Raw genomic sequence first — 142,771 nt, 5'->3', positions numbered from 1 at the left:
AAGTGAGCTTCGATCACTTCTGATTTATATAAGTGCATAACTATTGTTTTTTTAAACAGAGTATATAATACTGCAGAGATTCCAAATGAGTGTCCTGCACACCACTGATGGTTAGCAAACCACTTGTTTACCAGTGATCTTAGCTCTCCTGCTTGTTTCCAGCTGAGAGAAAGAATTGATGGAAGTGAGAGATGAAATCATCCCACTACTTTTGCTCTTTTCTTTAATGTTTTTCCCAAAGGAAAACACACATCACATGAGACACCTAAAAAGACATACTTTCCTAATATTTTTCCATGGAAGAAATTGCTGTAGTTGAGCAGGGATGCTACATGATTAGGAAAGAGAGAGGGGGAGGCATATGAGGTAATCTCTGTATTAAGATCTGGTCCACACTCCAGAAAAGTTTTGGAACCACTGTAGTACTGGAACAGATGTATATTACCATAATGGTCTCTTACATATGAAACTGGCTGTATCTTCTAAAAGCACACAGACCTGCTATTGTCAGAATATATGAATTTGGGCCTTTAAATGAAGCTTCCTCACCTTATAGTAAGCCTTTGCATTGTTAAATAGTAGCTGAAAGTCAGCAGTCAGTAGGTTCACATCATCATACTCCTCCATTTTTAGTTTCTGTTGGATTTTCATTAAATCAATAGGCTGAGAAACCACTTCATAGTAGTCTGGCTGATTTCTGTTGTAACAATAAGTAAAGACATTAGAGTTTGAGCACTGAAAGCGAACCATACAGTATTTAACTTTGCACAAATTTAAGACTAATTCAGAAATGTTTCTTGTATGTTTTTGCTACAACTTTAATAGCTCAAATTTACAAACAACCTTAATATAAATGAATTAGCACATACACCGCTACCTCGATATAACGCGACCCGATATAACACGAATTCGGATATAACGCGGTGAAGCAGTGCTCTGGGGGGGGGAGGGCTGTACACTCCAGTGGATCAAAGCAAGTTCAATATAACGCGGTTTCACCTATAACGCGGTAAAATTTTTTGGCTCCTGAGGACAGGAGGTGTATTTGAGGTAGAGGTGTATTTTAAAATTTATCTTAAATCTATAAAAAAATTACAGACAGAAATAGTCTATCACTTCACCTACTCCATTCCCAAAATCCAGTTATGGATTGTTCCCTAGGATATATTTTTAGTATTTTACTCCTCCACCTTTGGAGACAGTTTTACAGTCAAACAGATCTCAACATCAGGAAGGCTTTATATTCTAGGTTTCATATCAAACCAAACATTTACTTTTCTGCCTGAACACAGGCACCTGTGTCACAGTTGTTCAAAGGGGCATACTATCAAATATAAAGATCAAAAGATTAATGCAAGCTTGTTGCATATTTAATGCACAAGTTTTGCAACTTTCACACAGATGAGCTATTTCTCAAAATCCATTTGTTCCAGGACTAGCTCTCATACCTAAGATTGTTACCAATCAAAGCCATCTCCTCACCTTCGTTTTGGTGCCCTAATGAAAAGCTCACATAAGAGCCTGCCCTGTTCATCTTTGTAATCTCTGATTGTGTTGTACAGTTCATGGCACACAGCAATCTAAAAGGCAAGAACAATCCAGTAAAACAATGGAAATGTTAAGGAGGCGACAAATGTAAGGTATGTCTGCACTTTAGACACTACCTTTGCCAACAGGAGTGGTTCTCCTGTCAATGTAGGTAATCCACTTCCCCGAGAAACAGTAGTTAGGCCAATGGAAGAATTCTGTCTGCACAAGGACTTAGGTCATCATAGCTACGTCTCTCAGGGGTGTGGATTTATGCCCAAGCCTTGGTTAGAGTAGGAAGATGGGGAGGAGAGGAGTGTTTCACCATAAGTTGCTCTATAGTAGGGTATTAAACACTCAGCCCATTTGATGTATTAATATAGTACTATGGCATACCCAGATTTGTGTGTTTTTTCTTTATTAAAGGGAGTTTTCTAGCCCTTGTGGTTGCAAAGGAAACTTCCCAAATATAAACCAACACAGTGTTGACTACAGACTCAAGAAGACACCAAAAACAATAAATAAAGAAATGTGGACTCCAATGTTTCACAGTTAATCTCTCTTAGGCTAACTAATGCCTAAGGATGGCACTTCAAATGTCAGCATTTGCTAATCATTTTAGCAGATGGAAGGAGGATGGGGAGGAAGTGAAAGCCATAAGGTATAGAAATCAGGAACTGCTACAAGGAAGCAGACGCAATGGGAAGATAAGACGAGAAATGCAAAGACAGTGAAGAAAAAAGAAAAGCAGCTAAAGGAGAATGAGTAAGGAAGAGAAAAAGGACATCAACTGGGATGATCCTAAAGAAGAACATATTTTCATGGGCCAGGGATGAATAAGGAACTGAACAAATAATAGAACTTTAGGTACTACACGGAAAGGCAATATTCTACCTTTTGCACTTTGTACAAATCTTGTATTGACATCAGTGGGAGAACTAATGGACTGAAGGAGATACGTAGTCCAAATTTATGCCCCAGCCCACACACCATAATTAAAAATGTAACTCAGACATCTCCACAGAATGAGTTTGATATCCCTGCTCTACAGCCAGTGTAGAATCAGTGCTGCTGGTCTCAGGAGGAAGTCGTAACTTGCCCACATCATTCAAAATTAGAGCTCAGGCCAGGAAAGTGCACCATATAGCAAAGGAAACAGAAGCTATTCCTCAGGGTTTCCCTACAAATGTAGAACACCGTCCCATGGGGGAAAGCCTGGAAGAAGACTTTGCAACTCCAGAAAACATCCATAGAACACTACGTTGTACCCTTATCTTAAATATTCTCACTAAATATATATACATATATATATATATTTGCAAATGTTTGCTTAAAGCGATTTCAAAAGGTATTCCACATTTGGATTTATGCAATAACACAGAATGGGTATATATTACAATGGTACTTACAGGATCTACAGTTGGGAGATTTGAAAGTCTCCTTCTTTTCCGGCTTGGGCCTGGTATATTTGTTGAATGGTGACCATCATCAAAATCTCCTCCACTGATGCTGCTGGAAGGAGAAGTAGCCCTTCGTCGCTTGGAACCCATGGAATCCAACTTCTTCTATAATAAAGAAAGATGTTCTTAAACTTATGACTTTGCATCCAATCTCTCTGATGAGAGTGAGCATTAAACTTCCAGTTCTTTAGGGTATATGTATTCAAGATGGTTCACTGAGATTTAGTTATGTATTATTACCTCATGAAATCATATAGCTAAAACACTGCTTTTGTCTTTGATAGTTTACCTGATAATCCAATCTATCCTTGAGTTTTATACTGCCATGCATCCCCATAACATCAGAGTGCCTTGGACTCTTATAGGGTGATGAAAATGTAATTAACACCACTTACCAGTATGCTTTCTTAAATTACCCATCAATGCTTGTGACTTGTCATTCCATACTTGATAATAAAATAAGAACTTTTGTCATAGCAGATGAACCAGTTCAAACAAGAGATAACATGGTGATTCTGATTGACAAGTACTCCATCCCACATCCAAAGGCAAAAAACAAACAACTCTTGATGTAATTAAGAGTCTGCACTGACAAGTAAAAATCACACCTACTGCTTAATATCTAGTCCTGGGATCACACCAAAAGGGGTTTGGGCTGTAACCCGGTTACATTTTGTTATGTTCTCAAGCCCCCCCATTCTCTCTCCAATGCTAAAATCAGTGTAGACTGGATAGCTCAAGTAACTGGCAATGTAAGAGTGTCTGTCTCCTCTCAGCCACGGGTTTGAATTTACTAGTGACTGAAATTAATAACCATCCAACAACTACTGAGTGGTTTATGAAAGAAGCTGGCAGACCTAGCTCAATTTCTAGTGGCAAGGTATCAGTGTCACAAAGACTTCTCTCTACTGACACTATTGTTGGGAGTCTCAGGCCTTGGCTACACTTACCAGCTAGTTCGACGGCTGGAAATCGAAGTTCTGGGTTCGACTTATCGCGTCTAGTCTGGACGCGATAAGTCGAACCCGGAAGTGCTTGCCGTCGACTGCGGTACTCCAGCTCGGCGAGAGGAGTACCGCGGAGTCGACGGGGGAGCCTGCCTGCCGCGTGTGGACCAAGGTAAGTTCGAACTAAGGTACTTCGACTTCAGCTACATTATTCACGTAGCTGAAGTTGCGTACCTTAGTTCGAATTGGGGGGGGTAGTGTAGACCAAGCCTCAAAGACTAAAGACTGAATGGGTACAGACTAGAGACTCCCCAGATCTCCTCCCATTTTCTAATAGAATCAAGGCATTTTTTCTTGTATGTGTTGTTTTTAAATGGTGCAGCGGCCTGGCATAACTACATTAGGGTATCTTTTTCATATTCTAGGAACAGAATTAATTACCAGCAAACACTTAAATCAGTTGAATGAATATGAGGGGGGATTCATTATGGCCAGGATATAAAAAAAAAGTCAAGGTAGGGGAGAATGATGCATATATGATCAATAATGTACTAGATTTACCAGAGTACAACCAGCACCTCGAAAAGCCAATCTCCTCATAGTGTCTGTTGGCCAAGTTAAGATATTGGGAGAAGGTAAGACTCTACAAGTGTCAATTCAGCAATGGTGTTAGTACAGTCTAAACTGAAAAAGGAGAGAAAAATAGAGGGGAAGGGTAAAAAGGAGAGAGTGGATAGATAGAATTCAAGAAAAATAGTGAGGAGAGAGGAAAGGTAGGGGAGGAGAGGAACACATAGATTAGTATTTTTTGGATTTGTTCTTAACAAAAAACAAACTTCCACATAGAGTATTTTTTCTGCACTAAAAATAAGACATTTTTCTAGATTTTTTAACCAAACTGTTTGCTTTTTCCTAAAGGCCCTGCTGACACATCACAGATTTTACTGCCAGTCTAAATGTAAAAGAAGAGAGAGCTGCAACACTGTAAACTGATGGGAGTGGAGAAGCAGCACAGTGAATGTATAAATAAAAAAAAGTTTTACATTCTCAAAAAAGTAATAAGATTCTTTAGCAATGGCCCACATAATCATCATCTTCAGAGGAGTTTTATGGCTCTCTTTACTGAACAGTAGCCTTCCTTACTAAACAGTTAGCCCCTGTTCATAAAACTTCAGCCACATACCCTATTACATGATAAAGCTTACCAATATAAGATTGTGCAACAAATACATCAGTTTGCTTGTTGAAAAACACTTCTATCAAAACCAAGCTTGTATATCAACCAGGATATAAAATATAAAGCTGAATTTTGTTAACAGAATAGCTATACCTTATCAATGCCAGTTTCTCTTTTAAGACTGATTTTCTAACAAATCCCATCCACATATACAGAACTGTATAAAAAAAAAAAAAAAACAGAAAATAAAATTAGTCTTACCTATCTGGTACGCACTATTTTACTTTTGGAACCAGAACCAAAAGACATGGAAGACAACTTGTTAACCCAGGGATCAGCAACCTTTGACCCGCGGCCCGCCAGGGTAAGCACTCTGGCGGGCCGGGCCGGTTTGTTTACCTGCCGTGTCCGCAGGTTCGGCCGATCGTGGCTCCCACTGGCCGCAGTTCGCTCCAGGCCAATGGGGGTGGCGGGAAGCCCTGGAGCGGCAAACCACGGCCGGTGGGAGCCACGATCAGCCGAACCTGCGGACGCGGCAGGTAAACAAACCGGCCCGGCCCGCCACAGTGCTTACCCTGGCGAGCCACGTGCCAAAGGTTGCTGATCCCTGTGTTAACCAAATGACAAATTTTTCCTATTGTATTTTTACACTGCACATACTCTTACAGAGGAAGTTTAAAAGCATATTAAGTTTTAATAGGTACTTCATTTAAGGACTTCAGAGCTTTATCTCCCTGTAAAACTTAGGTATATGTAAAACCTATATCAAGGTTTGGACTCCATCATATACCCAAATTCAGTAAGATAATCAAGTTATTGATCACAAAACAATACCTTATATTTAGTTGAGAAAGTGTAGAAAATATTGCTCTCTTCTTAAAGGAACTGATGTCTCATGGTGCCTTCTGGGGTACCAACAATCTCCCTACCTACAAACACTTTCACTCCTTGTGTGAAGTAGAGAAGGCCTTAAGAGCTATTCAGACAATTCCCACAGGACCTGAGAACAGTGTTTCTGCAGCACTCACATGAGAAATTGCTTTAAATCTTGAACATTTTTCATAACCTTTACAGCCACTCTTAAAAATACCTTCTTATAATTCTTATAATACCTTCTTCTACAGCTACTCACTGAGAGACCTCTCTTGTGACTCCTAAAACATGACAGGTTACTCATTGCCACATCTCCTGAAGATATGTCAATAAACATTTTTCTCTTGTAATCTATTAAGGACCCATCAACATAGTTTAATGTCTAATCTCCTTGAAAGAGTCGAGCTTTTACACATATTCGAGACAATTTACTTAAAGCAAGCCAATTGGATTTTAACAAGCATTTACCTTTCTGCATCCCTTTAAAAATAACCAACCAGGAAAGATACACAGGTGTCAAGAAAAACTAATTGTTTGCACTGTGGGTATCCTCCACATGTCTGTAGAAATATTTCTCAGATAATTGGCAAATGTCACAAAATGACTGAAAGATTTATGATATATTTCATCTGTATGATTACTGAAAAATAAATCCTGAAACTGGCCTGAAACATATGAGGAAAAGTGGATGGAGGGAATAATGAACTGTAAAAGGATAAAGTTAGTGAAGTTAAATACACGTTTATTTTTTCATTAATCTTTGAAGGGGTAACAGACAAGGGACAGATAATGTGACTGCTTATTTGATCAACTACTGGGTGTAATACAGGTCTGCTTCTAGTTTAAATATTACTAATGGTATAAAAAAATACATTTTCTAGCAAATTTTGTGAGACTCTTTTGGTAAGAAAGGGAGGACTGGGTCTATTTATCGCCCTGTAAATATAATAAAGTATTTGTGAATAGATACATACACATCTTCAAGTATTGTACAATCATTAACTATGCACCCAGTACTTTACAGGTGGAAAAACTGAGGAAGAGCGTATATATTACATCATTCACTTTCTATATTTTGATTTGTAAAAACGTCATGCACATGGATTTGTCTATCATTCCTACCTACCCTGAGGTGTGCTCCACCCTCTTAGCTGCAAATTCTCTGGGGCAGAAACAGTCTTTTGTCCCTTTCTTAGGAAAGGCTGAAAGAATTGGGCATATTTAGTCAAGAGAAGAGATGGGTGGGGGTGGGGGAGTCATGATCACAGTCTTCAAATATGTAAAAGGTTGTTATAAAAAGAACTGTGATCAATTGTTATCCATGTCCACTGAGGGCAGGACAAGAAGTAATCAGCTTAGTTTGCAGCAAGGGAGATTTACGTTAGATATTAGGAAAACCTTTCTAGTGATAAAGTTAGTCAAGCACTGGAAAAGGTTACCAAGGGAGGTTGTGGAATCACCATTACTGGAGGTTTTTAAGAACAGGTTGGACAAGCATGGGGGACTGGACTTGATGACCTCTTGAGGGCCCTTCCACCCTTACATTTCTATGATACTTTCAGTACAAAAGGCCATGCTCCTCGACTGGAGAACCTAGGTGCTATGAATAAAATATGAGTAATGTAGCCAAGGTCAGAGTTAGGGCCCGGAAGTCAGGACTCCTTGTATCTGTTCCCAGCTCCAACAGGAGTCAATGAGTTGATTGCTTTGACAAGCCGCTTCCCCATTCCGTGCCTCAGTTTCCCCCAGATGTAAAAGGGCTAACACCACCAGCCTCACAGAGGGCGGATCAGTGCCCCGGAGGCGAAGCTGGTGCCTCGGAGGGGTAGGGGTAGCAGGGATGAGAACAGGGGATCAGCTCCCACGCCGCCGGAAGGGTCCGGGGCACGGGTCTGGGCCGGGCCCGGGCCGGGCCCCGGGCAGGGCACCCCCACACTGGGGGCGCTGTCTCCCCACTAGGAGCGCAGTGGCCACACAAAGAGAAGCGGCGGTCTCTTGGCTCCCGCAGCCCGGCTGCCCGCTCCGAGCCGCCGGGCCGGCAGCCAGCGCTTACCCAGCCGGCCCCGCTCCGCCTCCGACAGCCGCGGCCGCGCTCGCCCCTCGCCGCCCGCACCGCCGCCACCGCTGCTGCTATTCCGGCCGCTCCTCACTGCCGAGTCTGCCGCTGCCGCAAAGCCCGCCCGGCCGCCAAGCGAGCCCGCCAGCGCGACACCGCTTAAGCCGCGGGACCGGCCTGCTTTACGGTAGTGCCTCCTCGCGGGACCGGCCTTCCCCTAGTCGCCTCAGCGGCCTCCACGTGGGGAGAGCGGCGCCCGGAGCAGCCGCCGCCATGAGGAGGCCCAGTGAGTTCGAGCGAGGGGGGGCGGGACCGGGGTGGCCAGCGATGGATAGTGCCGCTGGGCCCCACGAGCGGGGAGGGGGCAGCGGGCGCTTCCCTGTCGCGATCGAGCCTGTGAGACGCTAGCACAGCTCCCCTCCCCCCTTCGCTGTCCGTGGGGTTGGGGGGCTTTCTCTGAGCTGCTGGGGGCGAGGAGAGCCCCCTGCGGGCCTGGGGGGAGGGACAGCGGGCCTGCCCTGGGCAGGTGGGATCACCCCGGTTTGCCCCTCTCCTCTGTTCCCCTCTGAGCCTGGGGCTCCAGCCCTGGAATTTGCTGCTGAGGCCTTGCTAATACTGCAGAGACTTGGGCCCGCGCTGGGCTCTGCTTAACTTCACGTGTTCACACATGCCTATAGCCTTTGCAGGATCGGGGCCGAGATGGGGATCTGGGTTGAGCTGAGCGAGTTTTTTTCCAACTCATAATTTTGGGGGAAGGGTCAAAAGATTTTTTTCCCCTTAGTGCCGGGAGACAAATTCTGCCCTATTTCAACAAATAGTTTGGGCCCAGGAAAAACTTACGATTTTTGTTTTTAATAAAAAAGTCAAAACTTCTTGTTTCTACCTTTTGGTTTCTAAAAGTTTGAAGCGTTTTGTTTCAAAACAGCATTTTAAATTCAAATTTGGCCAATTTAAAAAATAAAACACAAATGGAGTGAAAAACACCCAAAAGTGACTAAATTAAAACAAAAAGCTGAGACAAAAATTCTTTTTGAGTCAACTGAAGTATTTTTTGGTCAATTTAATTTTTGTGTGTGTTTTCAATTCAACAAATTTTGGGGGAAAAAATGGTTTTGGTTTAAATCGATTTTTCTTCTGATTTTTCAGTTCTGTCCCTGAACCAAAAAAATTATTTGCTAAACTCTGCATCTGTGGCTTCCACATGGGTGTTGCTCATAAGAGTTGTATTTGGAAAGTGTATCCAGTCTGCCTGATTATAACCCATATTGATGTTTTCAGAGTTGAAGAAGGCTAGTAAGCGCATGACCTGCCATAAACGATATAAAATCCAGAAAAAGGTAGGTCTCAATGCCAAATTTTGCTATTAAGCATTCATATTAAAGGGACACTTGGATATATTTCAGCCCTAATTATAGATTATGTAAATGCATGGTTTTTGTGGTGTTTAAAAACTAGCAACTGGCTCAAACTGTAAAGTTCAGCTCTGGATCCAAATTTGGGTGGGGTTTGGATGTAAAGTAGAACCCATTTCTGTTTAAAGCATAACTAAATGTAGGTGTGCTAATGACCAAAATGTTTTTGGATTGTGGTATTATTTCTGTTTAACATTTATATTGCAGTATAAAGTCCAGCCAAATTGAGGCCCAGCTGTGAACCACCCATTCCATACATAACTTGTTTATCATTTTGCTCATCAGTTTATCTAAGATATTTCTAATGCACTATGGCATCTAAGCACCTTGTATGCAAATTAGGGTAGTATTAACTTGCCCAGAGCATCCTCATTACTTTGATATCAGACATTCTTTTATTTTGTATTATTTCAAAGTTGTTGGTGTTTCTTCTGTTTGAATGAACAGGCATAAAAATAGAAAATGAATGTTGCCCAAGTGCAATGTGCATTGTATTGCTAATACCACAGTATAAAGAAGGTTCACGCATGTAAAAATTAGGGCTGTCAATTAATCACAGTTAAGTCACACGGTTAACTAAAAAAAAAAGTATCATAGTTTTAATCGCACTGTTAAACAGTAGAATACAAGTGAAATGTATTTAATATTTTTGAATGTTTTTCTACATTTAATATATTGATTTAAATTACAACACAGAATACAAAGTATATAGTGCTCACTTTAGATTATTTATTACAAATATTTGCACTGTAAAAATGATAAAAGAAATATTTTTCAGTTCATCTAATAAAGTACTGTAGTGTGATCTCTTTATCGTGAAAGTGCAACTTGCAAATGTAGATTCAGTTTGTTTGTTACATAACTGAACTCAAAAACAAAGCAGTGTAAAACTTTAGAGCCTACAAGTCCACTCAGTCCTACTTCTTGTTCAGCCATGCTAAGAGAAACAAGTTTGTTTACATTTATGGGAGATAATGCTGCTTGCTTCTTATTTGCAATGTCACCTGAAAGTGAGAACAGGCATTCGAATGGGACTTTTGTAGCCGGCATTGCAAAGTATTTACATTCCAGATATGCTAAACATTCATATGCCCCTTCATGCTTTGGCCACTATTCCAGAAGACATGCTTCCATGCTGATGATGCTTGTTAAAAAAATAATGGGTTAATTAAATTTGTCACTGAACTCCTTGGGGGGAGAATTGTATGTCTCCTGCTCTGTTTTACCTGCATTCTGCCATATATTTCATGTTATAGTAGTCTCAGATGATGACCCAGCACATGTTGTTCATTTTAAGAACACTTTTACTGCAGATTTCACAAAACAGAAAGAAAGTACCAATGTGAAATTTCTAAAGATAGCTACAGCACTCGACCCAAGGTTTAAGAATCTGAAGTGCCTTCCAAAATCTGAGAGGGATGAGGTGTGGAGAATGCTTTCAGAAGTCTTAAAGAGCCACGCTCCAATGCGGAAACTACAGAACCCGAACCACCAAAAGAGAAAATCAGCCTTCTGCTGGTGGTATCTTCCTCAGATGATGAGAATGAACATACCTCAGTCCACACTGCTTTGGATTATTATCGAGGAGAACCCATCATCAGCATGGATGCATGTCCTCTGGAATGGTGGTCGAAGCATGAAGGGACGTATGAATCTTTAACACATCTGGCATGTAAATATCTTGCGATGCTGAACAGTGCCATTTGAACACCTGTTCTCACTTTCAGGTGACGTAAACAAGAAGAGGGCAGCATTATCTTCTGCAAATGTAAACAAACTTGTTTATCTGAGCGTTTGGCTGAACAAGAAGTAGGACAAAGTGAACTTGTAGGTTCTAAAGTTTTACATGGTTTTGTTTTTGAATGCAGGTTTTTTTTTGTACATAATTCTACATTTGTAATTTCAACTTTTCATGATAGAGATTGCACTACAGTACTTGTACTAGGTGAACTGAAAAATACTATTTCTATTGTTTTTACAGTGCAAATATTTGTAATCAAAAATAAATATAGAGTGAGCCCTGTACACTTGGTATTCTGTGTTGTAATTGAAATCAATATATTTGAAAATGTAGAAAACATCCAAAAATATTTAAATAAATGGTATTCTATTATCGTTTAACAGTGCGATTAATTTTTTTAATCTCTTGAAAGCACTAGTAAAAATCGTTTTCTTTTTAAATGCCAAATACTTTTAAACAGAAAACCAACCAACTGCTTTGAAGCAATACAAAAACTAGGCAATAGAGAACTTATTGTGAGTGGACATAGGGTTCAGCTGCAATGGGAAGTTGCTTTTAAATGTAGGGAACAAATCTACATTGTCAGAGAGATGGTATAGATGACATAATAACTTTAAGTTTTTGAATCTTTAACTTTTGCAGTATTCAGGGTCTGCTTATTTAAGCACAGTTACCTGCTGATTCAGTCTGTAATTGAAAGCCCTTCACTCCAAACACAGAAAATCTTTATAGGCATAAATATGAAGGAAGGAGAAGTGACACGGTCTCTTTATCAAACTGAATTTGTGACTCCAATACCAAATTTTGTTCTTTCTTGCCCATAGGTTCGGGAGCACAGCAGAAAACTCAGGAAAGAAGCCAAGAAACGTGGGCACAAAAAGCCCAAGAAAGATCCAGGAATTCCCAATGCTGCACCTTTTAAGGAAGAGGTTCTTCGTGAAGCAGAGCAAAGGAAGCAAAGGGTAAAATACAGTTTGTAATAGAATGAAGGGGTTATGTGCATATCCCCACTTCAGGAAAACTTTATATCTGTCATGCACTATAGTCTCAATAGCCATTGGCTCTGAAAATACTAGAGATTCTTATTTTCAACTTAATATATTAGATAACAATATACTAAATTATGTGGATTTTTTAGCATTTGATACTAGAACTGTGTATAGATGCAAAAATACAAAAGTGTAGACTAAGTAATTTCTAGCATCATTAGTGCTTCCTGTGAAGAGTAAGATCTCCAGGTACCCTACACAGCTGTCTTAAAAAAAAAAAAAAAAAAAAAAAAAGTCTTGCCAGTTTGACATTTGTATGATGAAATCCTCTATATAGGCACCTAAATATTTGTGGGCAACATTAACACTGTCTGCTAATGTGACTACCCTGCCACAGAGGGACCATCTCTGACATCATTTTGAAGGTGTCTGGAGTGCCGATGAGAAGCGCAATTGGGAAAATAATTGAAATACTTCCCTGATGGATTGTATTTTGTAAATGGACAACCTATCCTAAATTCTCAATTACTGAGGGACAATCTTCACTCTTTGATATATTTGCTTTCCACAACCAACTTGCTGTATAACTTTTCATGAGTGATGTACCTGACCCCTCAGACTAACACGGCTACCCCTCTGATACTGAATACTTCGATGCTAATATCTAAACTGTATTGTTAAATTTATTCTCATAAATTTGGGTTATTGCTGATTATGTACTATATGTATCTTATGACTTTTAAAACAAACGTATTTGTGGATAATCTAAGCACTATACCCAGATGTACAGACACTCTTTTCTTACCGGTGTATTATATAATTTTTTAACATTAACTTTAATAAAATGTTTATTTCTGTCTGTCTTGGCACCAAAGTATCTGAGTGCCTCCAAAAGTTTAATTGGCAGTAGTAATGTATCACCATTTCCATCAGGTAAAAGCAGGAGAAGAAATAAGCTCACACCAGCCAACCAGTTCCTTAAGCTCCTGCCCTTGATTTCTTAATAGTTCTAGACAAGTATTGGAGACAGATACACCAAGATTGAAAGGACCAGGGAGATTGAACATCCCTTTTTCTTCAATGCGACCACTCTAGGTCAAGATTAAGACCTAAATCATACTCTTGAGTGAAATCCTGGTCCCACTGATATTTTGCCATTGAATTCACTGCAACCAGAATTTCACTCCTTATGTGGATAGAGGCCTTAGGTTTCTAGGGCTCTCAACCTGGCACCTTCCACTAGCACTAAAAACCGTGCAAAATATTCAAAGAATAATCCTAATTGGTAATATGTAGTACTTTTATAGCATTGCTCTTCATCTTCAAAGCACTTTACAAACAATCCTGATCGTAAGTGGGGAGGAAGAATACTCTTTAGCTTATGAAATGTTGTTCTCTCTCTTGTTTTGTTGCAATTAGCTTGAAGAACTAAAACAAAAGCAGAAACTTGCTAGGCAGAAAGACCTTGAAAAGAAAAGAAAGCTACAGGCTAAAAAGAATGCTACCAAAGCAAATAAACATCCAGAGGAAAAGGTATGTATGTGTAGTATAATTCTTCTTTTTTCAAAGAGGCTAGTTCACTTGTAGCACAAGAGACAAACTTTCCATCCTCTCATAAGGCCTAATCCAGCAGCCTTTGAAGTCTATGGCAGAATTCCCATTGCCTTCAAGTTGGACCAACAGAAAAGACTTGGTGTAGTGATAGAACTAGTGAGGACATGGAAGTTGTTATGCATCCCTTTTAATCAAAGTATATATGGGGTGTCAAGTTTACTGCTAACTTCAGTTACAGCTTTCAGGAATATTGGTCTACATATTGCAAATATCACAGCTCTATTAGGTCTGATTCCATTGAAGTTTATAGGAATGATGAATGTAATCCTCAAAGTATCATTTCTCTTAAGTAACATGTATTCCCCGATTGTTGCTTTTTCATGGTATTAGAAATATTGCAATTCTAGTTGCTATTATCTTCTATTGTGTAAAGACCGTATTTTAATTTGTGGCTTCAGATTCTCTTATCTCCTCCCATCCTTTTTTCATTCAGGAATCAACCATTAAACTAAAAGCAAAATCTAACACACTGCTGGATAAAAATTCAAAGAAATCATTTTGTAGAGAACTTAAAAAGGTAGGAACCTTTAATTATTACTTTCTGTATTTTCATCAGCATCCAAAAAAAAATAATTTGATACTTTTCTTTTCAGTTATTCAGTTAAGAGGTTTATATTATGGACTTTGTTAGAGAACAGTACACTTTTAGGGTCCCAGTCTTGTAGAGGTGCTGAGCACTTTCAACTCCCATTGAGGGCATTCAGCACTTTTGAGCACTATGCCTTTTGGGCTGAAGTCAAGGAGCATTTTACCAAAGTACTTCAGGATCAGGTTCTTTATCATTAAACTCTCATTCCCAATTAACTAACATCTGCCTGCTGAAAGAAAAAAAGGAAGGGGCTTCACTTTACTGTAGAGGGAAAGAAAAATCACTCTGAAAACTCCTGCCTTGCTGCATTACAAGTAATACAGATATCATTGAAAAAGTCTCTTGTTTTCTTTGTACAACACCTTGTGTATAGCCTATTTTAGTTTTTTCCTGTTTGTGTGGGTCTTTCACACAGTAGAGAAACACTTTAAAAATGGGAAAATGCAATTGTAAAATGACAAAATTGGTAGAGGACTCAGGCCTTGTCTACATTACAAAGTTTTGTCAGCAAAAGTTATGCCCCTTTAATTAAAACCACTGTTGCATGTCCACACTAGCTCCTTTTGTCGGCAGAGTGCATCCACACTAACAGCTCTTGCATGGACACAGTGAGCAGTGCGCTGTGGGTAGCTATACCACTGTTCAGCTCAAGGGTTTGCAATGCCTCATGGGGCAGGTACGGGGTCACATCACATAGGTTTCTCAATCCCATCTTTCCAGGGGCATCCTAATAGACTGTCAGCTGCTTTTTCAACTGAAGTATGCGGGGGAAGGGAGAGGAGAGAGGTGTGTCTGGGGTAGTGGAGACAGCAGGCTGATAGAGACCTATCCTGAGGTAGGGGGAGGGGGAAACCCCCACACACGTCAGCCCTGGCTTTGCTCAGCATAGCAGTCTCTCCCGAAGCAGCCCGCTCTGCTTAGCATAGCAGTCTCTCCCGAAGCGTGCCTATGGTTCTGTGGTTCCCTCTGGGTTCTCCCATAGCCTCCTCAGCTGCCAGGAGTGGCATCCTGAACAGCTTTGTGAGCTGCGGTGCTGAGGAATGTCAAAGCAGCACAGCATCATTGTCATCCTCCCCTCCACCCCTACCGCCTGCTCCAGTGTTCCTAATGCAGGGCAGAACTGGAGCATTCCACGCTAATTATTTGCTCTTTGTTCCCCAAAGGGAGCAGCATGCAGCTCAGCTCTCAGATACTTCCCAGAGCTTTGAAAGGGGAGGGGTGCATGTCAGTGCAGGGCAGCAGAGATCAAAACAGTCAGCAGAGTGGTCAGGGCAGGCATTGTGGGATACTGGTGGAAGCCAGTTCTGGGGACAAAACAAACAGTGTCTATACTGACGCTTTGTTGCTTTAACTTTGCCGCAAAAAGCTTTATGCCTCTTGTTGAAGTGGTTTTATTTTGTCGCAAAAGTAGCTTTGTAGTGTGTACACCTCCCGTTTTGTTGGCAAAAGACAGCTTTTGCCAACAAAACTTTGTAGTGTAGACAAGGCCTCAGACAAATTGAAACTACTTTTAAATAACTCTGGAATTAACTCAATTTCAAGCTAATTGTGTCCCTTTAATTATTGAAACCTTGTTAGAACAGGCATCATTGCTCACTTTTAACTGAAGATTTGTTGGATTTAAAGATGACAAACTGTCTTAACCTTGACACCCAGACTTCTTGCACTGTATACTCTGTGTGGTGGTGAGTGTGTCTTCCTTGTACAATGCTAAGAGTTAAGGAGTCAAACAGTAACTAAATTTGTTTTCCTGTGTCTTCTTAAAATAAACTGCAAAATGTAAGTTGACTTTTTATATAATGGAAAGCTCACTTACAGGTCATTCTTTAAAATGAAAATTTCATTGTAATGAGAGAACAGTACTGATGATTTCAGAGATGTTCCCTGTAATGCTGTTTCTAATTCTGTGGATGGGAATGTGTGAATGTGTTCTCTATTCCACTTCAGGTGATTGAGGCTTCAGATATAGTCCTGCAGGTCTTAGATGCCAGAGATCCCCTGGGCTGTCGGTGCTCCCAGGTGGAACAAATCATTACTCAGTCTGGAGGAAACAAAAAGCTACTATTGGTGTTAAACAAAATCGGTAAGTGAAACAGTCTGTTTTGTACAGATGTTTAGTCACTCATAGGGTTCTGTGTTAGTATATGAGCTATGAGGAAGATACCAGTGCAGTCTGAGATATCACTGATGACTAAGATCCAACTCTGAGCTCACTGCCTTGTTCAAGGAATTACTTTGCTATTTTTATATGTTTTCTCACCTCTTGCTGTGTGACAAGATCCACAAAAACAGGTGAAACTGACTATTGAACTTCTTCTTTTTTTTTTTAATGGTGCACATGTTCACTTAAGAGCAAAAAGATTCAATGTTAAGGACAGAATAGCCTTCTCAGAGGTGACTGGGTAATCTCACATACTATACCAGCTACTGTGTGGAACAAAAGCTCCTAAAACTATATATATTAAAGACTGAATTTAATGGCTGAAAACAGAAAGCAATTCTTTAGATCCCAGGCTAAATAAATTCCATACAGTGACACTTGAAGTTAATTAGAGTGAAAGGTCTGTATTCCTTTCCAGATCTGGTACCAAGGGAGAACTTGGAGAAATGGTTACATTATTTGAAGAACGAGTTTCCGACAGTCGCTTTTAAATCCTCAATGCAGCTGAAGGACAGAAGTGTGGTAAGAACTCTTGTGTAAGACTGAATCATATGTGTGTCGCTGGGTTGAAACATGATGAAAAGCAAGGACTCTTGACAGGAAGATGAAGATTGCAAGATCCAACTCTGATTTCTCCCAGTTAAAACGCAAAGTTTTACTGATCGGGGGGAGGGGGGGTGTTATGGCTGACTGTCTGTGCTCCTGCAACTGATACTTTTGGCATGGTGGGACAGTGATGAGCAGTCTTAGAACTTTTCTGCTTGGGCTGGGGAAACTTCACAGTTGTTGGTGAATTCTTGCTTCAGTACTGCACACTACTAATTATGACTGGAAAATTGCATTGAGGCAAGGCAACATGCTAAGAATTTGTACTGAAAGAGGGACAAATGGAATCAGCATTGAATGAATGAGGAAGTCCTGAAATCTAAGGTCTTGTCTGCAGGAGACCGTTGCACTGGTTTAAATTTAATCTGTTTTTAAACCAATTTTAATTAAACTGGTTTAAGCCTCTGAGTGAACACTTATTTCCATCCCAAGCCTGTACATTACTAAGAGTGGTATTTGGAATTATTTCACAAAGAGTTGAGGTAATAGAGAAGTCGCCTCCCCACTGCCCATCTCCCATTGGAGTATGATAATACATATCTTTTTATTCTTGCATGCATTAATTTAAGACCCTAATAATATTCGTGTAACACTTTTTTTCACCAAAGAGACTTAAAGTGCTTTGCAAACGCACGCTAATCTTCACTGCGCCACAGTGAAATAGATAAGCATCATTTGCATGTTGAAAGTGCAGAAACTCAGGCACAGAGATTGTGGAGCCCTTAGATTAATAAACAATTGTTCATGCAGGTAGTCCCATTGAAATCAGTGGGATTATTTGAATGCTCAGCAAAGTGAGTAAGGGCTCCTCCCCATTCTGGCTTTAAGTGACTTTCCCAAGGTCATACAGTGATACTTCAGCACAGCCAGGAATGGAAGCACAAGTCCCATTAGTCAGTTCACATTGCTAGATGCATGGTCTCCTGTAACATTTTGAAGGACTGCCCTCCTTACTGCCAGTCAGTTCAGATACACTTTAATTGGTATCTCATCAAGTCCCTTCCTTCTAGTTGGAAGAAAGATGCTGTAAAGGCCATCCAATAGAGGGCATGAGTGGGTATATTGGAGTAAAATGTACATTTGGATTCATATTTAACGTCCCAAACACATACAGTTAAAATGGGCCCATCCTATGTTTTTATTTTTGAATTTTATAGCAGGAGAAGAAGCTCACAAAGAAGAGAGCTCACATTGACTTGTCAAGAGGCAGCATGTGTTTTGGAAGTGAGTGTCTTTTGAAGCTTCTTCGAGAGCACTGCAAGACTCAAGACAAAGCCATTCAAGTTGGGGTGATAGGTAAGGTGTATTTTTTTCCTTACAAAGAAATTGCAGTATTACACAAGCTGGGTGATATAACACAATCAGTAGGTGCTTTCTCACATCTCAGGCTTTGAAATACTTTGTGGCCTTTCATTGAACATTCTTAGGTTTGACATGGGACTTGGTATAGTTGCACCCAGTGATGCCTCTTGCACTTCCTGCCCATCAGAGGTAGCTTTCATATGTGTGTCTAACTTTAGTGACCAACTGATGATTGAATATGTGACCAGTCTGGCTATGGGAAGCACAAAAAAATCTGACACTAGTTAATTTACCAGATTGAATGTTAACCAGTCATGTAGCTCTTCTCAACTAGCACTGCCTCTTTTTACACTTGATGGGTCCTTGCTGTGATTTTTAATTTAATTGACGTCACTTTTCTTGTCCTTTTTACTACTACGTGAGAAATGAGGATATATACTTTCTTCTGACTGTTACAGTGAAGACTTCAGATCCAACTCTGATCTCACTCTGTGTATTAAAGCCAGTAGTTCTGATCTAATTTACTAGGGTTTCTTGTTTAACTAATTAGGGTATTTTTACCATTTGTTTGTGTTTTTCTTCAGGCTTCCCTAATGTGGGGAAGAGCAGTATAATCAATAGTCTGAAGGAGGTGCGTGTCTGTAATGTGGGGCCAGTCAGAGGCATTACCAAGTAAGTTTAATTTATAGTTATTAATTGGTTTATAGTTATTTCTGATTATGTACATTTCCTAGCTGTTTCAATTGGATACAGCATTCTCCACTGCCTGTTCTGATCAGTCATAGTAACTGAGCACCGCTCCCTAAACAGCTGCTGCATTTCAGTGGTGGACAAAGTATGCCCCATATGTAGTTTTTAAAGTGCAGTAGGATCTCTGTGAAAAGGTCAGCTCACTTCTTGGTTCCTCCTCGTGGCTGGGTGTGGTATAGCAACTCTATCCCTTAGGGTCTGCTGCCTCTGGCTGCTCCGCCTCTTGAGTGGCCTGTGCCTCTTCCTGTGACATGGCCCTCTGGCTACGTCACTTTCAAGTCTCTCCCCTTTTTCGTTTGTTTGTGTGTGGGGGCGGGGGGGGGGGTAGTCCAGAAACAAAAAACAAGAATTAACACAAATAAACTGAGTTAGTAACAGAGGAAGGAACGCCTCCCTCTCAGGGTGTATCAGGATCAGGCCCTCCACTCAGAGATGGTCCTTCAGGCAGTGGCTGTCAGGACAGATACTGTCTTCCTTCAGCCCTATCCTCAGGAGTTGAGGGTTGCAGCTCTGCTCTCTTCCCTGGTCTGCTCACAAGTGAGCTGTTCTGCTCCCTTTTAACTCCTCCAGCCTGTGCATCTCATACAGGTGTGGCTGACTGAGCCCAGAGCAACTCCTTAACCCCTTGTTGCCCAGTGTGGAGTTTGTACACCCCATCACACTCAGGATGAAAGTCTAACATCTTTGATTTTCAATTCTAGAATACTGTCAATTTTTGTATTAATTTTGAGATCGGTGCCTTGTCTCTAGACACAGCCAATGCTCTTTAATCTGATTTAAGACAGGGGTTTGTCCAATGGCTGCTCTTGCAACTTATGAGTCCAAGGATAAGCTCTGATTTGCATAAAGAGCAGATTGCAGCCTTCGGATGATGTGTAAGACTGCAGAGGCTACCACTATGTGATGCTTTGTTTCTGTCTGAGCAGTCAGACCTGTGACTTGTAGGCTCCTGCGACCATACCTTCTTATTAAAGATGAAGGCACCCATGGGCCACATTATAACAGTTGGGGTGACATGTGGCCAGCAATGCTGACCCATAGAGGGGCAGAAGTTTTATTGGAAAAGGTTAGACACTGTGCAGATTAAATAGGTGCCCCACCCAAGTCCCTCTCAATGAATCACTTGCACAGCCATGAATAGAACCTTGGGGTTTTAACACCTTGCTTCTTCCTCTAATCACAAAGCTACTTTGCTTTAGATTGTCACTGTACATGAAGCACATGATGATGCATTGGAACTGACTTTGCATGAGGAGTTTATATTCAATCCAACACTGAGCTTCATGTTTTGCTAGTTCTCATCCTTTAGCAAATGCTTCGTGGTGGTTGATTTATGTTGACTTACTGACAGGATGCATTTCCTCTCTCAAAGGTGCATGCAGACAGTCCATATTGACAAACAAATCAAGATGATAGACAGCCCAAGCATCATTGCAGCCCTTTCCAACTCTGCTCTTGCTCTGGCTTTGAGGACCACCACAGATATTGAAGAATCAGGAAAATTATTAGATGCAGTAAATGCTATTCTGAAGCACTGCAGTAAACAGCAGGTAAGTTATTGCGTGGCTCCGCTATCTTTCTTATCTCATCCCAATGCATCTAGGTCCTGCATACCTTTATTGCTCCAACAAAAGGTGATCTTGCTTTTCTGGCCTGCAAGGTTAGCTTTTGTAAAAGGATAGCATGTGATCTGCTGAAAGTTGAATGCATGAGGTCCCTCAGATGGGAAGTTTCATTGACACACAGAACCAACTTACTGGTGCTATTATATATATATATATATATATAAATAATCACACAAAATCTAACTCTTAATGTTGGCAGACAGGCAAAATGCACCAGATCCTCCCAGCCAGTTGCCTCTTTCCCAGTGACTCTTCTGACAGTATATTTTTATAATTAATTTGATGGAATATAATTATCTTAGTCACATTGTTTTATTAGCAGAGTGAGAAATGAGGATACACTCAGTGTCTTACTGTTACAGTGAAGACGTCAGATCCAACTCTGATCTCATTCTGAATGTTCAACGCTTTAAAGCCAATACTGATCTAATTCCCACTGAGGTCTACAGAGTTAGGTCTCTGTGGACCGCCATTGCTGTTTCACGGGAGAGGTGAGAAAACTATACATGGATCAATTGGAATAAGAACACTGATAGTATACCCCTTTCTGTGGCAGCTGTATCTGCTGATGGAATAGCTACTTCTGCTCTGTAATGTGTGGTGCCAAAAGTAAAAGAAATAAAGGATTTCCCCAACCATATCTCCTTCTTTCTGTGCGTGCCTCCTCAATAGGAACTAGTCTTAAAACAATTGGATTTGTACTTTCATTCCTAAAATCATGAGAGAACTAAATGGACCAGATTCTTTATGAACCCTTGTTCATGGTTTTTTTGTTTCAGATGATGCTGTACTACAACATCCCAGACTTCAGAAACTCTGTGGAGTTTTTAACTTTACTTGCACAAAAAAGGGGAATGCTGAAAAAGGGAGGTGTCCCTGACACAGAGAGTGCAGCTAAATTACTACTTTACGACTGGACGGGGTAAGGATGTTTTGATTTTGTTTCAGTATATGAACCTCTTTCCAACTAAACCCAATCATTTTACAACAGTGTCACCAGAAGTTCTGGGTACTAACAAATGACAGGAGAGGTTTTAGTTAATTTGCTCTCTTCATCCTGCTTCAGCATACTACACCAAAGGGGTCATTGGTTGAACTTGCTTGACAGCAGAGCTACAGAATGGGAAGGAAAATGAGCTACAATTTAATTAATCGTTGGAACTTGCTTAAGAAAATGGAGTAAATGTCCCTGTGTACACAGATCTACAGCAAGTTTGCTGAACTCTGCCACAGCACAGCTTCAGCCCAGTTTTGCCATGGGAGTTTTGTCCTTCCTTTTGAACCATTGAGTCCATATAGTCCTCTTCCATAGGCATGTGATGACAACAGGGGGTGCTACTACCCCTGAAATGGATCTTTACTGACTCCCGGTGGACCAGATTACTGTCATGCCAGTGAAAAAGGTCCACAGTAATTATCTGCAATACACAGCAGTTTATTGAGAAGGAATTACACACGCGGTAAAGAGTTGTATTAACTCCTGTGTTAGACATTAAGAGCTATACATTCCTCTTAACGAGTCTTTCACAAACATACACAAACAGACCCTGCGCTAGCTTCACGCAGTTCCTGCTTGGCAAACAGAGAAGGTGCCAATTTTATAGACTGCGTCTTCCCTCCTGGTCTGTTCTTCTCAGCCCTTTGGTCTGCCTCAGATTCCCTCGAGGCAAGGCCTTGGTTGCCTTGAGATCCCTCTGGTTCACAGTCCTACTCGAGCCCACTGTGCAGAGTTTTGGCTACTCTTGTCTAGCAGCGTTGCTTCTTCAAGCATCAAGTAAGGAATTCCAACCAATAGTAATTGACTTTGCTTGATTCTTATACTCTTTTTTCCTCAAAAGCGTCACATGTCTTAAGCATGGCCAGTGGGCGTGTGGTTACTAATTTTTACCTAATTAGTGTTATAGAAGGGGCTGGGGGTGGTGGTACCGAAGGAAAATCACCCCATGTTTACTCACTCATCAGTCATTCACTCTGGCTCTCTGCGTGATGTCCTTGCTGTAAGGTCACTATAACCAGGTCGACCTGTGCTCCATGCTGGAACTTTACACGTGATATTTATTTTTGCATAGGCCCAGATTTGTCAACCAATAGGTTCAATATTGTTCGTACATGCAGACTTTGCCAGTCCTTTATCAGATTTGCTTCTGCTTAAAGGGAACCTGCTCCCAGGATCCTCTGCAGCCATTCAGCCATGTTTGTCATGTCACATTATGCTCACGCTATTCATTCAGTATGGCCACACCAATTTGGCACTGTCCCAACAGCATGGATGGACCATTTGGTCTGTTTAGATTTATAGCGGTTCCCATATTCCTTAGAGTTCAGCTAAATAAAAGAATTGAGATTTTATAGCTAGTGGGCTGATGTGGTGTGCACTGACATGTCAGGAAAAAAGGAGTAATTCCCCTTTCCCCCTCTAGAGAATGCCAAGAACTTAATATTGATATAAAATATGTAAGATAGATTATATAGTCAGAATTTTTCTGTTGAAGTTCGCATGTAAGTAGTTACATAAGTCTTATGTTGAGATTTGTGAGAAGAGACATCAATTCTTGGGTTGTGTATATATATATATTTTTTTTTTTAAATCACGGGTGCCTTTAAGCATGTTGCTGGTTTTAGTTAGTGGGTTGTCAAATCCATTTTAATTCCAATATTTTCTTTGTCCAGTGCCAAAGTTAGTTACCATTCATTGCTTCCTTCATCACGGAGTCTGTCACCACACCTCACCAAGGAGGTGGTAGCGGAAATGCAGCAGGGTTTTAACTTAGAGGAGCTGGCAAAGGATAATATGAACACTATTAAAGGTGAGACTCATCTTTGTAATGCACTACCACAGTTATGGCGGGTATGGTTTTAGCACACAGCTCTCAAATAAGAGCCCTGTTTTAGAGACACATGATGAAGCTGTAACCTGTATTACACAGTTATTACTTACTTGGCCAGTCCTTTGTTTCCACTAATCTGCATGAACATTTTTTTGAGTGCTTGAATCCTCCTGTTCTTTATACAGCTCTTCCTCTCAAATTCCTTATTTTGCCAAGTAATATTTTAACCAGAGTAAATCATATGCTGAAATCCAAAGCCTTGACTACATAGCTGCCTTCTCTGTGGTACCATGGGAAAAGTTACTTCCTTGGAGACTTCCTCCTCACTGTTTCTTTATGGATTTTTTTTTTTAAGGGGGTGGTGATATATGGCTATCTTTGCCTGGCTCTGACCTGAAAGACAACCACGTTGTGAGTCCTCTGCATTCCCTGAAACTTCATTCTGGGGCCCCCCATATCAGCCTTATGGGCATGCAGTCCCCTCTTTGGGGCAGCTTCCAGTGCTGCTTCCAGAATTCATGTTCCTGTAAGACTGAAATAGCTGTGTGGTTTGCACCTCCTCTTCAAGTCTGTCCATGTCTAACAATACATGTATATAACAACTTGATGCTTCAGATTAAGATTGGGATGCATCCCCTTCACTGTAAAATTCTAGAGTCAATGCTGCTGCCAGTTTTAATCAGCATGTTACAGTTACTAAATATTTTGAGTAAGGCTGACCTAGTGGCTAGAGTACAAGACATGGAATCCAATTTTTTCCCAACTACACTGCTGATTCACTCGAGGTCACTGGATAAATCTCTTAATCTGTCTGCTTGAATTTCTCCCATCTTGAGAAGGGGGGAAACGGCATAAGGAAGAAGCTATGTACAGTATTTTAACTAAGAATCTATTTGTATGGGCAGTTTCTGGTAGTTTGTCAGACTGCTGTATTGTTAACTGATTTGGTGACCATGGTTGTATGCTAATGTTAGTTCAGAACTTGGATCCTCACTGCCACACTTAAGTTTTATTTTCTTTCCTGCGGGGGATGGGAAGTTGATTCACCCTTTGGGAAATGGATACCCATATATATCTGTTCATTACATCTAGGTCCATCTGTTAACTTTATTAACAGAGGTGTCCAATATCTTTCACAGCTGTAAAATATCCCAATCTGGCAAGCAGTATCGTTTTCCAGTCGTCTGGCTTGACCAATGGGACAATAGAAGAGAATGAACTAACTGAGGAAACATCAGGACTGGAGAACATGGAAACAAGTGAAGAAGGGGAGGATTTAACTGAAGATGTCCAGGATAGTGATGAGGAAGAGGAAGCTGTTGAAGAGGCAAGACATAGCTGATAAAAACTAATCCGTAATATGGCTTGTAAATGGAGAGGGTATCCACTGTAGAGGTGGCAGGGGAAATCACCTAATCTCTCCCCCCAGAGGGTTTGTTAGCCTGACTACAAAAAGGGGAGACGGGGAGGTAGAGAACTTCATTGTTATGGTCAAGAAAGTGACTGCCCAAGAATGGCACTATCTTACTCAGACTTGTGCCTTGCATCTGCGTCCTGTCTTCATTTTAATGTAAATTTTTAAGGGCTTTTTTTAAACCAGTTTTCTCCTTAAATCTGCAGAGTTAACAGCTCTGGAAGAGTGAGCTGGATTTTATTCTGGCTCATCCATCCACCAAATTAATTGTCGGCTGTAGAATTCTCAGAAGCACATCATGGTGATGATGCAGGAGCCAGATAGAATCCACCTTGTCTTTCAGATCCTAGCATAAGTTTGTGGCAGTAGTGCTTAACTGAGTAAACTTGCTACAGAATCATTGAGCAACAAACTTGGAACTTCATAAAGTTTATTTTTATAGTCACTTTTTAAAGCACTGATTGAACAAAAGCTACTCAAAATGAATATAAAATTCTTCATCTTCAACTAACTTCTAGCTCCACTTGTGGAAATCAAAACATTTTCTTTTAACCTTCTCTGGTAAAGTCTCCAAACTATTTGTTAACAACTCAGTTCTGCTTACACTGGGAGAATGAGTTTGGTGTGTTATCATCCCTGCGTCTTCCTGAAATACTGGTTTATGGCAGCTTATCTGGTTTTAAATTTGAAGCTTGGCCATGAAGTAGTGCAACCTATAGCAGCTTTGGTGTGTTAAACCTTCCCATGCTGATTAACAAAACCTGTCTTTTTCTTATGTGCTCAAAATATATGAAATCTGACCATATTGCACTTGACAAACAGTAGTTGAGCAAACACAGTAAGAACTGATATGGGTTGGTGTTTATAAAGTAGAGTGACTAAGCAACTCTTTAATAAGCTGCAAGCTATAACTGGTTTACTAGTTGTAGGAATTCCAGATTTATGAAATTCTGGAGCAAGTAGGTTTGATTTCCCAGCTCTGCTGTGCCAATGTAGTAACCCCAGTAGGGAAGCAGTCACCTCCCGTATGCTAAAATATCCACCTGTGAATGTCTGACCATGTAACAGATGGAAAAAATCCTATTTAATCATTTCATTGGGAAAGCAGCTTACCTCTTCCCCTTACTCAGTTTTTAGTGGTAATTCTCACAGCGTGACTGAAGTGATCCTTGCCAAACTGTAATGTCTAATAATTCTGCATATGCTACTTGCCTACCATGAAGAATTTACATCTAAATTTTATTTTATTTATTTATTTTTAAAGAAGAAGTTGGGAGGTTGAAGGTGAAGCCCAGTAGGATTGAGCAGTACACTGTAGCACAGGTCTTACTAGTTTGAGGATTTTTTCTTTTAAAGCTTATCAGTGCCTTTGCAGTAATGGAGCTGGAAATGGTTAAAGCAGCACATGCTTTAAATATTTTTATATAGAGCATACAGCTAAACATTTAATAAAATTCTTTGAAATGGTAATGTGAATTGGAATCTGTACACCTGCTGCTCAGACACTGAAACTATATACCATTCCCACAGAACTGGTGCTCCTTATATCTGTTATAGTAGTCTCGCTATAAAGGGAAGTTTATTCCTACTGCTGACTGAAAAAACCAACAGCAATAATACCTGTAACTTTGTTTTAGGAAAGCGATGTTCAGGCAAGCAGCAAAACAAACCCTGCAAAACTGAGCGTGGAGGATGGAAGCTTGGAAAAGCAACCAGCAGGTATGTATTTAAAGCCAGTGACTTAAGTAATAAATGCATCATTCTCTGTAACTGGGTCAATCTTGTATTTTCAGTCTAACACATTCTCTCTTCTGAAGGTGAACAGTCCCGTACTTTATCATTCAACTTGGATGAGACAACTGATCAGGATGATGCTTACGATTTTAATACAGATTATGTGTAAAGACAGAAATACAGACTCAAAGGCCTAATTTTGAGAAGAGCATTGCTAACTTTCTAAGTAGCTATAAAACACTCTCTCCTTTGGCCTCTTTCAGTCCTATGGACCTTGCTTGCAAGACGCGGCTGCAAAGACCCAATATCTCTACTGACATGAAATATTATATAGAATGAAAATCATGTGTAAGTTGCAAACTTAATGTTTGTTTTCTAGAACTGTGTATACTTCAGCTTTGTAAATTTTGTAGTTCTCTAAACTTCTGTAAAAAGATTTTATTAAATTCATCTTAAGGACTACATAGCCTCTGAATCTTATATGTACTGTAGGAAAAAGTGCTTCAGAAGAAGTTACTCACTACTGTTTTCCATTTTGTAACTACAACTCTACCCTGATATAACGCGGCCCGATATAACATGAATTTGGATATAACGCAGTAAAGCAGCGCTCCGGGGGGAGGGGCTGCGCACTCCGGCGGATCAAAGCAAGTTCTATATAACGTGGTTTCACCTATAACACGGTAAGATTTTTTTTGCTCCTGAAGACAGGATTATATCGGGGTAGAGGTGTATAAGATAAAAATTAAAGTTGACACAGTATAAACTATGAAATTGCAGATACTGTTTTCACCCTCACTCCATTCAGATCCCAAATACCTACCCTAGGAAGAACCTTTTGCTAAGGATTAGATATCAAAGCTCTTTCAACCACGGCAACTTCACAGTACAAAGTTATATAGTAATTACTATCAAATTAACCCACAGAATTTAGTCTTGACTACATAAAAACCTTCCTACACTTTAAAAAAAAAAAAAAAAAAAAAAGTCAAGTTAACTATAACAGTCTCTATTCAATTCACACAGAAAATGTCTGTCTTGTGCATGCTTAATACCTTCACCTTGGAGCAAACTTGAAAGGTGATAAAATGTATATTCTGCCTTACATGAGAAGAGGTAAAAACCTCCTGCAACCCACCTATTGCTACAGAAGAAGAAACTGTTTGCTGCAGAAACAGATCACAATAATACACCTTAAGGAATGCTAAAAATTGACATTCAATGTGCAACCTCTTGAATTACACTTACCAGCTGGGAGAAAAGGAGATGCACTTGCAAAACAGCTATGCTAGGACTCCAGCTGCTTGGCTCTGCCTAATTTAAAGGGCCAGGCTCAGAAAGGCATGCTGTGACATTTCCTTTAATAGGTCATTGCTCCCCTGATGAGTTACAAGAAACCAGACAATCACAAAAGAATGTGCCCCAGACAGAATAAGGGATAGTAGATATTAGATATATCTGACAGATATATTAAAAACAAGTTTATTACTAGCCTCAACTTTGCCAGTTCTTGCTGTACAGTGAAACCCCACTATAATGCACCCCGTGATAATGCGAATTCGGATATAACGCAATCATAAGGTGGCTCCGGCCGCCCCAAGCAAAAAAAAAAAACCGGCCAGAATGCTGCCAAAGCAAAAAAAAAAAAAAAGCGCCTTCCCCACTGCCTCTACCCCTGCTTCTCCTTTTGGCAAGAAGAGCCATTCACCTCCCCCACTGCTCTGTGCTCTTCCTCTGCCCAACTGACTGGCTTGAAATGGTAAATTTTTATAACCCTGCTATACCACAACCCCGCATTTATCGTGATCAAATGTTTTGGACCCCAATCATTGCGTTCTAGCGGGGTTTCACTGTAATTTGATACTCCATCCAAATGGCAGGAGCAATAGTTAATTGCTTGATATTACTTGTTTCAGGCTCTAGAAATTGACATGGTTCTAATTTGAAAACTTAATACTCAAGACATTTTGCATACTTTTCTTTTTACAATTAATTGAAGTGCCAAGGAAATTAATTTCTTTAGCAAAAATCACATTATTTCTTAATTAAACGCAAAATCTACTGAAACAGACAAGTTTCCACTACTAGACCAAGTACCATTTTCAAGACCAGAATGAGTTTTATATTCATCTGATGCTCAAATTACTTGAACAATTAACCTAAAATCATTTTATTTTTTAACAAAGTTTAGTTTATTCCACATCTTTAAAAACAGTTTGTGTTGCGTAGCAATCACAAAAAACAATTCTCAGTGAAATAACACTTGAGGAATCGCCTTTGAAAAATATAGATTAAGTTCATATACACAGTGAGACAGTGCAAGAAAGGGTTAAATATAAATGGTGAGTGGGTCTTCATGCAAGAGAAAGTGCCTTTTATAAAGCTCCATATATCAGAGGATAAGATAAGATACCAAGAAACCAGTAGCAACTTTTGATTATAATAAATTGGTGTGCAAGATTTGCGTGTGGCTGTCACCCAGATAAACTGTTCCTACGAACAAGAGACATCTATTTCTGTAGCTGACAAAATTATCAAACACAGAAGACTAGCACTGGACTGGAAGAATGTAATTAAAAGGAATTGCCTAGCAAAAATTCTAGTTCATGTAGCTGTTTCTCTGCTCTTCATAGTGCGGCTGGACTAAGTTTTCCCCAATCGTATTTGAAATAAGTCTTTTTCAGGGATGCAGTTTGGTACAGTTGATCATTTCATCTGAAAATGTACTTTCCCCTGTGCTCCAGAGAAGCAAAGACTGCTCTGTAATACAAATCAGCTGAAAGAAACACTGCTGGCTCCAAGAGTTTCCTGAGAAAATGACAATAGTTCATAAAAATCCATTTACTTGGACTCAGAGATCTCAGAGTGTCTGCGGATCAGGCTGAACTTGCCAGTGGGATCCGGGATGTACCACTTCTCCCAGACATCAACATATGAAGCTGTTCTTCCCCAGGGTTTGAAATGCCCATTCCAATGGAGCAACTTGGCAGCTTTCACAAACTGAGGAGAATACCTTTTTCCAGTGCTAGAGCCTTGTATTGAAAGAGAAGCAATTTGCAACTACACATTAGAACGTGAAATAAAGGCAGTAAAATCATCTTAGCATGCAAGATTTTAACTTCACAGTTACGAGTTGCAGATGCAACAAGGGATGGCCTTCGTTTGAGGTATGGGGGACGGGATTGGCAAGTGAGTCAGTCATTACAAATTAAGACTTTTGGGGCCAGATTCTCAGGTATAGCTAAGCACTGCTTTGTGCCATTGCTCCTATTCTGGAGTCGTTGTGGCCTTCCAGTGCACTTCAGAGCATTCTTAGGGCTGCACTACTTGTAATAAAAACTAGGGCTGTCAAGTGCTTAAAACAATTAATCGTGTTAAACAATAATAGAATACCATTTATTTAAATATTGTTGGATGTTTTCTACATTTTTTAATATATTGATTTCAATTATAACAGAATAAAGTGGTACAGTGCTCATTTTATATTTATTTTTGATTACAAGTATTTGCACTGTAAAAAAAGTATTTTTCAATTCACCTAATACTATACAAGTACTGTAGTGCAATCTCTTTATCATGAAAGTTTAACTTATAAATGTAGAATTATGTACCAAAAAAACTGCATTCAAAAATAAAACAATCTAAAATTTTAGAGGCTACAAGTCCACTCAGTCCTACTTCTTGTTCAGCCAATTGCTCAGACAAACAAGTTTGTTTATATTTGCAGGAGATAATGCTACCCACTTCTTGTTTGCCTGTTCTCACTTTTTCAGGTGATGTATTTTCATGACACTGTTGTAGCCGGCATCGCAAGATATTTACGTGCCAGATCCATTAAAGATTCATATGTCCTTTCATGCTTCAACCACCATTCGAGGGGACATGCGTCCATGCTGAAGATGGGTTCTGCTCAATAACAATCCAAAGCAATGCGGATCAACACATGTTCATTTTCATTATCTGAATCAGATATCACCAGCAGAAGGCTGACTTTATTTTTTGGTGATGTGGGTTCTGTAGTTTCCGCATCAGACTGTTGCTCTTTTAAGACTTCTAAAAGCATGCTCCACACCTTGTCCCTCTCAGATTTTGGAAGGCTCTTCAGATTCTTAAACCTTGGATCGAGTACTTTAGAAATCTCACACTGGTACCTTCTTTGCATTTTGTCAAATCTGCAGTGAAAGTGTTCTTAAAATTAACAGGTGCTGGGTTATCATCCGAGAGTGCTATAACATGAAATATATGGCAGAATGCAGGTAAAACAGAGCATGGGACATACAATTCTCCTCCAAGGAGTTCGGTCACAAATTTCATTAACACTTTTTTTTTTTTTTTTTTAAACGAGCATCGTCAGCATGGAAGCTTGTCCTCTGGAATGGTGGCCGAAGCATGAAGGGGCATATGAATGTTTAGCATATCTGGCACATAAATACCTTACAGTGCCAGCCACCATGCAAATGCCTGTTCTCACTTTCTGATGACATTGTAAATAAGAAGATGGGAGCATTATCTCCTGTAAATGTAAACAAACTTGTTTCTCTTAGCGAGTGGCTGAACAAGAAGTAGGACTGAGTGGACTTGTAGGCGCTGAAGTTTTACAATGTTTTGTTTTTGAGTGCAGTGATGTGACAAAAAAATCTACATTTGTGAGTTGCACTTTCACGACAACGATTGAAAAATACTATTTCTGTTTATCATTTTTACAGTGTAAATATTTATAATAAAAATATACTTTGATTTCAGTTACAACACAGAATACTATATATATGAAAATGTAGAAAAACATCCAAAATATTTAATAAATTTCAATTGGCATTCTATTGTTTAACAGTGCGATTAAAATTACGATTAATCACGATTAATTTTTTTTAGTTAATTGCGTGAGTTAACTGTGATTAATCGACAGCCCTAATAAAAAAAACAAAGTATGATCCACAGGCATTTGAGTTGAAATGGCAGCTCTGTTCTTCCAAATATACTGAGGACACATCAGAGGGCATCTTCCAATATACTAAATGCGTTTAATAATGTAGAAAACTTGAAAGTAAGTTCAGCTTGAGTAAGCCCCCTGGCAGCTTAAAAAGTAGCAATCATTGGTTCTGAAATGAGGCTGCAGGAGCTCTGAAAGTGGGGAGAACAGTGTAAAGCAGAAAAAGATGCATCCCTGCCATCCCCCTGGGGGGAGGGGGGAAGAAAAGGTCAATTTGCTGCATCAACACAACATTCAGCTATAGACCTGACAGAATGCAGGTGTGGAGGTAGTAAGCATAGCAGGAGGAAATAAGGTGTCAGGATTTCATTTCATACATACCAAGATGTCGGACATTCCACATGGGATCAATATTAGAATGTTGCTTGTAAAATACAATTAGCAGTGGTGGTGTGGCAATGCTACCTGCCAGAGTTCTGCTGTATAAGTCCTCTCTAGAGGGGGAGATGAAGTTATTAGCTGAGGGTGCAGATACAGCTCTAGAATGGTTAATTTTCATATAACTACTTCACAGAGGAAGAGCATGCTGCATTCTGTCTGGCTAGCTACTTCTGTAGACCCCACTATCCTTCATTCCACAGTGAATCTTCATCACAGTAACCCCAACCCCTGACTTGTCTACACCCGATTTCTGTATACTTACGCTACATTAAGTGTCATCCATTTCTCCAATTGCTTAGTGATGTTCTGTAGTTTCCATTCTGTTAGATTAGCAACAATGATCCCTGGATTGAAAGAGCAGGTGCTGGCTTTCATGGCGAGCTTCCGGATTGTTTGTTTCTTATAGTCTAAAAATCCAATATAATTGTACTGAAAACAGAGCAAAAAGTGGATTTTAGTTTTAACTGCTCCCAAATAAAATGTTCCCTCCCCCCTGCTCCATCACAGTTAAAAAAAATTTCAGTGCCCCTGGTAGAGCAGAGGATTGTTGTGTGTATAAAATATTTTTCCCTTCCTTTAGTACAGGATAGAGCCTGTGGTTTAAGAGGCACGACAACGTGTAAAACTTTCACTATAAAAGTTTTCTTATGCTTTCAGGAACGCTCATTCATCTTAATACCTAAAATCTAAGATGTCACCAATCTCACCACTAGTCCGAGCATATTATATGCACACACAAACTAAATCTTACCTATAGAATGTTAAGTTCTAGACTGCACGTTCTTCACAGCAGCGTCTTACTCCCATTGTACAGCACAGTTGTAAATTCAAAGAGCTCTGATTATGTCTCTACTTTTGAATGTGATCTCAAATTGGCTTTCAGTTGTGCCCACAACTAAGCACAGATGCAATACTTCAGGGGCATTTTATAGCACTTGACCATCTGAGTAACTAATTTGTGGGTACAGTCAGATACTTGATTTCCAAGTGCCATAAAATTTATCAGCAAGTGAGTAGGAACAAACTCAGAGGCCAATTCTGAAAATGAGAGTCTGAAATAATATTATTTTATCTGAACTGTTCAGACCTGATTCCCTGCGCCACGGATGGCAAATTTATTAGAGGTTGAGTCACAGTCATCTGCAAATGCAGCTGCATGGCCAGGTTTCAGTGGTGTGTTGTGAAGTTCAAGGATATCATCTGAAAAATTCAAACCAAGTAGAGAATCAAAACACAAATATTGCTTAAGCTTTAGTTCATATGCTTTTTGTACACTCTGTTCCAGTGTTGATACCAACACAATCTTACCCAACTCAAAACAGAGCTACATCTTTTTAAACAAGAAATAGGGCCAAGACAATTAAATGTTTAAAAATATATTCCTTTAAATACAGTACATGCCAGTTATACACAAGCTTACATTATGTGGAAGTATACCTCTAACTCCTGCATCTCAAATTCTACTCTGGCCAAATCACCCTGCTGATCACTGGGGGCCTAATTCAACTCCCAGTGAATACAACAGGAGCTGACATCAAAACCCAGGTCTTTTGTTTGAGAAATGGATTTTACATTAGAAATCATACATAATATAAAGCAGAGGTGGGCAAACTATGGCCCACGGGCCACATCCGATCCGCGGGACCCTCCTGCCCGGCCCCTGAGCTCCTGGCCTGGGAAGCTAGGCCCCGGCCCCTCCCCTGCTGTTCCCCTTCCCCCGCAGCCTCAGCTCGCTCTGCCGCCGGTGCAATGCTCTGGGCGGCGGAGCTTCGAGCTCCTGGAGCAGCGCAGCTGCAGAGCCACAGCCTGACCCGGTGCTCAGTGCTGCGCGGCTGGCTCCAGCCAGGCGGTGCGGCTGCCTATCCTGGTGCTCTGGGCGGCGCGGCTGTAGCGCCGCCAGCCACTGGTGCTCCAGGCAGTGCGGTAAGGAGGCAGGGAGGATGGATAGAGGGCAAAGGAGTTCGGGATGATGGTCGGGGCGGTCAGAAGGCAGGGAACAGGGGGTTGACTGGAGGCAGGAGTCCCCAGGGGGCAGTCAGGAAGGGAAGGGGGGTTGGATGGGGGTGGCGAGGGGCAGTCAGGGGCAGGGGTTCTGGGGGCAGTCAGGGAGAAAGGGTGGTTGGATCCCAGGGGAGGCAGTCAGGAATGAGAGGAGGGGTTGGATGGGGTGGTGGGGGCTATCAGGGGACAGGGAACGGGAGGGTTGGGGGGGTTGTCAGGGGGCAAGAAGCAGGAGGGGGTGGGGCCGGGCCATGCCTGGCTGTTTGGGGAGACACAGCCTCTGCTAACCGGCCCTCCATACAATTTTTGAAACCCGATGCAGCCCTCAGGCCAAAAAGTTTGCCCGCCCCTGATATAAAGGGAGTGAAATGAAAAACAATCTGGGAAAAAAAATAAAGTCAAGTCCCTTGTTTGTTGCTGTGGTCTTGTTAGGTAAAGAATTTTCTCCCTAGAACATTGCAAGATTCACTAGGGAATTGAGATTTCTACAGTAGTTTTACTGCTAAAGTTGAAAGAACTTAAATTTTTATTTTTGTAATAAAATACTCCTTTTGTGGGAGATTTAAACAGTTAGTAGAAATTAACATTAACATTGTCAAAGAAAAGGTGTTAGGAAAATCATGAGTTTTATTTTGCATATATAAAATATATTTTAGATGCTAAAATTACAATAACATCAACACTATCTTAACAACTTGGTTAAACTAGACAAGGTACAAATATGAAAGCCAGCAATCTTTATGCTTCACCAGGACAAAAACTGACCAAGTAGGGATAGGAAAAAGTTTCTTCTGAATGTATAGACTTGCACAGATTAAGTGCATTTACAAGGTTATTGCACCTTTACATGGGGCAGAAGCATTTAGCTAATTTCTGAGACAGGATAGTGAACTATATCCATTCCACCAAGGCAATTCCTATTCACTTAGGAAGAAAATGTTCAGTACCTTGCACTATTACATCATCATCCATGTATATGGCCTTCTCTGCATGAGGAACGAACATAGGTAAGTAGAATCTTGCAAAGGTTAACTGTGAACACAAGCAAGCAAGAGAAATGAGAAAGTGACAGAGTAATGGAGAACTCTAACTGATATCCCAGCCACTAATTTTCTGGAAATGCCAGTACCCATGACAACATATGCAACAAAAGAAAAATAACCATCAAGGATGGGAGTTTTTTGATTTAAAAAAAAAAAAACAGTTAAGGGCAGAATTTTCAAAAATACCTAAATGACTTAGGAGCACAAGCTCCATTGAAAGTCGGTGGAACTAAGTCACTTCGACCCAGATCCTCAGAGGTAGTAAGGCTTCTAACTGCCATTAATTTAGGAGTCTAGGTACCACTGTGGATCTGGGCATTAGGCTCTTTTGAATATCACAGCCTACACGTTCGTACAGCACTTCGGAAATATAAAGTGCTCCATATGGCCCTGCTTCTACAATGCAGTTAACTAGCCTGAGCACCTGCACAGAACTGCACTAACTCAGTGGAACTCCACACAAATGCAGGGATCAGTGCTAGCAGATCACATTTCAGAACTGGGGCCTACCTGATCTGTTTTAAAATATTTTGCTTATAATAGGAAAAATTAAATTGGTGTATCGTATTTCTTGGAATAACCAGCTATAATTGAATGATTCACTCATATTAATCATGACTAGATGCAAAGGGTTAATAATGTAATCAATGGACATTTATATAATACTTGTTATCCTGAAAGATCCCATTATACCAAGGAATTATATTTCTCACTAATGAAATGTAGCAATCTTTGGGTTCCAGAGCACACCAGCATTTTGCCTTAGTTTAGGATAGGAAGGGAATGACTCCTAATCCAAATGAAAATGTAGGTGGATTTTAGGGAACCAGAATGTAGTTATCCAAATTGGAAAATGAACAGGACTTTGGAGTTAATACTTCTATTCTTGTGAAAAGAGCTCTGGGATATTTAACCACAAATTATCTGAAGGGATAGCATGTCCTACTGCAGAGCATCCCCTGCTGGTACATTGGTTTAGTACAGAATCAGAGAGTGCCATATATTTAATTACCACAGACACTACCTAGCGTTAATCTCTATGGGGTAGGTTGTGCCTGCCTCATTATTTCTAAACTGAATATACAATTAAGTTTGGACAAGAAGCAAACTTTCACATCTATGAAAATACAGGTTAAAAACACACAGAGAATAAAGCTATAAAATAATAGCTATAAATCACAGATCTGTCCAGATATAACTAGTACGTCCGCCTACATCATTTATCAACATATGTTACCACTGATTCATATTTACAACAAATAACCAGCATCATACTCACTGGTTTTATGGAATCTGCCTGTTCAGACTCCACTTTCACTTTCCCTTCCAAAACACGAGGGTCGAAATCCAAAATTCGGTATTTCACCTTTTTCAGAGCAGTTTTACTCAGCCACGCCCTGCCCAGGGAAGAGAGGAAGAGGAGTCGCACATTTACAAAAAAGAATAAGCATGGTTAAATGAGAAATGAGATCAAATTAAACCAGAAATAAAGAGGAGATCATCCAAATGATAACGACACAAATAAGTGTTGGTCTGGTTACTCTAGCTTGGTTGTTTTCCCTAACTATAAAATGTGCATGTAGTATATTATCTATTTGACTTCAGTACAGTGCTGTATGGATACAGAGGTCTGCCTATATAGAGCTCGCTGCAGGATTGTGGCCCTACATGCTGGCTAATGGAATTTTCTGAGATTTACTTTTCAAGTCATTATAGTATTTAGCATCAGAAACTCACGCTCCCATTACAAAAAGCGTTACTCAAGATAATCAGTGTTAACTTTGACCTTCCAGTTAACTGGAGAAGGGAGATGGGGAAGGCAGAAAAGGGTCAAACATCAATCTAAAAATCAGGACACTTCACTGCTAGGGCTCATCTTTCTATGATGGAACCTGTCTTCTATTAAAAAAATAATTTCCTCTCATGTTTAACCTGTTTTCTTTAAGCATGCACACCAGCAAAGTGGGATATCATTCCTCTGCCATATTTATGGAAGCATATTTCTTACATTTCTTTTTTTAATGGTGTAAATTGAAATCTCTTACTAAATATCCCACCATTTGTGGCAGTTTTTTTGTGTGCAGCTGAAAGTCAAACAAATAAAAGAAGGATCAAGAGCCTCATACTGAGAAGTCAATGGGAGATAAGGGCACTCAGGACTTCAGAGAATTGGGACCTAAAATGAATACTAGTCATTGTCGGGAACAAGACAAACATGGGAAGAACCTGAATCCTTGGAAACTCTGGATTTTCTTGGCTCACTGGTTTTGACAGGTCCTCAGTGTTTACTTGTTGTAGTAAATTTTTTTTAAGTTAGGAAACAAAGAACACAGAAATCAAGCAAAGCAGAGCTACTCCACGCAGACTGCAGTCTACACCTGGAATGTTACCAGGGAGGGCGACTGTAGCAAACAGAATATACAATTTCAAGAGGCATCTACAGCTGCTTCCTGAAAAAGAAATGATCACAAGGTCGGGTAATAAAGCAAACAGGTAGGATTGCAATCAGTTTTCAAAGGTCTGGATTGTTGGACCAGATGGTGTTTTCCTCTTCTGAAAGTTAATCCTGTCTGAGATTAATGCAACACGCTGAATCTGGAAAGCACAGTTTACCTCAAATGGTCCACTGTATCATTTAGAGTGACAATATGGAACACCACGTTGGATTTAGTGTTATGATAAATGCTGTTCATGGCTGCAATTACACCTCCAAGCCTGTCATCCGATGCTGTAATGACCACAGGAATTTCTTGATCATTTATTTCGTCAGTCAGCCTTTGAGGAGCCTCGGGTATGAAATCTATTGGCTGGAGTCCTAATGGACTTGAATCTACAGGACAAGAGAATGGAATTATATATATTTGTTCTACAAATAAATAAATTATTAGTGTTTGAAAATTCTTAACCCCTCCAATTATTTCTATCTATACTGTTCTTAGTGACTCCAAGCAGGGATCAGAACTATTACAAGTTTTTAAAGCTAGGTTTTGTACAAACTTGTTACAGTAAAGACAATCCAAGCCCTGAACTTGTCATCTATATTAATCACAACACATGAAAATTACAACAATAATATTATGCAGACATATAGGTTTCAACTCCCCAATGAGCCAGCATGGCAGGGTACACAGGAACATCAGAGCTCAGATTAAATTCCTTCCTTCATTCTTTAATTTCAAGGCTTTAGTAACACAGAGAGCTAAAGTGGGTCTTAGATACAATGAGCTGCACTCTCAGCTCAGTGCATGGTCTCCCTCGCTTCTACCCTTCTCAGCACCATCCTCTCTTCCAACTCTCTTTCTAATTCCTCTGAGACAGAAACCAAGGAAACACCATATTAATGCTGCTATGGTGTCATCTACTCCCCCAGCTGACAGTACACGAGTGTCTCACAGGCCTCCTAGATATCTAAAATGACCTAAACTGAACCCACAACTATTTATGCCTGCAATGTGCAGATACAAAAATGGATGTTGGTATTTTAAATTAGCCAATTGAACAGATTACCTAGGAATATGGTAAATTCTCCATCAATTGGAGTCTTTATATCAAAACTGGATATTTTTGAAATTATTGGACGCCATGCAGGAATCACTGGATTAAATTCTATGCCCTTTGTTAGGCAGAGTGTCAGACTTGATGGTCATAATGGCCCCTTCTGGTCTTAAAATCTATGAATGTCTGACTTGAGATACATAGCAATACTACTGCATCATCAAAGCTGTCATTTTTCACTAAATGTAGCTGCAGCACAAACTGCTGGATTCCATCTGTATTTACATAGTCGTGACCCCATTACAATGAAGTCTACAGCAGACACCCTCATCAGGACCAACTTCCTCTTAGTTCTGAGGAAGTTAGTAAAAATCTAATGTTAATGGAGTACAGACATAAAATTTAGACAAAAAGACAGGAAATCCATGCATTCAAAATACACTTCATTATAGAAGGGATCTATTGTTATTACATTGCAAAAACCATTTTAGTATGGCAGAGGTTTGTTTCGGATTAGGTATGCATTGTGCTACTGATCTGAAAAGAAAACTCATTAATATATAAAAAAAGCAACTGTACCTGCTACATCTCGTTTCAAAAAGTCACTGAGACCTAGAAGATTGTGATGCAGAACTAATAAAAATATAACAATAACAAGTACAAGGATGGCAATGTTCACTGAAACAGAGAAGAGAAAGGTAATTAGGATAATCTCACAGGTCAGTAAAAGCTAACAGCACAAAAGTTCTTTATTTGTCTGCTTGTTTTAAATATGTACCTTTTCTGAATGTCATTTTTCCCTTGTGTCTTTGTTTATAAGTGAAGCCTCTTTACAAACCTGTAAGAGGAAAACATACAACAGTTACATTCCACTGCCTGCACATGCATATGGGAGACAGGCTATGACTGAGGGTGTCAAAAATTTGTCACAACATGGTGAATATGCCTCTATTCATGAGCTAAAACTGTATTGTATTTTAATGCTCACCAGGTACTTACAGCTAAGTAGGCATCCAGTTAGGGTGCCACCTCTAAGGGGGACATTCCATGTAATGAGAGGGAGAGAAACAAAGTGTCCATCTGGGGAGGAGGAATAAATAGTAAATTATGTTAAATTAGTACTTATACAGTGCTTTTCATCCACAGATCGCAAAGCACTTTATGAAGGTGGGCAAGTATCATAATCCCCATTTTACTGACAGAGAAACTGAGGCAGAGGGGCTACGTGATTTGCCCAAGCTCATCCTGCAAGTCAACGGCAAGGCTAAGCATAAATGCAGGTCTCCCGACTCCTAGTTCTGTGCCCCATCCACTTGAATGTGTTTACAGATTGAGAAAGTGTCCACTCAGATGGGGGTGGAGACAGAGATGAAGAACAGGACAATGTTTTAGTGGAGATAATCCCCATTTTGCCTTAACCCAAACTTACTGTCAACTGGAAAAAGTGCATTTTTCCAGAAAAGATATGATGACTACATGATGAATTATGCAAATCCTTGAGCTATCAAACTAGCTCTGCATGGAAATACTTTAACATTCAGTTTGCACACCACTGAAACAACAGATCTCTTTTGTCTGTCAGGCACAGTCTGTACGGCTTCTGGAGACTATGAATAGGTTCTTCTGAAGCTGAGCCAAACTATCCAACTATCCAAGCAAGACAGTGTCTCAGGAGCAGGGCAAATACACACACATATTTCCTCCAAAAGAGGCTAGGAAACCTTTTGATAAGTATAGTGCATTCTTTGCTCATTTAAATTCCTAGCAAAACATGTTATGCATTTTTCAAAACATGTCAGAATCTACACACACCCCTAACGTAATGGAAGAACAGCAGCTGCAAGATCCCACACAGGACAATTAAAAAAAACAATATAAGAACAGGTATGGCCATCAGTTTATGGAAGAAAAAACAAATAAACCTAAAGGCAGGATGCAACTTCTATACTACTTCACTTATAAAGACCACTACTGTAATTCTTGTATGGAATGTAGGAAAGTCAGGATATATGGCTCAAACATACTTATTCATCACTTAACTATGATGATGATCACAAATGTAGAACACAAAGTACACATCCTGTAGAACGCCACTTAGCTTTCCAAATAACTTGTAGAAAACATTTACACTACTTTATAGAAAGTTTGCAATAGGTTGAAAAAGTGCTACATTAAATCAGCCACTGCAAAATCTGCAACTGGAAATAACAAATCACACAGAGAAAACACTTTGGCTCTATGTTACACATAATAGCCGTGCTAGTGCTGTTTTATTCCAGCTAGGGACTTTAACATCTCACACACATATCAAACAAGCTCCACATATCTTGGCATAACATTATACATACAACACTGTCAGAGCTGTCAGCAAAAGAATGTAATCTAGCTTAGTTTTTTTTATACATAGAAATCGCTCTGTTGTGAGTCCTCACCTAAAACCTAAACATGCTGCAATACTCTATTAGCAGATCCCCAGCACTCACTGTGAACCTAATATGATAAATCAACCTATGGAGGAAAACCAACTTCTCAAGGAAACTGGTTTCAAGTTTCTCAAGTTATTTGAAATGCTAAGGGGAAAATATTTTAAAAAAAAAAACACCTATGAAATAGGGCTGTCAATTAATCATAGTTAACTCACGCGATTAACTCAAAAACATTAATCACGATTTTTAAAATTAATCATTAACCACCACAGTTTTAATCACACTGTTAAACAATAGAATACCAATTGAAATGTGTTAAATATTTTTGCATGTTTTTCTACATTTTCAAATACACCTCTACCCCGATATAACGCTGTCCTCAGGAGCCAAAAAATCTTACTGCGTTATAGGTGAAACCGTGTTATACTGAACTTGCTTTGATCCACCGGAGTCCGCCCTCCCCGGAGCACTGCTTTACCGCATTATATCCGAATTCGTGTTATATCGGGTCGCGTTATATCGGGATAGAGGTGTATACTGATTTCAATTACAACACAGAATACAAAGTGTGCAATGCTCACTTTATTATTTTTATTACAAATATTTCCACTGTAAAATGATAAATAATATTTTTCAATTCACCTCATACAGTCTCTTTATCATGAAAGTGCAACTTACAAATGTAGATTTTTTTTGTTATGTGACTGCACTCAAAAACAAAACGATGTAAAACTTTAGAATCTACAAGTCCACTCAGTCCTACCTCTTGTTCAGCCAATTGCTAAGACAAACAAATTTGTTTACATTTATGGGAGATAATGCTGCCCGCTTCTTATTTACAATGTTACCAGAAAGTGAGAACAGGCGTTTGCATGGGACTTTTGTAGCTGGCACTGCAAGGTATTTACATGCCAGATATGCTAAACATTCATATGTCCCTTCATGCTTCAGCCACCATTCCAAAGGACATGCTTCCATGCTGATGACGCACATTAAAAAAATAATGCATTAATTAAATTTGTGACTGAACTCCTTGGGGGAGGATTATATATCTCCAGCTCTATTTTACCCACATTCTGCCATATATTTCATGTTATAATATTCTCAGATGATGACTCAGCACATGTTGTTCATTTTAAGACATCTGGGGACATCTGGCCCTTAGTGCATGAACGTCTATCGCATGAGCTAAAAGCCAAATGGCTCTAGCTAAGGTTTTAGAGTAGACTCATTAATTGCTCTCTAAGTGGTCTCGGTGCCACTAGATGGACAGAACACCACACCCAGAAGGTGTGTGGGTTACAAATGTCCTCTGGAATGGTGGATGAATCATGAAGGGACATATGAATCTTTAGCGCATCTGGCATGTAAATATCTTGCAACGCCAGCTGCAACAGTGCCATGCAAACACACTTTCAGGTGACATTGTGAACAAGAAGCAGGTAGCATTATCTCTTGCAAATGTAAACAAACTTGTCTGTCTGAGTGATTGGCTGAACAAGAAACAGAACTGAATGGACTTGTAGGCTCTAAAGTTTTACATTGTTTTATTTTTGAATGCAGTTATTTTTTGTACAAAATTCTATATTTGTAAGTACAACTTTCATGAAAAAGAGATTGCACTACAGTACTTATATTAGGTGAATTGAACAATACTATTTCTTTTTTTTTTTTTTTTTTTTTTTTTTTTTTACAGTGCAAACATTTGTAATAAAAAATAAATATAAAGTGAGCACTGTATATGTTGTATTCGGTGTTGTAATTGAAATCAATATATTTGAAAATGTAGAAAACATCCAAAATATTTAAATAAATGATATTCTATTATTAACAGTGCAATTAATCGTGATTAATTTTTTTAATCACTTAACATTCCTACTATGAAACATGCTTTACTGAAGTCTTTTTAAGTGATTAAAAACAAAGCAGTGTTAGACAAAAACATAAAGACATGCCTCATTTATTAGTATGCAAAGTCAGAAAAGTAAACCCACTCTGAACAGTTTCCAGAGCAGTAAAAAAAATGCAGTTTATTATCTTCCTACACAAAAACAGAAAAATTGTTTATTCATTGCTCAAAGTCTCTCTCCACACAGCAAATATGCAATATATGGGCCGGATTTTATAAACACTTGCTCAAATACATAATTTCATTGAGGTCATGTGGACTTCTCATGCAAACAAGGATTGGGCCCTACAATAATTACAGACAGAAAGAGAGTCATTGTGTATGTATAATTATTACATAAACGTACATGTTTTTCTATGTCCTTTAATGGAACCAGAAATGGTTTTGATTAAAGTATTGAGTATTTACTTTTTCTGAAAATACTTTCAGTGAAGACATATCCCCCCGACTCACAAATACTGATGCACGTTCTTTTTGTTACATATAAGTAGCCCCATTCAAGTCAATGGAACTGCTCACAAGCATAAAGTTAAGCACATGCATTAGGTGTTCTCAGGATAAGACATAAGTGTATAATCAAGGGCTACACAGATGCTAAAAAAGGGAAGCATTGTGATCTTTTTTCCTCTTTACAAATTAAGCAAATAGCAAGAGTTTATCACAACTAAACAAGTTTACCCTCAGACTTAATAATACAACTACAACCTTTGGTGGAATCTCATTTGTGCTAAACTACCTTGTGAGCAGTACAGAACTAGTTGTATTGAACATCAGATTTGCAGTCCCTACATATATATCTTGATTATCAGTGGTTGTCACACTCTCTGAAACTGAAGACCCCCTTTTCTGTTTTTAGGAGGGAAAAGGAAAAATTAGAAAGCTCCTTGTCAAATGCTTACATCTTTTACAAAGAACTACGAAAAAGTGTTGGCAATTCAGGAACCCTCCCTCACCACCAAAATAATTTCAAATGTGACACATGTATGGCACAGAGATAGAGTGGAGCCTATTTCTTAATGATTCATCTGTTGCAGAACTGCACGGTTTAACACAGGGGTTCTTAAATTGGGGATCAGAACCCCTCAGGGAGTCACAAGGTTATTACAGGGGGGGGCACGAGCTGTCAGCCTCCACCCCAAACCCTGCTTTGCTTCCAGCATTTATAATGGTGTTAAATATGTAAAAAAGTGTTTTTAATTTATAAGGGTGGGGGGGTTGCACACAGAGGCTTGCTATGTGAAAGGGGTCACCGGTACAAAAATTTGAGAATCACTGGTTTAACAGGCTCTAAAGGACCATTGCCCAGTGAACAAATTTAACGTTCTTGCATCAGCATGGTAGGTCCCACATAGTTTAACTACATAGGTAATATCCCCACGAAGGCAGAAACAGCCCAGCTGGAACGCAGGCTACATGCCCAGCCTTGCAGACCTCAAGCGGGTAACATTTATATTTTAGACAAAGCACCCGATGTTTTCAGTCGCCTGCACCATACTGTGGGGCAGATCATGTGCCAAGGCAGGGGTGCTGCCAGGACTGCGCTTTCTCTGCTGCCTGCCGAGCGGCACTGCTCGCCCCTTGCCCCCCGCAGCGATTGGTGCAGGGCTTAATTTGTAATGAAAAGGGTGCCTGGGCTCAAGCAATTTTTTTCCATTCACACCTGGTGCAGCACGCCCAGAGGTGCCGGGTCTATGAACTGCCAAGCCCCAAGTACTGGATCGGTGCCCCTGCCCTGGGGAGCGGGGGGGTGGCGGGGGGGGTGGCACCGAGACAGCCGCGGTGCTGAGACACCTTACCTGCGTGCCCGGGGAGTCGGGCTCCTCGCGCTCCCGGTCCTCGCCGCCAGGCAGCCCAGAGCCAAGTGCCAGCTCAACACAACACAGCGCTAGCCGCAGCAGCAGGCAGCTATCAGCGGTTGGCCGGTTCTCGGGTATACACCGCGCCGCCTGATTACAGAACAAGAACTGTGCGCCCCAATATTATTTAGGAAGGCACGTTAGACCTAGCACATCACAGGGCCACCCTCAAACCCGAGCTTGGAGCGAAGGGAAACAGCCCAGCCAGCTCACGTTCCGTCCGGCAGTGTGTTAGACACACCTATGCTCTAAGGACCCCGCACCTCAGGTCCTGGAGCGCTGTTAACTGTTGCCATGGAGACGCAGCCGAGCGTCGCGTAGACCGCAGCGGAGCCGAGAGGCGGATTGTGACTGGGGTTGGCTTTGGTGTCCTACGGGGGTCGGCCCGCTGAGGCTGGTGCAGTTGTTCAGGCAGTTGGCTAGGACAGCTCCCTGCCGGAGGCTCACGGGAGATGGGGCGGAGCAAGGCTGCGCTGCTTCCGGCCAGCTCAGCGTCTATCCTCCGGACTCGGACCCACTCCTTCACCGCTGCTGGTGGAGTGTCGACGCGGGCTAAGCGGTCCGGCAGGGAGGCAGCCGCCCGCAAGATCTCGCCTCCCTCCTCCGAGGCCGGTGCCGCTGAAACCTCCGCTGCCTCCACCTCACGGGCCGGGGCCGACTTTGGCTCTCAGGACGCGCCTGAAGTTTCCCCTTCGCAGGCTGAGCGCGTCTCCGAGGCCTGCGCTTCTCAGGGCGGGGCGGGCAATTCCGAGGAGAGCAGCGAGAGCGGGGAGGCAGCCGGCGGCGCGACTTCCGTCGCTAGCACCATGCTGGACGTATTCGGCTCCATCCCCACCCAGATGGTAAGGGGGTCCCCAACTCCACAGGGAGCACCGCGGGCTGGATAATAAAACCAACCGGGCCAGTGCTCCGGGGCATCAATCTCCCTCTCCTGGCGTTGGTGCTGCCTAGCTCGGTTTCCATATCCAGCGCCACACTGTTCTATTGGCCTCGTACTGTGCAAGGGTTCTGTGCTGTAAACAACAGTACAGATCAGCTATTTTTCGTTACGACATGGTAATTAAGTAGTCAGTGCTTCTGTGTACAGTAAGAATGCTGTCCACACTTTTGTGGCTGAGTTACTGCACAGCTGCAGTTACTGGGGATTTCCTGACTTGAAGTCTAACTGCTCACTTTTTTGTAGTATTCATCATCTTAACTTAAAGTGAATGACATTAAGTGCAATGCCTACAACACTCCTCCACAAAAAGTAGCTAGTCTAAAATATCTGGACAGGGGTGAAAAGGGTGAGATATAGTAGTTCATTAAACCATTTAAAAGTTCTATAGTGACAACTGCTACAGCATCTACAGCAATGCAAACAGACTACTTCTGTCCAAGATGTTTGTGGCTATGGTATACCTAGCTGGGATGCAAGAATTAAAGCAAGCATGTTTCATCAGTTGACAATTGTTCTTTTGAAATCTGTGGCCTTTGACTTTCTAATAGTCTTTTTCATGATGCTCCCCATCTTTTCTTCCCACCCAAAAGTTAGAACCATAGCTTGAAATATTGATTTTTGTTTTTTTTACAGCAACATTTTGTAACCTCACCAAGTATTCTGGATATTAATGTAGACAGAATACTATTCTCTCCAAGATAAGAGTATCTGGAATGCAGAAGATAGGATATGGTGCTGGATTCCAAATGCACATGTGCTTAATTTCACATATCAGTCACTGTTCGACATATTTGAGAGCGTGCAATTACTGTTTTTTTTTTCTGGTGAAGTGGGGTTACAATGTACAAGGAGGAAAATATACCAACATGCCAATTAAATTACACACACCAGTCTTGCTATGTTCATTTCTTCACCAATAATTGTGTGCACTTATCTGCTGCTTATGACGTAAGCTTCCTATGCAAATTAAATTTAATTAAGAATGAGGAAGCATGGTCCTTTGCTCTAAGCAGAGAGCTGGGCATTCTAGTACTGGCTCTGCCATAGATTGCATGAGACCTTCAGCAAGATAACCCGTTTCCCAGTTTTATAAAACAGGGGAAATATTGAATCAACACAAGGTGATTCTTTGCAAAGGGCTATAAAAATGCAAAGTGTGTGACTCTGTAGAAAGGTGCATAAAAATGCAATAAATTAAACTTATTTTCTGCAATTTTAAATGCAACCTCCTCCTTATTAACTGTGATGTGACTTTGGGAGCCTGTGCAGATGTCCCTAACTCTTAATGAAAGCCCAGAGTGGAGTTCCTGCTTTTTTGTGTTATCATTGGAGCTGTAGGAGACACGAGGCTGGAAATTTAAAATTTTTACAGCATAAAACCAAGATTTTTTTTTTAAAGAATATACAAGAAAACATTCTAGTCTTAAGCATTTGTTTTGTATTCCACATTACTCACTACAAAGTCAGGGCACGCATAGGCACAAGCTCTATCTTTGTGCTACTTGATCGTGACAGAGGCTGGAAGAATTGTTTACTTGTTGGTGTAGATGGTTGGGTAATAACTTTTAACCATTCCCCCCCACAGGACTACAAGGGTCAAAAACTAGCAGAACAGATTTTTCAAGGGATCATTCTTGTTTCTGCGGTAAGTATAATGGAGCTATAGTTAAAGCTGTTTTAGACATCCTTTAAAAATAAACTGATTATGGTCTGAAATCTTCTTAGATTTTTAAAGCTTGAAGCAAATCAGCCAGACTGTCTTTGAATGAGACTTTAAACTAGTGGCTTGGGGTGGGGAGTTACACTTCGTCTATGATCAAAATACAATTAGACTGCAGTGATATTAGAGCAGGGGTTCTCAGACTGGGGGTCAGGACCCCTCAGGAGGTCATGAGCTGTCAACCTCCACCCCAAACTCTGCTTTGCCTCCAGCATTTATAATGGTGTTATAAATTAAAAACACTTTTGTATATATTTAAGGGGGTCACACTCAGAAATGGGTCACCTTTGGATTCCAGTTTAATTCAATTTCAAATTCCTTATTCCTGAAAAGATGCATAGTTTAGTGGACTACGCACAGGGCAAGAAGCCAAGAACTTTCAAGTTCTAATTGTAGCTCTGACTCTTCTATGTGGCCTTGGGTAAGTCACTTAACCTGTCTGCCTCATTTTTCATAGAGGTGGAGGAGTGTTTGCAACCTGCTTTATAAATGCCATTGAAAAGTCTAAATAGTTAAATACTCAGATACTGAAGGTGTTTCAATATGATCCCTTCGCTATATTCTATAATGCAAAAAAAAAAAATTACATTAAGAGAATATTAAGGATGCAAGGTCAAGCACTCAAGTGAAGAGATGCCAGAATTAAGGCTTCTTTCACACTCCAGATTTTTCCAGAAGCATTTAACAGCTGTGAGTTTCATACACTACAGGACTCCCATCTGCTAGTTAACTTTGTAACTACTGAGAGTGTTGTGCTGCAGGCCTGACAGCTGTTACAAGCTATATACTATATAAAATCACATTGGTTAGAACTAGGGCTGTTAAGCAATTAAAAAAACAAACAGATTAATTAGGCAATTAAAAAAATTAACCACGATTAATCACACTGTTAAACAATAGAATACCATTTATTTAAATATTTTGGATGTTTTCTAAATTAATATTGATTTCATTTACAACAGAACAGTGTACAGCATTCACTTTATATTACAAATATTTGTGCTATAAAAATAGTATTTTTCAGTTCACCTCATACAATCTCTTTATCACGAAAGTTGAACTTACAAATGTAGAATTATGTACAAAAAAATTGCATTAAAAAATAAAAATGTAAAACTAAGAGTTTAAAGTCCACTCAGTCTTACTACTTGTTCAGTCAGGCACTCAGCCAAACATGTTTGTTTACATTTATGGGAGATAATGCTGCCTGCTTCTTGTTTACGTCACCTGAAAGTGAGAACAGGTGTTCACATGGCACTGTTGTAGCTGGCATTGCAAGATATTTAAGGGCTAGATACGTTAAAGATTCATATGTCCCTTCATGCTTCAACCACCATTCCAGGGGACATGCATCCATGCTAATAAGGGGTTCTGCTTGAGAATGATCCAAAGCAGTGCAGACCGACGCATGTTCACTTTAATCATCTGAGTCAGATGCCACCAGCAGAAGGCTGATTTTCTTTTTTTGTGGTTCGGGTTCTGTAGTTTCCGCATCAGAGTGTTGCTCTTTTAAGACATCTGAAACATGCTCCACAGCTTGTCCCTCAAGTTTTGGAAGGTGCTTCAGATTCTTAAACCGTAGGTCAAGTGCTGTAGCTATCCTTAGAAATCTCACATTGGTACCTTCTTTGCATTTTGTCAAAACTGCAGTGAAAGTATTCTTAAAAAAAACATGTGCTGGGTCATCATCCGAGACTGCTATAACATGAAATACCTGGTAGAATGCAGGTAAAACATAGCAGGAGATAACAGTTCTCCCCCAAGGAGTTCAGTCACAAATTTAATTAACACATTATTTTTTAATGTGTGTCATCAGCATGGAAGCATGTCCTCTGGAATGGTACCTAAAGCATGAAGAGGCATACAAATGTTTAGCATGTCTGGCATGTAAATACCTTGCAATGGTGGCTACCACACTCAGGTGACATAGTAAATAAGAAGCCAGCAGCATTATCTCCCGTAAATGTAAACAAACTTGTTTGTCTTAGAGACTGGCTGAACAAGAAGTAGGACTCAGTGGACTTGTAGACTAACGTTTTACATTGTTTTATTTTTGAGTGCAGTTAGGTAACAAACAAAAAAATCTACATTTGTAAGTTGCACTTTCACGATAAAGCGATTGTATGAGGTGAATTAAAAAATATTTTACAGTGGAAATATTTCTAATAAATTGAGCATTGTACACTTTGTATTCGGTGTTGTAATTGAAATCAATATATTTGAAAATGTAGAAAAACATCCAAAATATTTAATACATTTCAATTGGTATTCTACTATTTAACAGTGCAATTAAAACTGCAATTAAACACTAATTTTTTTAATTGCAATTTTTTTCAGTTAATCGCATGAGTTAACTGCGATTATTCTACAGTCCTAGTTAGAACCCCGACAGCATAACATTTCTGGGGATCATACAACACACACCCTTCTGAGAGAAGGGTCCATTAAGTACATAGTATATTATTTAGAAATTATTCTTAAAGTAAAGGTATAGTCAAAATATAGATTGAAAATATATAAGTAGCTCGAGAAATTCCAGTTATGGAGTCAGGAAATTCATGTTGAGGTTCCAAAAAAACAACTTCCTGTCTGCTCTATGCAGAGGCCATATCGTCCCTTCTAGTAAAAGCCACAGAACTAAAATATCCAAAGCAAAAACAGTATATATCAGACAAGCCAGCTTAGTGTCCAGTGTAAACTGCAGGCTCAAACCTGCACCAATTCATTTTCATTAAACATAGTGCTGTTGTACCTCCCCTACATTTTATTTATCTATTCTCACATGAAGCCAAGTACGCCTTCTCCATAACGATTAGACACTAATTCATCATAAAAGCTGTTCCTTATCCTCTATATTTAAGTAAAATATTTTATTCTCATCCTGTTCTGCTTATGCCTATTCATTAGAAAAGTAGCTCCACATAAAAATTGTATTTCAGACTTTACCATACTGAAGAAACATCTAATTTTACTGTTATATTCATGAAGTTACTCTTAATTCACATAAAGACTATTCATATATAATAACTTAGTCCAACTATCCCAACACTGATCTCAAACTACAGATACTCATTGGGTGTGTGTCAAACTAAGATTAAGGATTGTGTTGGAATTATAATAAGTTTCCCAACTTGTTAACATTTAGTGGTTTTGTAACTTATGTAATTGATTTTCCCTGTTTATGGGATTTTTTCAGAATTAACTGAAATCATTTTTGGTCTGGAAATGCTCATTAGGTTATTTTATTAAAATTGGTATTGCTTCTTCTAGGTAATTGGTTTTATCTATGGCTATATCGCTGAACAGTTTGGTTGGACTGTCTATATAGTTATGGCTGGGTTTGCTTTATCGTGCCTGGTAAGACAATTACTTATGATTACTAAATTTCTACATGATTACTAAAAATACTAATGGAGTTTCCAAAACTAAGTTGCCTGTTCATCAAATGCTGTTTTTACCTGAAACAGTGCTTAAATACAGGACTACTAGCATTGACTAGATGAGCATAATACAAACAGATGCAATAGAAACTTTACATTATGCACTAATGCACTTTCCTTCTGACCTCTCTGTTCTTCTAATCCTGTACCTCCACTTAGCTTAGCCAATGTACCTTGTTTCTTATAGTCCAGTTCTGGTCCTAAGAGACTGATGTAAACAGGGACTCCAGTATAGAAGACTTCTATTGGTAATCTACGTCACTAAATCAGATGTTCTCTTCAATCCAGTAGACCTTCATCTTAAGTAATATTTTGATAATAAATCAGCCCTTGTTCAGCTGATACTGCAAGTCCACATAATGAAGGCTGTGTAGTAGTAACAGTCCTAATTACATGCTAGATGAAGTTGGGGTTAGTGAGTTATATAATTAAACTTTTTCTTCCTTTACAGCTAACACTCCCTCCATGGCCTATGTACCGCCGCAATCCTCTGAAATGGCTACCTGTCCAAGAGTCGGGAACAGAGGATAAGAAGCCAGCAGAGAGAAAACTGAAAAGGCATACTAAAAGTTGAAGAATATGAACCCTCATGATGTAACATTGGAGAATTTTGCTTCATTAAAGGTTTCTATGATATTCTCAGTATGACACCCCTTCTTTTCTTAGTACTTTAGAGATTTTGCTACTGTTAATATACCAGGATCCATCTCAAGGAACAGTACATTTGGGGTTGAGGAAAAACATGCAGATTGCCTCTAGCAAAATTTTGCTAGGCTTTGCTGTGAAAGCAAAATGGGAAGTAAACATTAAATGAGTTTAAATTAAAAATGAATTTCAGGGTGCACTTAGGCAAGTTCTATGTTCTTGTAAGCTCTGCAGTTTAGTATTTCACTTGTAAGTAACACTGCCTGTAAAGTAATCAGTCTATTTAAGAAAACTGAGGAAATAGCTTGAATTAAAATATTGGTATCAGTAAAACATTTCAGCTGAAGTAGCTGTGGTGTATTTAACAAAGGTATCGAGTATAAAATAACCAGCTGATTTAGTTATGCGTATTGCATTTGCAAGTTCATGGCTGCTCAAAATTTTCAAATTTAAGTATACATATTACATAGAATTCAGGGACAAGTTTTGATTCCTGTGTAAAGCTGGGGAATTAAGTCTTTCTGGTCCTTGTGAGTGAACTGCCTTCTCCCTTTTTATGGAGAATCAGTCCTTTTTTAATGTGATTTGGATGTGTATGTATGAATGTACACAAGTAAAATATGCCTACATCTAGTATCTAATGTGGCAAGAATGAGGTAATGTGAACTAGGCCTTTAGGAAGACTTTATCTAAGAGAATTTCAGTTGCAGCAAAGCTAACATGGAGTTGTGAATAGGGCAGATATAGATAATGAACCGTTGTTTGGTGGTAAGGAGAGTTTAAAAGCAAAGACTAGTTTTATTTGTGAATTCAAGCAATTTAAGTAGTTGGTCACATAGAAATAAAGCATAACAGTATGAGAAGTCCTAAGATTTTGTTGTTTTTTGTTACTGAAACATAGCAACTTTGCAGGGTTGCTTTATAATTTATTAAATTCCTTAGCCTTTTGGAATTATCACTTTGATTGAGAGTACTCTGTTCTAAATGCATCAACTGTGTAATGGTGCAGAGTGGAATGGCTACACTACAGAATAGCTTAGGAGAGGAAATGAATACCAACACAACAAACTGGTGGGACTACTTGCTTAGCAAAATGTAAATATCCAATGTTAGGGGGCTTATTCCTTCACCCTCTCACATGAACAGAGAGCAACAATACCCAAAGTCCAAAGGTGCAAACAATTTGATGTTTATTGGGGTGAACTTCCAGCAAGCATGATTCCAGTTTCCTTCCTTCATGTCCCCCTTCCCAGCTCTGACACCACAGAATTTTGCCTATGTCCCTGTTCCCATTTTCCCCCCCTTAACAAAACATGATCCCAATTCCCCCACCTCCTATTCCCATCCCTCCCCTTCCTTCCTGATTGACTGCAGACTATATAGTAAAACTTGTTTTGCTTAGCTATACCTTAACCAATCATTTTACTGAAATTTAACTAACCAATCCTAACACATTATAACATGGTTATTTAACCAATTATATTCCACGACCTTAATTGGTTTACATCCAACAAAATTAATTATACAGCAGACAAACTATCTCAGAACCAGACAGCAATTATATAGACAAACAGGGAAGTGAAGACTACAGTGATAAAATAATACAGAAATGAGGATTTCACATTCCAGCTATTGATAAGTGAGTTCTTGCCAGACAGGATGCTATCAAACTAAGTTTCCTTTTGCATCTTCTAGGCTCTTCCCTTTCTCTGGAGGTGATAGATGGATCCTGATATTCTTAATAGCCCAATAGCACCTTATTTCGATGTGACCTTAGACTGTCACAATAAGTGAAGGCCCTTAGACAGACAGTGATTTTGATTCTCTTTTATACCTCTATAACTAGGTAAGTGATAAGAATACACCTAAATTCTTAAAGTATAGGCCTTTGCAGACAGGTCTGAATATCTATATCCTAAACACTCCACCCCTTTTCTTTTTCTTTTGGGATCCTCCTGCCCAGGTATCCTTGGAAAAGCATAGGACATATGGTGACATTTCCTGATAGGGCCAGGCATCAAGGTGGAAGCTGTTGATATTCCATTTGTCCCACTGCCTCTTGTGTAGCATAGTGCCCTGCACCTTCTCGTATGGGCATACCACACCTATTCCAATTAGTGTTCCAGACTTCCCATGATAGTGGGCCCGAGAAGGTTGGGTCCGGGTTGTCTAGTAGAGCTGGAACGGGAGGACACTAAGGAAGGAAACTAGAATCATGCTTGCTGGAAGTTCACCCCAATAAACATCAAATTGTTTGCACCTTTGGACTTTGGGTATTGTTGCTCTCTGTTCATGCGAAAAGGACCAGGGAAGTGAGAAGGTGAAGGAATAAGCCCCTTAACATCCAAATTGGCATTTGGCCAGGGTGCTGCCTCTTCTCTTGTGATCTTTAGTGTGCACTCTTGATGTTCAAATCATCTTTTGTACCAACACTCCAATCTTTGCTTATTAAAAGTGATTTTGCTCCTCGTAGCTTGAAGGTGAACTATAAACTAGACATGCCCAGAACAGTGGGACTGAGGGAGATGCAGAAGCTGCAATGGATGTGGAGAACTGAGTTGAGCCTCCTCCCATTTTGTGAAGTCACCTACTCTAATGCACTTTGTGCTGATGATGGGCACTATTATTCTGCAGCATTTCTCTACATGAGCTATTCTGTAGGATAGAATATCTACTAAGCGTATTAAGGAAACGGGACATTTTGTAGACTTACTGAAGGTGGTTTTATTTTACAAAATTCAGATATCCTTGACTTAATTATCCCTTTAAAAATCAAAGATTTACAAACCTTCAAAACACTGATGGTGCAAAACACATTCTGTCATCAAACATTAGAACATAACAAAAGTATACAAAAAACTTACTATAAGACAAGTTGACAGATGAAATGGTACATTAAATAGACCAATTTATCTGAATGTACCTAGTCTTTCTTTAGTCATTATTCCATTCCTTTTAGGAATGAGTATTTGCATTTGTTTTGGTTGGAGAAAACAAAATTCTAATCTAAACCTTGAACATGAGCTCTAAAGATGCCCAAAGGCTCAGAGTAAGGAGTCCATTTTTTTTTTTACTGCATCTTAAACAGTTTAAATTTTAAACCATTTCTAGAAACTGCAGTGAGTTTTTGCAGCTACAGAAATCACAATCAGCTCTCCATGCCAAACTGAGCTTTAGGTCTTAACTTCAGTACATTATAATTCTAATAATCTCACATTATAGGTTTAGCAAATGTTCCCAGTCACTTAGTGGTATAGTAAAAGACACAGTATGACTAAAACAGAAATTATAACTAGATCTTATATTAGTTTACATACAGAATTTAGTACGTACTTTCTAGAAACAATTTCATACTCATAAAACACTCATTCAGTGAGACCAAAAGGCAAGTAGTGTAAAGTAAAAATCCAAATTAACATAAAATTTTTCTTCTGTAGAAAAAGTAAGTCTTTCACATTTTAATATAAAAACATTACTAGTACTAATGCTGTAACAAAGATGTGCTGCTGTGCACAGGCAAATAAGCATTCCACTCTGTCAAGACCAGTTTACCTCTTTACCCAGATATGAAAAATCCATGGGTAAATATAAGTACCACAAAATTAGTCTATACAGAATATGGAGATAATTCAGTCTACCAGACAACCTCTAAAAATAGGTCCTTGCTGCTTTTCTCTAACAGCTCTAAGGGAAGAAAGGTCCAGTTAAGTCACCTGGTCAAAACTTAACATTTTCTTCAAGAAACTTCAGATGGCGAGCCTTCACACTGTAATTTGTGTACTTCTCTCTCATGTGCTCCCGTAAGTGCAACTATTGAGCATAAAAGAAAGTCAGCTGTTTTTTAATCAGAGACATGAATGCTGCTACCTGATAGACTTACATTGAGGATACCAAAGCACCTTTAAATAAAAACGTCACATGAAAAGTTTGACCAATGAAAAGGGGGCGCTGATAACATTTAAACACAATCATAGTGTTGACTCAAATAAAGAGCATATTCCAAAGTGCCACAGGTCAAAAGGAATTCCAGAATTAAAAGGTGTGAAATTTAAAACAACTTGGATTTTTGATTAAACTTGTCTACATAAAGAACAGGAGTACTTGTGGCACCTTAGAGACTAACAAATTTATTAGAGCATAAGCTTTCGTGGACTACACGCAAGTACTCCTATTCTTTTTGAGGATACAGACTAACACGGCTGCTACTCTGAAACTTGTCTACATAATAATTTGTAGCCAAGGTTTGCATGGAAACAGCTAAAGATCTCTTAAGATTTAATCTACATTAATTAGGAAGATGAAAAAAAACGGTTACTCACCTTCTCATAACTCTTGTTCTTAGATGTGGTGTTCATGTCCATTCCAATCAGGTGTGTGCATGCTGCGTGCGTGCCGGAATATATTTCCCTTAGCAGTGTCTGTAGGGTCAGCCCAGGCACCCCCAGGAGTTGTGCCTTCAGGGCGCCCAATATAGGGCCCTGCCGACCCGCCACTCCCTTAGTTCCTTCTTGCCAGCTACTCCGACAGAGGGGTAGGAGGGTAGGTATTAGAATGGACATGAACACCGCATCTCGAAGAACAGTTACGAGAAGGTGAGTAATTGTTTTTTCTTCTTTGACTGCTTGTTCATGTCCATTCCAATCAGGTGACTCACAAGCCTAAGTTCAGAAGGTGGGGTCAGTGTCTTCCACTGATTGGAGCCCTGCTCATCCGAAGGCCACATCGGCTCTGGCCTGCTGGGTAATCGCATAGTGCGTTGTGTAAGTGAGTATAGAGAACCATGTTGCTGCTCTGCAGATTTCCTGGGTGGGAACCTGCACCAGGAATGCTACTGAGGAGGCCTGAGCCCTGGTGGAGTGCACTGTGATTGAAGGAGCGGGCACCTTTGCCAAGTTGTAGCACTCCCAAATGCATGATGTGATCCATGGCGAGATATGTTAGGAGGAGACAGAAAGACCTTTCATTCTGTCCACCACTGCCACGAATAACTGGATGGACCTTCAGAATGGTTTTGGTCTCTCAATGTAGAAGGCCAGCACTCTGTGGACATGCAATGAGTGAAGCCTTAGCCCCCTGGTGCTGGAAAGTGGTTTAGGAAGAAAACAGGGAGGAAGATGTCCTGGTTAATGTGAAATGGGGAGACAACCTTTCAGAGAAAAGCCGGGTGAGACCCGAGCTGAACCTTGTCCTTAGGGAATACAATGTAAGGAGGTTAGGGCCCTAACCTCCTAGCTGAGGTTATTGCTACCAGAACCCCACCTTGTATGAGAGAGCGCACGCAGGGAGCAGGTCACCAAGGGCTCAAATGGTGATCCCATAAGCCTGGAAAGGACCAGATTGCGGTCCCAAGCCGGCATAGCCTGTTGAGACATTAAGGAAACGGCTGATTTACAAAGACTAAGCAGCCCTCTGCGCGTGGGTGGAAGGTGGAGATGGTGGCCAAGTGAACCCTTATTGACGACATAGACAGACCTTGCTGCTTAAGATGGAGAAGATAGTCCAGTATAAGTGCACCGAGGCGAGCGTTAGGGATGGGAGGTGCTCTGACCAGATTGAAAATCTCTTCCACTTGACAAGGAGGTAGCTCCTGTCGAAGGTTTTCTGCTGCCAAGGAGAACTTGTCTGACTTGATCAGAGCAGGAAAGCTCCACTGAGACCAGGGGCTTTGTGTTCTGAGACCTCCCAAATGTGCCCCCCCAGCCCAAGTCTGACGCGTCTGTCAGTAACGAAAAGGATGGTAGAGGGCTGGTGAAGGGGACACCTGCACCTACTACCTTTGGGTCGAGCCACCACAGGAGGGAGTCGAGTACCGGGTGAGGCAGGGTTATAATCCTGTCCAAACTCCCGGACTGGCAGATACACTGACGCTAGCCATAACTGAAGATGCAAGCCGCCATGTGTCCCAGAAGTGTCAGGCAATTCCTTGCTGTAGTGGTGGGGAACTACTTGAGACCCCATATGTCGTCGCCCAGGGACCAAAACCTGGCTTGTGTCTAGTCCAGCACTGCCCCTACAAACTCTATCCTCTGAACAGGGGACAGCGTTGATTCTCCTTTGTTTAGGAGACCCAGTTCATCGAACGTCATTCTTATGAAAGACCTGTGTCGCCACTTGAGACCTGGAGCAGCCCTTAATCAGCCAGTCGTCGAGGTATGGGAACAACGGTTCCCTGTACCTGCCTCTTTCACAGGAATGCCACCACAACTACCATGCACTTGGTGAACACTTGAGAAGCAGCTGACAGGCCAAATGGGAGGACAGTAAACTGATAGTGGTGGTTATTGTAAACTGAGGTATTTTCTGTGGGACGGAATTATTGCTATGTGAAACTATGCGTCCTTCAAGTCGAGGGCAGTATACCAGTCTCCTGGATCCATTATCCCCTCACTGGAGGCCAAAGAGACCACGCGGAACTTGAGCTTCTTCACGAATTTGTTGAGTTCTCACACGTCTAGGATCGGCCTGAGCCCACCCTTGGCTTTCGGTATTAGAAAATACCAGGCGTAGAAACCCTTGCCCCTTTGCTCTTGAGGAACCTCTTCCATTGCCCCTAGAGAGAGGCGCGAATGCATCTCCTGAATAAGGATTTGCTTGTGAGAGGAGTCCCTGAAGAGGGACAGGGAAGGGGGTTGGAAGGGCACAGAACTGGATGGAGTATCCCCTCTCTACTGTGCAGAGTACCAAGTGGTCCGAAGTGATATTTGACCATGCAAGATAGAAAGGGGATAGTTGGAACTAAAAGTTAAGTCGGGGTAGATCCAGTTGTTGCACTGGTGCGCCGTCCTCGACGATACCCTCAAAAGGCTGGTCTGGGGCTGGGAGGTGTGTTGGGCTTGCCAGATTCCTGGCCGGAGGACAGGTGCTATCGTCTTCTGCCACTCCTATTTCTCCTTCGAGGAGCGTCCTGCCAGTTCTGTGGTTGGTAGAACTGTGAGAGGCCGCAGCCAGAAGTGGCTGCGCTGAGTGGCGGGAGTGTGGAGGCCCAAGACCTGAGGGTGGCCCTTGAGTCCTTTAGACTGGAGTCTTTTATCCGTTTTATCAGAAAATAGGGCCAAACCCTCGAAGGGGAGGTCCTCGATGGTTTGTTGGACCTTGTAGGGGAGACCAGAGACATGCAACCAGGAACTCCTCATTGCAACCCCTGTGGCCATTGTGCAGGCGGCTGCATCTGCCGCATCCAATGCGGCTTGTAGAGAAGCTCAGGAAATCAGTTTTTCTTCCTCCACCAATGCCGAGAACTCTGCACGAGAGACCTGCCAGCAAACTCGGCCATCACACCGCAGGTGTTGTGCAAGTATCTGCTAATGATGACCTGCTGGTTTGATATGCAGAGCTGCAGCCCCCAGCTTCCTCCCAAAAAGATCTATTCTTTTAGTGTCCCTATTTTTAGGGGAGGGGCCTGGTAGCCCTGGCGCTCACACTGGTTTGCTGCATCAACCACTAGGGAATCGGGATGTGGGTGGGTATAGAGGTGCTCATATCCCTTTTAAGGGACAAAGTCCCACCTCTCGTTTCTCTTGGCTGTAGGGGGCACAGATGCTGGGGTCTGCCACAAGGTCTTTGTGGTCTCGGTAATAGTCTTTATTAATGGCAAGGCAATACGAGAGGGGGCAAGGATGTCAACCATTAGGTCAGCATCCTCTACCACCTCCTCTGCCTGGATGCCCAGGTTCTGGGCCACTGGCCACAGAAGCTGTTGCAGGACCCTGTTGTCCTCCAAGGACGGGGCTGTCCAAGTCCCAGCCACGGTTTCATCTGGGGAGGAGGAGGAAGAGGAGGAAAGTCCTGGCAATGGGCCCTGCTCACTCCCCTCAGCGCCCAGGTGGTCATGCAGCTAAGAGGTCTGTAGCCTGCGGTGCCTGGATCATCGGTGCCGGTGCTGAAGTTGCCAATGCCAGTGGTGCCAAGGTCGGAAGAGTCGGTGCCGACGCTGTCAACAGTGCTTGTGGAGGGATGAAGGACGCCAAAGACACCGATGCGGACCTGGACCTTGACCCTTGGATTTGTCCCTGGCTCTAATGACACACCCAGGGTGTCTAGAAGGGCCACTGAGTCAAGGGTTGCCACTATGGTGGCCACGGCACCAGATAGGGCTGGCGGTCACGGCGGGACGTAGAACTTCTGGTCCTATCGGAGTGGTAGAATTCTGCCTCCGACTCCTCAGTCAGAGGAGGACCACCATAGAGGAGCGGTACTCCACGGTGCCGGGGAGTGGTGCTGAGAAACGGGACCGGTGCGGCTCCCCCACGTGGGTGGACCATGCCGGGGAGAGGCGAGATGGAGATTGGTACGCCATCATTGTCAGCTTGCCCTTTGATGGGAACGGGGGCCGGCCAGTCACAGGCAACTTGTCTCTCCTCTGCAGGGAGGACGGCACCATGAGGCGCATAAGGTCTGAGACGCCTCGAATGCCTCTGGCGTTGAGGGGAGCTGGAGCTGTCCGCCATGTCCAGCTGGAGAGCAATGAGGGTTCGGACTCAACTGTACCCTGGGGCGGAGGAGCCGAGGTGACGTTGCCCATTGGGTCTCCCTGCCGCAGGCTTCTTGGGCTTGGAGGGGGAAGAGTGACCCATCTCTGGCCTTTTTTTTCTGGGGCACTGAGGACTGAGACTGGTGCCTGACAGAACACGGTCTATGGGCAGAGCCGTAGCGGTGCCGTGACTCCTTGGGGTCCTTCCTCAGTACCAGCTCGTGCACTGTCAGCGCCGGAGCACTGCACATCGATGAGGAGGTGCTGGGCGTGGGTTCTGCTGACCCCGGGTCAGATTGTGGTCTGAGTGCCACCTCCATTAGAAGAATCTTGAGTCTTTGATCTCGGTCCTTCAAGGTGCTAGGGCAGAACCCTTTGCAAATTCTGCACTTCTCCTTCCGGTGGCTCTCCCCGAGGCACTGCAGACAGGAAGAGTGTGGGTCGCTCTTAGGCATAAACTTTCCACAGTCCTCAGAGCTTGAACCCTGAAGACCAAGGCATACCCCAGAACCGGGGAAGCGGTGTTGGGGGGGAACCCCCAAAAGAAATCTTAAGAGCTACTAGAACTATGAACTATTAACTGACTACTTACATTAGAAGCTATAAACACGAAGAATGGACACTGCCCAAACGCGCTCGCAAAGCAAGAGCAACAGTTTGTTCCAGCTAGTCGTCACCGGCGGCAAGAAGGAAATACGGGGTGGTAGGTTAACAGGGCCCTATATTGGGTGCCATGAGGCACAACTCCAGGGGGCACCCAGGCCAACCGGATGCTGCTAAGGGAAAAATCTTCCAGCTGGTGTGTACGCGGCACGCACACACCTGATTGGAATTGACATGAACAAGCACTGAAAGAAGAAGGATCGGTTTCTGCCTTTGGATACATGTTCAAATACATATGCACAACTTCCAGTGAAGTCTGAAGACAGAATTTGGGCATTCAAAGTTGAACGCGTAATGAAGATATGCTAATAGATTAATGTCAAAAGTAGGCAAATCTCTTGTACCTTTTCCAAATTGGAAGATAAGGGTATATGGCATTGCTATCAACTTCCGAGTAGGATCAAAGAATTCAAGGCTGCTCCCCTTCTTACATTCTGAGTCAATTACATTGCATACCATGGTAATTCGTGTAGTTAATATACATGAGTATGATACTGATTCTGCAAACAATTAAGCATGTGCTTAAGTCTTTGCAGGATCAGGGCCTATATCATTACATCAGATCAGTTTCTCAAGATATAAAAATGAAAACAATGCTCATTAAACCTTTGTGTGGAAGAAAAAAAAGAAGCAAATACAGTTGACTACAGTATGTAGGAAAGACACTCACCTCTCTCTTCAGTTCATCATCTTCCTCCATGATGTCATATACTTTCTCTAGAAGTTTCACTCCCAGCCCTTGCACCACATCAGACCTCAAAATTTCAACCATTCTTCTAATCTTTTCAGGACCAGATAAAACATCTAAAAAAATAATACAATTAACTATTTTTGCACTGACAATATTAACAGTCATCTTATACGTACTAGAAGTACTTAGAGTGGTTGGTACCAGCAAAGGCCTGGGAGGTGGTTTAGGATTGTGGAATAGGCACATCAGCTGCATGTCTCTGATCAGCAGAAATACAATTAAATAGGTCAGTCATCAGAAGGTGACTACTAGGCCTCTATGCAGGTGCAAGGTTCATACAGATTCAGTTTGCAAAATCAGGTCTTGGAGGGTCAGAGTTTCAGACTCAGAAAGACATCGCTGTATTAGTGTATACTCTGATTATGTTGGGAAGGTTCTTTGTAGTCATAATGGTAGAAACATTTTTTTCTAATTAAGTTGATGTTCTGAAAATAATTGTGTGGCAAAGGGTGGATTCTACAACAATTTTCACAGCCATACAATATACAGAACCTTAATAGAGAGGTAAAAAACAACAACACTTCAATCACTTTACATTTGAAAAACAAAAACGAATGTAAAAGTTCAGTAAGTATTGTATTTATACATAGGACAGAATAGCACAGGCTGCAGTATAGTCTCCCACCAGTGTGCCTCGACCTTTCAATCCTTCATTTCTCTGCTTAAACTGCAAACAAGGGATCCCACTTATGAATGTAGTTTTATGATAATGGAAGGTCGGCACCAGGAACAAAACAGAAAGTGCCAAAACTTTACTTTGGACACTGAAATCATCCAAAATTAATATGGCTGTCACTACTGACAGAGGCCAGATTTAAGCCAATGATTCAAGGCTGAAAGATATCATATCCTATTAGCACCCTAAATCCCCTTTCTGCATTAACATGTGAAAGTAAAGGACTTGATCTAACCAGAAGAGATTTCAATTTAAGAAAATTTAAGCCACTGCACTTCCACCAGCACCTTCAGATTGGTTATATATTTCCAGTACCAGCAGCTGTAAAATACCTGAGCAGATCACCACGCTATTATAAATTTTAAAGTGCAGCTATGTGAGAAAAATTGACTATGTAAAAAGGCACTTCCTTACTGACCAAAATTTGCTCCCTGTACATTCACAGAGTCACGTCCGCGGACCACAGAGACAAAAGCTTTCAGTACATTTTACTCCTGTTATCTTCGCAGAACCGCCATAACTAAGGGAGAGTTATCTTGATTCAATTCTGCTTTCTCAATCACCAGAAGAGAATCAACTAGAATCCTTGTTACTTACAACACATGAGCCAGGAAGAACAGTTTGAGACTTTCAGATTCCAAGCTGATTTTTTTCCATCCAGCTTTTGACTTGCAAACTGAGCTCGAGCTCTGGGACCCTGCAAGGGGTGGTGAGGAAAGAGGATGAACCCAGAACCTGGGCTCCAGTCCAAGCCAGAACATCTACACTGCAATTTTTAGCCCTGCAACACGAGCCTGGGCCACCCACAGCCATGTCACAGATCTTTTATTCCAGTGCACAGTTACTCTGAAAGTCAAAAACAAACCTTAAGATGCCATTTTTAGAGTAGCATTTCAGAATATGACCACTCTTGTGAAGGCTGAATTTCAAAAGTTGATTTACCTGCATTGTTGCAAAATTAGAGTACTACTTGTAGCTGCAAAATAAGGACCCCATTCTGTGATGGGATCTCTGCAAGTGACTCCTGCATCTGCACAAAGCCCCAGGTTTTTAGATGCTGAGTTGAGTCCCATTTAAAGATTAAGCCTTAAAGGTGATCTGCAAAGCTTTACAGCAACTAAATTATTTGGAAGTTTTAAAGTTGTATTTTAAGACATTGGTATCTACAATTTTTTATGATTTTAGATCTTAAATGGTTATTTTAGACCTTCATAGTGTCGGTCACATATTGATAGATTACCTCATGGACCACCTTCTCTTCCATTCACAATTAGATGGAGCACCTCCCCTCCAACTGTCAAACAAACATCATCCCTGTGGCAACTACAGCAATTACTTAAGTGGAAAAGTGATATTAAAAATGTAATTAATTTTAGCCGCTTTCACGTGATTAACAGAGGAAAGGAGAACAGCCCCATGTAACTAGCCAGCTTCCTGTGGACCACAAGCAAGTGCTCTGCAAACCACTGGTGGTCCACAGACCACAGTATAATAACCACTATTTTAAAGCATTAACAGAGCTACAGACCTGAAGGAAATTCTTCAAATTTGAATTTCTCTGGTTCATTAGATACTTTTCCATGTAGGATCAGAGTGTCTCTGTATTTCCTATGAAGCTTGAACTCTGATGCAGGGGTTAGGGTTGAAGGGTGTTCACAGTTCTCTTTAGAATCCATTTTCAGTGTCTGAGTCATTAGCTGTACTAAATCATTCATTTCATTTGTATTGCTTTTTCTAGAAAAGGAAAAAAAATCTAATTCAATCCCAATCTCCATTTTGCAGTTAATGAAGACTTTCCATAATCTTGTGATCTAAGCAGGCCCTGTTATGTACTCTGTTAAATTCTTGTTGCTATGCAGATCCATTGGTGGTGGTAGCAATGCAACAAGGCCTCAGAGCTTTTAGCATCATTTCATATAACTTCTGCACCAAGCAGGTCTTAACAACAAAGTTTAAGAACCCAGCCAGCCACCAACATCCAATCTACACTAGCATTACCACCACTGGAAGTACAGTGGAGGACCATTTTAAGAAAGATGCCAAATGTAGACAAGATCCTAGATAAATACTTCAGCTGAGCCCACAATGTCAGGAAAACCATGTTAGCAACTTTCCAAGTAATAGTTCTCAGTGCTTCCTGACACATTAGCTCCTCTCCTTGATGCTGGAAGATCAATTTCCTGGAAAGCATTCATGCCAGCACTTAGAGGCATAGCAGCCACACATAAAGAAGTTAAACACAGTAGATAAAGAACTGTGTGTCACAAAAGAGCAACAAACAAAAGGTATCTGATTCATTTACTGTGCAGCTCATCATAACACCACTATGCATCATCGTTGGAAACACATTTCTACACACAGTTTTCCACATCAAGTTAAAGCACAATAAGGTACTTATTTGCAGTGTCAGTGACTACTGAATGTCTGTATGCAAGTAAGAAAACACTTACCCGTCCTTGGAATCTCCATCTGACTTATCTGTGGAGCTTGTGGAAGAGCTTAGCTCGTCATCAGACAGACAATGGATTAATTTTTTTTTCTGTTATAGATGACAAAAAAAGAATTATTTTGTAGAATTAGACATTTTATTCAATCAATAGTTTGTACTATAAGCATGGATTCTTTGAAGTATGTGACAAAATAAGCTTCAACAAGCACATTTTTACAATTTAACTTTATAAGTAAATACAAGGGGCTTTTAAGTATTAAGTCCAAGAGTCAAAAGTAGATAGTTAAAGCACATACACCATCATCATATGCTCATTTAACTACCGTTAAACCTCACCTGTGCTATTTCAACCTACACTGAATGCTTTGCCAAGTGTGTTATAGAGTCGGACAATTTGTGCCATGTTTAAGTCTAGGACCATGTGTAATTCCACTGGAAAATTTATGATAGAAAGGTAAAGCAGGTGTCATTTGATTTTAAAAAAAATCTACAGAATCATAATTTCAGTGGTGTCACCCTCTGTGGCATGGTGTGTGTGTGTGTGTGTGGGGGGGGGGGAATTCACCCCCCACCCCACTGTCTCCCAGTCCCAGGTCCTCCAGTTGGTGAAAATGTTGATAGTACAATGTTGTTGGAAATTGGTCAAGTTGGATATTATTCAAAATCCCTTTCTCCCATGAATACGATACCAAACATGACAAACCTAGAACAATTATGCAGATACATATTAGAGAAAATATTTAAAATCAACATTTTTAAAATTATACTTTAACTTTATGAGGGCTGCATGTTTGATATGCCTGTCTTAAACTGTGGCCCTTGACTAACTGTACTGTGTTACCAGTTAATGCTCAGAACATGATATCCCCTATTAATGTTTTTAAATGTTAGATTACTATAAATGAAGGGAGCGCTTCAAGTTGATTTGCTATCATTGGCAAAAAAAGCGGTTCACTGGTATTGATTATCAGCTTTATTATGCCAAAATACTTGTAATGAAGCATTGCTTAAGATGTCAGCATTCAGCTAGAAATTACTGGAATCCACCCGTGAATAGTATGCATACAGTTAAGTATCATTAATTACAATCCCAAAGTAATTATTACAAAATCCTTGTTTTTACTTTGGTCTTGATCAACTAGCAGCTGAATCTTTGGAGAATACCACCATGGAGGATGTGGTTAAACAACTCTTGGTGGTGTTGCCAGTTTCCTTCTGTGCACTTGGTTCAGATGAAGGCCTAGGACACGAAAACAGAGCAATGAAAGTCATTGGTGGGGGTGGGGAAGAGAGCAGGTAGTTGGTGGTCATAACACAGCATCTAAATGCTTTTTCCTGGATTTTCCTAACAACTCCAGAACACTTACGCATGGCTGGGATGGACTTCCCCAGAAATAACCAAGCTCCATCTAAACTCATTAGGTGCTGTTATATGCCAAGCAGGGACAATTTTAAAGCTACAGGATGAGCTTACTGGCAACCTATTTGCATATGACACTCCAGAGCTCATTAATATCATGACAAAAATCAGTCTTCAGTGATGAGATAGCTGAAGATGTCAGTCCAATGGATACTTTGGGTCATGACTTGTATGAAGCCTGCAAAACCCAAAGAATTATCCAAGGCTCCATTAATCTATGGGCTCCAATCAAGAACAGACTAAAGCTGTGCTCAAATGCAAAGAGAGTCAGAGTGAAGACGGCAGAGACTATTCTAGAGCTAACCGTAGGGTCATTGTTCACTCATCTCCTGGTTATGTCCAGATCTCAGCATATTGTTGATTTACATGAGTGTTTGGGAAAGTACTCTAAGAAAGTACAATCAATGTTCAAATGTGATGGAACAATGCACGTGTATCAGGTGATAAGCAAACTAATGCACATCTTGCATAGTCTTCCTAAAAACAGGACCTACTGACAATATGACAACCAATACCTTATGCCAGCAGACCCCTTTGAGTATAACAATCATAGATGGTATGGCTGAGGTACAAGCTCTTGAAAAACCAGAAACTTAACACTTGCCGAGATTTGGCTGAACACTTCATTATGAGGTTACAGAGTAAATATTAGAACTATGATGAAATCCACCTTGTGTTTGACATATACACAGGAATCAATTAAAAATACTACCAGAAAGAAGTGGCTCCATGGCACTGCACCTATCCGATACCACAGTGGTTCTCAAACTGTGGGTCGGGACCCCAAAGTGGGTTGTGACTCCATTTTAATGGGGTTGCCAGGGCTGGCTTAGACTTGCTGGGGCCCAGGGTCAAAGCCCAAGCTCGAGGGCTTCAGTCCTGGGCAGCAGGGCTCAGGTTACAGGTCCCCTTCCTGGGGCTGAAGCCCTTGGGCTTTGGCCACCCCGGCCGGGGAAGATGGGGCGAGTGGGCAAAGCCAAAGCCCCGTCAGGTGGCGGGGCTTGGGCAGGCTCAGGCTTCGATCCTCCCCCTGCTGGGGTCCCGTCATAATTTTTGTTGTCAGAAGGGGGTCGCGGTGCAATGAAGTTTGAGAATCCCTGCGATACAAAAATCATTGACTCCATGAACATCTCCAATGTCATAATGAAGAAGCTACTGTCTCATACTCACATGAAGTATGAATTAACCACATACCCTGCAGGAAAAGCACTCATGCGAAGAACTACTGAGACAATTTCATCATTGCATGGTATAATGAAGCTGCTGCCTCACACTGTTCAGTGGAGTTTCTTCTTAGTTACCATAAGGAAGCCAACACTAAAATTATCTTGCATATCATCAATGCCGCGGGGAGAGGTGCTACTAAACTCCGCATTTTGGCATTAGACAGATGTTCCAGAGCTCTGAGAGACACTACCGAAGACTTCCTCAAGATTCTGCTGGGGAACAGAATTGTTGTATATCCCTCAGAGACGTGTTCCTATCACTTGGACCATTAAAAGCCACTGCACAGCAAGATTTCCATGTCCTTTCAGGATATGACACTATTGTATTTGGTTCAGCCTCTGAAGACTCTCTCCTCACTCTGAAGGTGCTTGGAACGGCTGATACAGTCACTGATGAGGTCATAAATGCACTGGACACATTCATATGGCGAGCTTACCATTTGAAGACCAACATTATGACACTTTCAGAGCTACACTGGTGGCTGTTTTGCAAGAAACAGAGAAAAACTGCCATTGACCTGGTGTGCATTTATACCTCCTGGCAAGAGGGCAAATTACACTGGTCTACAATTTTTGAGAAGTCATCTGCTTCAGAGATAAAATGTGCTGAATTCAAATATGACAATAGAAACAGTAGCCAATCAGTTGTTTTAAGATATTTAAGTTTTTATATTTTATGTCTATGTATATTGTACAGATAGTAGAGTTTTAATCAAAAATTGTAAACCTAGGTCTTTTCATGTGTTTATGGTTGCTTTACATGATAATATTTCACCTGTCCTGTTTATGTAACACTTTAAAAATCAGCAAAAGGGTTATATAAATAAAATTTATTATGAAACAAAAAGGCAAAAAACTATTCTGGACATAGTTTAGTCCTATTCAGTGTCTACTCGGCGCTTCTTGGCTTGTCTCTTGTATTCATTAAATGGAGCATCTCTTGTCACTGTCCAGCAATAGTCTGCAAGCATTGATGGGCTCCATTTGCCCTGATAACGTTTCTCCATTGTTGCAATGTCCTGGTGAAATCGCTTGCCGTGCTCGTCGCTCACTGCTCCGCAGTTCGGTGGAAAAAAATCTAGAAGAGTGCAAAAAATGTATCTTTAGTGACATGTTGCAACCAAGGCTTTTGTATGCCTTGAGGAGGTTTTCCACCAACAACCTGTAGTTGTCTGCCTTGTTGTTTCCGAGAAAATTTATTGCCACTAACTGGAAGGCTTTCCATGCCATCTTTTCCTTGCCACGCAGTGCATGGTCAAATGCATCATCTCGAAGAAGGTCACGAATCTGAGGACCAACAAAGACACCTTCCTTTATCTTAGCTTCACTTAACCTTGGAAATTTTCCACGGAGGTACTTGAAAGCTGCTTGTGTTTTGTCAATGGCCTTGACAAAGTTCTTCATCAGACCCAGCTTGATGTGTAAGGGTGGTAACAAAATCTTCTTTGATTCAACAAGTGGTGGATGCGGAACACTTTTCCTCCCAGGCTCCAATGACTGTCGGAGTGGCCAATCTTTCTTGATGTAGTGGGAATCTCTTCCACGACTATCCCATTCGCAGAGAAAACAGCAGTACTTTGTGTATCCAGTCTGCAGACCAAGCAAGAGAGCAACAACCTTCAAATCGCCACAAAGCTGCCACTGATGTTGGTCATAGTTTAGGCACCTCAAAAGTTGTTTCATGTTGTCATAGGTTTCCTTCATATGGACTGCATGACCAACTGGAATTGATGGCAAAACATTGCCATTATGCAGTAAAACAGCTTTAAGACTCGTCTTCGATGAATCAATGAACAGTCTCCATTCATCTGGATCGTGAACGATACTGAGGGCTGCCATCACACCATTGATGTTGTTGCAGGCTACAAGATCACCTTCCATGAAGAAGAATGGGACAAGATCCTTTTGACGGTCACGGAACATGGAAACCCTAACATCACCTGCCAGGAGATTCCACTGCTGTAGTCTGGAGCCCAACAGCTCTGCCTTACTCTTGGGTAGTTCCAAATCCCTGACAAGGTCATTCAGTTCACCTTGTGTTATGAGGTGTGGTTCAGAGGAGGAGGATGGGAGAAAATGTGGGTCCTGTGACATTGATGGTTCAGGACCAGAAGTTTCATCCTCTTCCTCGTCTGACTCAAATGAGAATGATTCTGGTGCATCAGGAACCGGCAATCCTTCTCCGTGGGGTACTGGGCATTTAGCTGATGGAATGTTTGGATAATGCACAGTCCACTTGTTCTTCTTTGACACACCTTTCCCAACTGGAGGCACCATGCAGAAGTAACAATTGCTGGTATGATTTGTTGGCTCTCTCCAAATCATTGGCACTGCAAAAGGCAGATTTCCTTTTCCTGTTCAACCACTGGTGAAGATTTGTTGCACAAGTGTTGCAGCATATGTGTGGGGCCCACCTCTTGTCCTGATCTCCAATTTTGCAGCCAAAATAAAGGTAATAGGCTTTCTTAACCATAGAGGTTATACTGCGCTTTTGTGATGCAAAAGTCACTTCACCACAAACATAGCAGAAGTTATCTGCAATGTTCACACAAGTACGAGGCATCTCTGCTCACTTTGGCTAAACAGAAATGTGTCCCTTTGCAAAATCAAACATTGACAAATAAGAGAGCAAGACACTGTATGATTTCTAGAGCTGATATAGGGCAATTTGTTCAGCAGAGTTATGTAAGCTTCGTTATGACTGCATCATCCATGACTTCTAGGAATAATATGATGCAATTCATATCATGTATGACGCAATACCAGCTTCAGATTGCATCATTCATTGTTTTGCCTAAAAAGCAAGTACTGTCCAAACCCAGTCATAGATTTATTCATAGATCCAGTCAAAGATGTATTTTAGTCATTTCTGGTTTAAATTGAGATCCCTTCCCTTTATAACTCACTTATCTTCCGCCATTCCCAAGTCAAGGGTCGTATATACTGACCCAATAGCGTATCTTGAAAACTAGAGCCAATCAACAATTTTAAGCATCATTTTCGTTCTCAGTGACCCAGAATTAGTAAAGTTTGACTACATTTATTTCAGAAGCATTTTGGCTGTAGAGCAGTGTTATCAAGCAATGGAGTGGTTCCAAGATGTTCAAACACACCCAAAACTACATTCCCCTACTGGGCATGGATGAGTCTTGGAAGACGGACTGATCACAGCAGTTCTGTGAAATACCATGCGATCCTAAATCCATCCTTCAGCTAATCAAATGCTTGTGTGCAAAAACCAGATGCTCACCACCCTGCAAATGTTTGGCCAGCACCCTGCCTTGTAGAGATGTGCTAATGTGGCACAGAAGATGGTCAGTGTGACAGCAGGTCTAGAATTGGTGCCCTAGACAGAGATGACACTGATGATGACTTCAGTGAATAAATGTTTTCAGTCCTACACACCAAGGATAACTTCCCTACGATCGACAAAGGTCAATGTCTTCAATGCATCTGTGAGTTAAAGTATAATAAAAAAAAAGTTGATTTTAAAATATTTTCTCAAATATTTATCTACTTAATTGTTCTAGGTTTGTCATGCTTGTTACCACTTTGTTTGTGGGAGAAAGGGCTTTTAAATGATATCCAACTCAACCCACTTCCAATGATACAGTACTATCAACATTTCATCCACCAGAGAACCTGGACCAGGAAGCCAGGGCAGAGAATAGAGAGTTCCTCTGCCATACTGCAAAGGGCGACACCACTGAAATTATGACTTCGTAGATTTTTACTAATCAGATGACACCTCCCTTACTTCTCCATCAGTATCTTGCCCATGGAATGAGATTTTTCTACATTATGCTCATTATGTTGGTCAATTCTCAGTTAATGACTTACTAATGACTACAATATTTTAAAGAACCATTGTTCTTAGACTACAATGTATCAGTCTTTATAAAAATAAACTGTAAATATATAAATACTTTGAAATCTATTTTTCTATTTATTCTCCAATGTCCCCCAAAATTTTCCATGGTGCGTCAAACCACTCTCCATTTGGCCCTCTCAAATTTTGTGTGTTCAATCCTGAGGACAGCATGCAAAAAACTGCACATCACTAGCATATGTAAATATAATTTATATGCACTAAACCCATCTGTCCTTGATTTGTGTGCGCAGATGGGGTTTTTGCATGTAGTACTTATTTGCACAGACACTAGCATGCAAAAAGACTGTACCTGCAAATGGTTGGGGTGAGGAGAGTTACATGAACAAACAGAAGTCACACTATGAAAATCTGGCACTTAAGTATCTTTGTTGGACCTCTTTCAAGTTTAGAAGCGTGCCTTTAAAGAAACTTCTACTTTGTGTAGTAAAATACATTTGTGATCTTACTAAAGCTATATATGAATTATGCAATGAAGATGTTAATGAAAATTAATCACTTCCATTGTAAAAAGTTTGAGAATTTGATTTAACAATTACTACTTTTGTCAGCACATAACTTTATGCATTAGCCAATAGGACTACAAATTGAGAAATAATCTTCAAATCCCAGTAAACAAACAATATTAAGTATTCCAAGTAACCAACTGGCTTGAAAATGATTGTTGGAAGATTGTTTTATTGATATTTGATTTTCAGTGTGCCCACTCAAATGGCAGTTTTTTCATTTAATTTTTTTTTTTACACTAATTCTCTTCAATTGTGTATTTTTTTCTTTTCACAGCATCAGTTCCATAACATTTGTTTTAAGTAAATTTATCAGATAAGCCAATCAGACTACATGAATGAACAAACCTCAGGGTATTTTGCAACTCACAGCAAGTGAAATTATTTATCCACTGTCAAAGTATAGTTGAGGAAGTGGCAGGGCGAGCTTCTCCCCAGTTATGGCTATCCATTCAATAAGCCATAACAATACTTCAGAGAGGCTAACTGACTCATTCAGTTATTTGCCTCTGCTGAGTGAATTGACCTGAATTAGAAACTGATCTTACCAAATATAAAAACTGAGTTAAAAGGTGAGTTATTGGTGTTTATTGTACCCAATGTCTTTTGCAGTAACAGCTTCAGAATAGCCATGCATTTTTATTGGCCAGGAGGTTCCTCTACGTGTACTACAGCATGTTATATTTTGTAAATACAAGCTCTTTTTGTTTATTTTTCTACTCAAATTTGGTCTGCATTTAAATATTTCAAAAGCAGATGACCCCAGTTTACCTGAGAAATACTGGGATCTGACGAGGTCTGAGTAACTTTAATAAGATTTTCCGCAAGTGATTTTGCTTCAACTACCGCACTATGTGATGCTCGTCTTGCCGCAGGCACTAGAAGGATGACATTTTTACAACGTTTATTTTGAGTATGTACAAGGGAGAAACTAAAGTCTATCAGAATGTAGGTGTATGCTCTGTTAATTCCCCATACTGCTCTACCAAGGACTCTTAATTCTGGCTTTCACCATCCCTTGCTATTCCATTCCTGACCTGGGTCTCTCCACAAAGCTTTGCCAATGCACTTAAATGATGACATTCACCACCACCTGCTATTCTAGTCCTGGGCCTCTCAAGCAGACTGCCCCTAATACCATTTGTACAGTAGCTTTGTGATAGTGACATGAACAAGACCAAATTCATTTTTGTCAACTAATTCTGATCCTTTTCATCTTGTTTTGCAAACTGGGCACTGATAACAGTGAAGCATTTTAGTATGTCCTCCAAGCATACTATCAGGGTCAGACATAAACTAGCCAACAAAAAACACAGGCTTCTAGCTGAAAAGTGCATTTCTTGTGGAAACATCACATTGCCACCATTACAACCACTGAATGAGCATTAGAAAAATAAAAGTTGTGTTAAATAACTATTAACATCAAAGCTACATTTCAACTGCATATTTTTTGAGGAAGTTAATACTAAAGACCAGATTGCAAATTAGTGTTTCCAAAGAGAAGCCATCCCACTGCATCAGTTGAAGAGTTAGCATGCAAAGTTACCAGAAGGAAACATCTTTTCTTGTGATTGTTTTAGCCTCCTCCTCTCTCTTGCAGACAACGGTCGATCCTTTAAATAAATCAAACCAATATTAATAGTGGCAGTCATGGTGGTTTTTCATTTTGTTATATTTGAAATTAAAACTTTTGTCTAAATGCACCTGGAAAAGATGGCTACTAACTAAAGTTTTCAGACAGTTCAGCATGCATTGTATTAATTTTTCCATGGTGATCTTGATCAACAAACCTAATTCCTGTAGGACAGGAGCCTCCAGCCTCATTATTTCAATTAAGGGAAAGAGGAGCTGGCTTTCTTTCCTCCTACCTGATCAATCAGATGCAAGACAGAAATTTAATCACAGAGGATAACTTCTGTACATTTCTTTTCCCCACCCCACATGCTTTTGGAGCAAACTACTCAGAAGAAATAGTAAGAAAATGACAAAAATAAATATGCATATAAAATGTTCAGAACAAACCTTTGAAATTGCGCTCTCACTATTTTTAGAGCTGTTTACAGCCTCTGTGATTTCAGTGCCACGCTGATCTGCAGGGCTATAAGTTGTCTTCACATTCACATCAGGAAGCGAAGGTAAGGGCCGCGGAGCAACTGCTCTGAGCTTAGAGAGAATTAGAAAGTGATTACAGTCTCATTTCTTCTTTCAACAAATTAAAATGCTTTGAAATCTAGAACTGCAAACACCAAGCTAGCAACCCAGGACTGGGAGTCAGGACACTTGGGTCCTATTCACAATTCTACCATTGCCTTATTGTCCCCCACCACCACCCACCCATACAACCACTTTTCCCTAACTTCCTTATATTCCCTGTCTACATTTAGCTAACACCCTCACAACAAAACCCTACGCAAAAACAACAACAAAAAATCATGGAACTAAAATGACATTTGAAGCTCACATTGTTCACTATGCTTGTATGTCATACCCTTTTCCTCCAATCCTTGGTCTGTCTATTTACACTGTCAGCTCTCTCAGGGGATAGGGATTGTCTCTAACTACACCTCTACCCTGATATAACGCTGTCCTCGGGAGCCAAAAAAATCTTACTGCGTTATAGGTGAAACTGCATTATATCGAACTTGCTTTGATCCGCCGGAGTGCGCAGCCCCCCCCACCCAAGAGTGCTGCTTTACCGCGTTAATCCGAATTCGCGTTATATTGGGGTAGAGGTGTATATGTTCTGTACAGTGCCAACCACAATAAGGATCCAGTCTTGGCTGGGGGTCTCTGGGTACTACTGTAATAATAATAATAATAATAATGTCATGTAATCTTTCTGGGCTTCAATTTGCTCATGTCCCCTAGAAGGATTATAATTTTGTACCGCTGAGTGTTGAGAGGTTTACTAAATTATACAGTGCTTTGAGATCCTTGGACAAAAGGCACCCACAAAAGTGTATTTCCAAGGCCCACAGAGTTACCCATTTTGTTATAAATGCAATTCTATGGATGTGTATGAAATGAGATTATACACAGACTGGAGATGGTTCAACTAGTGGAAAGGATCTACAAACTGTTACAATCTTTTTGTAGGATGGGAAGAAAACTAAGGTAGTAGTACACTGCCATTTAAAAGATCAAATTGTCAGATAAATTTTTATCTGCACCTTCTCTGAACAGACTTCATCTAGCTCCCTTTTCTTCTGCCATCGCTGCCGTGAGAGAGAAGGTTCATAGAAAGAGCTATGAGGCTGAAAGTGAAAAGTGAATTTTTCCTGAACATCTTCTGGATTTCCATGAGAGGCTTCATCCTAAAAAGTAAAAATATTTTTCTAATCTTTAGGCATGTTTTCTCCTGATTCCAATATAGACTTGTTCTTGCACATACAGTAACTCCTCACTTAAAAAGTCATCCCGGTTACGTTGCTGATCAATTAGGGAACATGCTCGTTTAAAGTTATGTAATGCTCCCTTCTAATGTCGTTTGGCAGCTGCAGTCCATTGCAGCTAGCTGGTAGGGGCTTGGAACCAGGACGGACCGGCAGCCCCCCCATCAGCTCCCCTAAATTCCCGGTTTAGCAGCTGCCCAGCAGGCTAGCAATTGCAGCTGTCCCTCCCCCCACTGCAATGTGCTGCTCCTGCCCTCTGCCTTGGAGCTGCTCCCCAAGACTCCTGCTTGCTGTGCCGGGAGGGGGGAGGGGAGGGAAAGAACGGGGGGGCTAATGTCAGGGTGTCCCTCTTCCCCCTGCACCCCGCTTATCCCATCTTCCATAGAGCAAGGGGGACACACCAGGGCTCAGGAAGGAGGGAGCTTGCTGATCTAATTAACAAGACAGTGTACTTAAAGGGGAAACATGCATATCTCCCTCCCTTCCTGCTGCCTTGTAGAGTGAGAGTTAACCCTTGAGGGCTCAGCCAATTGCTAGTTCATCATTTAGCAGTAAGGGAAATATCCGATCCTCTGACTCCTCCACTTCAACCAAGCTTCACAATCATCATCACTGTGTACCAGTATTAAAGTGTAAGTATGAGAGAGAGAGAGAGAGAGAGAGAGAGTGTGAGTGTAGTCTTTTGTCTGGTGAAAAAAATTTCCCTGGAACCTAACCCCCTCATTTACATTAATTCTTATGGGGAAATTGGATTCGCTTAACATCGTTTCACTTAAAGTCACATTTTTCAGGAACATAACTACAACGTTAAGTGAGGAGTTACTGTATTGACAAAGGCAACTTAACCTTTTGGAATGCTATGGATTTTATCTTAATCATAACCACATAAACATCTATTTGGTTGTCAGTCTGCAAAAATGACTGCAATCTCTTCTTTTAAATTACAGACAGGAAAAAAAATCAATAAATAAAATAAACCACCCCAAAAAAACAACCAAAAACACTACATTAACATTGCAACAAGGTGAACATTTTAAATAAACTGAAGCTGGAACATTCAAAATTATGCTCCCCATCACAGTTAGCATGTTAGTTGAACAGGAAACCATAAGTGTACAGAATTTGTGAAATTTGTTTATGTCTCTATCGTAATACTGCAATATACAGTTTTAGTATTTTACAACAAATACATGTTAGTAAAATTTCAGATATGTTCCGCCATTCTAATAGCAACTTCAGAAAACCAATTTGTAATGCAATAATAATCCTTCTCCAAAAAATCAAATATTCTAGGGGAAAAGATAGTCACCAGACAACATCATTTGAGATTTCCCTTTAAAGAAATACAACTATTTTAAAGCCAACAAACTAAGCAGAACTATAATGCTAGAACACTTACTTGAATTATGACAGGAACAAACGATGCTAGAGGCTTCTCGGTGGAGTCCAAGCTCTGAAATGAGAAGTTATTACATTTTCACGAACATACTAAAATAAGAGCAAGCTTAGTAAAGTGTATATATATTAGCAATGCAAGAAAGATAGGCTTTAAAAGTCTCATTCTAGAACAGAACTTGGTGAATCACTAAGTGAATAAAACAATATCCTTATATAGGATTGAATGGAAATGACAGCTGCACATTCACGACAGACCTACAGTTTAAATCCAAGGCATAAGACACAATAGGGAAATCAACTGTATTTTACTTTAATATACTTTCATTAAGAGCCAAAATATTGCTGGCCCTGTGCATGTGCACTAGAGAGAGACAAGGGCAAAGAAGCCCTTTACCCGCTTCCCCAGCACATTCATGTAAGAGAATCATTTTGGCTACAGATGCTGAAGAGTGCAGGGGAAAGGGCAATGGTCAATGTTTCTGCATCCACCAATCACCCAAATGAGGCACTCTGGAAGCCGGAAAGGAGTGAGGGCCAGGATACTTTAACATTTTCCCCCGTTGCAAGGCTTCTCTTTTCTGTTAGTCTCATTTCCTGTTTACTCCTTCACTCTTCTCTTTAGTAATCACATCTCCATTAAACACATTTTCCTTTCCTCTCCTTCTGTCTTCCTTTAAAATCTCTTCATCTCTCTCTTCCTCCTTCCCTTCAGTTTCTTCCCCTACATTTTCATTCCACCATCCTGCACCTTCTCTAACTCCATTTCCATTATACTCTCCCTTCCTCCTCCAATTCCCATCCCAAATTAGGGCTAAACATGGCAGAAAGAGATAGAGAAGCGTAGTCCGTTTGGAACGGAGATGTAGGAGCTCCGAACATTTTCTTGCCTCATCCTTTTACAACTGGAAGCAGACAATTTTTGATCCCAGGCAAGAACAATAAAGACACTTAAGGTTTGAGCCCCAGCCTTTGTCTTATACAGAAGCAGTGCTGCAGGGATACTAGGGCTTCTAACTCAGTGGCTCTCAAACTTTTTTTACTGATGACCCTTTTCACATAGCAAGTCTCAGAGTGTGACCCCCCTTATAAATTAAAAACAACACTTTTTTATATATTTAACACCATTATAAATGCTGGAGGCAAAGCGGCGTTTGGGGTGGAGGGTGACAGCTCACAACCCCCCCCATGTAATAATCTCGCAACCCCGAGGGGGTCCTGATCCCCAATTCTAACTGCTTCGGCACCCCAAGAGCCTGATCAGAAGTGCCCCACTTTGAAAGGTAACATTCGTTCAGCTTTGTTCTTTCTATAAACCATCCACTAGTTCAACCTTTTACCAAGCACATTTAAGAGTTAAATAATTACCTGGTCATCATTTTGCTTTCGGTCCTTTGAGACAGGCTGCAGGAGTTTCAAAGTGTCATCTCCTTCATCTGCGACATCAACAGCAAAGTGCTTAGAATCCACAATTTCAGTTCTAGAACCTGGCTTTGAGTTTTGCTGTAGTCGGTCTTCCTTAGTCTGTGGGCCATTAGATGTTATTTTAGATTCTACTTCACTAGGAATGCTTAAGCACCTTGCTTTGTTATCCTGTAGTAAGTGATCACTTTTAGAGTTCCTCCTTTCAGACAGTAAAATATCAATATCCACTTTGCTAACTGTTGCTATGGAAACTCCTGTGCTGTTCTTCTCATTCTTGTTTGCATTTTTTTCAGGCACAGCTGCTGGTTTCTCTGAGGGATAAATTTCAAAAGTTTGATCTTTGATTAAATGTTTTTCTTCATTCTGAAATTAAAAAATAGCAGAAGTGGAATTACCCTCTGAGGAATATTTTAAATGCTGCAAGAAGTCACCTGCATACCCAGACAGTACATAAAGTGATAGTGAAACAAAATCATAATCAAGTACTATTTGGAAGCATCAATAAGGGGTATAACAAAGACTCTCATAAGCTTTTAAGTCTGATGAGAAGCTTGGCACTTCAGATGTCAACAAGGCCTATTCCATAAGCAAAGCACCCACTTTGCCCCTATGATCACAAGTGATAAACCGGGTTCTCCTAGTAGCTCTCCAAAATGTATTAAAATCACATGTTTAAGGCTTCAATATTAAAACTAACACCAACTGGCAAACAGTGCAGAAAATGAACAGAGGGCAGGTGATTAATCTTTGTGACTCAATCTATTTGGATCACTGTAAAGCAGTGGTTCCCAAACTGGGGTTCGTGAACCCCTGAGGGTTTGTGAAATGTTACAGGGGGTTCTTGGGGGAAAATTTCCTAATGGCAGATAGAGCTGTCCCTAGGGACCCCGGGCAGCATGGGGCCAGCAGCCCAGAGCCCCTGGACTTCCAAGAGCCAAGCAGATCAAAGCAAGCACATCTATCACACTGAGGACATTTAAACTTCAAGACTCCTTATAAGAAATGGAAAGGGAGGTGGATATTTTTTGCTGTTTTAAAAATTAAATAGGCAGCTAGTATTGTTTTTTAAATTATTATGAAGGACAAGTTTAAGCTTTGTTGTAATGTGCGTTGTTTGCCTGGACTGCTCAAGACCTGCATGCTTGTGTAGGAGGAATTTTTTGAATTGGCTTCTTAAATACCTTCAAGCTGTTTCACATCTGATACTCCTTGATGAAACATAGGAGCCTTGTTTTATAACAGGCTTATTCAAAGTGATATAAGCTACGAAAGTGAGATCTTGGAAGAGTGTTGCTGTTCTCATAGTGTAATAAAAATACTGTAATGATAAATAGTGTGTAATAAGCATGTCGTAAAAACAAATTTTATATTTCCAAGATCACTACTTTTATAATTTATACTCAGGTAAAGGAGAAAATCCCTGGAAATATTCATTTTTAGGAGGGGGTTCACGAGACTTGACATTTTAGTGATAGAGGTTCACAGGTTGTTAAAGTTTGGGAACCACTGCTGTAAAGTATTTACCTCGGGTAACAAGCAATTTTCCTCAAACATATAATTGATTTTCCAGTCACAAGCTGCAGCAAACATTTTCACTGTCAACATTTGCCTGTCATTAAACATTTGCTAGCATTTCTGTTAGTCCAGTGACTTTCGATACTCTGCTGGGTACACAGTGTCACAGCATTCACATGATTGTGCCACATGCAAAAGTTAATGCAACTGTAAGGTTTAAAAAAATCCACGACAGCTTCACAGAATAAGGATTAAGTATAATGTTTCATGAGTATCTTTCAGTAAAGACCAGTGCAATTAGTTTTACTGATCTGTGGCTATTTTCTTAGCTCCAACTGTAGATGAATACAACTCCTCTCCCCCTTTATATATAGTTTACAGAGTTTTATTGAATACAAATATATTAGGAAAACACAAAGTATTTCAAAATATATTTTTATATCATGTCACTGAACATTTACACAAATATTAAAACAAAAACAAAAACAGATGTATCCTTTGGAAAAAAGTAACTTACGGCTCTATATCTCCTGGCTTGCTCAGAGGGATGTTTTTTGGGTGTGATGTTTCCATTATTAGATCCAGTCTTCACTGAGATGACAGAAGCAGCACTTCTGGGTGTAGAATCAGATATTTTCTTATGATTTTTGGCTGTTTTTCTTTAAAGAAAATGGCAACAACAAAAAAAGGACAAAGGGTCTAAGGACAAAGACTTTAAGATGTTGTGGTTTAGACTACCTTATTAAATAGATGCCATCCAGCTACAGAACCCTTTCACTTTTATAGAAAATATTTTAAATTTCCACTGATTACAGAGTTTCTATCTGAAGTGCTAAACACTGGGCTTGATTTTCTCTGCTCTGTATCTTGTATAACAGTGATCTCCAACCTTTTTATGCAGAAGATCACTTTTTGATTTTAAGTGCAACCCAGGATTTATTCCAGCACTGCCCCGAGGCCCCGCCTCGCTCACTCCATCCCACCTCTCTCCGTTGTTCACTCTCCCCCACCCTCACTCACTTTCACCAGGCTGGGGCAGGGAGTTGTGGTTCGGGAGGTGGTACAGGCTCTGGGCTGGGTTCGGAGCATGGAAGGGGACTCCAGGCTGAGCCTGGCGTAGGGGGTTGGGGAGAGGGAGGGGGCTTGGGGTGCAGGCTCTAGGAGGAAGCTCAAGGCAGGGGATTCAGGGTGCAGGAGGGGGCTCGGGGTGTGGGCTCCCGCAGGACGGCACTTACCTCGGTTGGCAGCGCAGAGGGGCTAAGGCAGGCTCCCTGCCTGCCACACATGGCACCTGGAAGTGGCCAGCACACCCCTGCAGCCCTTGGGTGGGGAAGGCAGGGGTCCCCGCGTGCTGTTCCTGCCTGCAAGCACCGCCCCTGCAGCTCCCCATTCCTAGAAAATGGGAGCTGCAGGGGAGATGCTTGCACATGGAGACATCCCCTTTTCCCCCCAGCCGTTCCGAGAGCGGCATGGGGCCGGGGCAGGCAGGGAGCCTGCCTTAGCCCCACTGCGCTGCCGGACTTTTAGCAGCCAGACATCACAATAAACTGTCAGAGGCTCCAGGATCGACCAGTTGATCGCGATCTACTGGTTGGTGACCACTGCTGTATAGTCATTTTCAGCTGTGCAAAGTTAGAATGTTAGTGGTACTTTACTTGAATTGGTAGTAATTTATATTCACTTTGCATAGGTGTAAGTGACTGCACAGTGTACAAACTAGAAGACAATAAGGCTCATCCATGTGGGGAAATAAATATTTGGCAATTAAGTTTATTGCCATTATGTCTCAAAAACTGGGAGTAATGAAGTGATTAACCAAATCTGATGACAAATTTTATATTCAACTTTTTTGTCCAACATCTAGTTAAAAACAAGCAAATAGCAAAAGGAACTTGTCTTCTGGTGATTTTAGATATGATGAAGTGGCCTTAACACAGACTGATAAGGAAACGCAAGTGACGACATACATTTCACATCCATATTTCAGATTTATTGTCTGTCTTTATCTCACTTTTCTATTCGGTGCAAGAATTGATCACAGATTTACTGTAGAACTTGGAATTTGCACAGAGTTTATTAACCAGATGATTTGTAATTTTCTCAAATGTCACAGAATGGTTTCTAATTTTTGCCATCATCTCCTCTCAACTTGTGAGCTCACTCTGGTCTGTGTATGCTAGAATGGTCAGAAGGAGAGAAGCAGTCCTGTTTTTGTTTTATTTAAATATGAGATGCATGAACTGGGATAAACGCAGCGACTGGGGAGAGTGCGTCTCTCATTATTCAACATCCTCGCTCCCATAATCCAAGCTTCTCTCTCTCTCTCATTGTCTGGCACTGAATGAAGACCAGCCTCCACAGGCTCTCACATGTCCCAATCTGAAAGCTACTTCCCCCTCTTCTTAAGCAATCATGATGCTCTTCCTCCAGCCAGAAAGAGAAGTAAACAGACCCTTCAGAACAGACCCCTATGGGTATGTCTATAATGCAGTTAAAAACCCACAGCTGGCCCATCTCAGCTGACTCGGGCTCGTGGGGCATGGGCTGTCAAATTGCATTGTGCATGTTTGGGCTCAGGCTTGAGCCCAAGATCTGGGACCCTGTGAGGGGGAGGGTCCCAGAACCCAGGCTCCGGCCTGAGCCCAAAGTCTACACCAAAATTCTACAGTCCCGCGCAGCCCAATGAGCTCGAGTCAGCTGACATGGGCCAGCTGCAGGTGTTGAATTGCTGTGTAGATATACCCTAATTCTACTCTGTGCATTGGTGGAAAGGTAGTGCTCATGCAGCTATCTTCTTTTCATCCCACGATCCAAGTGTATCACAGCTGCAAGAGACTTCAACCTTATTAGTGCTGAGAGTCTCCAGATTACTCCCAAAACCAGGTCTTCTCCATTGCTCCAGCCAAGCTACCTTAGATTTTTAACTTTATCAAATTGAGGATTACAATGGGATTCTCCGGTTGTCAATAATAAAAGAACAACCTCTGATTTTCAAATAAGATTGTTAATCAGGGAACAATCTATGTGGCACATCACTTTAAAATTCTCTATGTCCAGAATACTTTGCCCTTTATAGCAGTTACCTTTCGAGGATTTAATTGTTTTAAAATATTAATTAATCCTTACAACTTTTCTGTTAAGTAGGTCAATATTACCACGACCATTTTACAGATGGAGAATACAGACAGACAGGTTAACCAGCTTGCCTAAGGATCGTCAGTTCCAGAGCTATGAAGAAAACCTGGGGTGTCCCAATCACGTACTCTAATGAGTAATCTACTCTCCCATCTTTCACAAGTTATAATATACTAAAATCAACAGTGGACATGAACCAAACAACATGGCATTTCCCCCCCCCAAATAATGGATACATTAAGAACAAGGTGTTTAGTTTTTCTATAAAAAGAAATATTGATTCATTGCAGTTAAGTGCAGTTAATTTTAATTTAATTTAAAAGTGCTAAGTGCTCCTAATTAGGGCAGCCAAATACAACTTCTAACATTTATTCAGGTAAGACTTTTCTGTCTGGCTGGTTTCAAACACTCACCAAAGTGAATGAACAATAGGAGGATTGACTTTCTGAAGGTAATATGCAATCCCAAACTTAAATCCACTTTCCTTCTACATAACCCTAATGTGACTAATTTCCATCTTCTCTCTTAGTTGTCTCTGGTTATAGTTCTCAAATAATTCCTTCCCTCAACAATCTCAAAAGATCCTTTCTGCCCCATCCCCTGCAGTTACACACAGCAAAACTAATTTCAACATCCAGCTCCGAAATCTGGAACAAATTGTAAAACAGTGATTACAACATTATGTTCAACAATCTGTTACCCAAACCAATACATTTATTTTATTAATAGTTCTATATAAAATTATCTTACGCTTTTGTGGCTTCCAAAAACAGAGAGATTTGGCGCTTGATATACGGTTGCCTTAGTATGCTTTTCACATTGGGTCTTTCTTCAGGCTTTTTGCTAAGCATAGTTCTTATTAGTTCTGCCAGTTGTGGACTGTAATCCTTTGGCATTGGTGGCAGCTGTAATTGTATTGAAAGGATACATCGTATTATGAGAATGAATGGATTGCTAATGTTCATAATAGTAAGCGGATTGTTTTGATGATGACATCAATGTACAGCAAACAAAAACCATTTACACATTTGCCTACAGGAATTGCTGCATTATTTGAGCATTAGGGCTCGGATTCAGCTAGGTACTTAAACACATCCCTAACTTTAAGTGCAGTAGTCCCACTGACATCAATAGGCCAAGTGCTTAAGTATCTTACTGAACAGAGGTTTGTGTAAAGTTTAATGAAAGAACTCTATACAATTTTTTTCTTAATGATCAGCTAACCAAAAAATACTGCCAATATACACAAAAGATTGCATATAAGAAAATTAATTCCCTGGTAAGCTGGATTCAGAATTTTTAAAGCAAGGTATTGAAAACTGGTCAGTTGTACTTTCTAAGATTTGCAAATGAAAATTTAGTCACAGAGAATCTTCAGTTTATTTAAAACATTTTTATTACAGCTGAAGATCAGGATTTAAATGTGTTTTTATAACATGCCAAACCAAATAAGGAACTAACATTGAGCTAAAGTAATCCAGCTGTATATGTCAAACAAGAAAATACCCTGAGAAGATTCTTTGCATAATGTTAAAAGTGGGAACTTTATAGTCGAAAGTGCCGAAGTGACTTATTTCCTCCAATCTACTAGCTGCACAAGGTGAATATAAGAAAATTCTAGTGATACCTTAAAAAGAAACTACTTTCTGGATCTGCCGTTACATCAGTAGGTACCCACATTTCACACCAAACATTAGAATGGACAGGATGATGCAGTGTTCCCATCACACGTGGGGAAAAAATTATACTAACCCCACAAATTGGAGTTGAAATTCTTACTTTTGATTGAAAACAGTTATCTCAAGTTCCAGACACAAGATGGGACTACAGGTCTGAATATACAGATTTTGCATGATTGAGTAACCACATCAAAAGGGTCTTCATACTGTAGCATATTTCCAAAATGTTTTCACTGAACTAAAACAACTTTAGATCAGTTTTTACCTTTCCTTCAATAATTCGATAAACTAAAGAGTTCATGTCTTTAGCGTTGAAGGCATGTTTCAGTGTGGCCATTTCATAAACACAACAGCCCAGAGCCCAAACATCAGACTGTGAAAAGAAAACCAGAAAAATCAGCATAAGCACTTCAGATGCAATACTGAAAATTTTCTTTTAAAAAAGTAGATAATATGCTCCTGAACAGCCCATTAGGAACAGACTGTTATGCTGAGTTGGCAGCCACTATAGTCAAGATCACAACCAAATTCCACTATAAACTTTTGGTTGTGGCCTCAGGTAACAAAACTGGTTTATACTGAGTATGGCCACATTGACTCTGAAGGGTAAGGAGAATTTTTCTGCAAAGTGTGAAGAAAGTTGGTCTGTTACTGAGTTACAGATCATTAAAAAAAAAATCCTGATTTCAAATACTGGCTTGTCTCTAACATTTCTTTGAGTTCCTTTAGCTCCCAAGAGTTCTGAAACTAATTCTTTCTTCAGACTTCCCATATACAGTAACTCCTCACTTAACATTGTAGTTATGTTCCTGAAAAATGTGACTTTAAGCGAAACAATGTTAAGCGAATCCAATTTCCCCATAAAAATTAATGTAAATGAGGGGGTTAGGTTCCAGGAATTTTTTTTTCAATCAGACAAAAGACTATATTAAACAAACAATTTAATACTGGTACACAGTGATGATAATTGTGAAGCTTGGTTGAGGTGGAGGAATCAGAGGGTAGGATATTTCCCTTCCTGCTAAATGATGAACTAGCAACTGGCTGAGCCCTCAAGGGTTAACACTCTCACTCTACAAGGCAGCAGAAAGGAGGGAGATATGCACATTTCCCCTTTAAGTACACTGCCTTGTTAATTAGATCAGCAAGCTCCCTTCTTCCTGAGCCCTGGTGTCCCCCCCAGCTCTATGGAAGATGGGGTAAGGTGGGTGCAGGACCAGGGGGGAGGGGGACACCCTAACATTAGCCCCCCTCTTCCTTCCCTCTCCCCCCTCCCCCCAGCAAGCAGGAGTCTCGAGGAGCAGCTCCAAGGCAGAGGGCAGGAGCAGCACATGGCAGTGGGGGGAGGGACAGCTGCAATTGCTAGCCTGCTGGGCAGCTGCTAAACAGGGAACTTAGGGGAGAGGGGAGCTGATAGGGGGCTGCCGGTCCACCCTGGTTCCAAGCCCCCACCAGCTAGCTGCAATGGGCTGCTCTTCCTGCAAGCAGTAGACAAAGCAGGCGGCTGCCAAACGACACTAGAAGGGAGCATTACACAACTTTAAACGAACATGTTCCCTAATTGATCAGCAACATAAGGTTAACTGGGACGACTTTAAGTTAGGGTTACCATACGTCCGTTTTTTCCCGGACATGTCCGGCTTTTTGGTAATCAAACCCCCATCCAGGGGGAATTGCCAAAAAGCCGAACATGTCCGGGAAAAATACCGGCCGGGCACTTCCCCTCCCAGGCTCCAGCTGCTCTGCTCCGGCGGCGCAGGGTCCGGAGGCATGGGGGCTGCCCAAAGCCAAAGCGCTCGGGCAGCTCGGCTCTTAAACAGAGCTGAAGAGTCAGGGGAGGAGCAGAGCAGCCGGAGCCCGGGAGGGGAAGTGCCCAGCCGGGGGCGCAGGGTCCGGAGGCACAGGGGCTGTCCGAAGCCCGAGCGCTACCGGCTTCACGGTTTGCCGGGCAGCCTCCAGACCCTGTGCCCCCGGCTGGGCGCTTCCCCTCCTGGGCTCCAGCTGCACTGGGGAAGCGCTGGACGGGGGCGCAGGGTCTGGGGGCTGCCCAGCAAACCATGAAGCCGGTAGCGCTGGGGCAGCCCTTTTCGCGTGACTGGGAGGGAGGAGGGGGAGTTAGGGCTGGGACTTTGGGGAAGGGGTGGGGAATAGGCGGAGTTGGGGTGGGAAAGGGTGGAGTTGGGGGCGGGAAAGGGGCGGGGCCAGGGCCCCGTGGAGTGTCCTCTTTTTTTATTTTTTAAATATGGTAACCCTACTTTAAGTGAGGAGTTACTGTAGTTACATCTCACTGAAATCTCAGCCATAAACTATTTGTGAATAATATAGATTGCAATTAAGCAAAGTTATGTCCATAATGTTTAAGTCCCAATCCTGTACTGTGAACTCCACATGCAGCTTATTGCACCCATGTAGAATTCCAGACTTTCAATGGAGTTCCAAGCAGTGTAGCCGCACACCAACATGAATCATGAGCTTCATAACGCACGTGCATACACATGAGGGAGAGAAAATATTTTACTCACTGGTGGCCAGCTGCAGCTTGGAGAAAACTAGAAGTCTTTCTATATTTAATTATAGTAACAGAAGTTTTACCTTAGTTCACGTTTTTGGTACATGTGGCCTACAGCTGCGATTTAATTAACAGAGGGGCATACTTCTGTTTTTTTTTTTAAATATGCAATGTAATATTTCAGGGCCATCCCTAGCCATTTGGGTGTCCTACTCAGCCCCCAAAGCCTTCCCCCCCCCAGGGTCTGGGAGGCAGGAGCTGTGGGGGGCCACTTTTGGGGGCCTCACAGGCCCAGAGTGGCCTGGGGAATTAGTGGGGGGCTGGGAGCAGCCCGCTCCGCTTCCCTTGCCCCGGCCCCAGCCATGTCGCTCGGGGGAGGAGGCTTGTTAGGATATAGATATTCAGGCCTGTCTGTAAAGGCCTATACTTTAAGAATTTAGGTGTATTCTTATCACTTACCTAGTTATAGAGGTATAAAAGAAAGAATCAAAATCACTGTCTGTGTAAGGGCCTTCTCTTACTGTGACAGTCTGAGGCCTGGTTCTTAGGCTAAGGCCTTCGGCTAAGCAGCAGAGGCCAGCCATAAACTGGGAAGTGAACGGTCACATCCTCACATTCCACACTAGTCACATTGAAATAAGGTGCTATTGGGCTGTTAGGAATACAATCCTGTCCTGATATTCCTATCACCTCCAGAGAAAGGGAAGAGCCTAGAAGATGCAAAAGGAAACTTAGTTTGATAGCATCCTGTCTGGCAAGAACTCACTTATCAATAGCTGGGATGTGAAATCCTCATTTCTGTATTGTTCTATCACTGTAGTCTCCACTTCCCTATTGCTTGTCTGTATAATCTCTGTCTGGTTCTGTGATTGTTTCTGTCTGCTGTATAATTAATTTTGTTGGGTGTAAACCAATTAAGGTGGTGGAATATAATTGGTTAAATAACCATGTTACAGTATGTTAGGATTGGTTAGTTAAATTTCAGTAAAATGATTGGTTAAGGTATAGCTAAGCAAAACTCAAATTTTACTACATAGTCTGTAGTCAATCAGGAAGTAAGGGGGGAATGGGAACAGGGAATGGGGGTGGGGGAATTGGAATCATGTTTCGCTAAGTGGGGGGGAATTGGAACAGGGACACAGGCAAGGTTCTGTGGTGTCAGAGCTGGGAAGGGGGACACTGAGGAAGGAAACTGGAATCATGCTTGCTGGAAGTTCACCCCAATAAACATTGAATTGTTTGCACCTTTGGACTTCGGGTATTGTTGCTCTCTGTTCATGTGAGAAGGACCAGGGAAGTGAGAGGGTGAAGGAATAAGCCTCCTAACAAGGCTTGGGGGAAGGGATCCCGCACTCACCGGCAGTGGTGGGAAGCGGAGCAGCCCGGCCCCAGCCCACCCTACTCCGCCAGCTCCCAGCTGCAGCGCTCCACTTCCCAACCTGAGCAACATGGCTGGTTCTGGGGCAAGGAAAGTGGAGTGGCTTGGGACCGCGTCTCTCCGCTTCCCGCTGCCGGTGAGTACCGGGGGCTATCCTTTCCCCGCACTCACCAGCGGCGGGAAGCGGAGCGCCACGGCTGGGAGCTGGCGGAGTACAGCAGGCTGGGGCCAGGTTGCTCTGCTTCCTGCCACTGCCGGTGAGTGCAGGGTCGCTGGGGAAGAGGCAGAGCGGAGGGAGTTGTCCGGGGCCCCACGCCCCACTGGGGATGGCCCTGCCCCTTGCAGGGGGGGCCAGCTGAGAGATAGGGCTGGTCGCCGGGGCTGGTGCTGCCATGTATGCAGCACACAGCTGCTTAGGGCACCATGAAATTTGGGGCAATTTGGTGCCCCAAATTTCATTGTGCCCTACGCAGCTGCATATGCCTAAGGACAGCCCTGCAATATTTCACATGTACATTTATTTAAAAGACTGTATAAGCCATAGGCGCCGACTTCTTCTGGTGTCGGTGGGTGATCAACTCCTCTTTGCCCCCGGCCCCGCCCCCATTCCAACCCCTTCCCCAAAGTCCCTGCCCCAACTCTGCCCCTATTCAACTCCTTCCCCAAATCCCCACCCCTGCCCTGCCTCTTCCCCTGAGCACACCACGTTCTGCTCCTCTCTCTCCCTCCCAGAGCTTGCTACAGCTGTTTGGCAGTGGCAAACACTGGGAGGGACGGAGGGAGGTGGAAGGAAGAAGCGGAGACATGACGCACTGGGAGGAGGCAGAGGAGAGGTGAGGCGGGGAGGCTGGGAGCTTGGCTGCCGATGGATGCAGAGCACCCACTAATTTTTCCCCATGGGTGCTCCGGGGCTGGAGCACCTACAGAGTCGGCACCTATGTTATAAGCTAGGAGTATATTTGAATATTGAGCTACCTTCCCTTACATGTTCATCTCCATACTTGTAAATGCTTATTAGGTTTTTTTGGTTTGTTTTCTTATTACATACATAATAGCAATTTTAAAGATAAAGCCTTTCACAATTATCTTAGGCTTCATATGTCAGTGTCCTAACATACATTTAAACAAAGATTTTTCTTTGCACTGGAATTCTAACTTACACTGATACAGTCGATTGACAAAACCTGGTCCTAACAAATTAACACAAGTTGACAATTCACGTACACTAAAGAAAACTAAATTCCTTTAAGATAGCTTTTTGTGATTAATTTCTTCCCCCGTGGGGAATAGTAAAAAAAGGCAGCAAAAGTTAATCAGCAGTCCCCAAAAAGTGCTTTTTACACAGGCATTACTTTCATAACACAAGATAGTACTGCTCTATGATTAACAGGTGAGCCAACAAAATAACTCGCATTATCTTCTAGATAATTTATAAACTTCTCAGAGTTTAAGGCTCCCTTAAGTCAACTAACACAATTGGGGCCAATATTTGCATCAATATACTTTACCTTGTAGTTGTAAGGTTTGTTGGAGAACAGTTCAGGACTCATATAATAAGGTGTGCCAATGAGAGTACTGGCCATATCATACTGATTTTCTAACACTCTGGCTATTCCCAGATCTCCCACTTTGATTATATTTGTCCTGGTCAGGAAAACATTTTGAGTTTTGAGATCTCTGTGTAGAATGTGTTTTTCATGTAAATACTGAAAAACAAAGTATTTCAAGCAAGTTAAACAGTTAATTCCTTCTTTTCCTCTGACCAGAGTCAAAAAGGAAAAAGTACAAATGCACCAAGAGTCACTATACAAGAGATGAATTACAGTTAATATCATACTAATCTGTTCATGTTAACATATGTATATACACAACTTGGTTATTTCTTTAGTTTAATGTGCCTATATAGAAGCAAAACGTGCAAAATTAAGGCTGAAGCTCAGTCCTTAACTCACTCTCCACTGTGTTTTATTGCAATTGATTTCAGACCCAATCCTGCAGTCCTAGTAAGGAATTTTGTCTGAATTAAGGACTGTATGAAGTCAGTGGGAATTTTGCCTGAGTAAGAATTGCAGGATTAGGCCTATGATGAACAAGATCAGATGCTATTGGGGACATCTGCATTCCTAGCCACAAACAAATGTAGGAATGGCCATACTGGGTCCATCTAGCCTAATATCCAGTCTTCCAATAGTAGCCAATGCCAGATGCTTCAAAAGGGAATGACAAGAAGAGGGCAACCATCAAGTGTTCCACCTCCTATCACCCAGCCCCAGCATCTGGCAGTCAGAGGCTTAGGGATATCCAGAGCATGGGACTGCATTCCTGACCATCTTGGCTAATAGCCATTGGTGGACCTATCCTCCATGAACTTATCTAACTCTTTTTTTAATCCAGTTATAGTTTTTGCTTTCACAACATCCCCTGATGACAAGTTCCACTGGCAAGTTAAAAATAGAATTTTCACTCCAACATCCTAGTTTCCTCCATATCGTCTTTAAAAAAAATCTTTATTATTGTAATGATTTTTTTGTGATTTGATTCCCTTTACATTTTTAAAATGTAACAGACTGAAGCAGCTTCCACTAGAACTTATGAGTTAATGGTCTGGAAATTTTCACTTAAAACGTAACTTAATTACAGGAGCAAAATAATAAGTTTTTTTGTGCAAACACTTCTTGGTTAAAATTAGTTTAAGACGTTATCAATAAGTTTCAGCACAGAGAAAATGTGTATAATTGAGTTGCAAACCCCTGTAAACAGAGGGTTATGAATAACAGAAACAGCCCCTTAATTAGAACAAAACTTGCTTATATTCAGAACTCTATAGTTATGGGCTACAATTACAATTAACTGCCAACCATCATGTCACATTGTCCACAATACTGAAATGATGGAGGTAAAGTATACAACAGCAACTCTTTTTCTACATGGCTACCTTAGGTTGACATTGATAATCTGTAAGCAAAGTTAACACATCAAAACTAGAATTAAGGTTTTTTTTAATGGAAAGCAAGCAAAAACAGACCTATTTCTTTTAAAACTAAGAAGTTATATGTTACAGTATATTAATACCTGCAATGCCATGGCAATCTGGACAAACCATTCCACCACCTGATTCTCCGGCAAAGGTTTGCCTTTCTGCTCTTTAAGTTTATGATACAGGTCCCCTCCTTCACAGAAGCCCATGACAATATATAACAGGCCATCTTCCCCCTCCCAAGACTCCCTATATGTGACTATGTTGGGGTGTTTCAGCTGAGACAACAACTGGGCTTCTTGTTCTGCTGCTTTTCTCTCTCGGCTGGATGCATGTTTAAGGTTTAGCTTTTTAATGACATACTGCAGAGGAGGAAAAAAAAAGATTTATAATGAAAACATCCAAGCTATTATTGAAACACACTGGCAAATTCTAAAAATATTTTAAAAAATTGTTTTATAGAGTTACATTTAACAGTGTCCATTATGTTGTAAGAATGGAACAAATATCTTCCCCTTACAAATACACAAAACTGAAATTTAAAACTTTACATATATTATAATTTTAAATCTAAATGCCACCATTTGTATTTTCTTCAGGTAGGCATTTACTGGTATTATCCTTGCAATTTGCCTTCTTGACCATCCCTAATGTCTATCCTAGTGCTAATCTGCAATAGTTATTAAGCCATCTGCAAATTAGAGAGGTAGTTGTCACGGAGTTTGGGGGAGACAAGGCCCTGCACCCCCGGCTTCCTGCGATTCACCATGACTCTCAGCCAGCCAGTAAAACAGAAGGTTTATTTAGACGACAGGAACACAGTTTAAGACAGGTCTTGCAGGTACAGACCACAGGCCTCCCTCAGTCAGGTCCATCTTCGGGGGCCAGGAGGTCTGTCTGGCCTCCCCTCCATTTTCCCAGCCAGCTCCAAACTGAAACTCTCCAGCCCCTCCTCTCCCTTTGTCTCTTTCCCAGGCCAGGAGGTCACCTGATCTCTTTGTTCTTCAACACCTTTAGTTGGCAACTTTGCAGGGGAGGGGCTCAGGCCATTAGTTGCCAGAAGACAGGGTATCAGCCATTCTCTGTGCAGACAGGATCACACTGGCCTCCTAGGGCTCTGCAACAATCACACACCCCTAGACACTTGAGAAATGCATAGGGCCAACTGAGGCACCCACACAGTATTCAGAGAAAACATTAAGAACATTCCCACTTCGTCACAGTAGTAACTGAAAATTTTGAAGGAGAGTAAAAACTGATCAGATCTTCCCTTTTGCTCTTTCCTATAATACAAGACACACTGAAGAAATTAAAAGGTGCAGTTAAAACAAATAAAAGGTAATAATACTTCTTTTTACATAGAGTGGTGGCCTTTGCACAACACTACATGCTAAATTGTCCAAGAGATCAAAAGTCCGAATCAGCCTGTTACATAAAATTGCCTTTAAAATTTGCTTACTTTCAGAAGCAAACTATGGTACAAACTGGACTGTTTACATTAAAAAGAACTGTGATAAGGGCTCAAGGCTCCTGCTAAAGTCAATGGTTGGCATGATAACGAACTGAAAGATTCTACAAGTGACGGGAAATGTTTGTAGTAGAAATAACCGCAATGTATTATGATTGGTTAATTTTAATAGAATGAGGATGCTACCCCTTCTTGGAGGAGTCATTAAAGAGGGGCCATAGGGTGTATGGAATGGAAGAAGCAAGCTTTACCCACATGGCTACCACCTCCAGTGTCTCCAGGGACCAACCATGAGACCATTGGGCCTTTGCTGTCCTGATCCTGAAAGACATCCTGACCAGACAAGATCAAAGAAAGGGAACCAGATGACACCACCACCTCCATCAGCTTCAGCTAAATCGTAAACGTAACATGGAACATGAACCTTAGATTCCTCCCTCATGTTGTTTTCCTTCCCCACTTTATTTCTTCCGTTTTCTAAGCTTGCTAAGATACCATTCACAATGCTGTTGTGACTCTGTGACAAGAGGGGCACGCTAAAACAATGCCTTAAACGCAATGACTTAAACTTTGCCAGTGTTGAATGTGCCAGATCTTGTAGTAGCTGATATAATCATGTACTGTGCCTATGTTTCTCTAGCAATGAGGCTGCAAGTGAAAGTCAGCACCAGAGACAGAAACTGCATTTTCTATTTTTGTAATTCTTCTCCCCCTTTTGAGTGTTTGTCCTAAAGAATCAGATTAAAATATCTCAAAACCTTCTATTTTAATCCCCAAAGGGCAGTTAATATCATCTTTAATACCATCCAAAAGATTATCAAAGCAGGGTTTTTTCCCCTCATGAAAGCCTCTATACAGCTAAAAGAAAAGGAAATTGTTAAAATGAAAATCCAATTCTTTAAATTTTGAATTTTTTAACTTGTCTTTTTCTATTTAATAAAACTTTTAAAATGTTATAATGATGGCATTAAACCAACAATTATTTAAAATGATAAACAGTTAAGTATGGTCTGTGGTAACATTTTAACATAGTGAACAAGGGTTTTATCAACATTTTCTCCTTTGTTAGGACCGAGATAACCCTTTAGCAACAAAATTGTAGCCAATTTGTATAATCCAGGAGATCAGCGCTAAACATCATGGCTGGACAATTTTGTGACTGATAACCTTTTTGTAACAGGTTCTGAGATAAGGATAATAAAATCTCCATGCTTTAGAGCATAAATTCTCGCAAGGGTCAGGAAGGAATGCGCCCTTGCAATGCATAGCAGGCTAAATGGAATCAGGTATTGGTCCACACTGGAGGCGGAGCTGGAGCAAGAGGAGAAAGGACGGTCTTGCGGTCAAGGAACTGGACACGACCACAAACCAACCACTCCCCTAAGCACGCAGTGGGGTGGGTGGGGGAAAACCAGACTCCCCTGCATCCTCGCACTCCTCCTCACACCATTCTCGAAAGGCCCGGGGGGAGGGGGTGTTAAAATCGGGAGAGAGACAGACTCCGCTTCCCCAGAACCCCACTCCCCTCACCAGGCTCCGGGACTGAGACGGGGGTCGGACCCGCCACAGGCCCCGGGTCCGAAGGGGAAGGTCGGAGCCCTCTCGCGGCCAGCTCCCCGGTTACCTGTCTGTTGTCCTGCCGGTGCCGCACCAGGCTCACCTCCCCGTAGCTGCCCTTGCCCACCGCCCGCAGGAAGAAGTAGGCGGCCAGGGGCATCCTCCCAACCTCCGGCGGCCCCTCAGCGCTCGGGGGCCGGAGCCGCTAGGGCTCAGCTGCCCGGGCGCCTTGCGAACGTTACTGCTGCTGCCATAGAGATCGACAGGGGCCTCCCTCTACCATAGAAAGCACCGCACGTAAACACAAGCCCGCCTTCCTCTCTATGGTACAGCTCCTCACGTCACTGCGATGGCCACCTTGGATGTGGGCAACCTCCCTCAGTCACCTAAGCAGCCATTACAGATGTGGGCATCCTTCCTGGCGGCCATCTTAGAAGTTGAAAATTAATGCCCCCAGTGTTGGTGCTAGCAGCTAGTCTCTCTAGCGCGGGCCTGCTGATGTAGCCCATGCCACAGGTCTCCTGCCCAAATGAGGGGCTGTTCTGATTGTCTTCTGGCCTGGAGCCAAAACTCTTCACCTGAGTGGCACAAATGAAGAGGAGAGCAGCATGTGCTTCCCTACACACCCTCTCATGGCAGCTGAGTTACCCAGAGACAGCAGGCCCAACATGCATCCCTCCACCCCAAGCCAAGCAGCCTGTGGCCCACCTAGAAGACAGGTCTCAGCATGCAATGCTCCACCTCAAGCTCACAGCAGTGCAGTCCACCTAGGGGACAGGTTCCAGCACGCAGTGGTCCACTTCAAGCTCACAGTAGTGCAGTCCATGTAGGGGATAGGTCACACTTGCAGCACTCCACCTCAGTCTCAGCAGGTGCAACCTACCTAGGAGATGTATGTCTGGTACCAGCTAGATCTGCCTAAGGTGGGAAATTGAAAACCTATGATTTCCACCATAGCTACTCCCCTCTCTCGAGGCCAAAGTTCTTTCGTCATAAGACAAAAAACAACCCTCCAGAACTGAAACCTTGTTTCTGTTCAGTGCCCCTTTCACAGCTGCAGCACTGAAAGGCTTGAGGCTTTGGACAGATATTTAAAGTTGAGATTTTTTCCTCTTACAAAATACCTAAACTAAACACAATGTTATAGTTGAAAATTTACACCCCTATCATGGAAATAGTTAAGCATAAACCTGACTATTCACACACACACAGTTAGGTATGTGCTTAAGTATTTTTAGGATTAGGATCTAAAATGTTAAAAAGTCAGTAGAGTCTTAGTTACAACAGCTTTATCTCAGGATCCATATATCTTTAAGCACTCATCACTTATGCTGGAGAATGCTCCTTATTCCCCTTCTTGCCACATTTATTTGCCTGATTTACATCAAATTATATTTAACTAAATAATTCCTGATCTACCAACCTGCCACTTCTGGATTGGATAAGGCTATAGGTGTCTCCAGCTCATGAGAAAGTAAACAGCAGAAGGGCAGGAACATGGAAGAAAGTTTTCTAAGCCATAGAGGGGTAGGTACTTACATTTTTTTTATTAAAGCTAATGTTTATATATATAATACACAGGTTAAGAAATGAGTGTCTGTACATCTGAGTATAGTTACTGCATTGGGGTTTGGACCTGTATGTGGAAAATGGGCAGGAATATGTGGAAGATGGGTTGGATGCATGTGTGCAAATGTAAGGCTAATGTTAGAACCATAATGGAGATTTGATTTTGTGACATTCAGTCACTCAGGTATAATGCAAAATGTTAATTTGGAAGAGCGAATATATTTTCTCTCTTAACTGTAATGAAAATGTTGTTTTGGCAGAGAGATTTTGCAAATCATTTTCTACAAACTTTGTTATCACTTCAAAAGTTCACTATTTGCTTTTTTCCCATTTGCCTAATGTTTAACCCCTGTTTTCACATTTGGTTGTTTATTAACAGACAGTAAACAGGGTACTATTTATTAGCACGTAACCCTTAAAGTAGAATTGCTCATTTTTCCAAGATGGAAAACCATCTGTTGTTTTACATTTTATTGGCATTGATTCCTGCGCTTGAAACATCAGACTTTTTTATAACACCTTTCAGGAACATCAAGGTAAGTAACTAAAATCCACCAGGTAGCTACTGCTTCCATGATTCATGCACCACTGAATGCACTAGGACCTAGGGTGGCCAGATGTCCCAGTTTTATCGGGACGGTCTTGATATTAGGGGCTTTGTCTTACATAGGACCCTATTGCCCCCCATCCCTGTCCCAATTTTTCACACTTGCTATCTGGTCACCAAACTAGGACCTTTGCCATTGACTTCTAGGGACACAGAATCAGACCTCAAGCAAACTGGGCAGGCATGCACCTCCTATGCTTCCAGTTGAATCAGGTGTCCCTGCTGTTCTGCTGGATATAGTGGTTATGCCAGGCAGATAGGGTCCTTGCATACTTCTGAATGAACCAGGTAAGTTAAGCTGAGAGAACTCCCTCTGCTGCTGAACTTAACATGAAAATGGACACTTCCCTACCTGTTGAATTTATGAGGTAATTGAGGCAGTTGATCATCTGTTGGGCTGCACAATGCTCCTGAGTCATCTATTGTAGAAACTTCTGTATTTCTGTTTTTAAATCACTATCACTTTCCTTACTCATAATAACCTTCCTCTGTTCTTCTGTCCTTCCATCCCTCACCCAAATATAAAATAAGATGTTTTCAAGGTTTTTGTTTTTACAAAGGTAGAATAATAACTGTAGCACCTGATTATTGCACCTGAAAAATAAAACAAAATATTGGGGGTAAAAACCAGCCAAAGAATATTAGATATCAGAGACACAAAATATTTTTCTGGTGATCTTGTCCATTACCTGGGTGCCAGGACAGCATTGTACCCTTCAGTGTATTTTATGACAATATGGCAGAGCTTCCACCACATCTCTACGGGACACTTTTTTATACTTGACTAGATTTCAATGTAAGAAAATGCTTCATGATATTCAGTCCAAATATTCTTTTTGCTCCATTTTGTGCCACTACGCCTAACAACAACAAACAATTTTTCTTCCTTCTCTGTGTTTCCATGTTTCAAAGACTTGTAGATGGTTATGGTAAGCTCCATTTGGTAGCACTGTTGTCTCAGGGGGTAGGGCAGAGAGTTAGACCATTTCATTTCCATTGACTGGTTGTATATACTTTAGCAAGTCTCTTAACCATTCTGTGCCTTAGTTTCCTTGTCTATAATGTTTATCCACCTTTTCAAAGTACTTTGAGATGTATGACAGAAAATGCTCTTGAAATGACATGTATTATTATTTAGAGAGACGGTGGGGGAGGTAATATTTTTTTATTGGACCAACTTCTGTTGGTGAGAGAGACAAGCTTTCGAGCTAACACAGAGCTCTTCTTCAGGTCTGGGAAACTAACCCAGCTACAACAACGCTATATACAAGTTCCATTATTTAGTCATTATGTAACACAATTATAAAGTTGTACCTGTTTCCTGCTCTCTTCATAAATTAGATTTGCCCATGACACTTAATAATTGTTATTGTTCTCTGTATTTCCTCTGATGCTGAAACCTTTCTGAATTTAAGATGCCCACAGCTCTATGCTATATTCCTGGTAAGGTATATGCAGAATCCTGTAAAGAGAAGAGCTGATTGTCCACTGTGGTATGCCACTTTTATGATGATATAATTCCATTGAAATAATGGAAATCTTTGTGTGGCATAGAGGTTCCTTCCCACCCCATTCCTGGCCCCCTGGGAGTAGGGAGTATGGCTCGAGGGACGGGGTGTAACAGGAGCAGCTCTGTCCTCTGGTAATCGCCAACTGCCATTGGGGCCACAGGCAGACAGGTGTGATTTAGAGCAGCTCTGGGTCTGCTCTAACTTGCTCTTGGGGGCCAAACCAACCCCAGGATCAGAGGTGCCATAAAACTCCCTTTGCACCTCCACCCCCTGCAGCTGTGCTAGGGCACAAAGTAAAATTGTCAATGGCAAAGCTTCTATGGATAGACAGCCTTGGAAATTGAAGTCCTCTGCTTATTCACTGCGTGGGTAGCAGTAGTACAAGCTTCCTTACACTACCTTATTTATCAACTTAGCTTTGGAGGAACCTCATATAGGTATATTGGGATTTTCAGTTTTCATGGCCTAGTAATTTCTTGGAGAAGTATAGTTCTTACAGAAACTATGATAAAGATATGTGAATGTAACACTTTTGCCAGGTGGAGTCGGCAGCAATAAGGGCTGGGTTCAATATCTAGGAGTTTCTCTGAACAATATAAAATAGAATTGGATATCTGAGAAAGCTAAACACCAACCCAAAAGGCAGTACTTCTCCACTCACAAGCATCGAGTCTGTGTATAACAAAAGAAAACTTTTAACCAACTCCCCTTTCCCTCCACTGCGTCCCACTCACACTTGGTTATCCCTGTCCAGCAAAGACCCAGAGTTCAGAGCTGCATTCACCTGAGTTCACCTCCGACCCCTGTAAGGGGCGGGGGGAGGGGGGGCATCGAGCAATATCTCTGCTGCTGCCACTTGCCTCTGCAACTGGCTTGCTGCTGCTTTCTCTGCCACCACTTGCCACTGTAATTTGCTGCCGCTCACCACTGCTGCTGCTGTATTATTTCTACTACCATCATTTAGCCCAGCTCTTAGTGATTTCACTGGATAGTGGGGAACCTCTCTGCTGCCACCTTAGTTATTTTTCACTGCAACACTATCCCCACACCAGTTCTAAGGCTTAGCCTCTAGACCTGCTCATCAGTGATTTCAGCTCTTGTAATCATGAACAGAAACAAGGACTCTCAACTGAATCCAGTCAGCTCTGTCTTTGAACACTAGAGAGGGGAGGGATTTTAGGCAGAGTCCATATCCTCAGGAACACGTGTTCTTCCACCCTCTCATTTTCACTGGGATTTAGCATCCCTACCTTCTGCTTAGCAAGTGGGGTTCAATTTAGGGGCGCAGGCTAGGTACAGTTCTATTGCCCTTTACTCATACAATAAAGATAACATTTCATTACCCCTGCATTTAATACTAACATGAGCTGTAACCCCAAACCAGCCAAAACTGAACCCTTCTGCAAAGCAGTTCTGTCTGGGTGAACACCCAGGCAGAATAGGTATATCTGTGCCTGAAGTCTTTTTCCCCAGGGAAAAGCTCATTGAGACCTTGCTTGTCCCTCTCTTTTATGAATCCACAATCAAAATTTTTTAACTGGATACACTATAGAGCTGAAAGTTGTAAGTGACTCTAGGCAGGAAAACAAACATTTCATGGTGAAAATAACAACTGTTTTGGTTTTGTGAGAAGTGGCACAAGCAAAAAAATAAAAATAAATTCTTTGCCAGTGGAGTGGATTTTTTCACATGGCTCTAAGTATAAGTCTAGTAGACAGGTCACCCAGTTGGCTGTAATATAACCGAAGAACTGATTTTAAAAGTGTCTTGAAGCTGGTTTTTTCACTATATGGAGATTCAAAGTCACTTGACATTTCAGAGTAATTCTAACTTTTCACTCCCTGGAGTCTGTACCTCAGTGCATGACTTATAAAGTTGCAATTATTATTTGCAATGAGTGGGTGCATGTAATCTCTGGTGTATGTTCAGAGGGCTATAGCCAGGACCTTCCACTTGGATGAAGCACCGAGGAAAGTTACAAGAGCAATGGTGGGAAATTTTGATGTCAATTGTATTAGAAGTAGTAGTAATAAAAGTTATGTATGTAATGCCTAACAGTTACACAGGGTGAGACACATTCTCTACTCCTTGTTCTAAGACAGATAAAACACAGGACAACGGTCCAGGGAAAGGAGAGATGAGATTATAAGCAAGAAGGTAGGGAGAAATTGCTGAAGGAGGAATATGATGAAGAAAAGGCGCTCTTAATAGAAAATGGATATTGTCTGTCTCAGGCATAGTGGGCAGGACAGTCAAGGCATGAAGCTGATCCCATGAAAGAGACAAAGGCAGCAGTAAGACAAGGTGCTTTTTATGAGATTTGGGACCTAATACCACTTTCATTCCTTCCATTGATTTGAAGTTAATTGAAAGACTTCAATGAGAGTTGAATAGACCTGTAGGAAGCAAATTGAGGAGTAGGTGGAAATGGCCTGTGTTATGCAGGATTATCATAATGAAACCAGATTATCATAATATTCCAATTTGAAAATCTACAAAATGAAAACAGTAGTAAGTGGATCAAGATTAAATAGAGAGTGAGGACAAGGAGTTCGAATATGACATAGTCAGAAGCAGTGAGGCAATGAAGGTATTGAAGGATAGATGTGTGAGACATGCTCAATGAGGAGAAAGGAGGAGGACTTTAACAGCAATATTTTGGATAGCGTAGAGAGGAGAGAAGAGAGGGGAGAACTGGAAAAGAGGAGGTTACAGTTATCAAGGTGAAAGATAACTGAGTTGTAGCAGTGAGGACAGTAATAAAAGGGTGTATTTTGCTGATATAATGAGGTGACAGGACTTTGAGAGATTATGGGCAAGATGGGTGAAGAAGAATCAAAGATGACACTGAGACCGTGAGACAGGAAGGAGAGTTCAGTTTTCACTAGGATAGAGAGACAGAGAAAGGGGATGAGTAGGAAAGAAATTCAATTTTGGAAAGATTGAGTTTGAAATGGCAGTTGGGCATTCATAAGTAGACATCTGAGTCACACCTGGAGAGGTGAGACTGGACAGAGGTATATATAGGAATCACTTGCATGGAGGTGGCAGTTGAGAACATAAGAGTAGTTGTGGTGCCAGAGAGACAGAGTAGGTAGAAATAAGATTCTAGCCAGACAGAAAGCATTCTCCAGTGGTTAGGGCACTAGCCTAGGAATTGGGAGACCTGTCTTCAAGTCTCTGTTTTCCATGGTCTTCTTCCTTTGTAACCTTGGGCAAGTCACTTAGGTCCAGCTCTCAAATGTATTTGGGCATCTAGTTCCCCATTGGTAGGTGACTAAATACTTTTGAGAATCTAGGTGTCTGACTCTCAGTTCTCCATCGGAAAAATGGGGGTAATAGCATTGCCCTACCTCACAGAGGTATGTGTGTGAGGATAAATCAATTAAAGACCATGAGGTGGTATTGTGGTAACATGGGGCATATCCATACCTTCTATAGTAATATGTTGGTTAATATCTCAATATATTTGCTTCCATGTTAGGTAGAGTGCATAAATATGACAAGCCAGTTTTCCAAAAACAGAATGTCACCAATAAGACTTTGAACCAAGAGAAAGAAGGAATTTGTGATCAAAATTCCTGGCGTTCATTTTGAAATAGTGACCTTCCCTGACCGTAAAATTGCATTTTTTCTTATTTGCACAGCCCACCTACAGTGGGAGCAAACATACTGATTTAAAATAAACATTAATTTCTGGAAACCTCTCTATGTTTACACCCTTTCATAGTGACCTCATCCACCACCATGGTCCAGCAGAAATACTGTCACTTATAACAGTGGTTCACAAACTGGGGGGCATGCCCCGCTGTGGGGCGCAAGAGGTTCTCTGGGGGTGCACAAAGAAACTGAGATCCCACAGATCCTGCAGGACCTGCTGCCATAATAGCGGGAGTGGGATAAAAATAGAGTGAGTATTGCAGTATAAAAATAGAGTGAGTACTGCGGGGTGGGACGGGAGCGGGATTTAAAAAAACAGTCCTCCTGCACCGTAAATGACATAAACGCCCTGGCCAGCAGCCACTGCTATCTGGCCACCAGCTTTGAAGGCAGCACTGCCGCCAGCAGCAGCACAGAGATAAGGGATTACCTCAGATTACAAGTAATAGAGTGGGGCACAACAAATTCTGTGAATGGTAAAGGGAGGATGCGACTGGAAAAGTTTGCGCACCACCGACTTATAAGATGGTGTGCAAATTGTGGCCAGATGGGCTGAAGCAGCACAAATATATGGACAAGTAAGCTTCAAGGACGTATACATGTATGTCTAAATATTTTGGGTTTCACATAATTAGCTCAAATTTACAAACCCCCTTTCCCCCAGGGAGATTCCATTTCTTTAAAAAGGCCAAATTGCTCTCGATGTGGGAAGTACCTACCTAAAGGCCAGGAAACTGAGTTCCCAAACTGGAGTTTCTCTCTGATCATGCCATTAGGTGGACCAGGTTGTTCCCCGGGTGGAATGAAAAGGGGTTAAACCCTTGAAACCCATGGATCTTGGGACACTCAGAGGTTCTTCAATTATTTCTGTTTTGTGCAGCAGACAGGAGCATGTACAACCAGAAGTCTGTGCTATATGTTAAGGACTGAAGAGACACCCTTCCCCCAAACAAACAAACAATCCAGGCTAGTACGTGTGTGTCCTCTGTGTGGCATTTAAATTGTATTTAATTTTTCATTAGAATTTTTCTCTTTCCCCTCTCTCTTTCTTTCAGTTTGTCTGTATTTGTTTTTCATTCTGTCCCCATCTTTGCTCCTTTTTCAGTGTCTCCTGAGCAAAACACAAACCCAGCAACATTCAAGTTCTAACTTTCAAATCCACAATTGTTGAGACCCATTATTAGCTAATCAGGGCTGCAGGGTTTGGCACCTTATAAACAGAATAAATGGGCCAGATCCTGAATGACTCACTCATTCTTTCTTGGAAAAAACTCCTATTGTCTCCCACTGACTGCTCGTATATACCCAGATTTAACTCCAGTACCCAATAACTTACCTAGAAATAACTTACGTGGCATATGGTACCAGAACACAAGGATGAATCAACCTTGAATTTACTAACTATGGGCTGGCTCTACATTGCTGACTCACACAAAACTACCATTTGATTTGGTAGATGCTAAAGTGCTATATAGATGCTAAGTAGGTTTATTTGTATGCATATTCTCACAATAGACATGAGACAATTTTTCAATTTCTTCTCTTTACAGAAGCGAAGTGCTGATGACTTGGTAAGTTCTCTTCTCATTTATAACTGAGGATATTGTACCAATTGAGGGTTTGTTTTTATCCAGGCTGCAGTGATGGATTCAAATTTCAGTTAATAAAATACTCTTACTATTTTAAAGACTTGTGTTATACTACAATGAGCACAGCATGAGTAATTGTTATTTCTAGGTACACATGGTAAATGGTGCATGCTAGTCTCTGAAGAGTTTGGTTTAGTTAATCATAATATTCAGTAATATCCCAAATTCAGAGTCTGTCAGACTCTGTGCAGTAAAAAGAGAATAAACAAATAATAGCTAATCCCATGTTGTATTTCAACAAATAATAAAACTGTTTGGCATTGTCTCCACACCTCTACAGAAACATTTTATCTTCTTTTTAAGTATTTCATTCAAGGAAGGCAAGTGGCTTTATCTTTAAGGCTGATGCCAGTTGGCATTTAGACCCCAATTCAGCAGTCCATCCCACTTAAGCACAAATCTAAATACTTAGTGAATCAGCCCGGCTGCAGTCATCTATCTCCTCTCATCCCCAACCATAAGAATCCTGGGGCACTTCTAAATATTATTCTTGCACAAAGGGTACATGTTGTTGCTGAAGAGTTACCTAAATAGTTGTAGCTATCTATTTAGCTATGTGCTTATGTAGCCCCATCACCATAGTAAATGAGCACCTCCCAAGTATTTGAAAAAGATACAGTAACAATCTTCCTCCCCCATTACTTCCTTCCCAGCATGTGGAAGAAATAGCTCCTGTTTTAAGTGGTCCACAGGCCTTGTGATGGATCTCTATTTAGGGGGTGAATTTTTCCCTTAGAATATCAAGGAGGATAACCTGAAATGAAATTGAGTCTATATGTGGCACTTTTATACAAAGGCACTTTTAGGTGTGTGCTGCACGAGCCAGCCATTCAGCTGCTGTTTACAGCAATCATTGGTATCAGAAGCCAGAGGTATATTGTTGTGTACACCCAATACTGAGCATGCACAGGAGTTATGGATGCAATAAAATAAAATTAGTTCAAAATGTTATAAATACCTGAAAGTAGGAGCTTATAGTAGCAGTGCCAGCTCAACTCTAGAGATAACATTTTGCTACTGAGGTTATAGTTACTGTTAGTAGAACAATTATTTTCACATACTAGCCTGATTTTGGACAATATTAAAAGCACTCAAGCAAACTTCATTGTACCCTAGTGGTCCTGAACAAATACAGAACTTGTTCTTTTCTGTTATGCAGTGAAATGCTAGGACTCTCTACTATGATTATTTCTGTTTTATTGAATTATTACTGATTTACACAATGTTCAAATGTAACTGGTGGTTATTTTGCCATCTTTTATTCTTCAGATTGTCAATGGCATAGAAATCTATAGCATGAAAATTGACAGCAAAGTGACTTCCCGATTTGCCCACAATGTCATCACTAGCCGAGCTGTCAATCGTGCCAATGTGTCTAAGGAAGTGGTTTTTGATGTGGATCTCCCTAAGACAGCCTTCATTACCAATTTCAGCATGTGAGAAGAACTTCTATTTCTAGCACGGTCTAAGAATCTGTCTGGATTGAATACAGAGAAATATAGACTAGCAGCATTAAGAATCTGAACTGAATCTTTATTTTTACTTTACTATTAGGTTGATTTTTAAATGTTATTTGGACAAAGTTAATGATACAAATATAGATGCAGGGTATTTGTGGGACCTTCAGACAGTTGTGCATTTGTGGATAAGATCACTAATTTGCAATTTTTTTCTACCCATCTGCAGAGGCCTAAAGGAAAATTTCCAGAAATACCACTTGTTCAAACCTGGGATCTCTAGAAAGATGTTCCATTGCCTATAGTTTTTCCATCATGACATTATAACTTAATTTATTCCATTATTGTAGAAGCAATATTTGAACATAGTAGCTGAAAGCAGATGAAGGCCAAAAAATGGAGGAAAATATCACACCTTTTTGTCTTTAGTTACAGTATATCATCTGTTGTCATTGTTCAAAACATGATATTCACAATGCCATGGTATAGGAGTTTGCCAAAGATTTCAATAGTGGTTACCATCAGCCCAATATTGGGCTCATTTATTTTCAGAGGAGGAATTGGTCTTGATCTGGTAAGGTGTAGAACTCTTAACTCCAACTGAAGTACCTGGAAATTGAAGGTGTTCATCACCTCACAGGAAGTGCTCAGCACTTGGCAAGATGAAATCTAGAAACTGCTTGTTAGCAAACAAGATAATGAACAGAGGATAATCAATAATAATGTTTTCATGTGTCAATACAAATCATTCAGCTAAATTAGATACTTTTTCATCTGTAGGACAATTGATGGTGTTACCTATCCTGGGACTATAAAAGAAAAGGAAGTTGCAAAAAAGCAATATGAGAAGGCTGTTTCACGGGGACAGACTGCGGGTCTCGTCCGGTAAGAATACTTACTTACAGTGGGCTTAAACTTTTCATTTCCATATTCCAGCATCCTATAGCTAAAAATGAAATTAAGAATATATTTTATAGCCTCTGTTAAAAGTTCATACTTTATATGAAAAAAAGATATTGGTTATAATGTAATAGAGACATGACTTCTGATTGGTCAGGGGATATCCATTATTGTGAAAGATTTAATTATGCAACCCTACTAATTGAATAATACATAATCATGTGATTAGTCCCACTCAGCTACCTGCGTAAATGCTTCTCAGTATGAGTTAGTGATAAAGAATGAGACCCAGAAATCTCATTTCTCTTGTATTCATTTTTGTGGGCCAGATTATGCCTGGCTCTTGAGCAGGCGCACAATAGGAGAGAAAGGACAAGCAGCCTTTTTTCTTATTTGTAATTAGTTTAACATTTCTAGGGCTTCTGGGAGAAAAACTGAAAAGTTCACTGTTTCAGTCAACATTGCAGCAGCCAGCAAAGTCACTTTTGAGCTCACCTATGAGGAACTGTTGAAGAGAAACTTTGGAAAATATGAGATGCTCATTAAAGTAAAACCAAAGCAGCTCATCAATCACTTTGAGGTAAATGGCATTGTGAATTAAATTGTACCTTGCAGTGGTTACATTCTGTAGTTATAGAAACTCAAGATGCATTGAAATCTTGTGCATCTTTTGGAATATATGCATAACAGATGAAGCGGGATACTGTGTTTGTCCACAGCAGTTCACAATTGAAGGGAAGGTCCCCAACCAATATCTTGTGGGCAGTGGTGATTATGAACCAGGTTGAAAGCCTCAAACAATGTATTTTATTACTGGTTTGCATACATAAGCTTCACTAGTTGGGACAAGCAATAAGCCCTACAAAATTAGGATATATTGGAGAGTGGGAAAGTCATTAACACAACTGAGAACAGGATTAACTTGAGACACTCCTCTCACAAATGCCTTAATAGAATAGCCCAAACCTTGATCAAACTGATGCCAAACAATGCTGCCTGAATTCATAGAGACACACCAACTGTACCCTAGGATTCAGACCAAGATCTCTTCAGTGCCAGAGGTTGTTTGAACACTGTCTTTATCTGCCCTGCTAAAATCTACCTGTAGTTCAATAGCTTTCTCTCATGTGTGCCCAGGAGATGCTTTAAAAGGATATACTCTGAAGATGGTCATCAAAAAATGCTTAAATCATTATATGCGGCACTATGCAGAAGAACAAAACCATACTGCAGCATAAACAAATCATAACCAGATATGGCCTCCTGGTACTGGCAGTATGGTATTTTCAGAGGAAATTAGTGGTTCTTCAATATCTGACCCAAATTCTTTTGAGCAGTTAGTAAAACAGCAACTTTCAGTTGTGTTTCTTTTTTAAATCTCCAGGTGGAAGTTAGATAGGTCACATCTAACTACTTGAGGATTTCTGATTCAAATCTGAATGCTACTTTGCATTATAAAGGCAGATTTCCTCTTTACTAAGAAATTCCCTATTCTGCATATAGAGTTGCTCATTGTCCTCCATCTAAGTTGTTATAGTTGTGGGTTTATCTATGACAGTGTATTTTCAATGAATGTTTCAGATCCAGGCAAACATCTTTGAACCCCAAGGTATCAGTGAGCTGGAAGCACAAGGAACATTCATCACCAATGACCTGTCACAAGTTATTAAAAAATCTTTCTCAGGAAAAAAGGTACAATGGCTAATAACCTTAGTAGAGAATGAATTTGTTATATTTTGTCTGCATTCTAACAAAGTCAGCTCATTATGAAATAATACATCAGCACAATATATTGGGTTAATGCAAACGTAAATGTATTGTACTGGCCAGTAGTGGGTCTGGATGGGATAATACAGCTCTTTTCCATCTCTAATTTCTATAAGGCCTCTCTTCCCAGGGTTGCTCTAAATCATGCCACCTTATAACAGCCTTCTATGGATCATTACACTAGCACAGAATATCCAGGAGCTCTGGCCATGCCCTTTCCCTCCCTCCCTCCTAATAAAACCCCTCAACTGGGGCCAGGAAAGGAGCTGACCTAAAAGAATTACACATGCTTTACATGAACCAAAGTGCATGGGGCGGGTCCCTTTGCCCTCTGGCATTACAGGGTATTCTTTAGGGGCCACCCACAGCCCTTTTATGTCACTGAAGGTGACATAAAGGAACCACAGAATAAAGAAAAATTCAGGAGATTGAATTTAAATTGACCCTATTGCTTTTTAAATAATTAAGTGTGAGGAAACAGGATTTTAGTTCAAGACCTCGAAATTGAACCTTAGCCTACTGGTATTTCTGCTCTGACATCTACTTGTTGTTATTATTTGTTATATGTATTACAGTAGTGCTTTAGGCCAAGTCCCTTTGTGCTAGGCAGTGCACAGACAAAGAGGTGGTTCTTAGATAGGCAGGTGACTGACCCTTTTGCTGTTGTGCCCACATAGCTAGAACATAGCTAGAACTTGCTGTCCATAAGCAGACACCTTGCATTTTACTTCCCCACTTTCAAACAGCACTTTTTAGTATAATTGGTTTTGTATATGTGTATGATGATGTAGTTAATATTTTCATCTCTTTAACAGTTGCTGAGGAGAGGGCTTTATAATAATATTTTATTATTAATGCATTTTTATTACCTTGCATAAACTCAGTTACTCAGAATAATAAAATATTTTCTTGGGTATAGATAACTTGTTTAAAACGGCATCTGTTTTATAAAACCCTGTTTTATCATATTGACTTTTACATTTCTGTACATACATTTGTCTAAAACACAAACCTTCTCATGTTTTGTATTTTACATTCATTTATTAAAGTTTGAGTCTAATGAGGGCTTCTGCTTTCAGGGCCATGTGTCTTTCAAGCCAACCATTGATCAACAGCGAACCTGTGCAAATTGTTCAACATCACTGTTGGATGGAGATTTTACAATAAAGTATGATGTGAAGAGAGACAGTCCAGGTGATTTACAGGTAAATTCAATACTTTACAATTTCATCTGGGCATGCTTAGTAAATTGAAGTCACATTTTTTACACATCTTCTTTTTTTCAGATTGTCAATGGATACTTTGTACACTTTTTTGCACCAACAAATCTTCCAAATTTTCCAAAAAACGTGATTTTTGTAATAGACATTAGTGGCTCAATGTCTGGAATAGGAATACAACAGGTAATTGATTACATTTACTATAAAGTCAGTCCTGGTGTGCCAGGTTCTAGGGAGCCTAGTACCCAGTGGAGGTACTAGACATTTCTTATCATGAGCAGGTGTTCAAAGTCTCAGCCTACGCCAAAACTATAATCATGGATGTTTTCAAGCTATATTTTTATATCTTCAAAATTCTAAACCAAAGTATCTATAAAAGGCCTCCCCACGCTCTGGGTATCCTGTAAGTTAAAACACATGTATAATATTGTCTGTTGTTCCCTTTTCTATATCTTTTGTACCCTCTTCCAGCCTGGGTGATGGGAAGCACCTTACTGTTAGAACTCCCCACTGCATTCTGATGCTCAGAATTTCTGTTTCTGCTGCTGCATATCAAGACCCAGGCTCTGGTGCTTAAGATCTCCTCCCCAACCCAAACGTTACTATTGCTTAGAACTAACCTCTCCCGCTCAGCATAGGTGATGATTGTTCAAGTGATCCTATCATAAGGCCTGATTTTCATCTCATCTACACAGATGTTATGCTGGTGTAACTCACTGATTTAACTGGAATTATTCCTGATTGACAGTGGTACAACTGAGGACAGAATCAGGCCCAGAGTTTTTCACTATCCACTATATGAATGTTCAGTGAAAAATCCTCAGAAACAAATCATGTAAAAGCTGTAGGCTTTCCTTTGTTATTCAATATACCCATATCAGTTTCATTCATTTAAACTTGTGTTTATTTACTTATAGACAAGGGAAGCACTTCTTAAAATATTAGAGGATATTAGGGAAGATGACTACTTTAATTTTGTACTGTTTGGTTCCGATGTACACATTTGGAAAGACACATTAGTCAAAGCCACTGCTGAGAATCTGAAGGAAGCAAAGGACTTCGTTCGAGCTATTGACACTCGAGGCAGTAAGTATTGTAGTAAACTTGCCAATAGGTGGTACTTCAAATAAATATTGAAGAAGCTAATACACAAATTCAGTCTGAGAATGGAGTACTGCAAGCTTTCATTCTAAAAATTAACTGGTTAAGAAGCACTACTATAGTTATATGTTTGTTTTGGGGTTCTGTGAAGGTTTTTGCAACCTTCTGAGAAAGAACTGAAAAACAGGCAAGTTTTAAACAGAAATCACAACCCCCCTACCCTAAAAATAGTGTGCGAATTCACCAGAGAGAGCAAAATTCATGTTACTGGAATTAGAAATTGAGAGCTGCATCCTTCAGTCATCAGTGATTTTTACCACATAGGTCTGAAGCACATGGCTAGTGGTTAAAATTGACAACATTGCAGTCACACAGTCAGTAACTTCAGTCTCAAATCCCCAGCATTTCTGGGTGAATCTGAGAAATACCCCGCCCACCACCACACACACACTTCTGTGCTCATGGGCATACTTGCGCGCGCACACACACACACACACACACACACACACACACACACACACAAAAATCTATGACAACAGATGCCTGCTAACTGTGATCACAGTACCAGTGTTGCCAGCTCTCGTGACTTTTTTTGTAAGTCTCATGACATTTGGTGATTTTCTTTAAAGCTCCAGCTCCTGGAGTCATGAAAATCTCAGCTTTCATTTAAAAAAAAGTAAAGTTTCCTGGCCCTCCTGGCTGTAGAAAAAAGTTAGAAAATGTGATCTGAGTGTAACCTAAAGAGAGAAAACCAGAAAGCAAAGAGAACTCAATATTTATTATTTTTAATCATCTCATGATTTGGAAGCCAATCTCATGATTTTTTTGGAGCCTGACTCAAATTTTGGATGCTTGGGGTTAGCAGTATTGCATTATGGTGCATGAGGCTCGCCTTAAGATTTTGGGAAGGATTACAAAGACAATTTTTTGATGTTCCCCAAACTTAACTGATGTACTTCCTCCGCTGCCTGAAGTCTGTATTGTAGCGGCAAAAGTCCATTGGTGGCAGTCAAGCGAATTACAGCTTCAGCTCCTTCAAGAGCCTCCAGTGGTAGCAGATAGTACTGCAGTTTGCTGTACATCAGCCACACTACACAGTTTTATCATTATTGGTGGGTCTTAGCCCCAATAACCAGCTATTCTGGTAGAGGTTGCATTTGTGACAGAATTTCATATGGCATGTTCACAAGGTGCGAGTGAAGCTCCATATGTAGTTCCCCCTACCCTTCCATCACCCATGCAAGGACCTGCCCCAAGCTTGCCCTATATTACTAATGGGACATTTCCGAGGTTGGCATTTACTCAAAATATGATGTCCATTTTTTCTTATGTTAGTTTGCAAAATCCAGGTTCTGTCAAATTTACTCATCCCCAGCCATCAAAACCAAATCCTTTCACTGTAATGTGAAGTGTTTATGTGATGGATTTAAATGCCAGCTATAAATGGAGGCAAAATGTTAAGGGACTGAAACTGCCTGAATTCAGTTATCGTACTGTAATGATAATTCACTAGATTCCTAAATATCCACTCTACTCCGTGCTGATAAGGCCTCAACTGGAGTATTGTGTCCAGTTCAGGGCGCCACATTTCAGGAAGGATTAGGACAAATTGGAGAAAGTCCAGAGGAGAGCAACATAAATGATTAAAGGTCTAGAAAATGACCTATGAGGAAAGACTGAAAAAAATTGGTTAGTTTAGTGAGGAGAAGAGAAGTCGGGGAGGGGAGATATGATAACAGTTTTCAAGAACATAAAATTTTGCTATAAGGAGGAGGGAGAAAAATTGTTCTCTGAGAATAGGACAAGAAGCAATGGGCTTAAATAGCAGCAAGAGAGTTTTAGGTTGGACATTAGGAAAAACTTCCTAACTGTCAGGGTAGTTAAGCACTGGAATAAATTATCTAGGGAGGTTGTGGAATCTCCATCATTAGAGGTTTTTAAGAACAGGTTAGACAAACACCTGTTGCGGTCATCTAGATAATACTTAGTCCTGCCTTGAGTGCAGGAGTCTGGACTATAAGACCTCTTGAGGTCCCTTCCAATTCTACATTTCTATAATTCTATAATAAATAAACAATGTTTCACATAGAGCATAATAAGGTGATAATTAATAGCCAACATGGATTTGTAAAAACAGATCATACCAGACCAATCTAATTTCCTTCTTTTACAGGGTAACAGCCTAGTGGATGCAGGGCAGGAGAAGCAGTATATGTGCTATATCTGGACTTTAGTAAGGCATTTGACCCAATCCATCATGACATTATCATAAGCAAACTAGGGAAACTATGTCAACTTTCTAACTAAAAGGATAGTTAAGCTCTGGAATAAGCTTCCAAGGAAGGTCACGGAGACTTCATCATTGGAAATGTTTAAAAACAAGTTGGAAAAACACCTCTCAGGGATGGTCTAGATTTACTTGGTCCTGCCACAGCTCAGGGGGCTGGACTTGATGATTTATCGAGGTCTCTTCCAGCCCTTCATTTCTATGATTCTATGAAATATGATCTCAATTAAATTATTATAAAGTGGATGCACAGTGGTTGAAAAACCATACTCAGAGTAGTTATTAATGGTCACTGTTAAACTGGGAAGACATATCAAGTGGGTCCTGCAGGGGTCTGTCTTGGGTCTGATACTAGTCATTATTTTCATTAATGGATGACAGAGTAGAGTGCAAGCTTATAAAATTTGCAGATGACACCAAGCTGGGAGTAGTTGTAAGCACTTTGGAGGACAGAATTAGAATTCAAAATTATCTTAATAAATTGGAGAATCAGTCTGAAATCAACAAGATGAAATTCAGTAAAGAGAAGTGCACAACACTGCACTTAGGAAGGAAAAATACAAAATGTGGACTAAATGGCTAGGCAGCAGAACTGCAGCAAAGGACCTGGGGGCAATGGGGGAATCGCAATTTGAATATAAGTCAATAGTGTGATGCTGTTGCAAAAAAGGCAAATGTCATTCTGGGATGTATTAACAAGACACAGGAGATAATTGTTCAGCTCTACTCAGCAATGGTGAGGCCTCAGCTGTAGTAGTGTTTCCAGTTTTGGGCACCACACTTTAAGAAAAAAGTTCACAAATTGGATTGAGTCCAGAGGAGATCAACCAAAATGATGAAAGGTTTAGAAAAGCTGACCTATGAGGAAAGGTTGATAGAACTGGGCATGTTTAATTTATGAAACTGTCTTCAAATATGTGAAAGGTTGTTATAAAGAGGATGGTGATCAGTTCTTTTTGTCCACCAAAGGTAGGACAAGAAGTAGTCTGCTTACTTTGCGGCAAGATTTAGATTAGATATTAGGAAAATTTTTCTAACACTAAGGATAGTTTAAGCACTGGAACAGGTTACTTAGCGAGATTGTGGAATTGCCATAACTGGAGGTTTTTAAGAACAGCTTAGAAAAACACCTGTCAGGGATGGTCTATGTATACTTAATCCTGCCACAGCCTGTGGGGCTGGACGAGATGTCCTCCTGAGATCCTTTCCAGCCCTACATTTCTATGAATCTATGATTAAAACATTTCTATTTTTGACCACCAGTTTTCAACCCTAATTTGTATCTCTACATTGCAGTGACAAACCTACATGGTGGTTTAATGAAGGGAATTGAAATGCTGACTACAGCTTTTGAAACAAATTCTGTGTCCAAGAGAAGTGCATCTATAATTATCATGTTAACGGATGGTCAACCTAATGAAGGTAAGTGTCTTGGTAAATGAAGCGAACAGTAAAATGGAATTAAGCAGGTGAAGGAAAATAATTACTTCAGTTTTAGTTCACCATTCTTTAATTTCAGGAGATGTGAGACCTGATTCGCCTCTGATTTCAATGGCATTACACTAAGGTTAAGCCGCTGTAGCAGACTGGAGAATCAGGTCTTTGGTTTCAGTTTGAGATTCACTATCTCTATTGCGGATGATACCAAACTGGGAGGGATTACAACTGCTTTGGAGGACAGGGTCCTAATTCAAAATGATCTGGACAAATTGGAGAAATGGTCTGAGGTAAACAGGATGAAGTTTAACAAAGACAAATGCAAAGTGCTCCACTTAGGAAGGAAAAATCAGTTTCACACATACAGAATGGGAAGAGACTGTCTAGGAAGGAGTACAGCAGAAAGGGATGTAGGGTTTATAGTGGACCACAAGCTAAATATGAGTCAACAGTGTGATGCTGTTGCAAAAAAACCCAAATGTGATTCTGGGATGTATTAGGTGTGTTGTGAGCAAGACACGAGAAGTCATTCTTCCGCTCTACTCTGCTCTGGTTAGGCCTCAGCTGGAGTATGGTGTCCAGTTCGGCACCGCATTTCAAGAAAGATGTGGAGAAATTGGAGAGGGTCCAGAGAAGAGCAACAAGAATGATTAAACGTCTTGAGAACATGACCTGTGAAGGAAGGCTGAAAGAATTGGGTTTGTTTAGTTTGGAAAAGAGAAGACTGAGAGGGGACATGATAGCAGTTTTCAGGTATCTAAAAGGGTGTCATAAGGAGGAGGGAGAAAACTTGTTCACCTTAGCCTCTAAGGATAGAACAAGAAGCAGTGGGTTAAACTGCAACAAGGGAGGTTTAGGTTGGACATTAGGAAAAAGTTCCTAACTGTCAGGGTGGTTAAACACTGGAATAAATTGCCTAGGGAGGTTGTGGAATCTCCATCTCTGGAGATATTTAAGAGTAGGTTAAATAAATGTCTATCAGGAATGGTCTAGACAGTATTTGGTCCTGCCATGCGGGCAGGGGACTGGACTCGATGACCTCTCGAGGTCCCTTCCAGTCCTAGAATCTATGAATCTACCACAAGTATATATACACTGTGTCTTTGGTGGTCTCATCCTAGTCACAATTTTGCCACATTACTAAACCATTGCCTAATTAGACATCATTCTTGCTATATTAAGAACATTTTCATTGGTGTAGCTAAATTAATTCAGTTACACTGATGCAAACCCTTAATTTAGATGTCCTGCACTGATGGGAAAGGTATTTGTCAATTAAGCTAAACTGCTGTATGCTCTGCTTTGTGCTGGTGCAACATGTCTACATTTTGGGTTTTCACTGAATAATTGTTATGTGTAACTGAATAATTGTTATGATGGTGCACATTTTCTTTAATATAGAGTTTCATCGCTTGGTAATGAATAAAGATGAGGAGTGAGATTCTCCCACCCATTCTGTGCCCTAATCACCATTGCACCAGGGTCCACCTGAAGGTGCCACAAAAGGGGTAGGAGAGAATTTCCTGGGGGCATGCCAGGATGGGGCCAGAAGTTTGGAGGGGATTTCCATAATACATGCTACTCCCACTTGTGAAGTTGCCCATAAGCAAAGCAGCCAGTCTCGGGATGTCATAACAAAACTCTACATGGGACTTCACTGAGTTATGCTGAGGGCCACACCAGTCCCTGAACAGCTCAGAATCCTGAAAGCACAAAGGTGGCTGGTGTGTACTCTGCCTCTTGGAGAACCTTATTTATGGGGTTAATAAAGGGTTTTGGTTTTTTTTAAAGGAAGTCTGCCTTTTAAGTTAGATACTTATATATACTTTGTCTAAAGTTAGTTTAGAATTAATGATGCCTAGAAAATATGATAGTCATGCCTTGAAAAATTGAAATAAAAAATAACTAACCACATTTCATTCATTTTATTATTTTTTTTCCTGTTTGCTATTGTTTTCATAAACAAAATCTTAAAGCCTATTTGTTTTGTATTATTTAATATGCAGGTGTATCAGACCCTCAGGAAATTCAAGTGAATGTAAAAAAAGCCATTCAAGGAAGATACCCCTTATATAACCTAGCTTTTGGCTATGGTATCGACTATAATTTTCTAGAAAAGATGGCACTAGAGAATAAAGGGGTGGCTCGTCGCATCTATCCAGATTCTGATTCAGCCATACAAATGGAGGTAAAACCATAACCATATAAATTAAGTTAATGATGGCAGTCACGCTGATATTTCTGATGACATTTGCCTCCATTTTCAATGTAATTAAACAAAATATGACCATGTGCTGGGGTGCTAGATTTCCAGGTAACAGCTTTCCCCTTCTCTTGGAAAGGTGCAAAGTGGAATGACTATAAATTAGGAGACAGCATGGTCTAATGAACAGTTTTATTTTTTTGTTAAGGTGTCAAGAGATCTGTGGGCATATGAGTGTCTATGAATTATATATTTATTAATTATAAGCTCCCCCCCTCTTCCCTCTAGGGTTTTTATGAGGAAGTAGCCAATCCCATGCTTACAGAAGTGGAGTTAAACTACCCTGAAAATGCAATTTCTGACTTAACTCAAAACAATTTTAAGCACTACTATGATGGCTCTGAAATCGTGGTGGCTGGACGTATTACAGATAATGACCTGAACAGTTTGACTGCAGATGTGAAAGCTCAAGGTGTAAGTATGGGCCTACTGTGATTGTTTCAAGCCTTTCTTTGTGACAAAAAATGTATGAATGTGGGAGATTCCAAATTTGGCATTGCATAAAAATTCCCCAATATACCTTTAGTCTATGAAAAAAAATATTGCAGAGTATGGAGAATGTAAATACACCAAAAGACATGACATTTATTTAGCTAATTTTTTCTTTGAATTACTCTAATGTCAATCTGGAGTAACTTTGCACAGTATGTCCAATTTGAGTAAGTTAGTGTTGCTATCAGAACCTTGATGTTTACATCTCTTGATGATTCTTTTTGTCTTTACATAGTTAGCCTTATTGTTTCATTAACGTGTTTAATAGTTGAATGGAGTAATCTGTGGCTTTTAACTTTGTATGCAAACTTTGTAAAAAGTACAATTCAAGATTCATCAGTATAACAGTATGAAAATCTTGTTCTAATGCAATATTGCTAAGTGAAATCCAGATACCAGTCTTGCCACTTCCTCCCAAGAGTTCTGGTGATTTGGTTTGCATGTGAAATGCATTTGTCCTCCAAAATAGTCTTCAATCCTTTGAGGAATACTTTCCACCCTCTAAGTCAATTGAATATTTGAAAGGCCTTCCAATGGAGATAGAACTTTGTTCCTATTAGGAACTAAGTGAACTAAAAATTATTTCCAGTCCTGAATTCTATAACAATTTTTAAAAACCCAACACGAATGTACCACTTTCATACAGAGAATATTTATCAAATATATAGTATCACTTGTATATGTACTCTGACATAAATTGGTCCACTTCACATTACAATTATTATCATCTGAAACTAGATACACCTCTACCCCGATATAACGCTGTCCTCGGGAGCCAAAAAATCTTACCGCATTATAGGTGAAACCGTGTTATATCGAACTTGCTTTGATCCACTGGAGTGCGCAGCCCTGCCTCCCCAGAGCACTGCTTTTCTGCGTTATATCCAAATTCGTGTTATATCGGGTCGTGTTATATCGGGATAGAGGTGTATATTTAAAATACAGAAATTGTGCTACTACTAGGCCAGCTACTATATCTGTGCCATGTTAAATACATAGCATAAGCAATGTACAGGTAAATCCTGATTAACCAAATTTCAATGTTAATTCTGAAAATGAGTTATGTCCCCATATATATACTTTTAGCAGCTGTGGAACTACTGAGCAAAGGCACTGATACTGACTTCTGAACCTGTGCAATTCTCAGTGCAGGATCAAGATGTTCATTAATTTACTGTAGATCCTCATTTTCCAAACCCTAGATTATATGAAGATTTTGGATGTCTCCTGTAACGTATGGATAGTCAGGGTTCAGTCGTACCTGTCTGTTACAGAGAGAAGTTTCTTTATTCCTAACAGGCAGAAAATGATGTGACATTTAGTGAACAAGCAGATGTTGAAGAAACAGCAAAAGCTCTCCAAGAACAGGAGTACATATTTGGGGATTATATTGAGAGGCTTTGGGCTTATCTCACCATCCAACAATTACTGGAAAAACGGTAACGAAATATAAATTAACATTCTCTGTGAAATAGCATGAAAATACTGGGCAACTAATTGGCGATATTCATTAAAAATGCACAGAAAATACAGAACTGTTTACCTAATTTACTCTCCATCACATAAATACACCCATGAGAAGGCCAAAAAATAGTAAGTATTGTTTTTTCAAGTTAATTTTAAAGGAGTGCAAATACTGGATCAGACTGTGGCTACCTGCTCTGCCCCTCAGTGAAGTCAGGAGTGCTCTCAAAAGGAAATGTGTATTTCTTTTCAGCAGATAAATGGATAGCTTCATATTTTAGAGGGAGAATAAAATGCTTAATCCAGTGTTTAATGATTTGGCTTTGTAGAAGGTTTATGTTCTGATTCTCTCCCTTCATTCAGCACTGTAGCTCAGGGAGAAGAAAAGGAAAATCTTACTGCTGAAGCCCTGGAGCTCTCTCTGAAATACAAGTTTGTGACACCTTTGACATCCATGGTAGTTACGAAGCCAGAAGATAATGAAGATAAAGCTGCAATTGCTGATAAACCAGTAGAAGGTACAGACATTTTCAGTTTTACTTTACTAAGGGAATTCAAATGACCATTTGACATTCCCTTAGATAGGGGCTTTTCACATTGGAGCAGAGTTTCAAATATATATGCAAATATATTTTCCAAGCCATGCCCTCCAATGGTTAGTATAGCTTTCTCCTGTGCACCACACAGAATCATTTTCCTCCTTTAAACTCTCTTCCATCAGTCCACCTTCCATTGCTACCCATTTGCCCATAAATTTAAAGTATATTGTAAATTCAAAATCATGGTATATAAAAATACAAACATCTTAAAACAATAAAATAAATAAAACCAAGAAACACATTTAACCTAAATAATCTAGACATGCTCAACTTCAGTTCACATCCCTTCCTCCTAAACTTTTCTGTATATTGTTTTAATTCAGGGTCAGATCCAGCAAGTTCTTACTCACATGAAGACAGAGTACTCTTGTAAGGTTTTGCATACTCAGACATTTAGATAGCTGAAGGGCAGGTATAATATCTTCATGTTTGGAAAACACAATATACATATTGTGATGCAATAGAAGAAGGTAGTCATTTAAAATTCAGATCCATTTATCTTTCCCTTGTTCTTGTTTACTTTGTTAGTTATTAGCTAGTTGTTCATTAAATTAGCGTTCTCTCTTACAGCCCATTTTCTCCTACTTAACCTATATGGCATGAAAAATGACTCTGTCCATCTTTAGTAAGCTGTACTGAGGAAATTAAGACAAGTACATTCCTTTTCAGTGTCTCAGCTATCACTTTACCACATACATTGCTCTGCTTCTCCTCATTCGTCTCTTGTCCTTGGATTAGATCCACCAAACCTTCCACAAAACACCCCAGCTGGACTTCCCCTCCACTACCCTAATGGTTTTCCTCTCCTTGCCTGCTTCCCAGCACTCTGATAGTTTCTTCACAAATCCCTGGCCTTCAAATATGCTCCCAGCTGACCAATCTGCCCCTTCCGGACATGCAAATGGGGTTACAGATTCAACCATAGTCATGAGCTGTACTAGAAATATGAAGGGTCTCATCTCATATCATGAAAATTGCAACAGAGTAAAATTGTCAAGGAGCACTTGGCAGCTGCATGAAAGTGAGACAGAGTAAATCAATTGCCAGTATAACTGTTCCCACGGGCTAATATTCATTTTTCACATGCATAATTGAGTCCAGATTTGTTGTCCCATATGTTAAACATTTTCTTTTCATTTGTTCCCCTTGCAGTTGGTTTACATTCACTCACATCAACAGCAAGAATATGGGCTTGAAATTTAAAATGCTACAAGAGTTATGTCTGAACCATCAAACCATATTTGATTTTGCTTCAGAATACCTAATTAAAATGGTGTTTCATATTAGAGCAGATTATCCAACTGTTTAACTGTGTACCTGAAACTAACAGTTAACTTTTTATTATTATTATTATTTCATATCCATCCCTGGTAACAGCTGAAGGTAAGTTTCAAATTCTATTTGTTTTATCCAATACTTCTGTCTCTTTAGTGCTGCTTGGGTATTAGTTGCTGAATCATCTATTTGACAAATTACACACTTTACAAAAAATAAAATTATTTGAGCAGTATTCTGAGTGAATAATTCATAAATGGGTAAGAATTTATGGGGGGGAGGGATAACTCAGTGGTTTGAGTATTGGCCTGCTAACCCACGGTTGTGAGTTCAATCCTTGAGGGGGTCACTTAGGGATCTGGGGCAAAAATCAGTGCTTGGTCCTGCTAGTGAAGGCAGGGGGCTGGACTCAATGACCTTTCAAGGTCCCTTCCAGTTCTAGGAGATAGGATATCTCCATTATAAATAAAAAAAATATGATTTTTTTCAAGCAGAATATTCATAAATAATTGTTTTCATCGTTCACTGAGCTCCATCTGTCTTTAGAAATTGTAATGAACCTATCACAGTAGACTCTAGGTGCCTAATACAAGCAAATAATAAGAATTGTTAGTTGCTGTCCATGGGCAGGATCATTCACTGCCAGATAATTATATGGAGGAGGCTCTTGGTCCACAGATTTCTCTCCTCACATGGAGGACCAGAGGTGTCAGTTTCCCATTCAGCACCAAGCCACCTCATCCCCATAAAGGCTGCTCCATAAGTCTAGGATCCCCATGGGAGAAGTGGAGGAGACTGACAAAGCAGAGGAGTGGGTAGAATCAGACGGGATGTACACCATTCCCCCTCCAGCCACAGAGTTTACCAGGACAAGATGAGATAATATGTCTTGTCTGTGAACAGTCCCACAGGCCCCATGGGAATCCCCCAACACAGCCATACTGCCAGAGAACAGGCGTAGAAGCACTGGGCCTCCATGCAGATGGTCTTGGTCTCTTAGAGATCCCTGGGAATCTGGCAGGTTTTGGGGCAGGGCCTGTGATGGATGGAAATTACATGCCCCACAGCCACATTGGGGAGGAATGGCAAAAGAGGATCCTCAGAGACATCCTGCCCCCAACAGGTTTTACTGCGGGAGGAGATGGTCTGGCCTCAGGAATGGATTGTTGACTTGGCTTCTTCCAGGGGTTAAAGAAAAGAGCAGAATTTGGCCCATGTACTGTGTCTGCATCTATGCTACATAGAATCATAGAAATGTAGGGCTGGAAGGGGCCTTGAGAGGTCATCTAGTCCATCCTTCTATGCTGAGGGAGGACCATGTGTACCTAGACCATCCTCGACAGATGTTAGTCCAACTTATTCTTAAAAAACTCCAATGATGGGGATTCCACAGCCTCCCTTGATAACCTGTTCTAGTTCTTAACTATCCTTTACTTCAAACGTTTTTCCTAACCCACTCCCCTGCACTTCTGGGGATAGGCCAGATTCATGCTATTCATGGTAAGATTTTTTGTTTAAATGTCCCATGTAAGTTTCAACTTTGCTAGAGTAGTGTGGTTGTTTATCAATATTCATATCTACATTTGCTTCACTCCTACTCCCTAACTCTTAAGGGCTCCAATATTGTAGGAAAGCTCCCTTCAGATCTCATTAGTGCTGGTCCGCGTGTTGGCCTGAGCAGATTTCTCAAAAGCTACACAAGACATTTCCTTTCTCCAAGAGTTGGGTTTGCTGTCCCTGGAATGCTTTCAGCTTGGGAAGCAAGGGATGATGCAGTGTGTGTTTTCTAAACATCTAGAAATCTATAGATAAATGCAGGATATCTTTTATTTTTGTCTTTCATTTATCTGTTCTAATGCTGTTCTGTTTCATTCACAGCCAGGGCTACCCCAGGCACTCAATCATGTAAGTCATAATCTTGAATTTCTGAATGAACTAGATTTGTCAAAGGAATCATTTCAGGCAACAAAAATGATCAGGCAGAGGGAAATAAGTTTGTCTGTGTTTTCACCTATATTTTAACAAATTCTAGGAAAAGACTAGCAAATTCAACATAATAGGTTAAAATGCAACTAAAGATTGAACAGTCGTATGTATAAACATCCTTATGATTTAGGGCTTGAGTCTTAAAGCTGTGAAGCATCACAGATCAGGCTTTCACACTTGCCAAAATATTCATCGGGAATCTCTGAGCCACATGTTGGAATCACTGGAAGAGAGTTCCTTTGGTGCCTCAAGTGGAGAGCATCAGATGATGAAGATAATGTAAATGAGTTTGTCTCTATCCCAATGACACTTTTCCTGATTCAGGAGCAGCAGCAACTGTCACACTGAAGCTATAGCAAACGGTGTGTGTGTAGATAGTCGCCGATGTACCTGAGAAAGCCCTGACAATCTTCTCCATTTGTTCTATTTTTAGTCCTCTGCCTTCCTCTTCCAGCCTTAAGTACTGTCTCAGTCTGTCCTCTTCCAGACAAGAAATATCAGCGGAAATATCTTCACAAGCTGTTTGTGATACCCAGTCATTCACAGAGAATAAACACAATTACTTCTAGTACCTGCTGAACCAGTAAATTGGAGATTGGGATTGATACTCAAGCCTGGGTTTTGCACATGGCAGTGCAGAGCAGTACCATCAAACCATAACCATTATGTATTAGAACTAGAATAGAAATTAAGCTTGAACAAGTAATTTAAATTGTTAACATCCTACCTGTCTTGTAGATACAATGTGCAAATATCCCCTTTTGATTTTATTTCTAACAATCTTTGTTCTTTGTTTCTATGCAGATCCAACACATTCTTATCTGTATAGTAGTCCTTCAATCCCCTCCGTATATACTAGTGGTGAGTTTGTTTTAAATAGTTTAAAATAAAATAGGGAAAAGGTCTTCTTTGAAAAAAAAGAGGAGAACCTTAAAAAGACCAAGTTGCAAAATTCTTCAGAATCTTTTGTATAATTAATTTTCATAAAAACAAAATAGATAAGCAATTTTTGTTCCATAGGCTCACGTTTTAATTTGCTCTAAATTTCCCTTATTCTTTTATAACATTCAGCCTTCACTGGTTTAATCCTTATCATGGTCTTTCTTTCTGCTCCTAAACCTCTTGACAGTAACCCTTACTTTTCTCTTCTTTGTCTGAATGGTACTCACTCAGCCTCCTGCTTTCACCAGCATTTTTTCATGTCCCTCCTTGATACTATTCCAACAGAGCTTACTTGAGGCTAAGGGCTTACTTCTTGGTGTGCCACTTGGTGTAGCACTAGTATGTTAAATTTTAGTAGTTGGGTTATAGATTTTTTTTCTTCACCTGTATAATTTAAAAGTTTTATATTCAGAAGATCTTTCAATAGAGTCAATTCTATAAGTAAATTTTAAAAAAATTCCGAAGTTGTTCTCTTCCTAGCAGCAAGCCAGAGTACTGGGGTATATTATATTGATTTTACATAGCTTTAACTCTTCCACAATTCCATGTCACATTGGAAAGATGGACAAAACCAGGATTGTTTGGATTTTGCTAAACGTTGTGGGTTAGCTTTTAGTTTTGCAAAAAAAATGGGTGTTATATCCAGCTTCTCTTTATCTAGTCCCGCTAAACCTCTCGTCCCAGAAATTTATCTTTTGGCATTTGTCTATTTGTGGAAACATTTTGTAGGAATCAAATGATTTCTTAACTATACACATTAAGCTCAGCTGTATTCTTTGATCTAATTCTAAGCACTTTTTGCATTAGGATATCATATTTTCCTAACAAAATTGCCTCCTATGTAAATGGCCTTGTTACGGGACACTCTTATCACACACACACACACACACACACACACACACTTATCACAACAAAACTATTTTGCTAAAACTCACATGAGGATTTGTTATCTTTAGGTCCAGAAATCTTATTGGGTTCCAATTTCTCCTATCTCCACCCAGTAAAATATGTTGATATTAACTAGACTCATTGCTAAATGTGGCTACTCTTTCATTCTAATCTCACTATTTCACTCTAATTTAAAAGTTGCAGTTCTAAAGGGGCAGTATAAATCAACTAAGAGGAGACATAATAATGTTTAATTAACTAGTTTTTGTTTGTACACAACTTTTGAACATCTGCAGCATTATATAAATACTAGTGATTATTATTTACAGTTGATGGAGATCCACACTTCATTATATCAGTGCCACAAAAAGAAGATGCCATTTGTTTCAATATCAATGAAGAGACGGGTGCAGTGTTAAATTTAATAAATGACCCAGTTACAGGTGAGTTTTTCATACTTTAAATACAGTAAATCAGGATATTTACTTCATTTATAGGGCTCTTCACCTTACATTTATAGGGCCCTTCTCTTCCTTGACACAATGTGAGATTGTAACTTCCAGTGACATTAATGGGAGCTACACAGCTACAGCAAGGGAATACTCCATCACTTAGTGTAAAGTGCACTGCACCATATTTTCACTTTTAGTAGGAAAAGGAACTTTTGGCCACCCCCTCAGAGGAATTGTACAGGTATAATATGGCCCAGTGAATGGAAGTAGTGAGAATTCCAAATAAGTCATGTTTGCCATAACTTGCCTGGAATGCCTGGAAAAGGCTTAAAATGAGTGATAGAGAATAATGGCTCAGACTTTTCCTTCTCAACACTGAAGCTGCCGACCAATACAAGTAGAATCTTATTCCATATGCCCTGGTGGAGGGCCACTTATTCTCAGTGAATTCCCATTCAACAGATGATTCCAGGCCAGATTCTCCATTGCATTATAGCTCTTACATGCTGCTCTGAACCACAATAAATAAGATCACAATTCTGATGTGATTCTGAACTGATTTATTTTCTCAAATTTAGTTTTTCCATGTCATTCCTTGACATATGCTGACCAGAATCTTTCTTTTTTTTTTTTTTTAATTTTAGGCATCAGAGTCAATGGGCAGCTTATTGGAGATAAGAGAGTGAGCAGTGATGCAAAGATCCAAAACACATATTTTGGAAAACTTGGGATTGAAAATAAGCAGCTGGAATTAAAACTAGAAGTAACTCCTGAGAAAATAACCCTCCAGAAGGACAGAAAGAAGACAGTTTTCACCTGGCTTGATACAGTCACCCTGCGACAAGAAGGGTATCACAAATACCAGAATCATTCAAGAATTTTCAAATTTGTGAAAAAGCTATTGTTCACTAAAGAATAAAGCTGAGTGAAATTTTTCATCTGAAACTTTTTTGCTGGAAATCCAGATTCAACAACAGCACATGTTTTGTGAAAGCTAGTTTTGCTGAATTGTTTCAACCAACATTTTTTTTTTTAATTCATCGGGAAAAAATGAAAAACTTCATTTTGACATTTTTCTAAATGAAATGTTTCAAATTTTCAGTTCTAAACTTTTTGTTTCACAATTTCCTTTAATTTTATTAAAAAATCAATCACAAACATTTTTAAATGGTCAAAATTGAAATGTTTCATTTAGAAAATGTCAAAATGAAACATTTCATTTGACCAAAAATAATTTTTTTTACTTTTTGATTTGCCAAAAATTTTGAAAAATTTCACTTTCAGACTGATCCAAAACTTGTATTTTATTTTATTTTTTGGAATCATCAAAGATCTGAAAAACCTGTTATTTGCACAGCTCTACTAAAATTGAAGATACATTTTATGAACATGCAAAGGATAAGCTGAAAACTCTAATACCGGTTCAAATCCTGCTAGATTCTGCTCTCAGCTTCACTGTGTAAATCCAGAGTAACTATCATTAAATTTCTCTGGATTTACAATAATAAATGAGAGCAGAATTTTCCCCTTACGGAAAACAGGATTTAGCTTTGTACCCAATACTACAGCGACTAACAATCTTTAAGAGATAAATAACAAGGTGTGGCCTATTCTATATATAAATTGTCAGAGTTTTAAGTTTCACAAAAATTTTGCTCAAAGACAAAACAGATATATTGTAACAAACATCTTTTCAGAAATGGAAATTATGCCATTTATACATAGAGGAATCAACGTCTCTTCTATTGTGTGTATATATAAAAATAAAACTAGTTAGGGCTGGATTCTCCACCGACTTGCTCAGTGTGGAGTTATTTATACCAGGCACCAGATCAGAATGGCAGTATTTTATATGCAGTTTGTACAGATATAAATGACTGTTCAAGATACAAAATAGTTGAGGATCAGCTACTGTTTTTAGATTAGCTTCAATATTCATAGCCCTACCTCTTCAAATTTTTACTAGGTACTCTGAGTAAAATTCTTGTCTCAGAACAAAGGGAAGATCAACTTCAGTATTCTGCTGTCCTCAGATGCACAGCTAGAACCTGTTAGAACTGCGCAGTAGAGAGAGCAGGATAGCAAAGACACAATCTGTCCTGTGCATTTAATATTTTTATTGTGGTAATGCCCAAAGATCTTAATCAGGATTGGAGCTTCATTTTTACTAGCATTGACAGAGAAGGTGGGTGAGGTAATATCTTTTATTGGACCAACTTCTGTTGGTGAGAGAGACACACTTTCGAGCCACACTGTGAGAGCTTGTCTTTCTCACCAACAGAAGTTGATCCTATAAAAGATATTACCTCAGTCACCTTGTCTCTCTGATATCCTGGGACCGACATGACTACAACTACACTGCATATAACATTGATGACAAAGTCTGGAGAGTTTACTGTCTCAGCTCAGACAGTCAAAGGGGGGGGAGTAGTGGCACACAGCATTCAAGAAAAATGGTGATGAAAGGCATACATTTTATTAATAAACAAATACATAGGCATACTATATCCAATTGTGTCTCAGCCTATCCATTATTAGGTGGCCAGTTCTAGTAGGTGTTTCAATAGAAGTGGTTTGCAAAGAGATTTGAAAGTGAGGGATTAGCCTTCTCTAAGATAATTTTGCACTCAGTCTCAATACTACACACACACACACAGAGTCAGGCTACATGCTGAAATCTTTTTTTGTTTGCCAGACAGTTTTCCTTTCTCAGGTCCTTCATCATCTCTAGTAATTCTGTTATTCACAATAATGGCATCAAGAAACATAAGATTTCTTAATTATGGTTTCTTTTTCCCACAGTCTGACTGTGATAATCAACAGGAAAAAAAATCTAGTGCTTTCAATGGGAGATGGCGCATCATTTGTTATTGTTTTGCACAAAGTGTGGAAGAAGCATCCTCTACACCAGGACTTCCTAGGATTGTATACGCTGGATAGTCACAAGCTGTCTGAACGTACCCATGGCTTATTAGGTATGAATTCACATAAGGCCAGTGCCCCATAAGTGGGGTCAGACTCTTCAAAACGTTAACAACTTTTTTTGTTATTTCTTTTCCCAGTGCTTAAACTGACCCACTTGCCCTCACTAGTCTCGTTGATCCACCTTAAGGTCTGCCTAATACCCATCTACAGACTTGTTTTCTTTATTGCACCAACTCTCTCAAACTCTTTGAAAAGTGGATGTTTCTTGTTTCAGTTTGATCATCATTTTATACCTAGAGATAGGCGCTATTAAAATACTCATTACTCACTGTACAGCCAAAATCTGCCAACTCCCTGTGCATGCATCCAGACTAGGAAAAAAGGTATATTTTTACCTTGGAAATATTTTGACCTGCTAACACGTTAAACCTAGAAACTGCCTTGTCTTCACCTGGGTTTTGTCTCAAGTTAGCTAACATGGTAAGAACACACCGTTGTTTTTTTCCATAGTGAAGACAAGGCCCTGATTTGATGTTCAACAGTCATTCTAGGCATAAAGTAAGTGAGCGGCACACATCATCAATTTGGTCAGTTCAGTGTACCCTTTCTAAACACATGCACATCATGCATCATTTGAAAACTTACTATGTCTACTTTAAGATGAGGTATGATGTGGAGCTGTCATGTGGTGCCATTACCAAAGAAACAGGAATAAAAAATGATACCATCAATATGTTAAAATTACCACTTTGAAATATTTGCATTTGTTTCTGTTAGCTTAATGACTCTCTTAGCTTAATGTATTATTTCAAAACAAAATTGGATTTCTTTGGGACCTCAAAACATAACAACAATGTAAAGGGTAAAAAAAAATAATAATAATAAATATGTACAGGTATAATTGAATTGTAATATCACTGGTGACATTTCTAGTCATCATCATTACCTCCTGTGCAGCTGAAGCCCCGAACCCTGAGCCCTGGTGCCTCCCATGAGTTTGAAAATGTTTACCGGTGGCCTCCAGATGAATTTAAGCCTTGGCATAGAACAGTGATAGACTTGCCTTGTCCATGCTGTGCATGGAATGAAATTGCAGAACCATAGTGGTTTTACTAATCTTGCCTGTAACTTGCTAGTGGCATATCTTGCAGTTTCTATATTTGAGGGAAGTAGGGCTTTATATCCTTGTAGCAGCTTGGAGAGGAGAAGAGCCTTCTTGTTGTACATATCATTGTCTGTCTCTGTAATGAGCTGATAAAATGCAGCGTGATAAGGTGACTGAACTGTTGCAGTGTAACCAGCTGGTTTTACTTTAAGATTTGTTTTACTCAAGCAGAAAGAAAGAAAGATTGGAGTGATAAACTGTATCCTTAGCAATCAAGTCTTTCTTACCTATTCTGTGCAAAATGCGATCAGCTCCTCTTTGAAGTTCTGCTTTCCTTAGTTTGGTTGCTCTGTCATGTTTCTATTTTATGAAGTTTCTTGTCTTTCTTGTGTGTTTTTGTCTCAAGCAAACTATACAACAGGACCCAGTGCTGGAGGATGAGCTTTCTCTGGTGGCTATAGAAATACGTGACTATGATGCTCTCTGATCAGATTCAGAGTCTCATTCAGTAGCAGCCAATACAATTAATCTCTCCTGGCTTCTTGATGCCAGCATCCCAGAATTCTGTTCAGCATTGGTGGCTTTTAACAGTTTTGCATTTTTTTTATTTTCTTGACAAATAACACATTTTTCAAAGTTTGTGGAGAGCTTTTTTTCTTTGATGTAAGCTTTAAGGTCCTTTTGTCCTCAATGTCTTCATGTACTGTAACTTCCCCATAGAGATAAAACTTCCAAAGCAGCATTGTTAGCATTACTACCGCTAATACCCACCATTTTTCATTTTGTACAAGTATACAGACGTGCTAAATTAGATCTATATTAGATCTATATGTCAGTATCAAAATTGCCATTTTTGTTTATTGAGCACTTTGACTGAAGTTCAGTAGGAAGCTGTGTATTGTCATCTGCAACACTAATACTGACCTGTGCATAAGTGTCACTGAATTAAAAAACTGAACTAAAAAGCTACACAGACAAAAGCTTTATATTAGGAAATGCCACAAACCGTGGCATGCAATCTACTGATACTGGAAAACAACCTTCAGAGCCAGGCTGATCTGTTCAGCAAATTTCAATTGAAAATATAGAAAACTATTATAATCACTTGTGAGATACTTTGACAATTAATAATATGTGATGTGAAAACATTTCATATTAGTATATTGCAAAATGCTGATATTTGCCATTTTTGCCACATGCTAAACAGCTTAAAAAATATTTGCCCATGCAAAACCATTAAATATCTTGAAATACATTGTTGAGTAGCTTTGACCAGTAAACACCACAATAAGGTATTGAAATTAACTTAGACAGTAAAAACTGTAGTAATAGTCATGTTGCAGTGTTCCTGGAACTGTGAAAAAAGTGACAAACTCTCATTTTGGACACCATTGTTTACCTCACTTACAGGCTTATGGCACCACTTGATAGCTCCACATTGTACCTCATCAAACATAAATAAAATAAGCTTTCAAATGATATATGATGTAGGTGTGTGGAGGGTGGGTACATTAAACTCCAAAAATATGTCTCTTTTTGGAGAATTGCTGCATACTTAAAGGCACAGCACCACTGAATCATATTTTCTGCCAGTGTAATATCTTTACTGGGATGCATTATCTGTTGGAAGCACTACTGTGTGTTCAAGAATTATGTAAACTCCTGCCAATTTTCCCTTGCACGTTTAGGTTGAGGGTAACAAGCTTGTATTCCTAACAGTTCAGTGAGTTTGCTGATGGTGGAAGGATAATGAACTATTACAGATGTACCCTCACCTTTTTTTTGCACCCATACTTGGAATCTGAAAAAAAAAATCATCAATGGTGATGTAAATTACATGTTGGTAAGCCAGCGTGTTAGGTGGTGTAATTTACAGGCCAATGGGGCCCTATAGCAAGAAAACACTAACAGTAAGAGGTCAGATAAGATAGGGCAGCGTTTTTTAAAGTTCGGGTCGTGACCCAGTACTGGGTCGTGGCGTGTCAGGCACTTGGTCGCTCTGGTCAGTACCGCCGACCGGGACATTAAAAGTCCCATCGGCAGTGCTGCCTAGCTAAGGCAGGCTAGTGCCTACCTGTTCCAACACCGTGTTGTGCCCCGGAAGTGGCCAGCAGCAGGTTCAACACTGCTGCCCCCGCCCTGAGCACCGGCTCCGCACTCCCATTGGCTGGGAACTGGCCAATGGGAACTGGGGGAGAGGGGGCAGAGAAGCGGTGCCTGCTGGTGAGAGTCATGCAAAGCCTCTTGCGCGCCTCCGCCGAGGAGCCAGACCTGCTTCCGGGGCACAGCGTGGTCTGCGGTGCGAGGACAGGTCAGAAGCTTGCCTCTGCACCTCGGCTGCGCTGCTGACCGGGAGCCACTGGAGGTAAGTCCACACCCCAACCCCACACCCCAATCCCCTGTCCCAGCCCTGAGCCCCAGCGTTGGGTGATGGGCATCAACAATTTTCTTCAACTGGGTCCCCAGAAAAACAGTTTGAAAACCATTGAGGTAGGGCATTATTCGCTGTTTTTGCTACCATCCCTTTGGTATTTTAAGTTACAGCATCCTACAGGCACACTGACATAGCCTGGTTTATATCAGCTCACTGGCATGTATCTCACAGTATCATTTATATCAACCCTGAGTTTGACCTTGTATTTTATTAAATAAACTACAATTATGTCTGTTTGTTATCTAACATTTGTGAAAACACTCTAGTTATTCTGCACCAGCCATATAATAGTTTTACACAAACAGTGCAACACAATGCAGAAGAAGCAGCAGCAAATTCTGCCAGAAGTGTGCACATGAAATTGGAATTCAGAAATTATACCGGACAGTTTTCTGAGCTCAATCATTTTCAAGGTTACTATGGCTGCTTTCCCAATACATGTATTTATTGTCAAATAAAAGCAGTAGGTGCTTGGATGAGACTCCCGACCAATGCAACTGAACAGACATGACAAAAAACAAGGTGACCATGAAGAATTTATGAAGGGAGATTAAAAGAGATAAATTTTACCGTGTATGCTTGAGTAAGGACACAATTTTATGGAGAAATGGGGCTGAAATAAAATCCCTAATCTAAGCAGCCCTAAACTAATTTAGATGAATCAAATAATTTAAAGATAATTATTGGCAACTCAATTTTCAATAGTGAGGCTCTACAGCTGTTCAAACAAAATGGTCTTGTACATGAAACATCTTTTTGAAGATTTGATTTGCATAACTAGACAGCACTCTGTCCAACCCCATCCATTTTTGCATAGTACTCATCATATTTCATGAAGCTGTATGCCCAGATTGGCTTCCTTTAACACAAGTCTCTGAAAATTTAAACACAGATGGATGGAAGATATTGTAGAAGAATAAAGAATTATTAATTATTATTAAATAGATATTATACAAAATACAAAACAAATAATACTTAAATTGGCCTGAAAGTTAGTATTTGCTTATGCAAAATCAGTGTATCCACAAATTGTGTGGATGCATATTTGACATTCTGCTGAAATTTTGGCCCTGTATACCTAGATCCTTAGGAGAGCCTGAAAAATCAACGTAGGAGCATAAATGACTTTTTTAATGCACACCACAGGCATGAAATGTTAACAGTTGATATTGTTTCTCATTTTTTAGGGCAATTTTTCCACCACATTGACTTTAATATACTTGAAATCCATCCTGGGTCTGATCCCAAGAAACCAGATGCTACAATCGTGATCAAAAACAATAAACTAACAGTAACTAGGTAAATAATAATCAAGTCCTTAGAAAATATCACCTTATCTACTTGTAGCTTGTGCATTGATATTTACATAATTATATGTTTTCTATTTCAGGGGCTGGCAGAAAGATTTCAGAAAAGATCCAAAGCATGGCATTGATATCCCTTGTTGGTTTGTTCATAACAATGGAGCAGGGCTGATTGATGGAGTTCACACAGATTATATTGTTTCCAATATATTTGACACAACTGTAAATTAATCCTCAGATGTGTGTTTAGAGAGCATTTTTCTGAATGAGTTATGCTTTCTAATAATCAGCTATTAAATTATAGTAAGCTTACAGAATTGGTGTGTTGGTTGGCAATACTGTCACGTAACCGATTCTAGTAAATCAGGCTAGTTTGTGTGTGATTAGTTCTTAAATGCAAATTAGCTGTTGTGTTTGTCTAAACAGGCATCACGCAACCAATATCTACAAAATCATTCTATTTCATTACATAAACCAAATATAGTTTTTTTTGTATTAAATTAATTTACAAGCTTTATAATTCTTCTCTGTAAATAGAGGAAAAACATTTAATTCAAGTACTTGAGTCTCAAAAGGTTTAAATAAAAGCTTCAAAACTTGCTGTCTTATTCAGTCATTCCAACTGCCATCCAACAAGGCATAGATTCCAGAATGTCAGGTAAATGTTGTAATGAATTATCTGCAGCATAACAGAGCATCTGACACTTCTGATCAGATAGACCAGACCTTATTTTCAAGAGAATTCATAAATCCATAACTTTGTAGAACTATTTGTGTACTTTATTGTATTGTGCAGTGTGCTGGTGTACACAACATTCCTGGGTGGGTTGTTGGCAGCAAGGGTCAACCTGGGACCTCTGGATTTTAAAGCATGAATCACTATTACCTGAACTGAAAAATTCAGTTCCGATAACTAATCTGTATCAGGCTCATCAACCTCTGAATGTGACCCAGCCACCACTAGGGCGGGGAAAAAATAGGCCTACATTTTAATTCATAGCAAAATGCAACAATAAAGAAGTTTTGTCATGTGCTGTAAATATTTTGCACATTCTGTTAAAATGAACACTTCCCAAAAGAGTAGGAGTAGGAAGATGAACCCCAGAGCAGGAGAATCCGTAAGAATGATCTATCCTGTTTTCACGCTAATCTTAGTAATGAAAAATGGGACATTCAGAAGTAAAGATGATACATGCTACTATACTGGGCACACCGTCTCTCTATTTGCCAGTTTTTTGGCTTTGATAAATAAGATTACAACAGTATATGCAGTGTTCTAGGTATTTCTGATAGCAAGATAAGGAATATTGCAAATGATAAGAAAACCTCATTTTAGTTACCCACCAGTAAAATAAAATTGGCAAGTTTTTAGGGGTGACCACTATAAGGAAGCAGAATCACCACAAAAGTAACTTTTGTCCACAACATATCTTTGAGTCTTAAAAAAATTAACAAAAAATTAAATTTCATCAACCTATACAGTTTTGTCAATGCTGAACCATTTTGTGGAGAAGTGTCTGTTTTGCTGGTGGTTCTGTCAAGAAGGTTTTTGAGGTCCCAGCCTCTCTGGTCATGTCTGACCAGAGAGGGAGAGAGAGAAATCAAAAAGTTGAGCTTTTTTGACACAGCTGTTTTGACACATTTCTATTTTGCAAGAACAAAAGATTTTGGTTTTGTTCCCCTGTGGAATGAAAACAAATTGTGAGAGCTCAAAAATTGTCACAAAACAGAATTGTCATTGTTCTCCAGACATCTCTAGTTCTGGATGCATAGATGCAACAGAGTTGTTATAAGGGTCCTATGGCAGGTTCATCACAATTTTCTGTTTCTCAATTCAGTCTTTTAATTTTGCAGTTCATCCCCTTTTTGATGCATGTGTAGATGCCATTAAGGTTAATAGAAATTAAGTGCATGGGTCAGAGGAAAAGTAGACTCTCTTTGTGAATACAATTATTTTTAAAGACATGTTAGAAAACTATTTTATTGCAAAAATTATACAGATTTACAGTTAATGTCCACAAACAGATGGGTAGGCTTATCCCACTCAGACTTGCTAACATTAGAGTAGCATGTAAACTTAATTATAGCATATCTACAATTCCAAAAGTTAATATTTAATTTTTACCCCAGAACATTGGCTTGGCAGTGCCACTATAATTAAGGTTGCATCACCACTTCTATTTGAAGGTCAACTTTCTAGGTCCTCTAAAAGCAACATGCTTAGTTGGAGTCCTTTGAAGTTTGGTGTGCCTCAGGAGGGTGCAGGGTAGGGTTAGTGACCCAAATTTGTGGCGCTATAAAGCACTGGAAAAAACAGCAATTTTTCAAAGAGTTTCTAGGTTTTTTATTTTATTTTATTTTGCACAGAGCTAGAGATCAAATTCTTGGTGTGATGCAGGTCAAAACAGTCCAAGTCTGTCAAGTTTTATCTAAGGTAATGGATGGCAACCACTAAATCTTTGGGGGAGACAAGTAGAGAATAGCATGCATGCACCAATAAAAAAAAAGAAAACAGCCTTTATTAGTGTTAGATGGGCAGGGCCGGCTCCAGGCACCAGCCCAGCAAGCAGGTGCTTGGGGCGGCCAACGGAGAGGGGCGGCACGTCCGGCTCTTTGGCAGCGGGTCCCTCACTCCCTCTCGGAGCGAAGGACCAGCCGCCGAAGACTGAAGCGGCAGCAGTAGAGCTGATCGCGATCATGGCTTTTTTTTTTTTTTTTTTTTTTTTTTTGGGGCGGGGGAAACCCTGGAGCCGGCCCNTCCTTGCAGGGCCGGCTCTAGGCACCAGCAAAACAAGCTGGTGCTTGGGGCGGCACATTTTTAGGGGCGGCATGGCCGGCGCCAGAATGCCGCCCCTAAAAATGTGCCCCGGCCGCCCTAGCTCACCTCCGCTGCTGCTGCCATGGCGCGCGAATCAGCTGTTTCGCACACAGCGGCGGCTCGGGGTCTCCCCCTCCCTCCCAGGCTCTCAAACCTGGGAGTTTGATCCCGAGCGGCCGTTTCGCGTGCCGCTGCTCCCCCTCCCTCCCAGACTTGAGAGCCGGGGGGGAGGAGGCAGGGCTGGGGATTTGGGGAAGGGGTGGAGTTGAGGCGGGGCCGGGGGTGGGGTAATTAAAGAAGTGGGGGGCGGCCAAAATTGGGCGGCAAAAATCATAGAGCCGGCCCTGGATGTGATCCTGTGGGAGAGAGTGAATGGCTGTGAAAGGAGGTCAAAAGAGTACATTTAAGTAACTGGGGGGTTGGCAGCGTACAGGTATTTGTGTTAACAGGGTGTATTGGGGCATTGCTTAAAGAGAACAGAGTTAAGGTTGCATAGGCAACATTAATATAGTTTTTTGCCGTTGAATTTCCATTCTTTTTTTTAATGGCTAAGAGTCAAATTTTTAATCAGATCAGCTATAAAGGCTGATAAAGATAAATGGAAAGCAGTTGAAAAATCACACTAAACCATATACTAGTCTAAAGTAAGTCAAGGGTAAATTTCCCTTCTCTAGTTAGACTAAAGGAGAAGAGGTAACTTTTAGAATTATGTAGGGAGAAAGAAGGGGGTCTGCCACACAACCCAAAGTTTCTGCCTCTAACAACTTGTCAAAGTTAGATTCAGGACTCACAGTGTGTCAGACCACTCTGTTTTATTAACCCAGTGCTCTGCTAATAACACCCAGATAATGTGAGCACCCTCCAAGACCCACACTACCTTATTTTATACAGATAAAAAGGGCGCGAACTTAACAAGAGGACAAAGAAAGCAGAACTGACACATTTACCGAGGCTAGACATACATATTCAATTTTCTTACTAACTTTTACAGATCTCTGGCTGATGTTCCACCATTAGCTTAAGCTGACTCATTGTTTATGCCTTAGTGTTCCTTTTCCTGACACCTGTATTTCAGCATTCCTTATTTCTGCTTAAAGGTACATATAGCATTTCTTTAATCCATTCTATTTTTACAATATAATTCATTCTACTTTCACAAACTCTAGCCAGTGAAAAAAATAGAAGGAGCAGCACCGATGAACAACCCCACCCCTCCCTTCTATTTTTCTGCCTGCCACCCTTTGTTTTAAAACTTGCACTCTGTAAATCAGGCGTGAAGACTACAGTGAACCAATGCAGTTACACCACTGTAAAACCAGGACAAGAGCAGAATCAGGTTCCCCCATATCTAAACTATGCTCCCCTGCTGCTATGTGAGGGATGGGGGGGCATGTTTTCTGAGGGCTACTGGCAGCCTAACCTGCAGGAAGGAAGAAACTACCACAGCAGCATTTTCTCTCCCCTGCAGGGAGTGCTGCATGGACACTGCACAGAGCTGCCCCCGGTACCTGTTATCTCCCCCACCCCAAACCCACTTACTTCATCCACTATAATGGCAGCAGGAAGACAGCAAGTGAGGGAGAAAGGGAAACGGGAAAGAGAGGGTTGTGGGTGTGTGGAGTGTCAGGGAATGGTGAGTGAAGGAGAGAGGGGAAACGTGAGAACAAATGCATGCAAGGTGAGGACAGTGGGGAGGGGTGTTGCCAGGCCACATTGAATGTATATGAGGTGGAGCGAGGGGAGGCAGGTAAGGGAGAGCACATTAGGGCTTGAGAGGTGAAAGAGTTAGGGAGAAAGCCAGTGAGGGTGAGTGCATGCAAGGGCCTTCGGAGAGGGGAAGAGGTTATGCTTGCCGAGGGAGAAACCAGTGAGTGCATGCCAGGCAAAGAGAATGGGTGAGGGTACAAGCATGTGAGATGAGGGGGTTGGTGGTACCAGGGTGTCATGACTATAAAGGGAAGGGGGTAACAGCTGTCCTGTATACAGTACTATAAAATCCCTCCTGGCCAGAGACTCCAAAATCCTTTTCCCTGTAAAGGGTTAAGAAGCTCAGGTAACCTGGCTGACATCTGACCCAAAGGACCAATAAGGGGACAAGATACTTTCAAATCTTGGTGGGGGGGAAGGCTTTTATTTGTGCTCTTTGTTTTGGGAGTTCGTTTGCTCTTGGGACTGAGAGGGACCAGACATCAATCCAGGTTCTCCACATCTTTTAAACAAGTCTCTCCTATTTCAAACTTGTAAGTAAATAGCCAGGCAAGGCGTCTTAGTTTTACTTTGTTTTCTCAACTTGTAAATGTACCTTTTACTAGAGTGTTTATCTTTGTTTGCTGTACTTTGAACCTAAGACTAGAGGGGAGTCCTCTGAGCTCTTTAAGTTTGATTACCCTGTAAGGTTAATTTCCATACTGATTTTACAGAGATGATTTTTACCTTTTTCTTTAATTAAAAGCCTTCTTTTTAAGAACCTGATTGATTTTTCCTTGTTTTAAGATCCAAGGGGTTTGGATCTTGATTCACCAGGAGTTGGTGGGAGGAAGGAGGGGAATGGTTAATTTCTCCTTGTTTTAGATCCAAGGGGGTTGGAACTGTATTCACCAGGAGTTGGTGGGAGGAAGGAGGGGAATGGTTAATTTCTCCTTGTTTTAAGATCCAAGGGGTTTGGATCTGTATTCACCAGGGAATGGGTGAAAGGTTTCTCAAGGCTTCCCAGGGAAGGGAATTAGCTTGAGATGGTGGCAGCGGACCAGAGCTAAGCTGGTAGTTAAGCTTAGAAGTCGTCATGCAGGCCCCCACATTGTACCCTAAAGTTCAAAGTGGGGATACAGCCTTGACACAGGGCAAAGACACAGGTGTGCAAGGTGAGGTGGGAACCAGGAGACCAGGGTGAGTGTATTGGAGAGGGGGGAACTGGGCATGGGGAAGAGGGCTTGGGGGAGAAACCACAAGAGTGTGAGAGAGCAGGGATGACTAGTGTGTGTGGCTATGCGGTGACTAAGTGGTTAGTGCATGTATGTGCATGTGAGGAAGGTGCTGACTGAGGGGTGTGGGTGAGGGGGCTAAGGGATAGGGATCCCAGTGAGGGTGCACGCATGTGTGGTGAGAGGGGGGTCAGAACTGGGTTAGAAATAAGGTGCAAATTGTTAACAGTGAGGGTTATAAATAGTAAAAATAATGGAAACATTTTTAAAGATTGAAATAGATAGAAATCTGGGTCTGAGGGCACACAAGGACTGTAATAAAAACTGAAGGAAAAAAGATGAAAATCATATTATAGAAGAATAAAATGGAGGACAAGAAAAGAAATGGGAAAGAATGAAGTCAGCCATGGAAACAAGAAAGATTATTTTATATTAAATTAGCTTGATTCAGAATTTTGATTCTATAAGTTAATGGTTATTAGGCTGAGGAAAAAAACTAACATTTTCTCTCAGGTGTTGGACTGGAAGGGTTGAGAGTGTCCAAATGCACCCACCCACTCAGCCTGAGCAATTATGGGGCACAAGGCAATGTGGGACCCAACTATATCTTCAGTTTCCTGTTTAATCTGTGGGGATGAATCAGCCTTCTAAAGGTAAGAGGCAAAATGTATGTGTCATCAGCTCATTGTGGCTGAGTTGTCAGGTGTGAGCATATCCTCAGCACCTCTCAGCTGTCTCTGACTAACCTGGAGCAGCCTGACAACCCTTTCCCAGGAAAACGTTGTTATTACAAATTCATTCTCTGGTCTATGAGACATAGGAAAGAACTATTTCTGCAGGGGACTGCTGAACATGACTATGCCCATCTCACAACGACCTTGAGGCAGAGAATTGTTGAGCAGTTTTCCCACAACTGCATTCAACTCTCACTCCACTACCAGCTGATTCAGTGTGGTTTAAGAGGGAAACAGGCAATATCAGAGCAGAGAGAGCACACAGATGTATCAGTGCATGGAGACAAGAGAAGGGTGGGACTTACTTTAATTTTCTTTTCTGCATCAAACAAAATTTTCTCTTTTCTTTGCTGCCTCCCCCCCAGATCCCCATTTTCTCATTATATAGTTACACCTATGGATATTGGTGTTTCTTGCTGTCAACAGACAGTTAAAGTGAAAGAGGGTCTGTGTTTTGCTAGATGCCCCATATATGAGTGGGAGCAGTGTATTTGCAATAAGTCAATTGATAATATTTCCAGTATGAACTAGTATCAATGTTATGTAATGCACTGAGGTTAATCCCAATATTTCCCATTCTTTGTATTTTTTAGTGAACTTACAGTAGATAAATTGTGGTCTGTTCTGTCAAACTGCATGCTGTTGTATATGTAATAGTTCATTTTGTGCATATTACCATGATTGCACAAGCAGTTCAGGTAATGGTACCCAATCACTGTGTGTGTACATTTCTTAAAATACTGGACCTAAAATTATATCTGTTTACAAAATTATTTGTATCAATGTTTTTGTCTAGAAATTGTCTCTCTTTTTATAAATGATTTTAAAATAATGATGTGTGAAATCTAGCTATAGATTGACTATATTTTGTATGTGATGGAAAGATTGCCTCCCACAAACTTTAAAAAAAATGCAGGCTCATGACAAAGTATTTTGGGGTTCAAGGGTCTGTACAGATTGAAATTCTAAAGACATGATGATTTTGAAATATCTCTACAAAAATAGTTTGAAGAGCTAGGGTAAAATATTCAAAAGTTTCTAAGTGACTTAGGAGCCTATGTCTCATTTTCAAAAGTGACTTAGGTATTTAGTCCTAATGGAAATGGACCTTAAACTCAAGTAACTAGACAGTTTTGAAAATGTTACCTTTACAAATTATGCCTTATTTTAACATGTCCAATAGTTGTGAAACATCTTCCAGTAGTTGTGAAATATCATATCAAACTTTGCCAAAAAATATCCATGCTAGATTGCAAGCCAAAAAAATTATGCTTTTTTGTTCCTGAAAGTTAGAAGGGTGGAGGAATTTGAAATTAGGTTTGAAAGGTGACTAAATAAAATAATTTACAATCTTAATTATTAATCCAGCCTCTACTATAGATTCGTAAGAGATAACTTGTCATCATTCGTGTTATTGCTGCAAAATATCACAATTTTTGAACATTATGTTTAAAAAACTAACTTACAATCAGAGGAAATTCAGCAAAGCTTTGTATTTCTTCCACAGTTCAGTCAATACGAGAGAACTGGTAAAGGCAAGACTACTCTTATACTTAGTTCATGTGCCAGGAAGCACTTAGTAATGAGACAACAGTATGAATTATAAGCAAAAATAAAAGCATGAACATACATTTTAGAAAACCATTATTAGTGTATTCCTTGTATTGCAACTCTAGTACAACGCTATCATCCCTTCTCAGTGCTACTGAACTCTTGTTTTCAAACACATTTGATTAGCTGGTGTAACTGTTCTTCATTATTACTCCCAAATCTGAAACTGTTCATCATATAGCATGTCTTCTTTTGTCCACTGTTGCACTGTTTTATTCTTTATTCTTTACATACATTTTCAATACATCTTATAACCAAATATACTATAAATCCTTTAAAATTACATAAAAAGCAAACTCCAAGTTCCCAATTATTAAGTATAATTACAATATTTCAGAGGTAAAATTATTTTTGACATATATATATATTAGCAAGCAAAGCTGAAAGATTATTATGTATAAGTGAAATTAAGTCAGAAGTGTCTGAAACATCATCATTTTACTGTTTCCTTTCCCCCAAGTGTTTTTCTTTAGGGAGTTATATGTAATGACCAGCAGGAAATAGTACCAGTGGCTGACTCTAGCCTGTAATCTTTCTTGTATTTTCTGAAACAAAAAGCAAAACAACTGATGAAGAAAACATTCAAACTTTAGGCCACCATACTCCAATCAAATCTGTGTGGGTTGAACCTTATGCCTGCAGAGACTGCCTTTGCAGTCACTGGGGCTGTGTACAGGTACAAGAGGTTCACCCACACCAACCTGATGATAGTACTGAGACCTTATTTTGGATTGCATCTTTCATACAAATGGTATCTCAAAATGCTTGAAAGTTTGTATAAAATAAACAGACCAATTTTGAACTGGATTCCTGAAGCAAGTAGAATGCCAGTGATGAAATGAGAATGGGAGGAGAAATGGAGGGTTTTTTAACTGCATTTATTTGCTAACAAAACTAACAAAAAATGCACCTATTTAATGCTCTGAGCCATATGCCCATTCATTATACATCTACAAACAACCAATATCCAACAAGTTGAAACCCCTCCCAAACTAGGAAACAAATAAGGCTTGTGAGATCAACAAATTCAAGGTGTCGCAAACCATTGGACGACTTACTCTAATGATTCAATTGACATTGTTTAAGACAACTATTACTGCAACCAAACACTTTTTAAATTGTTGAATTTGTTCTAATCTCCAGCATGTTTGCCACTGATATGTAGTTTTAACCCACTAAATCCTTGAGGCGTCTCTGATTGAATACAGAATATTAAAACAAATTAAGTCGCATAAATAAAGCATATATTCCTCCCTCTCCCACACACCCCTGGTCCATTTTACCTGGTAACTCTATGCTTTTGTCCATGAACACTGAGGACTCTTTCATCCTCTCCCTGACTTGCTCCAGGGTTACTTTCCAAATGTGTATCAAAATAAAACTGACCTTCGAAACACAAAAACAAAAATATTTAAAAATCACATTTATCAGAAAACTTTTAAAAATATATATTTTAGTTCATTGAATCAGAACAGCTGGTATGGCTCCAGGGTAAGTAGTTGTTCAGTCTACCTGAGAAAATACTAGCTGCTCCATGTAATTCAATTGTAGTAGTCATACAAACCAACAATAAAAGGCATATGATGGAAGTTTTCTGAATACTGAAAAGCAGCTCCCTTGTTTCAGAAGTCATTCTCTTTGATCCTAGATACTTATCTAGGATTCTTATGATCCCAGGACCAAATGCTCCTAACAGATTCACACATAATATATGGAGATATACCTATCTCATAGAACTGGAAGGGACCTTGAAAGGTCATCAAGTCCAGTCCCCTGCCTTCACTAGCAGGACCAAGTACTGTCCCTGACAAGTTTGTTTGTTTGTTTTGTGCCCCAGATCCCTAAATGGCCCCCTCAAGGATTGAACTCACAACCCTGAGTTTAGCAGACCAATGCTCAAACCACTGAGCTATCCCTCCCCCCTTACACTCACACAGTACCCCATTGACTCCTATATATACATTTATTTGTCTCTAGCTTTGGGATATACCACATCTTTCTGTCTGAAAAAGATTTTTGGACAATATATTTTAAGGAAAGGTGTTTTTTTTCTCCTTTAGATTTACATCAGGTTGAGATGTTTGGGTGTTTTCTGTGGTGGAGAAAGGGAAAACACATGATGTGCTCCTAATTTTATTTTGTGACTTTCATAATCAAGAGCCTGCGTAGGCAATTAATTCATTATTTTATATCAAAAGTACTTGCTGTACACAGTACATTATCTCACTGTAGATTCAGGAGTTAGGCTTTTGCTGTTCAGAAAGTCTGGCTTTTCTGAAGTTGGCCACAAAAGTTTTATATAAGTCCATCCCTGAATGTACCATTTCTTAAAGGAAATATAGCACTATAGCGTGGTCTAAGGACAAGACTCTGTTCCAGAAGGCTCCAGAACATCACAGAGCTGAGTCTGGATTGCTCCGTTACAGAAGCATGATATTGGGTGATGAAATTAGGTTACTGGACCAAATCCAGAGCTCCTTCCTCAGGCAAACTCCCCTGGACTTCAGCGAACTCATGTTGATTATTCATTGATTTTAATGAGACTTGCCAAAGCACAAACCTAGTAAGATCTGAGTAAGGAGCTCAAGAGTTTGCTCAAGGAAATCAAAGTTAAGGACTCAGAAATATCTAATTGATAGGCACATTTTTAGATGGAATTGACGATTAATCAGAAAATGAGTAAGTACGTGTAGAAATATAGATAAATTTTCCACTTGCCTGTGGAAAAGTTTGCTTTTCACCATTTGAATATCTACCAGATAAAAATACCTTTTCGAACACCAGACATCTGGGCACAAGGACTTTAATAATCCCACATGGGTGCTACCCAAGCACTGAAAGAAGGCTGGAGCACTATATAAACTATTTAGAGATGGCAGATCACTTGTGATGCCTCTTGGCTCCACCTGTACTTAAACCACCAATTAAAAATATAGTATTAGACAGTGTAGTAATTGAGGTGAAAAGTGTCAGATTTTCTAATGCTAAGAGCTAAAGCATTTTGCATTTGTGCTCAGCAATGGGAAACATTAACACCTGGTAAAGAAGAACAACATACTGATACAGTAGGATTTTGCATTTCAGCATTGCTGGATTATTTGTACACACCATTATTATTATTTGTAGGCTATTTATAGGCTTTTCTGTGGTGCTCATCACTCTTGTAACTGAGCACCTCACGCACATTGACACATTTATCCTCTATGTCACTGTGACATACAGATGTATTATTATCCCCATTTTACTAGTCAGGCACTAGGGC

The 142,771-nt window shown here is 40.5% G+C and overlaps 7 protein-coding genes and 5 non-coding genes across 41 annotated transcripts in view; 8 read left to right on the top strand and 4 right to left on the bottom strand.

Annotated features, from left to right (window-relative positions):
* Positions 1-8,164, bottom strand: part of PBRM1 (polybromo 1) — an 82,792-nt gene extending 74,628 nt beyond the window's left edge. For 6 of the 13 annotated variants that reach the window (XM_034777397.1, XM_034777404.1, XM_034777405.1 and 3 more), the window contains exons 1-4: positions 4,496-4,534; positions 2,937-3,092; positions 1,483-1,580; positions 550-697 (exon numbers count right to left, since the gene is read on the bottom strand). In XM_034777397.1, coding sequence (XP_034633288.1) covers positions 550-697; positions 1,483-1,580; positions 2,937-3,092; positions 4,496-4,534 — 441 coding nt within the window. Of the gene's footprint in view, positions 1-549; positions 698-1,482; positions 1,581-2,936; positions 3,093-4,495; positions 4,619-5,264; positions 5,329-8,037 lie in introns of those variants that run through there. The other 7 variants (XM_034777396.1, XM_034777399.1, XM_034777403.1 and 4 more) reach the window with 7 other exon arrangements.
* An 11-nt stretch (positions 8,165-8,175) lies between these two features.
* Positions 8,176-27,267, top strand: GNL3 (G protein nucleolar 3). Of its 2 annotated transcripts, none has more exons than XM_034777412.1 (15): positions 8,176-8,326; positions 9,319-9,377; positions 12,018-12,155; positions 13,602-13,715; positions 14,230-14,313; positions 16,333-16,468; positions 16,965-17,068; positions 18,310-18,448; positions 19,039-19,126; positions 20,577-20,754; positions 21,609-21,751; positions 23,500-23,636; positions 24,797-24,984; positions 26,709-26,790; positions 26,889-27,267. In XM_034777412.1, the coding sequence occupies exons 1-15, from the start codon at positions 8,314-8,316 to the stop codon at positions 26,972-26,974; spliced, it is 1,689 nt and encodes a 562-aa protein (XP_034633303.1). In that variant the 5' UTR covers positions 8,176-8,313; the 3' UTR covers positions 26,975-27,267. The 2 variants fall into 2 exon arrangements, with proteins under 2 accessions (XP_034633303.1, XP_034633302.1); XM_034777411.1 differs by having other exon boundaries at positions 16,947-17,068.
* On the top strand, positions 16,532-16,603 carry LOC117881132. The gene has a single exon (XR_004646706.1). It is a non-coding gene; the product is annotated as a small nucleolar RNA SNORD19 (small nucleolar RNA).
* Positions 17,107-17,188, top strand: LOC117881139. Its single transcript, XR_004646713.1, has one exon. It is a non-coding gene; the product is annotated as a small nucleolar RNA SNORD19B (small nucleolar RNA).
* Positions 18,875-18,949, top strand: LOC117881133. Its single transcript, XR_004646707.1, has one exon. It is a non-coding gene; the product is annotated as a small nucleolar RNA SNORD19 (small nucleolar RNA).
* Positions 20,414-20,492, top strand: LOC117881135. The gene has a single exon (XR_004646709.1). It is a non-coding gene; the product is annotated as a small nucleolar RNA SNORD69 (small nucleolar RNA).
* LOC117881134 lies at positions 21,155-21,228 on the top strand. Its single transcript, XR_004646708.1, has one exon. It is a non-coding gene; the product is annotated as a small nucleolar RNA SNORD19 (small nucleolar RNA).
* Positions 27,268-28,959: 1,692 nt separating the features above from the next.
* On the bottom strand, positions 28,960-45,119 carry GLT8D1 (glycosyltransferase 8 domain containing 1). 5 transcript variants are annotated; one of them, XM_034777125.1, is made up of 11 exons: positions 44,847-45,119; positions 39,704-39,795; positions 39,494-39,553; positions 39,295-39,393; positions 37,834-38,050; positions 36,500-36,617; positions 35,125-35,209; positions 33,264-33,376; positions 32,439-32,605; positions 32,117-32,229; positions 28,960-29,837 (listed from the first exon to the last, which is right to left on the bottom strand). In XM_034777125.1, exons 3-11 carry the CDS (start codon positions 39,507-39,509, stop codon positions 29,647-29,649), a joined length of 1,119 nt encoding a protein of 372 aa, XP_034633016.1. In that variant the 5' UTR covers positions 39,510-39,553; positions 39,704-39,795; positions 44,847-45,119; the 3' UTR covers positions 28,960-29,646. The 5 variants fall into 5 exon arrangements, with proteins under 5 accessions (XP_034633016.1, XP_034633015.1, XP_034633017.1 ...); XM_034777124.1 differs by having other exon boundaries at positions 39,715-39,795; XM_034777126.1 differs by lacking the exon at positions 44,847-45,119 and adding an exon at positions 43,787-43,805 and having other exon boundaries at positions 39,715-39,795.
* Positions 45,120-45,239: 120 nt separating this feature from the next.
* Positions 45,240-63,586, top strand: SPCS1 (signal peptidase complex subunit 1). Of its 3 annotated transcripts, XR_004646601.1 has the most exons (5): positions 45,356-45,748; positions 47,432-47,491; positions 50,837-50,923; positions 51,458-51,630; positions 62,657-63,586. XR_004646601.1 is itself a non-coding variant. In XM_034777128.1 (4 exons), the coding sequence occupies exons 1-4, from the start codon at positions 45,359-45,361 to the stop codon at positions 51,578-51,580; spliced, it is 660 nt and encodes a 219-aa protein (XP_034633019.1). In that variant the 5' UTR covers positions 45,356-45,358; the 3' UTR covers positions 51,581-51,651. The 3 variants fall into 3 exon arrangements, 2 of the variants coding, with proteins under 2 accessions (XP_034633020.1, XP_034633019.1); XM_034777128.1 differs by lacking the exon at positions 62,657-63,586 and having other exon boundaries at positions 51,458-51,651; XM_034777129.1 differs by lacking the exons at positions 50,837-50,923; positions 62,657-63,586 and having other exon boundaries at positions 45,240-45,748; positions 51,458-51,651.
* NEK4 (NIMA related kinase 4) lies at positions 53,940-94,426 on the bottom strand. 6 transcript variants are annotated; one of them, XR_004646600.1, is made up of 17 exons: positions 94,199-94,426; positions 91,202-91,468; positions 89,638-89,835; positions 84,508-84,615; positions 83,314-83,468; positions 79,946-80,087; positions 77,857-78,276; positions 76,493-76,546; positions 74,872-75,015; positions 73,724-73,864; positions 73,248-73,314; positions 72,473-72,579; positions 64,662-64,750; positions 63,740-63,945; positions 62,809-62,908; positions 61,455-61,588; positions 53,940-55,461 (listed from the first exon to the last, which is right to left on the bottom strand). XR_004646600.1 is itself a non-coding variant. In XM_034777118.1 (16 exons), the coding sequence occupies exons 1-16, from the start codon at positions 94,289-94,291 to the stop codon at positions 55,369-55,371; spliced, it is 2,373 nt and encodes a 790-aa protein (XP_034633009.1). In that variant the 5' UTR covers positions 94,292-94,424; the 3' UTR covers positions 53,943-55,368. The 6 variants fall into 6 exon arrangements, 5 of the variants coding, with proteins under 5 accessions (XP_034633011.1, XP_034633009.1, XP_034633010.1 ...); XM_034777118.1 differs by lacking the exon at positions 62,809-62,908 and having other exon boundaries at positions 53,943-55,461; positions 79,946-80,042; positions 94,199-94,424; XM_034777117.1 differs by lacking the exon at positions 62,809-62,908 and having other exon boundaries at positions 53,944-55,461; positions 94,199-94,424.
* A 1,669-nt stretch (positions 94,427-96,095) lies between these two features.
* Positions 96,096-132,026, top strand: LOC117880711 (inter-alpha-trypsin inhibitor heavy chain H3-like). Its single transcript, XM_034777116.1, has 22 exons — positions 96,096-96,236; positions 103,029-103,049; positions 104,397-104,563; positions 105,365-105,469; positions 105,902-106,064; positions 107,066-107,176; positions 108,331-108,456; positions 108,538-108,654; positions 109,389-109,557; positions 113,156-113,281; positions 115,303-115,484; positions 115,788-115,973; positions 117,351-117,490; positions 117,879-118,033; positions 119,492-119,497; positions 121,268-121,294; positions 122,180-122,236; positions 123,535-123,648; positions 124,302-124,506; positions 126,460-126,632; positions 131,309-131,420; positions 131,512-132,026. The coding sequence occupies exons 1-22, from the start codon at positions 96,144-96,146 to the stop codon at positions 131,654-131,656; spliced, it is 2,700 nt and encodes an 899-aa protein (XP_034633007.1). The 5' UTR covers positions 96,096-96,143; the 3' UTR covers positions 131,657-132,026.
* A 7,257-nt stretch (positions 132,027-139,283) lies between these two features.
* Positions 139,284-142,771, bottom strand: part of LOC117880153 (inter-alpha-trypsin inhibitor heavy chain H4-like) — a 43,483-nt gene continuing 39,995 nt past the window's right edge. For all 6 annotated transcript variants that reach the window (XM_034775954.1, XM_034775956.1, XM_034775955.1 and 3 more), the window contains 2 exons: positions 140,793-140,895; positions 139,284-140,054 (listed from right to left, as the gene is read on the bottom strand). In XM_034775954.1, coding sequence (XP_034631845.1) covers positions 139,979-140,054; positions 140,793-140,895 — 179 coding nt within the window. In that variant the 3' untranslated portion in view covers positions 139,284-139,978. The remainder of the gene's footprint in view (positions 140,055-140,792; positions 140,896-142,771) is intronic.

The sequence above is a fragment of the Trachemys scripta genome, chromosome 7 (genome assembly GCF_013100865.1).
Source record: "Trachemys scripta elegans isolate TJP31775 chromosome 7, CAS_Tse_1.0, whole genome shotgun sequence".
NCBI classification, from domain to species: Eukaryota; Metazoa; Chordata; order Testudines; family Emydidae; genus Trachemys; species Trachemys scripta.
This window is presented reverse-complemented; position numbering and strand designations above follow the sequence as displayed.

Excerpts from the sequence above, each read along its gene's own strand:
- GNL3 (XM_034777411.1), top strand. Across the intron at positions 16,469-16,946 it reads ATTGGTGTTAAACAAAATCG|GTCTGTATTCCTTTCCAGAT; the intron begins GTAAGTGAAACA and ends TTAGAGTGAAAG. Across the intron at positions 20,755-21,608 it reads AGCACTGCAGTAAACAGCAG|ATGATGCTGTACTACAACAT; the intron begins GTAAGTTATTGC and ends TTTTTGTTTCAG.
- GLT8D1 (XM_034777125.1), bottom strand. Across the intron at positions 32,606-33,263 it reads TCCGTGGCGCAGGGAATCAG|TACAATTATATTGGATTTTT; the intron begins GTCTGAACAGTT and ends CTCTGTTTTCAG. Across the intron at positions 29,838-32,116 it reads GTGGAATGTCCGACATCTTG|GCTCTAGCACTGGAAAAAGG; the intron begins GTATGTATGAAA and ends TTTCAATACAAG.
- SPCS1 (XM_034777128.1), top strand. The coding sequence starts at position 45,359 with ATGGGGCGGAGCAAGGCTGCGCTGCTTCCGGCCAGCTCAGCGTCTATC. Across the intron at positions 45,749-47,431 it reads GCTCCATCCCCACCCAGATG|GACTACAAGGGTCAAAAACT; the intron begins GTAAGGGGGTCC and ends TCCCCCCCACAG. Across the intron at positions 47,492-50,836 it reads GGATCATTCTTGTTTCTGCG|GTAATTGGTTTTATCTATGG; the intron begins GTAAGTATAATG and ends TGCTTCTTCTAG.
- NEK4 (XM_034777117.1), bottom strand. The coding sequence starts at position 94,291 with ATGCCCCTGGCCGCCTACTTCTTCCTGCGGGCGGTGGGCAAGGGCAGC. Across the intron at positions 73,865-74,871 it reads ATGAAGTCTGTTCAGAGAAG|CTCAGAGCAGTTGCTCCGCG; the intron begins GTGCAGATAAAA and ends ATTCTCTCTAAG. Across the intron at positions 61,589-63,739 it reads ATTTGAAGAATTTCCTTCAG|ATGTTTTATCTGGTCCTGAA; the intron begins GTCTGTAGCTCT and ends TTATTTTTTTAG.
- LOC117880711 (XM_034777116.1), top strand. The coding sequence starts at position 96,144 with ATGGAAAACCATCTGTTGTTTTACATTTTATTGGCATTGATTCCTGCG. Across the intron at positions 105,470-105,901 it reads CAGACTGCGGGTCTCGTCCG|GGCTTCTGGGAGAAAAACTG; the intron begins GTAAGAATACTT and ends TAACATTTCTAG. Across the intron at positions 115,485-115,787 it reads ATTCAGCCATACAAATGGAG|GGTTTTTATGAGGAAGTAGC; the intron begins GTAAAACCATAA and ends TCTTCCCTCTAG.